This window comes from Cebus imitator, unplaced genomic scaffold, assembly GCF_001604975.1.
Source record: "Cebus imitator isolate Cc_AM_T3 unplaced genomic scaffold, Cebus_imitator-1.0 Scaffold50, whole genome shotgun sequence".
NCBI classification, from domain to species: Eukaryota; Metazoa; Chordata; class Mammalia; order Primates; family Cebidae; genus Cebus; species Cebus imitator.
The window spans coordinates 2,867,056-2,976,300 of NW_016107365.1; the positions used below are offsets into that span (position 1 = coordinate 2,867,056).

Genomic DNA, 109,245 nt, shown 5'->3' on the forward strand with positions numbered 1-109,245 from the left:
GTCTCTGATAAAACAGACTTTAAACCAACAAAGATCAAAAAAGACAAAGAAGGGCATTACATAATGGTACAGGGATCAATGCAACAAGAAGAGCTAACTATCCTAAATATAAATGCATCCAAGACAGGAGCACTCAGATTCATGAAGCAAGTTCTCAGAGACCTACAAAGAGACTTAGACTCCCACATAATAATAATGGGAGATTTTAACACTTGACTGTCAATATTAAACAGATCAATGAGACAGAAAATTAACAAAGTTATTCAGGGCTTAAACTCAGCTCTGTACCAAGTGGACTTAATAGACATGTTACAGAACTCTCCACCCCATACCAATGGAACATACATTCTTCTCTGCACCACATCTCACTTATTCTAAAATTGACCACATAATTGGAAGTAAAACACTCCTCAGCAAATGCAAAAGAATGGAAATCATAACAAACAATCTCTCAGACCACAGTGCAATCAAATTAGACCTCAGGATCAAGAAACTCACTCAAAACTGCACAACTACATGGAAACTGAACAACCTCCTCCTGAATGACTACTTGGTAAATAACGAAATTAAGGCAGAAATCAGTAAGTTCTTTGAAACCAATGAGAACAAAGACACAATGTACCAGAATCTCTGGGACACAGCTAAAGCAGTGTTTAGAGGAAAATTTATAGCACTAAATGCCCACAGGAGGAAAGATCTAAAATTGATACCCTAACTTCACAATGAAAACAACTAGAGAAGCAAGAGCAAACAAATACAAAAGCTAGCAGAAGATAATAAATGACTAAGAGAAGAACTGAAGGAGATAAGAGACATGAAAAATCCTTCAAAAAATAAGTGAAGTCAGGAGCTGGTTTTTTGAAAAGATCAACAAAATAGAACACTATCTAGACTAAAAAAAAAGAAAAGAGAGAAGAATCAAATAGACACAATAAAAAATGATTAAGGTGATATCACCCCTGATCCCACAGAAATACAAACTACCATCAGAGAATACTATAAATATCTCTACACAATAAACTAGAAAATCTAGAAGAAATGAATAAATTCCTGAACACATACACCCTCCCAAGACTAAACCAGGAAGAAGTCAAATCCCTGAATAGGCCAATAACAAGTTCTGGAATTGAGGCAGTAATTAATAGCCTACCAACCAAAAAAAGCTCAGGACCAGATGGATTCACAGTCGAACTCTACCAGAGGTAAAAAGAGGAGCTGGTACTATTCCTTCTGAAACTATTCCAAGCGATAGAAAAAGAGGGACTCCTCCCTAAGTCATTTTATGAGGCCGGCATCATCCTGATACCAAAACCTGACAGACACAACAAAAAAAGAAAATTTCAGGCCACTATCCCTGATGAACATCAACAAGAAAATCCTCAATAAAATACTGGCATACTGAATCCAGCAGCACATCAAAAAGCTTATCCACCACCATCAAACCAGCTGCATCCCTGGAATGCAAGGCTGATTCAACATATGCAAATCAATAAACATAATCCATCACATAAAGAGAACCAATGACAAAAACCACCATTATCTCAATAGATGCAGAAAAGGCCTTTGATAAAATTCTACACCTCTACATGCTAAAAACTCCCAATAAACTAGGTATTGATGGAATGTATCTCAAGACAGTAAGAGCTGTATGTGACAAACCCACAGCCAACAACATACTGAATGGGCAAAAGCTGGAAGCATTCCCTTTGAAAAGCGGCACAAGACAAGGATGCCCTTTCTCACCACTCCTATTCAACAAAGTACTGGAAGTTCTGGCCAGGGCAATCAGGCAAGTGAAAGAAATAAAGGGTATTATTCAAATAGGAAGAGAGGAAGTAAAATTGTCTCTGTTGGCAGATGACATGATTGTGTATTTAGAAAACCCCATATTCTCAGCCCCTGGTCTCCTTAAGCTGCTAAGCAACTTTAGCAAAGTCTCAAGATACAAAATCAACGTACAAAAATCACAAGCATTCCTGTACACCATTAACAGACAAACAGAGAGCCAAATCATGAGGGAACTTCCATTCACAATTGCTACAGAGAGATAAAACACGTAGGAATACGACTTACAAGGAATGCGAAGAACTTCTTCAAGGAGAGCTACAAACCACTGCTCAAGGAAATAAGAGAGAACACAAGCAGGCTGATGCATGCAGCAAACCACCATGGCACGCGTATACCTATGTTACAAACCTACACATTCTGCACATGTATCCCAGAACTTAAAGTATAATTTAAAAAAAGAAGAAGAATGAAGAAGAAGGAAGAGGAGGAGGAGGAGGAGGAGGAGGAGGAGGGGGAGGGGGAGGAGGGGGAGGAGATTATTGAACAAATTAGCATCACCAGAACATTCAGAAACTGCCAGTCTGCCAATCAGAGAATTCAGTAGTTTTCTTTGTGTTAGTATTTGTGTGTGAACTTGTCTGTGGTTGTGATTTTACAGTAGATGACATAACAGGGTCATAGTTTTTGCTTTTAAAATTGTTCCTAGAACATTCAAGGGGACTAATTGGTTACCGGGTGCCCTGCAGAGATGACTGTGACTTTGCAGGTACTTGATATCTGACTAGTCTGAGATCACCTCTGGGGGCTGCCAGGCTTGGAATTTTACAAGACTCCCCTTCCCCTGAGAGGGGGACCATTGGCAACCCGAGCAGAGAAGAAAAGACTTGAATTTGCAGCAAGTTCAGGGTTTGTGACTTCTTAATGTTCTTCAAATGAGTCAAGAACTCAAATCTGGAGTTTGAACAGGAAACTGGAACACAGTGGGAGGTCTGGGAGGGTGGAGGATGGGGGTGTTTCCAGGATTTCAAAACACAAAACAGGTGGTTTTCAGTGGTGTTGGCTGGCTGGGGGAGAGGTGGGGAGGGGAGGGGTCGATAGAAAGTAGGCAGGCTTCTGGGAGGATGGGGCCCAGCACCCACAGCCTGGGCTGGCTGCCTGAGAGTACAGAGTGGCAGGTGAGGGCTCTGAACCTTACTTTGTGCTGCCCAAGGAGCGCCTAGGGCTGCCAAGAGGCCCAGGGAGGAGCCTTGAGACCTGACTGGGAAAGGCTTTTCTCCCCCCAGAGGACCACTGCTCAGGCTCAGCGGCCATGGGGTAGAGCACATACAAAAGTGGGCATCCAGCCATGCTCTAAGCCCCCTGAAGAAGAAAACCAGGGAGCAGCTTCCTCCGATGAAGCAGCAGTGATCAGGGGACAGGAGGCTGAAGCCGTGAGCCCAGCCAGAGGCAGGATCAGCCAAGTCTGGGACAGGCTTCACTTATTTTAGGGTAAGAAATCTGTGCTTTATAAATATGCCAGATGTCTTTGCTTTTGTATATTTTAATTTTTTGTTTGTTTTACTTTCTGTTGTTGATGATGTTGTTGGTTTAGTAAAACTCAAAGTAAGAAAAGGGTAATGGGATCCTTGTTCATGTCCGGGAAGGCCCAGTGAGAGAGTCAAGGCATCCTCAAGCCGCAGAGGCCCCTAATGAAGTGAATTATGGAAATGTGATAAATCACAACCCCAGAAGTGGCTGCTCTGGAGCCGCGTGGGGAATCTTTAATGATCTCTCTAACACATTGCATGAAGGAAGGAAATGGTGATTTTAGTGACATTTTAAGCATTTGGGACAGAAACGAAAGCATCTTCCTGGCAGACATCAAAATGGACAATTAGCCATACCCCATCCTGTTCATAGAGGATGCTGGACAAAACTACTTTCTAAGCTGCTGGGACATAATGCAAAATGCCTCTTGGCTCACCCAAGGGTCTTAGCTGCCCATATTCCCTTTACCCTCCCTAGCCCTTACGCAAAGGACAAAATAAATAGAAGTCTACAGTCTTCAGCCTTTGCAGACCTGCCTGATATCAATTAGCACTAACCTCTGACAAGTGGCAATCCTCAGAAAAGCTTCAAGATGTTTTTAACACGAGGATTTTAATGTGTTCTCTAAATGAGGATTCTAATGACCATTTCCTTGACAAAGCAACCAGGCTTGAGATAGTAAATGGCGACACACATTAAGATAGTAAATGGTGATTCTGTGAGTGAGGGATAAATCTGTGAACGGAATAAAGTCCACAGGCTCCTGTTCCCTGTCTATTCCATTAGCCACTAGAAACCTCCAGTCAGCCACGGCTGCAAATGGGTGTCCCAGGGCTGGCAATTGACTGATAAGTTCCAGAGCCCTCATTCCAAGCTGTTGTTCAGAAAACATCCCCACTGTTCATATTTGAGGAGGGCAGGGGAGTGGCAGCAGAGAGAAGGGGCAGGTAATTTATTCAGGAGCTGGAAGCTGAGAAGCGGCTTTGGTAAGCAAATACTTCAAAGTTCACTAGAGAACTCCATAAAACACAGACCTTCTGCAGCAACCAGGGAGTGATTTAAATCCAGTCGGAATTCCTAGGGAGAAGGAGTAAGACTTATCAACTCTGTTCAGAGCTGCATGAATAATTTCACCTGACACGGGACACTGAACCAGCAGAAATCTGGGATGTCCAAGGAGAAATAGATTTCAAACTAATCTTTGTTCCTCAAGTCGTATTCCTAAGTGGGGAACCAGGGTGGAAGAGGGGACCCCAGACAGGAAGCCCGCCATTTTTAGACATGTTATATTTTGCCCTTGTGTGAGAAATGTTGGATGGGAAACACGTTTTCTGGCAGCTGAAACCTCGCTGTTGGGTTGGCTAAAGGAAAGGCCACGAACCCACGTATCACCAGGATGTGGAAGTCATTTGTAACTCCCTCTAGGCTAGTACAGGCAGTGAAACGGGGAACTTAAAATGAAATAAACACCCAAGCCCGGATCTGCAAAGCTGGGGCTACGTTAGTTGCTCGTGGTGCCTTAAACCCCAAGTTGTCCCCGCCCCCATCTCCCACCTCCTCACTGCAGATGCCCTGCGCTGCGTCCGTGCAGAGCCACGTTCTCCTTCTCCAAGCGGCCAGCCCCGCGGCGCTGGGGAGAGAAGGTTTCCCTCTTGTCCTCACTTCTGGGTCATCAGGCTTAGATGGGGGGAAGGGGGAACGGTGAGGAGCTGCCGGAACCTTCTCGAAGATCCCACAGAGTCTCGGTCCCGCAGAATCAGCACCATCCTCCTCGAGCGTAGCCTTTCCTCTCTGGATAAGTGCGGTGCCCCCGCACACCACCCAGGTGCCCAGCATCGAGGGCGCGGCAGCGGCGGCCCGGGCGGCCAGGGTCCCTGAGCGTCCGCGCATCTTCCCCCCGACGGCCACAGGGGGGCAGGAGAGAGGAGCCGTGGCGCGCAGGGCCTGCGGAAAGGGACCCGGAGCGCGGGAGCCAGGAATGCGCAGGCAGCGGGGGAGGCCGCGGGGGTACCCGGCGCGGGGAGGGCTCAGGAATTGGCCGGGGTCGGAGAGGTCCGCGGGAGACGACCCCCGACCTCCGGGAACAGGCCCACGATCGGCCGCCTCGGCACTCGGGCTCTGCCGCCCCCGGTCACTCGGGGACCGAGTCCTGGAAGTGGCCGCAAGGGACGCTCAGGAGAGCAGAACCGGCCGGAAAGTCACTCGGACCCTGGGGAATTCCGCCCTGGGAAGAAAGGTGGCGAGCTTCTCCTTGTGCTCCCCTCCACCCCCCAGCCTCCGAACCCACCTTCCCTGCAGCTGGCGACCCTTTGTCACCCCCATTTTGCAGCTAGTGAGACCTGACATGGTGGGATTCTGAAGGACATCATTTAGAACATAAAGTAATTATGATTCTGAGCTCTGTGGTCAAAGTTTAAATTCAGGAGACAGGTTTTTGGTTTTGTTTTTGTAGAGTTGGATCGCCACCTTTCCTTTTCCTTTTTCTATTTTTTCCACGTCAGCTCTTTTATCTTTTAGTACAGACCTCTACACTTTTCTGTCATTCCACTCCAAGAAGTTATGGTGACCTGGTTCTCTTTCCTTCACCAAATCGTCTCTATTTCTCTTCCTCTCTCTCTGAGATAGGTTCTCACTTTGTCACCCAAGCTGGTGATCTCAGCTCACCCCAGCCTCGACCACCTTAGCTCAAGTGACTCTCCCGCCTCAGCCTGCAGAGTACCTGGGATTACAAGCGCGCACCACCACACCGAGCTAACTTTTGTATTTTTAGTAGAGGTGTGTTTTTGCCATGTTGCCCAGGCTGGCCTTGAACTTCTGGGCTCACACCATCTGCCTGCATTGACCTCCCAAAGTGCTGGGACTATAGACGAGAGCTACTATGCCTGGCCCGAATTTAATTCTTAACTCATTTAAACCAAAACTAGCCAAAAGTTCCACTCCAGAGGCATCCAACCCAAATGAAAATGGCCCAGGAAAAGGAGGAGGGGGAACAAATACACGTACACGTACGAAAGATCAAATCACATCTTTGTGGGCAACGCTAAAGCCAAGGCTTGTGGGATTTACAGTCATCCCCCAGACAAAGTCTTTGTCTTCCTCTTTCTTTCCTCATCCTTAGTCAACTGGGGACAGCACTTGGACCATCCCTGGCCTGATCCTTATCTGGTGCTTTGAGACAGGAGAGTAGGCCCCAGGTTACAGTTCTGTGGCACCACCTTCCAAGAATGAAGCTGGTTAAACTGGGCAGAGCACGGTGATGTCAGTGGGACAGTACGGAAAGTTGGGACAGCACTGCGCCTCTGGAAACGGTAGCCCAGCTGCTCAGGTGTGGGCACATGCTTTGCTCCTTTATGATAGGACTCCTGCCTTCTAGTTCCTCAGCGTCTCCTTTTCTGGCTGGGTAGTGGCCCTGAGCTTCCACTTTCCTTTTAGCTGGATTTTTTTGTTGTTGTCGTTGTAAATTTGGCAATTCATTAACATCTCCTCCAGAGGATGGGCAGGAGAAAGGAAAGGTGGGAGCTCCAGTCCACCTTGCATTTCTTAGTAGTTAGTACTTCTACTGTTAGCTGGGTTTGGTGGGAAAGGAGCTGTGCTGCTGGCTAAAATGAGATTTTGTGATTATCTGTGGATTTAATCTGGTCTCCTCACATCTACCATTTCCACAAATAATTAGAGATTATTAGACTCATTCAGAAGTTGCATTAGCCTCAAAGAATTTAGAGAAAATCTAAATAGGCTTAAATACCATCTTGGAATCCAGAATGTTAAGCTCTATGCTCCAGATAATTAACATTTTTAGGGCCCCTTTTCTCCCCATGGCGCTAAAATCACTCCTGGGTAACAATTAACTGAACACATTCGAAGTATAATATATTTTGCAGAAAGGGATGAGCTGAGTAGAAAAACAGATGACCCACTCCTGTTGCATTAAAAGAGAATAGGCCACGTGGCATTGGAGATTTGGAACTTCTCTGTTCTCTTATGATGTATTCTGATTCTGGAGGCATTGAGAAGAGTCTGCTCTTTTCCCACCAAAGCCAGCTAGTACTAGAAGTACTAAGAAATGCAAGGTAGACTGGTGTTCCCAGCTTTCCTTTCTCCTGCTCACCCTCTGGTGGAGATGTTAATGAATTGCCAAACTTTCAACAAGGCTTTTAAAAAAAGCCTTTATGTTTTCAAAATAAATCTCATCAGTTGGCACACGTGAGAGACCCTCAAGCAGAGGGGGATTCGTTGAGAGAGCAAAGCCTGCTACATGAGCATGAGCTTACTGACCCCTTCTCCTGGAGAACATTCTGGACACAGAGTGTCCATCGGGAGCAGGGGATGATGTATGAGAGGGGCCACAGCCTTTCCTCAATGCCCAGAGGGCTCCTTCCAGAGAGCTTGAGTGGGGTACCACTGTGGGGTTCTTTTGATTACTTTCCTCACAGTGGGAGCCCTATGTTAGCACTGACATGCAGTGGCACTGCAACCTCTGCCTCCTGGGATCAAGCGATTCTCCTGCCTCAGGCTCCTGTGTTGCTGGGATTATAGGTGCCCACCACCAGTCCTGACTAATTTTTGTATTTTTAGTAGAGACAGGGTTTCACCATGTTGGCCAGGCTGGTCTCGAACTCCTGACCTCAAGTGATCCTCCTGCCTCAGCCTCACAAAGTGCTAGGATTACAGACGTGAGCCACCACACCCTGCCTTTCTATATGCTATCTAATTTGATGTTCATAATAGTTGTGAAGTACGCAGTATAGGTATTATCACCATTGCTTCCTGGTAAAGGACTTAGCCACAGTCAGATAGCTAGTAAAAGCAGGGCAGAATTAGAACTGGAGCCTTCTGGTCCCCCTCCTCTGCATGCCATTCAAGTTCTGTAATAAAACATCGTAGTCTCTTATTTGATTACATTGCCAAGTCTGTTATATGTTCTTTAAATGGCCACTACATTCACATATGGTAATTTTACAACATTGTAATTATGCAAAGTCTACTAAAAAATTCAAAGTATCATTATTAACACTATATTTCCTTTGGAATTCCATTATTGCAGTTCCACATATTAGTTGCATTTCCCCTCTTTAATAATCCGCAAGGTTTTAATCTAATTGTGTTGGACAATTTCCCAAAGCCACTTAGAAAATATGACCTAGCATTCACTCTATCCCACAGAGCTTCTTTTTCATTACTAGACAGGTGGTTACTAGGATGTGTCCCAAAGAAATAAGTCAAGATCACAACTTACCAAAAACAAAAACAAAAACAAAAAAAACTGAAGCACAAATAAAATATTTAGTAGAAACAATAACTGTAAATTATTATAACCATATATATTTTTAGCAAGATTGATTAAAAAATACCCTGACATACCCCACATGCTAATAGTTCAATCCATGCTTGAAAAAAAACATTTTAGCCCTTTCCATCAGCACCATTCACATTTTAGAAGACAGACTTCATAGGGGGCTCCCCAAAGTATTTCCTTAAACCACTGCCAACCCAAGGGGCGGTGGGTGGGGGCAATATTACATCAGTATCTGTACTGGGTTCTTGGATGGAGCTGCACAATGGCCATATATGGTGAAAGGTAGATTTTCCCCTGAGACTTTCTTCCTGGAATATGTTAAAATGCATATGTCTCTATTTCTGCTCCCAAGAAGCTGGTGTACAGATGTTAAGTATTGGGGTGGTAGAAACGCTGCTGTCTACAGTTTACATGATGTCTAATAGGCCTCTAGAATGTGCTTAAAAGGCAGTGTTCAAAATTAGTCCCCTAACCTTCCTTGACACAATTGTCTTTCTCTGGAGTTACACCTTGAAGGAAAAGATGAAGACTTGGGAAGGGAATTAATTTTCTTGACCGGACTTATTATTTTCCCCCTGTACTTTATAGTAATCCTTTAAACACAAAAAAATTCAGCTAATTATGGATTTCTACCTGAATAATGCTGCCATTTGAGCGACTGCATGTCACTGTTTCTGGTTTCTGACCCCCTGTCAGGCCAATTCTGCCTGATTTCACTCATGCGCTGCTGCTTTTTATAATCTCAACATTATTTCCACTCAGATGTCTCCAGCTTTGCACAAAACCTAAGAATCTGAAAAGGGGGGGAAAACTTTCTTCGTAACTAATATTTGAATAATTATCACTTTGCATTATTCTGACTTTTTGCCAAAGGTAATACTCCAAGAAGAACATTTGAAAAAGTTAGAAGTCTTAGTTGATTTTCTAATTTACATTTAAAAATAGAACACAGGCCGTCTCTTGTCATTAAAATATGATTTTTCCTCTATTTTCTATGCTCAATAAAATATGACAATATATTTTTGAAATGAGGGACATTGAATTTCTCAAACAAAGAAATTAAAAGGCTTTGAGGGGAATTTTAAAGATCCAGCTTCCTAATACATAGACTTGAAACTGGAAAGACTTCATGATGTTTAATACGTTTGTTCCTATCTCCTAAATGCGATAATCTCTAAACAACCACTTGATCATTAGAGATTTATATTCACTATAATTTATGTCAACTTATATCTGGGTTTTTTTTTTTTTCTTACAACATTTGGCAGCCAACTGCTGGTGGAAACTTAGACTGTTTCACATTAGTCAGCCGCCCTCTTAAATTATTTCTATGAAATAATTTACTGTGGATTACAAATTATTATATGGCATTTAAATTTAATGATTAGGCAGAGAGATGTATCAAAAATATAATTAGTCACATATGTATCTGAGTTGCATGGTTCTAGCTCTATGTGTTTTATAAGAATTGTTTTTTAAAAAGATATTTTGAGAACTTACATATTTTTACAATGAAAAACAACACATGTTTAAAGTAAAGGAAAAATGGATGCACACACTCTTATAAACTCTCTTCTCTAATTAAATGTCCATAAAATTACTTTCTATTTCTTGATAGACATTTTTGACATAGGTACTGGTGTGTGGTCTGAAGCTATAAGAACTGACAGTGGTAAAGATCTGTTGCCTCATAATTTGAGGTAAAGATGTAGTAATACTAACAAAATATGAGACTGTCAATGAAAAATTTAATGTCTCTTTTTCGTGGAAAGGAATTAGTAGTGAAATGATATACTTCTAGCAGAATAAGAAATGAAATGAAACTGAATTCCTCATTCAAATCTCAGAGTGAGCTACTTCCTAACTAATTTTCATTTCTTTACATAGTTACGGCTAAGACTTTTAGACATTTATCATTCAATTTCACTTATCACTCAGAAAAGAAAGACAGCCACAAAAGTTTCCTTAAAATTTAATTTGCATGAAAGGGACTCCTAGAGCATCTCTTTTGGATCTTAGATACTTCTTTTTTATTCCCTTTCTCCCTCTCCTTTTTAAATAGTTGAGTTGGTTTTCCTAACTCAACTATTTATGATTCATTTCATGAAAGGCTAGGTTTTCTCAGAGGGTACTAAAATGTCATAAGGTGGTTTTAGAGACTAACAGCAACAAGGATCTATTTTCCTTCATGTTGTAAAATAAAGTCGTTGTCAATAGCCTACAACCTGCAATAAACTATTAAAAAAGGAATTTATGATGCCTGGTCACCATCTCCCTGAAATAATGTTGTTACAAGTCTGCCCTTGTCAGTCATCCACAGGAATCACATGCTGAACTGCAAACAGGGGAGGGTCTGGATCTACACAGAGGCTCATGGCAGATTACCCAGTGATGGTGGGCCTGATAGTCCCTTGTGCCCTTCATCACCTCTTTCAAAGAAACAGAATACTAGCCACACATGCAGATTGCACTAAAAGGCACCTGTTTGCAAGGTGGAGTTTGAATTGTGAATTAGAAAAATATTTGCATGCTAGTAACAGCAAATTATGGGGGAGTGCCCTGAATAGGTTGGGAAAGTAGCAAGCAGGATGCTTTAGAAAGACAACTAGAAGCATCCTCCACACACCTCAAGCTGAATATCAATTCTCCTCTTTGTTTTTAATGTTATTACAAGTCTTAAGAAGTCCTCCCTCTTTCTCTCCTTGCCCTGTAAGCATGTTCCTTTGCTGAAGCCGGGTCTATCTGGAAAGCTTCTTGGGGAATTTTCTCTGGGGTCAGCAGAGAAAAGAGGGAGGGAATGCATCCTACCCTTCTGCTGAGTGTGGTGGGTGGGCAAGGTGAGTGGGAGCCAGTGGAGGAAGGAACATAGTTATTCACCAGTGGCAGAGGAACCAGAAAGCGTTTACTGATGCTGGAAGATTGCTGAAGTTAGAAGATCTGCCTAGAATAGAGAGCTACAGAGAATGGCTTTCAGGGAAGAATAATGAAATTGTGTATGGTTGGGGAAGGATGTAAGATCCACAAAGAGGAAGATGAGAAGGAGGGTTGAAGACGAGACATAGGCCAAAAATGGCATGATTAGATTCTAAGAGTTGAAGGTATAAAATTTCATGTTCCAAACCTTTACAATGTAAATCATCACATCCTAAAGAAACTAATATAATTTGTATGCTAGAATAATGGTGTTCTTTATTTTTTAAAAATTATGTTGTACCTGCAAATATGGGAAAAAAGAAAGCTCTCCAAGATTTGGGAGATTTGAGTGATTGTTGCATAATATTAAATGCTAAAGCAGGAAAACTGGCTTTAAAATGAGAATAAAAATTAAGAACCATTACTTCTTGGACATTAATTTAAATAAGCAAGCTCTAACATACTGTGCCATTCACTACTAGTTTCAGAAAGTTATCAGAAGCATATGTTGAGCATGTTTAGAAAGCCAACTTGCTTAGCTCAGTGAAGCAATGTCTGGCGTTAGTGCCTACGAAAAACAGAAGAGAACACACACACTACTTTAATCCCATTGTTTTAAAAACTTGGAAAGACTTTAGTATTATCTGAAATGATTGATTAACTTATTTTGTGTACTTAGATGGACACTAAAAATTAGAAAAAAATGATGTTGATTTTAAAAAATTGAAACTCAAAACCCAGTGTTAAAATGGCCATTTAACACAAAGCTCTGATTTGTAATTGTTTTCTCAAAACAGGTGGCGTAGCTTTTATCATTCCCTCAGGGTTATACCTACAGTTTAACAAGAGATTGCTGAAACTCATCTCTAACAGGAAATCTAAAATCTACTAAAATATTGTTATAACAATTTAAAAAATTAAAAACAATAGAAATAGATGTAACAAAACATGAAACACTATCTGCCAAAATAATGCAAATTTACATTAACAACATGTCTCACTGTTTTAATACAATATTTCAAAGCAGCTGCAACCCACTAGTTATGGAATGATGGCATGTGTTACATGCTTGCCCCTCACTAAATCACCCAGTATGTCCAAAGCTGGAATGTTTTCAGCCACATTTTTCAGTGGTTGAAACTGTCAATGACAGCCTTTGAATAGACTATCCACTTTTGGTGAAAATATTGCAAGAAAAGTCATCCCTCTTTAAAGTGTCATGTATTATATCTGCAATCATGTTGTCAAAATAAAATGCGTTTAAGACATATAAGGAAGAAAATTTCTTACTTAAATGCAGAAAAAAACCACACAAGACAATGTTCTTTCTTGTAACACAGTCCTATTCCATGATTATCTATAAATAACCAGAGCACTGGAGACTTAAATCAGCTTTCTGGTCAACAATGGAAACTCTGATATGTTTAGCCATTGAAAACTTACGAGAATTTGTCACTGCACTAAAAAAATACAATTCGATAGAAAATATAGCATTCTAAAATATTTTTCTAATTATCACCTTGACTTTCTGTGGTCCTGCAAATACAAAGAAATAGAGAGCTAAGTTTTTCATTTCTTCTCAACTTCAAATTTAGCTACAAACACTCTTAAATGAAAACACAGCTTTCTGGAGTTCTGAGATGTCAAGGGTGGTAACGAACAGAGATGCAAGAACTTCCAGGAAGGTCTGTGAATAGCTAGATTTAGAGAGCAGTTTGGGGTGTGCTGCAGAATGCTCCTTAGTCTCAGACGGTCTCCTCCTCCTCATGATCTTCTCACCACTCTTTGCTAAAAGGCTGTTTTAGAGAAGTGAAGCTATTAATGTTGGGTTCATTATTAAAATAAAACACTAAAGCAGCTACTACCAATTCTGCTGTTGCTCCTTGGTTTCAAGTGAATGCTGAAGTGAGCAGTTGTTGAATCATAAAATATTAATGCTACAAGGAACCCTTAAAAGTTGTCTCCTTGGGTACAATTTTCAGCTGACTGTGGGCTTCCCTGGGACTAGAGTAACTCTTGACTCTCAGTCCATGGCTGTTTAGTCTTTAATATCAGAAATTGGTTTATCCAAGAAATTATAGATTAGAACATATTTTGTTAAATTTATGCCTAAATATTTCATATTTTTTAATAACATAAATTTGAGTCCAGCTCCCTAGAGTCCCAAATTACATCTGGATCAGTGTTGTCCCATCTGAACCACAGAGACAGACCAGTGTTGTCCAATAGAAATATAATGGGATCCACACATGTAATTAAAATGTTCTAGTAGCCACATTTTAAAAAGTAAAAGGAAACTGGTGAAATTAATTTATGTAATAGTGAATTTGTTATTTATTGCTGCATAACAAATTGTCCCAAAAATATAGCTTAAAACACACATTTATCATTCTACCATTGTGTTGGGTCAGCAATGCATGATGGCTTTGAGATAGAAAGAGAGATAGAGACCCGGCAAGTTAACGAGTGACAGAGGGAGCACCCAAGATAGAAGCCGCAGTCTTTTTGCAATCTCAGCTTGGAAGCTGCAGCCTATCACTTCTGTCATAGTCATTTGTTAGCATTGAACCACTAAGTCTAGCCTAGAGTCTAGGGGAGGAAATTACATATGGGCATAAATGCTGGGAGGCTGAGCTCAGTAGGCGCCATCTTAGAGGCTATCTACCACAAATACGTGTGTGTACTTATATTATTTATATACTTCTTAAAAGTTTTAGACTGAGGTGGTACATGCACAAGCTGGTTACATGGGTATACTGCATAATGCTGAGGTGTTTTGGCTTCTAGCGAACCAATCACCAAAACAGTAAACTATCCAACAGGTAGTTCTTCAGCTCTCATCCCCCCACACCTTTGAAGTCCCTAGTGTCTATTACTTACATTTTTAGGCCGATGCGTACTTATAGCTTAGCTCCCACTTATAAGTGAGAACATGTGGTATTTGCTTTTCTGATTCTGAGTTGCTTCACTTAGGATAATGTCTCCAACTCCCTCCATGTTGCTGTGAAGAACAGGATTTCATTCCTTTTTATGGCTGCATGGTATTCTGTGGTGTATAAAGACCACATTTTCTTTATCCTGTCAACTGTTGATGGACACTTCGGCTGATTCCATGACTTTGCTATTGTGAATAGTGCTGCAGTAACATACAAATGCAGGTGTCATTTTGGTATAACTATTTCTTTTCCTTTGGGTAGATAACCAGTAATGGGATTGCTGGATTGAATGGTAGTTCTGTTTTTAGATCTTTGAGAAATCTTCATACTATTTTCCATAGGGGTTGTATTGATTTACATGCCCATCGACGGTGTATAAGTGTTCACTTTTCTCTGCAGCCTTGCCAATCAACATCTGTTATTTTTTTATTTTTTTAATAATAGTCATTCTGACTGGTATGAGATGGTATCTCATTGTGGCTTTAATTTGCATTTCTTTGATGATTAATGATGTTGAGTATTTTTTCATATGTTTGTTGGCTGCTTATATATCTTCTTTTGAGAAGTGTCTTTTCATGTCCTTTGCCTATTTTTTAGTGGGGTTATTTTTTTCTTGTTGATTTAAGTTCCTTATAGATTCTGAATATTCATCCTTTGTTAGATGCATAATTGCAAATACTTTCTCCCATTCTATAGGTTGTCTGTTGATTGATTCTTTGTTGTGCAGAAGCTTTTTACTTTAACTTAATCCCATTTGTCTATTTTTGTCTTTGTTCCATTTGCTTTTGAGGTCTTAGACATAAAATCTTTGCCTAGACCAATGCCCAGAAGCGTTTTTCTAGGTTTTCTACTAGGATTTTTATAGTTTGATGTCTTACATTTAAATCTTTATCTTCAGTTAATTTTTGTATATGGTCAGAGATAGGGGTCCAGTTTCATTCTTCAGCATAGGCCCACCCAGTTTTCCCAGCATTATTTATTCAGTAGTGTGTCCTTTTCCCCATTGTTTATTTTTTGTTGGCTTCCAAAAATATATTTTCTCTAACCCAATATACCCAAAGTATTATTCAATATATAACCAATATAAAATTATTAATGATATTAATGAGACTTTTACCTTCTGTTTTTATACTCTCTTTTCTGTGGACTGAATGTTTGCACTTTCCCCAAAATTAGTATTTTGAAGTCTTAATCCCCAATGTCATGATACTAGAAAGTGAAACCTTTGGGTAGTAATTAGGTTTAGATGAAGTCAGAAGGATGGAGTCCCCATGATGAGACTAAAATACCCTTATATGAAAAGGAAGAGACACGAAATCTCTCCCTCTTCAAGCCCACCCCCTCATTGCCCCCACTTTCAAGCACCAAGGAAAGGCTATTTGGGGATATAAACAGGAAGAGGATCTTCAACAAGAACCCAACCATTCTGACACCCTAATCTTGGACTTTCAGCTTCCAGAACTGTGAGAAATCAATGTTGCTGAAGCAACCCAGCCTATAGAATTTGTTATGGCAGCCTAGACTTACTAAGACAAGCTTCAAAGTCCAGAATGTATTTTACACTTACAGCTTATATCAATTTGGACTAGATACATTTCAAGCATCAGTTGCCACCTATGGCTAGTGGCTACTGGAGCACAGAACACATCTAGATGGTCTGAAGCCAGTTGAAGAGCCAAAGACCCTAACTATGGGGTCTTTTTCATCAGCAACCTAAATGATTTATGCAATTTATCAGACATATCAAGTGCTTGCTATGTACCAGGCATGGTGCTAAATGTAGGGAACCTCAAGTCAATAATTAATAATGCCCAGCCCTAAAGGAACTCAGACAAGTAAGAGGTTAACTTCAGATTCTAGTCCAGCCATGCAGGGCCTACTTCAGAGAGCTCTACACTATGATGGGTTCTGGCACAAGGTAAAACTCCGTACCTCCACGGTCCATGGAAAAGTGGGTGACCCAGAGTCTGCCTGGCCCTAACAATGGCCATACACATCATTTACTCCCAGTCCTAACCTGAGGCCTGGGCCTCAAGCCCTGAACTGGAGCCCATATGTTGGCCTGAAATCTGATTTGCCTTGGACATGGAACAAGTTAAATATTTGTTTAACTCAGTACGTTGTATTTTCCGCTATTCTTCACAAGCATGGCCTGTAAAAGAAGGGAGATGTAGGGGCTACCTTAACTATTTCAGGCTTCTTGGGTGCTTTGGAGGAGTTCTCTAGAAGTATTGGTACATGCCATGGTTGCACCAAGCTTCAAACATATGTGACTAAATTTATGTGGAGAAAATGTCCTTAATTATCTTACCAGCTATGAATGAATTTAGCACCAAGAATATATGTTTTTAGTCTATTCTCCATCCTAACTCTGATCATGCAAATGTCTTTGCTTTTATGGATGTAAATATGTGCATATTTGATTTGCATCTTTTCTCACAATGTATGTCCTGAATAGTATTTGTGGTAAGTTATAAGCATCTTGAGAGTATCACTCTATTTATCCAGTACATCTAGGGCCTAGCAGACAAGTCTTCCCACCTCCCTTGAAAAGTACTTAAACACTATTAATGGTGATACACCCAGCAGTCCAGTTAAGTAATTCTGGGTTTCATTTGGGAGAAATGCAATATACTTTTCATTAACAGTAGGGGAAAGCAGCTTTCAGAGTGGTCTCTCTACCAATGTAAATAGTAGTCATTTATTTTAAAGTTAGAGGAAAATCCATGCCCGTCCTAATGAGAAGAAATTAGTTTCATTCATATGGTGTCTGGAAAAATGATCTTGAATGCCTTCCTTATTAATTTTTGTTTTCATAAAAATATAATTTAGAAAAAATAAACAACGGTGAAGACAGTTGCAAGTAAAGGCCTACAAATAAAACAGTATTTCTTTATGACGTGTAAAACCCATCTCCAAATTGTTCTTTCACCATACAGACATATATTGTCTCATTAATGTCACAGTAGCTGCGTCTTTAAAATGTCTTTATTTCACAGTGTGGACACAATAAAAAAAATATGAGGACAGAGATCTCTTTTCTGTGCCTGATAATGTGGTGATTCTGGTTGAGCTGTGGTAGGCTGGAGCTCAACTATACAACCTGGAAAAACATTTATGGAGTCTGGAACATAGAAAGGCCCCCAATGCTGTTTGGCTGGAATTTGAAGGGTGAAATGAAAGCTTCTGTTCTGTGTAAATCTGTCCAGATCTAGTGTTTTACAGCATCAGGCAATGCTATTGGTGCCAAGAACTGGCTGTGCCTAGAGGCCCCACCAAGAAGCAAAATCCCTTTGCCCAGAAGTCAGGTTACATTACAGAAAGAAATGAATTTTAAACATTCCATTGTAAATACAATTTATGCATGTCATGTTTCACATACAGAGTGGTTTCATTTTAAAAGTAAAGCTTGCTCCTGTTTTGGAGGTTCTAAGTAAAAATGAAAAGAAAATAGCATTTTAGTTGGCCTTTTAAAAGATCATGCATGACCAAGCTTGGCATTTGTGGTTGTGATATAAAACTGTATTTTTGCAGAGTTTTAGAGTGTGAATTTAAACCTATAGTATATACTCAAGCAAATCAAGCAAATATCTATCTATAAACATATGAATAGATACACATGCATAGAGACATGTATATGCATGCACACAATGTGCATAGCAACACTGGTAAAAAGATCTTTACTTCTTTTTTACTATAGCTTTCATTGTCACTTATTGTAACATTTTCCACCAAACATGTTTGATTGCTGTAGTAGCTCAGGCAGTTGTGAAAGATGGAGCTGGGAGGCAAGGGGGATGTGCAGATCTTTGGACAAAGAGGGAAACCTGAGGGTGGGAAACATCTTTTCAGCTTTTTCCATCTGAACTTTAATTTGCTCCCTAAAAGGAGAAGCTAAGTCCATCAGCTAAAGAGTGAAGCCTGAGATTTGCTTCAAAACTCGAACTCATTCCTTTGGTATGGGCAGGCTACTGCTAGTCCTCGCCCTGGACTGTCCGGTTGTCAGGAGGGTTTGCGCGGCCTGTTTGCCAGACCTGGGTTGGTGGGACAGGGGCATCCCCACGCCCGATTAGATCCTGTTTGCTGCCTTCTTCCCCAACCCCGGGGCTATCCCTGAGGCGAGAACTCAGAGATACTCGCCCTGGGCTGGGGAAGCCTGACCGCTGCGCCCAGCCCTGTAGGGTCAGAGGCGGGAGCAGGCCAGTGATCGCTTTGCTGGTGGGAAGGGCGATCTGGAGATCAGGAGGTTGCGCCCTTCCATCTTGGCCTCTTGGGGGACCAGAGCAACCACAACGCTGGGCTGGCCACGAAGTCCTGGGGCCAGGTGGGCCCAGTGCTCCCGGGCCGCGGGGCTAGAGCGCAGAGGCTGGAGAGGGAGGAGGACCCGGGGCAGCCCCAAGCCTCCCGGCTGGAGGGGCTCACGCCTGGGGATCCCCATCAGACCTTTCAGGGGGGGCTCCTCAAAAAGCCCTAAACTCCTCGAGGACATTCTCCGAGTGCTTCTCCGTACCCAAGCGCCGCGTCCATGCAGACTCCGCGCCTCGTATAACTAGCTGGCGCCCACGGTCGGCCAGAGCGGTTTGGGGGCTGCTCTAGCAGGGATGTGCGAAACAAAAGAGACACATTTTTAAACTCCAAAGCAAATGTGCCCTGGAACTCACGAAGCCTGAGTTTCTGGGTCCCTTGTTTGCACTGCCCCTTCTGAAGCCCTGACAGAGGCGCTAGTAATCTTGGATTCTAAATTGTGGGTTCTCAGTTTTAAAGGGTTGCCAGCCCCATTTTCTAATCTCAGGCCCGCAACTTTGGGGTCCGCCCAGTGCCGGCCCACCCGCCACGTAGCAGCCCTCCAGGTCCAGGACCCGCTCAGCTCTTGCAGTGCCCTCCGGGGTTACCAGTCTGGGGTGCGGCCTGCAGGCGTAACCATGGAGTAACTTCGGGACGCCAAACTGACTTTTGCAGGGCACGGAATCAGACTTCTTGCGTCTTTTTCACACCTCCGTTTTCGTTTTTTCTCGCCTATTTTGAGCCCATCAAGAGAACAGGCCCACACAGCAGCTTAAGCAAAAATGTTGTAATTCTGGTGAGGTACGGAGTCGAAGGAAGTTCTCACTTTCCTAAGCATCGTTTTTTTTCTTGGTATAATAATTTCATCTCTTGGCCAAGGCTCTGAAACGAATGTCAAATTTCATGCCTTTTACGTGTTGTTGAAACCAGTGTGGCGTGATGAAATATATGCAGTATTAAATCTCAAAAACAAAACAAAACCAAAACCCCAAACCAAAACCCTCTCTTTAGGGTAGGCTGATTAAGCAGCTGGAGAGAGAAGAGGGAGGATTGCAGAATCACGGGAAAAAGGTAGGAAGGTCTCTCTTGCTGTCATCAGAATATTCTCCTCCCCACCCCTTGTCTTCTAGGACAAATAAATAAAGCATTGATTACCTCCAAACCTCAGACCTAATCTGAGAAGTGTGCTGCAGTACACAGATTCAGAGAGCATCACCCATTTTTGCACAGAGAAACAGTTCACTTCTTCAAAACCCACATTTTATGATTTCCTAAATTTTAAACTCAAAGAAGGCTGAAATAGGCCATCCTTATACGACAGAGAAACACAATGCCTTTCCTCATTTAGAGTGTTCCCAACTATCCTCTCGTGAAGAAAATTAGTAGGAATCTACAATTTAAAAAAAACAAACCCCAAACAAACAAAACATCCACTTACAATTATATACTTTATTTTGTATGTTAATCCTTGACAAGCTGAGAGTATTTTAATAACACTGGCAATCAGAAGTCAAAGGAAAATAAATAGATGTTCAGTAAATAGCATTCTTTCTCTATTTGGTGGCAATGTTGCTGTCATCAGTTTTCCCCAGAATCATGAGGGTGGGAGGAAGGAAAGAAAAACATGGGCATGTTTGAGCTTTGCCTAGGTCTGAAACTTTCGATCTCAAATCTTCGTCTCCATCACAGTCATGTCTGGTGAACTCAAGCTGGCTTTGCTTTACTTAATAACCTGGGTTCCTGCTGTATAGACTCAGAAACCCGGGAGAGCTTAGACGCCCTCCGAGCCTGGCGGGCGGGCACTTTCTCTAACCATTGCGGGCTGCAGTCAGTAGAGCCCAAGTGGCTGCGGCCGCCCTTGGGAAGACCAGAGATCATCCCACCTACCTCCCTGTCCATACCCGGGTTGAAATGGAAACTCTTAACTTAAGGGCTTTATTTAAAACACTCAGGTTTTGAAAGCCGGGTCCCCTTCGCAGACCAACAGGCCCCAGCGCGCGTCCCGTGCTGCGTGGGGAGGGCCTGGCAGCTGGCGGATCCGTCTGGGCTGCAGCTGCAGGGTCGGGAGCTCCTCTTGGACTCTGCTCCTTTCAGAAAACTCTTTTCTTGTCGGATGTGGTTTCCCTTTAATTAATCACTCATGCCCGCGTGTCCGCCGCGCCGCTTCCTCACTCTTCCTCCAGTCCTGCATATGATGTGTATTTGGCAGCGGGAGAGCTGGTGGAGCATCTGGGGTTGCCGCGCGGGTGGTTCTGCCAGCCGCTGGGCTTCGGGCCGCTGCCCAGAGACAGCGATATCCTCCCAGATAAGCCTTCTGGAAGATTCACTGCCCTTTCCGGACTGTCTGGCCGGTTGGCCATGCTGGCCTCGAGGCTCGGCAGTTCCAGGCCTCGGCCTGGGTGGTCCAGGTGTTCAGGGTGGTCTCGAAGCCCGTATTTCCTTCAGGTTTCCTCCCTTCTCTGCCCTCCTCCTCATCCCCGCTTAGGAGCTGGCATTCCGCTGACACCCCGCTGACAACGGCCAACTTTTGCACCCCCCAAGGATCTCTCAAAAAGTGTCTTGGCCACCTCAGGCACTTTGAATTCCTGGACTCTGAATGACACAGGGCAAATAGCCAAGCCCCCAGGCAGTTGGGCCCTGGAGGTTGGAGGCCTTAGCCTGTGCAAGCTCCTTTCCGGAAAGCCCTGGTCCCAAACACCAACAGCAAGCCACTCTAAGGATTGCGGGGCCCATAGGCGAGACCTGATTCAGCGGGTGTGTATTAAGCCGTTGCGCCCGTTGTGTTTAATTCTCCCGTCACTCCCGAGTCACTAAGGGAGGCCTCCTACTCGGGCCTCAGCTTCAAGGGCGGATGTGGCTGGGACCACCCTGGGACTCGGGTGTCTCCAATTGTAGCTCAGGCCGCCCCACGCTGAACGAGGTGGGATCAGATATTCCCGCTTGTGAGTAGTGTTGGTGGGGCTGAAGAGATTACACGCGGCCGGGTGTGGAACCTGGAGGAATGTCACGACCAGGGCTCCGCGGCCCCAGACGTTTCAGCGGCTCGCAGTGGGCGCCAGGTCTGCGCTTCCCCTTGGGTCCTAGAGCCACGTGCGCGCAGGACGCGGGCCTCGCCTGCCCAAAGCCCGCACCAGGCCCCTGGGCTTTCGCAGGCCCGGAGCGGGGACGCCGCCCGCACACTCACTCCCGAGCTCAGAGAGGGCTGTCGCCGAAGCGGGGACCCACTCGTGGATCCCGCCCGCGCTGGGCCAGGCCAGTCCCATGCCCACCCGCGGCCCGGCCCGGCGGCGTTCCCAGCAGCCAGGAGCGCTTCCTCCCTCGGTCACCGATCCAGGCCGCTGGTCCAGCTGTCAAAACAGGGGGTGTCTCTTTCATTCTGGCTCACAAAGTCCCAAAGGGGAACAGGGGGCCTTAATGCTTGTGTTTGGACACAAGCAATTATCCCTAATTATTCTTTTTCTTTTGAGCCTGCCCGTCCCGCCGGCGAGCCCGCCGCGGAACAGGCCCCGTAATCCTCCCCGGTCGGCGGATCTCAGTGGGCTCTGTGCTGCCCGAGGCTCGGGCGCTTTCATGTCACTGCGGGTTTAGAGCTGATTCAAACTCATTGCGATGGGGGAATTAACCCCGGGGCCCGGGCTTTCAGGGGCCTCTGATAAGAGATTATACGTGTTGATGGCAAGCTTTTCTTGGCAAAATGTTTTCAAAGGGCTTGGAGTTGTTAAATCAAAGCGCCATTGAATTGCTCGGGACCAACCCCTCCCCCTCCTCATGCCCTTCCCCCACCTCCATCTCTTTTCCCTCCATCCCTCCCCCCCACCATCACCGCCCAGGACTGCCCTGGGCTAGCGGCTCAGCCTCCGGGAGTGGCGAGTCACCTTCCTCGGTGCTATTTCCCCTCGGTGCCTCGCCCAGGGCGGGATTGTTTTTGTAGGTGCTCCTGCTGCTGGGCACTTTGGTACCCCTTCCCTTCCCCGCCCCTCCCCGCCCCTTCACACACACTTGCTCGGGTAAAGAAAACATGTCCCAGATGAAAGACGTTTTTTTCAAAAGTACATGTGTTTTGTAGAAAACGGAGGTGACAGGGTGGGATAACGAGGAGAAAGGAAGGGTGGTTTTCTTGCCTCCCCCACCCCCGAAAGGTCATCGGAGTCAAAGGGGTAGCCATCGGGTTAAAAAGTGTTGTGGACGGAGTTCAGATGTCCCATGAATCTCACGGTTCTGCCCTGGGGGCAATCTGGGGCCCCCCAATGACAGAAAGTGTTGGGAGGACCACGGGGATGTAGATTCTGCACAGTGGAAAGTCTTTATTCAGGGAACCGGGTCCAATTATAAACTGCAAAGGATTATTGGGTACTGGGCCCTGCTTGGGTGCAGAAGGAAATGCAAAATTTGGACAAGGGTTTACAAAGTCTTACAGGGGCTAGGTAAATGCCTCCCCTTGAAATAAAACAAGACATTTCAAGTGCCAAATATGTGAAACTGGTAACAATGTTGTGTCTGCCATCTCCTTCCTCCCCCATATATATCACATATACCACATTGAACTGGTCAATTTTCGTAGCTAGACTTTTTGGCTATCCAGACCTTCATCCCCTCTTCCCCTCTCCCCATTCCTGGGATTGAAACCCTGCCCTCCATTCCCATTTAGCTGGTCTGACACCCTGCCTGGTTTCTGCCAATCCCTGGGAGTGGCACAGAGGTGGAACAGTATCCTTTTTACCTTGGCCAGTGGTTGGGTCCCTGCTGGGAATAGATTGGTTACTAGGAGAGCTGACTTCCTGACTCAATACCCACACCCCATATAGGAATGGACCCCAGGGCACACCATCTGCTGCCCAGGGGCACTAGAATCCTGCACTGCACTAAGTTTCTAGGCTAGGAGCTCCTCACCCCACTTTCTGTTTACCTTTTCCTTCCCATTCCTGTCACTCTAAGGCCCAGCATGCCTGCCCTGTGAATCTGCTCAAGTTATAACAAAATTTGGTGCCAAGTTGGCACCCTATTTTGTTTTCTGGTTTCCTGAAGGATAAAGTGGTTCCTTGATTTATTTTCTGCTTCTTTCATAGTTAATGAGCTATATTGGGCCCTGTGGGAAGCAAAGTTCAGTATGACTTTGTTTTATATTGCCATGGAATCCTTGGCCCAGTGTCTTCCAGTAACTGTCTAATATGTAGCTTTGTCTTTTTAAGCTTGTTTTATCTCTCCAAGACTTACATGGTTTTTGTGATCTTAATCTATTTCATTGGTAATATATTATCTCAATTTTTGAATCTCATAGCCAATGAAAGCAAGAATAGACAAATGGGATTCCATCCATCTAGAAAGCTTCTGCACAGTAAGGGAAACAGCAGAATGAAGAGACAACCCACAGATTGGGAGAAAATATTTGCAAATCATACATCAGATAAGGGGCTGATAACCAAAATATATAAGGAACTCAAACTGCTCATAAGGAGAAAACAAATCATCCTATCAAAAAAATGGGTAGAGGACCTAAATAGGCGTTTCTCAAAAGAAGACATACAAATGGTCAACAGATACATTTTTTAAATGGTCAACCTCTCTATTGATCAGAAAAATGTAAATGAAAATCACATTGAGCTATCGCCTCACATCTGTTAGATTGGATACTATCAAAAAGATCAACAAGTCTTGGTGAGGGTGTGGAGAACTGGAACCTGAATACCATTGGTGGTGGTGTAAATTAGTACAGCCACTTTGAAAAACAGTATGGAGGTTCCTCAAAAAATACAAGATAGGATTACTATACCATCCAGCAATCCCCACTTCCGGGTATATATGCAAAAGGATGAAAGTCAGTATGTTGAAGACATGTCTGCACATGTTCATCTCAGCATTATTCACAATAGTCAAGATATAGGAACAGCTGGTCACAGTGGCTCATGCCTGTAATCCCAGCACTTTGGGAGGCAGAGGCAGGCAAATTGCTTGAGCTCAGCAGTTTAAGACCAGTCTGGGCAACATGACAAAGCACTGTCTCTACAAAAACACACAAAAATTAGCCTGGCATGGTGGAGCATACCTGTAGTCCCAGCTACTCAGGAGGCTGGGGTGGGAGGATCACTTGAGTCCAGGAGGCAGAGGTGGCAGTGAGTCGAGATCACACCACTGCACTGCAGTCTCGGTAGCAGAGCCAGACCCTTCTCAAACAAACAAAAATATGGAAACAACTGAAGTGCCCATCAATGAGCAAATGGATTTTAAAAAGTGGCACATATACGCAATGGAATACTAATCAACTTTTAAAAAACTGGAAATTCTGTCATTTTCAACAACATGGATAAAACTAGAGAACATTGTGCTTTAAGTGAAATAAATGAAATAAGCCAGACACAGAGAGACAAATGGTATAACCTCACTTATAAGTGGAATCTAAAAATCAAACTCGTGGAAGTACAGAGTAGAATGATGGTTCCCAGAGGCTGGGAGCAGGGGAGAGGGGAAGATGGGGAAAGGGGAAACATTGGTTAAAGGTACAATGTTGTGGTGAGACAGGAGGAATAAGTTCTGGAAATCTACTGCCTAGTACAATAAATATAGTTAATAGTTATGTATGCTTCAAAATTTCAAAAAGAGAGGATTTTAAATGTTCTCATCATAAATAAATGATAAATATCTGCAGTAATGGGTACGTTAATTAGCCTGATTTGTTCATTCCACAATGTATACACGTATAGAAACATCACATTATTATATTATATTATTTATAATTAATATAATAATGTGACACACTTACATATACACACTATTATATATATTATTTGTGAATAAAAACAAAATTTTAAAAATATAAATTCATTTTTGAGGCTGATAAACAGAACTCACTTATACTTCCTTTTCTCATGCTGCCGTCTGGTTTTGATATCAATTATGCTAACCTCATCCCATTTCAACTCACAATTTTTTTTTTTGAGACTAGGTTTTGCTCTGTTGCCCAGGCTGGAGGTAGTGGCAAGGCCTCAAAATCCTAGGCTCAAGGGATCCACCCAGCTCAGCCTTCTGAGTAACTGGGATTATCACTTTACAAATATTATTGACTGCTTCTTGTGTTCTAGGCACTTTCAAGAGTGAACAAAACAGATTTAAAAAGGCAAAAATTTCTACCTTCCTTGAGTTTATGTTGCAGTAGAGACAGACACAATACTTTAAAATGTAGGAAATAAATACATGTTATATCATGTTGGAAAGTAATAAGTGCTATTGTAAAAATCAAGCAGGCATCAAAAGTATCAATAACAAGTATTGGCTGGGATATGAAGGGATTGAAACCTTCAGACACTGCAGGTGGAAATGTAAAATGGAATAGCCGCTTTGGAAAACAGTCTGGTAGTTCCTAAAAAGGTTAAACATGGAGTTAACCACATGACTTAGCAATTCTACTCCTAGCTGTATACCCAAGAAAAATAAAAACATCTATCCACAAAAAAGCTTGTACACAAATATTCATAGTACTATTATTCATGATAGTCAGAAAGTGGAAACAATCCAAATGTCCATTAACTGTGAATGGAGAAAAAAAAATGTGGCAAATCCACAAAATGGAATGTCATTCAGTAATAAAAAGAAATAAAGTGGTGATTACTGCTTCATTCTACATGTATTCATACTGCTGATACATGTAGATACACGCTACAACAGTAATAAACTTTGAAAACATAATGTTAAGTGAAAGAAGCAGGTCACAAAGGGCCACATAGTGTATGTCTTCATTTATATAAAATGTACAGAACAGGCAAATCCATAGAAATGAAACAAGGTTGGTGTTTGCCTAGAGCCTGAGAGGAGAAATTTGGGGGAAATGGAGACTGGTAACAATGTGGTTTCTTTTACTGGTGATAAAAATATTCTAAAATTGATTATGATGGTGGTTGTACAACTCTGTGAATATACCAAAAACCACTGGATTGTATACTTTAAATGGGTGAATTGCATAGTGTATGAATAAATGAAGGTTGGTGATCAGAAGCATGGCAGTGGTGGGGCTCGGGTTACCTGTGATTTTTCATAGAGAAGGCCTATTTGAGAATGTGACATTTAGGTAAAAATCTGGATTGAGGGCATTAACCAGGTAGCTATTTGGACCAGAGAACTCCAGGAAGAGGAGGCAGCCACAGCAAAGGCTCTGGCTGAGACACAGTGGGTAGGCTGGCCAGGCTGCAGTGGAGTGATGGAGGAGGTGACAGATGAGGTCAGAGGTGAAATGGAGGGGAAGCTTCGGGGAGGGCACGTGGGTGGTATACACCTTCTGCCTTATGGGTCTATGAAGGTTTCAGTAGAGGAAAAGCATGACCTGATCAGCTTTTTAAAAGACCTCTGAATGCAGAAGGGTAAGAATGGAAAAGTGTCTGTTCATATCTTTCGCCCACTTTTAAATGGGTTTTTTTGTTTTTTTCTTGTAAATTTGTTTTAGTTCTTTGTAGATTCTGGATATTAGCCCTTTGTCAGATGAGTAAATTGCAAAAATTTTTTTCCCATTCTGTTGGTTGCCAGTTCACTCTAATGATTGTTTCTTTTGCAGTACAGAAACTCTGGAGTTTAATTAGATCCCATTTGTCTATTTTGGCTTTTGTTGCCAATGCTTTTGGTGTTTTAGTCATGAAGTCCTTGCCTAGGCCTATGTCCTGAATGGTTTTGCCTAGGTTTTCTTCTAGGGTTTTTATAGTGTTAGGTCTTTAATCCATCTGGAGTTCATTTTAGTGTAAGGTGTCAGGAAGGGGTCCAGTTTCTGCTTTCTGCACATGGCTAGCCAGTTTTCCTGACACCATTTATTAAACAGGGAATCCTTTCTCTGTTGCTTGTTTTTGTCAGGTTTGTCAAAGATCAGATGGTTGTAGATGTGTGGCATTGCCTCTGAGGCCTCTGTCTGTTCCATTATCCTATATGTCTGTTCTGGTACCAGTACCATGCTCTTTTGATTACTGTAGCCTTGTAGTATAGTTTGAAGTCAGGTAGCATGATGCCTCCAACATTGTTCTTTTTGCTTAGAATTGTCTTGGCTATGTGGGCTGTCTTTTAGTTCCATATGAAGTTTAAGGTGGTTTTTTCCAGTTCTGTGAAGAGGGTATAGGTAGCTTGATGGGGATAGCATTGAATCTATAAATTATTTTGGGCAGTGTGACCATTTTCACATTATTGATTCTCCCTAACCATAAGCATGAAATGTTTTTCCATCTGTTTGTGTCCTATCTTATTTCCTTGAGCAGTGGTTTGTAGTTCTCCTTAAAGAGGTCCTTTACATCTTTTGTTAGTTGTATTCCTGGGTATTTTATTCTCTTTGTAGCAATTGTGAATGACAGTTTGTTCTTGATTTGGCTCTCTTTAAGTCTGTTATTGGTGTATAGGAATGCTTGTGATTTCTGCACATTGATTTTGTATCCTGAGACTTTGCTGAAGTTGCTTATCAGTTTCAGGAGATTTTGGGCTGAGACGATGGGGTCTTCTAGATATACAGTCATGTCATCTGCAAATAGAGACAATTTGATTTCCTTCTTTCCTAATTGAATAACTTTTATTTCTTTTTCTTGCCTGATTGCTCTGGCTAGAACTTACAATACTATATTGAGTAGGAGTGGTGAGAGAGGGCATCCTTGTCTAGTGCCAGATTTCAAAGGGAATGCCTCCAGTTTCTGCCCATTCAGTATGATATTGGCTGTGAGTTTGTCGTAAATAGGTTTTATTATTTTGAGACACGTTCCGTCGATACCTAGTTTATTGAGAGTTTTAGGCATAAAGAGCTCTTGAATTTTGTTGAAGGCCTTCTCTACATCTATTGAGAGGATCATGTGGTTTTTTGTTTGTTTGTTTTTGTTTTTTTGAAACGGAGTTTCGCTCGTTACCCAGGCTGGAGTGCAATGGGATGGTCTCAGCTCACCACAACCCCCACCTCCTGGGTTCAGGCAATTCTCCTGCCTCAGCCTCCTGAGTAGCTGGGATTACAGGCACACGCCACCATGTCCAGTTAATTTTTTTGTATTTTTGGTAGAGACGGGGTTTCACCATGTTGACCAGTATGGTCTCGATCTCTTGACCTTGTGATCCACCTGCCTCGGCCTCCCAAAGTGCTGGGATTACAGGCATGAGCCACTACGCCTGGCCTGTGGTTTTTATCTTTGGTTCTGTTTATGTGGTGGATTATGTTTATGGACTTGCATATATTGAACCAGCCTTGCATCCCCAGGATGAAGCCCACTTGATTGTGATGGATAAGCTTTTTGATGTGCTGTTGCAGTCGGTTTGCCAGTATTTTATTGATGATTTTTGCATCTATGTTCATCATGGATATTGGCCTGAAGTTTTCTTTTTTTGTTGAGTCTCTGCCAGGTTTTGGTATCAGGATGATGTTGGTCTCATAAAATGATTTGGGAAGGATTCCCTCTTTTTGGATTGTTGGGAATAGTTTCAGGAGTGGTACCAGCTCCTCTTTGTATGTCTGGTAGAGTTCGGCTGTGAATCCATCTGGAACTGTTTTTTTTTTTTTTTTNTTTTTTTGGTTGGCAGGCTATTAATTGCTGCCTCAACTTCGGCACTTGTTATTGGTCTATTCAGGGTTTCGACTTCTTCCTGATTCAGGCTTGGGAGGGTGCAAGTGTCCAGGAATTTATCTGTTTCTTCCAGGTTTACTGGTTTATGTGCGTAGAGTTGTTTGTAGTAATCTCTGATGGTAGTTTGTATTTCTGTGGAATTGGTGGTGATATCCCCTGTATCATTTTTTATTGCATCTATTTGATTCTTCTCTCTTTTCTTTTTTATTAATCTGTCTATTTTGTTGATCTTTTCAAAAAACTGTCTCCTGGATTTATTGATTTTTTGAAGGGTTTTTTGTGTCTCTAACTCCTTCAGTTCTGCTCTGATTTTAGTTATTTCTTGTCTTCTGCTAGCTTTTGAGTTTTTTGATCTTGCTCCTCTAGCTCTTTCAATTTTGATGATAAAGTGTCGATTTTAGATCTTTCCTTGCTTCTCATGTGGGCATTTATTGCTATAAATTTTCCTCTAGACACTGCTTTAAATGTGTCCCAGAGATTCTGGTATGTTGTGTCTTCATTCTCATTGGTTTCAAAGAACATCTTTATGTCTGTCTTAATTTTATTGTTTATCCAGTCAACATTCAAGAGCCAGTTGTTCAGTTTCCATGAAGTTGTATGGTTCTGAGTTAGTTTCTTAATCCTGAGTTCTAATTTGATTGCACTGTGGTCTGAGAGACTGTTTGTTATAATTTCCGTTCTTTTGCATTTGCTGAGGAGTGATTTACTTCCAATTATGTGGTCAGTTTTAGAGTTGGTGTGATGTGGTGCTGAGAAGAATGTATATTCTGTGGATTTAGGGTGGAGAGTTCTGTAGATGTCTATTAGGTTTGCTTGGTCCTAATCTGAATTCAAGTCCTTGATATCCTTGTTAATTATCTGTCTCGGTGATCTGTCTAATATTGACAGTGGAGTGTTCAAGGCTCCCACTATTATTGTGTGGGGGTCTATTTATGAGGCCAAAAAATATGAAAAAGTGCTCAGCATCACTGGTCATTAAAGAAATGCAAATCAAAACCACATTGAGATACCATCTCATGCCAGTTAGAATGGTGATCATTAAAAAAATCTGGAGACAGCAGATGCTGGAGAAGATGTGGAGAAATAAGAACACTTTTACACTGTTGGTGGGAGTGTAAATTAGTTCAACCATTGCGGAAGACAGTGTGGCCATTCCTCAATGACCTAGAAATAGAAATTCCATTTGACCCAGCAATCCCATTACTGGGTACATATTCAAAAGATTATAAATCATTCTATTATAAAGACACATGCACTGTTCACTGTGATACTGTTTACAATAGCAAAGACCTGGAACCAACCCAAATGCCCATCGATGATAGACTGGACAAGGAAACTGTGACACATATAAACCATGGAATACTATGCAGCTATAAAAAATGATGAGTTTGTGTCCTTTGTAGGGACATGGATGAATCTGGAAACTATCATTCTCAGCAAACTGACACAAGAACAGAAAATCAAACACCACATGTTCTCACTCATAGGTGGGTGTTGGACAATGAGAACACATGGACACAGGGAGGGGAGCATCACACACTGGGGTCTGTTGAAGGGGAATACGGGAGGGACAGTGGGGGTTAGGGAGGTTAGAGAGGGATAACATGGGGAGAAATGCCAGATATAAGTGAAGGGGGGATGGAGGCAGCAAACCACATTGCCATGTAGGTACCTAGGCAACAATCCTGCATTTTCTGCACATATACCCCAGAAGCTAAAGTGCAATTATATATATATATATATATATATATATATATATATATATATGAATGGAGATCAGCCAGGAGGTTACTGCAGGACTTCAGGCAAGAGAAAGAAACTTAGTCCTGGGCACTAGCAATGAAAATGAAGTGGGATGCTTTTTCCCTGAGGCTGTCCTGGGGAGGAGATCCTCTATTCCTGATTTATAAGACCAGAGTAATAAATTATGCTACAAGGACATCTTCATTTAAGTAGTTTGTTTTCAATTAGGCTGATAAGTGGCATAAGGGTGAGGATAAGTGGTCAGATTTTAGACATATCTTGAAGGTGAAGCCAACAGAATTTCCTGATGGATTGGATGTAGAGTATAGGAGAAAGAGTTTTAGACTTTAAGGCTGTGGAGTTGAGCTACTGGAAATATACTATGATCAACTGGGCTGGGGAAAACTAGGCTAGTATATGTGGGGAAAGCTTAGAAATTCAGTTTTGGACTTGTCAAGTTTCAGGTTGCAATTGGCTATCCAAGTGGAGATGTCTGTCAGGCAGTTGGGTACATAAGTATGGGCCACAGGAGAGAGGTATGGGCTGGAAATAGAAATTTGACAATTGGGCCAGGCACAGTGGCTCATGCCTGTAATCTCAGCTCTTTGGGAGACCGAAGTGGACAGATCACTTGAGCTCAGGAGTTCAAGACCAGTCTGTTAAACATGGCGAAACGCTGTCTCTACAAAAAACACAAAAATTAGCTGGACGTGGTGGCATGTACCTGTGATGCCAGCTACTCAGAAGGCTGAAATGGGAGGATCACTTGAGCCCAGGAGGTTGATGCTGCAGTGAGCTGAGATTGCCACTCTGCATTCTAGCATGGTGACAGAATGAGATCTTGTGAAAGAAAGAGAGAAAGAAGAAAGGAAGAAAGGAAGAAAGGAAGAAAGAAAAGAAAGAAAGAAAGAAAGAAAGAAAGAAAGAAAGAAAGAAAGAAAGAAAGAAAGAAAGAAAGAAAGAAGGAAAGAAAGAAAGAAGGAAAGAGAGAGAGAGAAGAAAGAAAGAGAAAGAAAGAAGAAAGAAAGAAAGGAAGGAAGGAAAGACAGAAGAGAGAGAAAGAAAGAGACAAAGAAAGAAAGAATGAAAGAAGAAAGAACGAAAGAAGAAAGAAAGAGAAAGAAAGAAATTTGGCAATTGTTGCATATTGGTAGGAGATAAAGCCATAAGACTAAGTGAGAACAACAAGAGAATGAGTATGGATGGAGAAGAGGATGAGGAGCTGAGTGCTGCTGGCACTCCAATGTTGAGAAGTCAGGGAGGAGATGACGAACCCGCTGACACTGAGGACTGCATAGTGAGGTAGGAGGAAACCAAGAGAGTGCGGTGTCCTGGCAGCCAAGTGAAGAAAGGGTATCAAGGATCAGGGAATAAGTGATTATGTTTAAATGTTGCTGGGACAGCAGGTACAAGTTCATGAAATTAGCAAAGTGGAAGACTTGAAGAAGGGGACTTCAGTGGGGTGTTGCAGGTGAACACCTGATGGGAGTCTTTATTTCACAGAGTGGGAGGAAAGGAATTGGAGTGAGTGCAGACCATGCTTTGAAGGAATTCTGCCACAAAGGTGAGTAGAGAAATTGGGTGAAGCTGGTAGGAGACATGAGGTCGAGAGAAAGTTTCTTTTAAGATGAGAGAAATAACCATATGTTTATGTGCTAATAGAAATGATCCAGTAGAATGAGAAAGTCAATGATACAAGAAAGAGAGATACAGAGAGAGACGGAGCAGAGAGATAAATTGCTGGAGAGCTGTCCTTTACTAACCCTGAGATAAGAGGAAACAATATGTAGTTCCACCAAAGTGGGGACATTGACTTCAGATGGGAGGATGAGTGGTTCATTCATTTGCAGTAGCTGCTAAGAAGACAACATGTAGGCCTGCCATGGTGGCTCACACCTATAATCCCCCCATTTGGGAAGTTGAGGTGGTGGATTACCTGAGGTCGGGAGTTTGAGACCAGCCTGACCAACATGGGGAAACCCCATCTCTACTAAAAATACAAAATTAGCCGGGTGTGGTGGTATACGCCTGTAATCCCGGCTACTCAAGAGGCTGAGGCAGGAGAATCGCTTGAACCTGGGAGGCAGAGATTGCAGTGAGCTGAGATCGCGCCACTGAACTCCAGCCTGGGCAACAAGAGTGAAACTCTGTCTCCAAAAAAAGAAAAAAAAAGAAGAAGACAACATATAGGTTCATTGGTTAGAAGGACAGCAGAGATGGTGGTAGGAATTTGTGAAATTCTCTTCTGATTGCTCCAGTTTCCTCAGTGTGATGGGAAGCAAGGTATTCCATGAGAGAGAATGGAGGGAGGTATCAAAAATGTGAGAATAAAGAAAAAGTAGAGTAGGAGATAAATACAGTACATCTGCCAGGGAGCATTAAGGGCTCACTTTGAAGTTTGTGATCCTGAATTTAAAATGGGCCCCTTAGACTGATGGAATGTTTTTCTTCTGTAGGCTCAGGGTAGGTGGAAAGTTGAGTTAAATAGGATCATGGTTTGGCCGAGTAAGCATGACTAAGGGAAAGAGGGGCAAGAGTACTGGGGACACTCAGCCAGGAACAGTGGGAAGATAGGACATCAGGGCATGATGGGTGCTGAAAAGGTGGTGGGATGAAGGGAATGGAAGTCCTGGTAGGTCAAAGGGTTTATTAAATTCAGAGAGCTCAAAGGATGAGCTGGAAAGATAAGAGGAGGTGGTGGTCAGTGAGCAGATACATGAAAAATTGAGGCTGTGGAGGGTGCCAGTTACGCAGTGAGTGGCTGAGATGGGGTGGAAGACAACGTCTCTGGAGGAGAGGAACTTAAGGCACTGAGGATTTAGGCTATTGGAAGGCTCACCTGACTGTATGTTGGAATCACCAAGAATTGAGAGAGTTGTAATACTGGAAAGAGTGATAGTGAGGCAGAAGCTAATGTAGCCAAGAAGTGAGGGTGATCACCCAGGAGCCCATAGAGAAAATAACTGGGGAAATTTTCTGTTCTCTTTGGAACAGTTTGTGTAATACTTGGGTTACCAGTTCCTTGAATGATTGAAATTTTTAAAACTAATTATACTACTTTTTAATAGTTAATAAGCTATTCCGGTATTTAGTTTCCCCTATAGCTTAGAAAATTTGTATTTTTCAGGTGTTAATGACCCTTTCCTTGTAGCTTTCAAATTTAGTGGCATAAACTTGTTAAAAATTATCATACAATTTAAAAGTATTTTCTTTACCTTTATGTATCCCCCCGTTTAATTCACAATTTTTCTGTATTTGTGCATTTTTTTTCTTCTTAGGTTAATCTTAAAAGAAGTCTTATTTTCAGAAAACCTATATTAGGTTTGATGATTCTTTGTAAGTTTGACTTTCTATTTTTTTCATCTATTTCTCCTCTTGTCATATTTCCTTCTTTCTGCTTTCTTTGGATTTATTCAGTGAAAGTGCAATAATGATAAATTATCTCCAACTTTGAGAAGGGATTTACTTCACCGTGACTTTTGACCTGATGGCTTACCTGGTTATGGGGCTCTGGTTGTCAGCACTTTGCATATATGATTCCATTGTCTCTTAGCTTCTATTTTGCTGCTGAGAAGTCTGCTAAACTAATCACCATAGATTATCTGTCTTCCTAGCAGCTTTTATGTATCTCAAGAGTTTTTCTCTTTCACTACGATATACCTAGGGATGACTTCATTTTGATTTATATTGTAATTTCTGAATAAAATCAGTACTTTGCATTACTTCTCAAAAGTTTCCAGCTATTTTTAAAAATCTCTTTATTGAGGTGTATTTTACATACCATAAAATTCAGCCATTTAAAGTCTTTAACCACTTAAAGTTTTAGTACATTCACAGAGCTGTGCAACCTTTACCACATTACCTTTAGAATATTATTTTTCCTTCATCCATTTTATTTTCTCTTTCTGGGAATCCTTTTAAACATGTTAGACTATTGGAGTTTGAGCAACTAATATGTAACATTCCTTTCCCCCCCCATGAAAGTCAGAGTTAATTAAGAGATAGGCAAGGAAATTAGACAGATGGAAATAAAAAGAACAGCTTTATCAGTAATGAACACTGGATTTGAGGATGTGGCTTAGATGAGTGACAGCCATAGATCTCTCAACACCAAACCCTAGAGTTTGAATTACCCACCTCCTCTGCCTGGACAGCACTAAATCACCATGTGCTCTCCACGTGGAGTTTGCCCCTGTGAAAGTTATAGCTCAGAAAGCATGTTCCCCGTGGGCAGCCTGGCTCCCCGGAGGAGGCAAGGAGGCAGGGTCTGTTCAACCCAAACTCACCAGTAAGGTAGGTTACTCTGGCGGAAGGAAGCTGCAGCTGACTAATGTCCCTCCACACACCTGCAAAACTACACAGATTATTTTATAAAGCAAACACAATTCTGATACAAAACTCAATCAATATAAATAAACAAGAACTACAGGCATTTCAAAAATGCAAAAATCGGAGAAACAGAATTGAACATTATATACTAAATCCAAAGAACAATTACATAAAATATATTAATCTAAAAATTCAGGGCTCTTAAAGTTTAGAGAAACGTATTAAATACAGTGAGATAAATGTGTAATAAGAGTCACTGAAAGAGAATATGATCATTTTCATAGATGTTCAAATAAAAACATTACAGGATGACAGAAAAGGATACTTCTGGCCAGGAGCAATAGCTCATGCCTATAATCCCAGCACTTTGGGAAGCCAAGACAGCAGATCACCTGAGGTCAGGAGTTTGAGACCAGCCTGGCCAACATGGTGAAACCCCAACTCTATTAAAAATACAAAAATTAGCTTGGTGTGATCACACATGCCTGTAATCCCAGCTACTCAGGAGGCTGAGACAGGAGAATCACTTGAACCTGGAAGGCAGAGGTTGCAGTGAGCTAAGTTCGTGCCACTGCACTCCATTCTGGGTGACAGAGTGAGACTCAAAAAAAAAAAAAAAAAAAAAAAAAAGAAGGATATCTCCTTAAACCAGTATTCAAAATTATAAAAAGATACATTCGTCACATTCACTTGAGAAATCCAGAACAATGTTGGCCTCAATAACATTAATATTATTTTAGAAATTTCAAGTAATACAAGATAAGAAATATAAATGAAATGAATAAATATTTCAAATAATCAGTCAAAACATCATTTTTGGTAGATGACCGTATATAAAGAAAAAACAAAGAAGACAACTGGAAACTATTTTGGAGTGAGGAGTAAACAGTCAAATGTAAACTCTCCTCAAATTAATGTATAGTTTTAACACGACCCCAATTAAAAAATTCAACACAATTTTCCCTGAAACTCTATAAAACTTTAATAAAATTGGTAAGAAACATAAACGAGTATGAATATCAAATAAAATTTTGATAAAGAGAAACTATGGGGACTATCAGCTCCAAAAATATTTTCTAAAACAATAATAATTAAAATAGGATCCAAATACTGAAGTAACATAGAGATCAGTGAAATAGAAGAGAAAGCCCCAAAATAAATTTATCATATATAAGAATACAAAATATCATTTGTGATAAAGAAATTATCACCAAGGAATATGTAATTGAACAAACCCTGCTGGGATAGCATACGGGGCAGGGGGATTTATATGTGAGTTTCTACCCACTCCCCAATTTTAAGTGTAGCTAAAAAATTAAATGAAAAAGTTTAACTTTTAACTAAACAGTTTAATTCTTTAGAAAGAAAAATCTCAATCACATCTATTAAGTTAATTAAAAAAGCTATTTAAAAAAGCATTGTTTCATATAGTCCAGAAATTAGTATGATGTTTTAAAATATGTATATGACATACAGAATCTTGCATTTTGGGAGTGGAATGTATAACTATCTAGTGTAAAAATTTTGAGCAACGTTTGAGATTTTTTACTTGTATTTTTATTTCTTTCTTCTTTTTTTTTGAGACAAAGTCTCACTTTGTCACCCAAGCTGAAGTATAATAGTGCAATCATGGCTCACTGCAACCTCCGCCTCCCAGTTTTAAGCAATTCTGCTTCAGTCTCCTGAGTAGCTGGGATTACAGGCATGTGCCACCATGCCTGGCTGATTTTTGTATTTTTAGTAGAGATGGGGTTTCAGCATGTTGGTCAGGCCAGTCTTGAACCCCTGACCTCATGATCCGCCCACCTCAGCCTCCCAAAGTGCTGACATTCATCACCAGTCTTGAATCTCAGAAAAAGTACAAGAAAATATAAATTGATACATGTTAGCTCTTTGGAGGAGTGAACACATTAGATACTTTGAAGCAACAGAAGAAATCACAGAGGCACAATTAACAGATTTAACTCTGTAAAAAACTTTACACTTCTGTACAAAAATAAAATAAGTAGACATAGGGAAATATATTTGTAGCATGTGTGTACATATACACACACACCAACCAGAAATAGAGGGACTATACATAATTATATAATAGATTCCATCAGAATGGAAAAATATATTACATTCATACAGTGGAATTCAGTTTAGCCATTGAAATGAATAAAATGGATCTTATAATTTGTCAAAATGAGTTTTTAAAAAGCAAACTGTAGAATGCCAAGTTTAGTATATTATCAGTCATATAAAGTTTAAAAATTAACAAGTGAATGTGTGTGTGTGTGTGTGTATGTGTGTGTGAAAAAAAAAAGAGACAGATGACCAAGGACTAAAAATATTAAAATGTGGAAGGGAAAGATGTAAAGCAACTGTAAGTGGTAAATTACCTCTGGAAGAGAGGGTGGGAAATGGTGTCTGGGAAGGTTACAAAGGGAGCTTTAATTCTATCTGTTATTTTTCCATATGTCTGAAATATTCTGTAATTAAAGAAACAGGACTTACAAATTGCTAAGGAAGAACTCCTAAAATTCCAAAATACATATGTGAAAACAACATGACTAAACAATTTATAGGAAAGGAAATATACACATAGAAAAATGTATAGCCTCCTTAGTAATCAAAGAAGATTAATATGAGACACCAATCATATCTATTGTTAGTTTAAAAAATTTATTACAAGAAAAAAATTGTCCCATATAGTCCAGAAATTAGTATGATGTTTTAAGTATATATACAACATATAGAATCTTATATGTTTGGAGTGGAATGTATGACTAGTGTAAAAATTTCAAGCAATGTTTGAGATTTTTCACTTCTTTCTTTCCTTTACAGTTAAGACCACACTCATCACCACCTTGAATCTCAGCAACAAATGTTTCTTTTAAAGAACTTGGAAACTTTCTGGAAAGAAAAGAGACTCCTGTAAGTAGCTAAGGACAGAGTCTAAATGTTTACCAAATAACCAACTCAGTCCTTAAATGCTCCTCAAATAAAACTTATAATTCTCAAATATCCACCAAATCCTCAAACTTTTCCCAAGACATTCAAGACAATTCATAATCCTGCAAATCAAATCCAGACTGTGGCAGAGCCCCACCTCCAATTCACCCATTTGCATGTATGAGCGTGCACATGCGTGCACACCCCCCCCCCCCCCCCACCATGCAGAGTTTACTTGTGGTTTTTGTTTTTAAGGGCATGTCAGTCAAGACAAAGCTGGTCTTTTGTGAAACTGCAGCCCTCTTCTACAGCAGGGCCTTACTCTAACCCCCCAGCGACTGTCATCAACACTTCACTTTTTCCATTTATTTTTCAAGAGAATGGTTGGGGCATCAGAAGAATAGAGATGTCGAGGCAGCGGGAAGCATTTTTATTTTTGTTTTTGTGTTTTCACAACGGAGCCCTAAATATATTAAATTTCTGGCTCTCCTCAGTTCCTAAAGCTGTTTCTTTGGGACTCCATTCTTTTGTGAAGTTCTTCATCCTCCCACTTCTCCAAGGTGGCTAAAGAGAGAGAGAGAGAGCAAAGAAAAATTTGCACTTCCTTTTAGAATCCAAATATTTGAGTTCCTGAGTAAACAGAGACATGTTTGTGTGACAGTTCTCACATTCATGCCTAGCGGTGATTTCAAGCTAAAATAAAAGAGAAGTTGGCAGTTTCCAGGTTCAAAGATGTCTAAGAGAGAATGGCCAGAATGTATGTATTGATTCATTCAATAGGGGAGGTTCAGGATACCAGAGGGTGCGTAAGGAAGACAGATGTAAGGCGCGCTGAAGCTGAGCCAAGATCTCAAGGCAGTGCTTCACTTGGGAAAACCCTTGCAGTCAGGTAAGGAACAATGGATGGAATAATAAGAGCCAAACTCCTCCAGAGGCTGTGCCATGGGCCAGACACTATACCAATAACATGGATTCATTCATTTTTAAAAAGTCATTCATTCACCAAAAACCTGTGATGAAGATAGCATTATCACTCCCATTTTATAGACAAAGAGACTGTGGCCCAGGGAAATTACGTAACTTGCCCAGTACCACAGAGCTGGAAAGCACTAAGGCAGGGCTTTCACCAGGCACCAGGCATTCCAGCTAGGAGCCATGCTCAGTTCCTATGCTTGAATCTCCTGTACTTGACCAGAAACCAGATGGGAAGAGGAGAACAGAGAGTTAGGTTGAATGTTATTGGCGAATTACTCCCAGGTATCTTTTAGTTCAGAGTAGGGGTTCTACACTATGGCACTTACTCTGTGCCCTCCGTCGTAAGGAGCTTTGGAGTTGCATGGCTGAGGAAAGCTTGCACTGTACTCCCCAGGGCCATGCACCTTGGAAGGATGGACAGGCTAAGCTGAACTCAGGGGACATGGTGGGGTGCTGGATCCCACCATACTGGCCCGTGAAAGCCAACTGTTGTACACTCAGAATATTTTTAACATACATTTTGAATTTTAGAACTGTTTTAGATTTACAGAAAAATGGCTATAGTTCCCATATACTTTGCATCCAGTTTCCCTTATGATTAACAACTCATATTAGTGTGATATATTTGCTGCAATGAATGAACCCACATGATACATTATTATTAACTAAAGTACATAGTGAATGTTATTGAGTATGCTTTATTTCTAGTTTTTGCCTAGTGCACTTTTTCTGTTCCAGGATTCCATCCAGGGTACCACATTACATTTAGTGGTCATTTCTCCTTAGGCTCCCCTTGGCTGTGACTGTTTCTCAGACTTAACTTGTTTTTGATGACCTTGACAGTTTTGGGGCATATTGGTATTTAGTAGAATTTCCCTCAATTGAGATTTTTGTGTTTTTCTCATGGTTAGTGATATGGTTTGGTTGTGTCCCCACCCAAATCTTATCTTGAATTATAATCCCCATAATCCCCACGTGTTGTGGGAGGGATCCAGTAGAAAGTGATTGGACCATGAGGGTGATTTCCCCCATGCTGTTCTCGTGATAGTGAGTGAGTTCTTGCAAGATCTGATGTTTCCTTTCTCTCTTTTCTTTTCTTTTTTTCTTTTTTTTTTTTGAGATGGAGTCTTGCTCTGTTGCCCAGGCTGGAGTGCAATAGCATGATCTCAGCTCACTGCAACCTCCACTTCCTGGATTCAAGTGATTCTCCTGCCTCAGCCTCCTGAGTAGCTGGGATTACAGGTGCCTATCACCATGCCTGGCTGATTTTTGTATTTTTAGTAGAGACAGGGTTTCACCAGGTTGGCCAGGCTGGTCTCGAACTCCTGATCTCAGGTGATCCACCCACCTCGGCCTCCCAAAGTGCTGGGATTACAGGCGTGAGCCAGTGGGCCCAGTGATCTGGTGGTTTTATAAGGGTCTCTTCTTTGTTTGCTCGGCACTTCTTCTTCCTGCCACTTTGTGAAGAAGGTGCCTTGCTTCTCCTTTGCCTTAAGCAATAATTGTGTTTCCTGAGGCTTCCCCAGCCATGCTGAACTGTGAGTCAATTAAACTTTTTTCCTTTATAAATTACCCAGTCTTGGGCAGTTCTTTATAGCAGTGTGAAAACAGACTAATACAGTCAGACTAGGGTTATACGTTTTTGGGGAAGAAGACCTCAGAAGTAAAGTGCCATTGTCATCTCATCATGTCAAGGTACACCCTACCAACATGACTTACCCCTGTTGATGTTTATCTTGATCATCTGGCTGAGGTAGTATCTGTTAGATTTCCTCACTATAAATTTACTTTTTATTCCCTGTGTTTCCACACTGTACTCTCTGGAAGGAAGTCATTAAATGACTTCCCACACTTCGGGAGACTAATCAGGAATTTTGTTAGCCAGTTGTTACATCTTTGGTAGCTTGAAGTCTGCCATGGTGGGAATATTTACATCATGGCATTCAGCAAACTCTACAAATCTAGGCTCATTCTAGGGAGCTGATTTCCTGGCCCACCACTGCATGTGTGGCTTGTGCTGAGTCTCAGGAGATGATAGGTGGGCAGGTAGAAAGGCATGTGGATCCAGTGGCTCACATGGTTTAAGTGAAGAATTAAAGGCAAGAGTGAGGGTGCTGTGCTGACAGGACATGGATTGGGGTTAGAAGAGGTTTGGCACAGACATATGGCCACCTGGGAACCATACAGAAACCATAACTCAAAGGATTTTAATGTAAATAGAGTGGGAACCTTAATGGACCTACCTTTGTTTTTTCCGTTTCATAGTAGTAATAACTACCATTTATGGAGTGCCTACTATGTACAGGTGCTTTTCATATATAAAATTCCTTTCAAGCTTCACAAACTTACAGGGTGGATATTGTTATTCCATTTTACAAATAAGAAAACTTAGGGTTAAGTGGCTTATTCAAGAATACAACTAGCAATCAGCAAAACTGAGATTCAAACCTCCTGTGTAACCCCAGCCACGCTGTTCTCTCTGCTTAATTTACTTCCTTCTTCTTCCAGGAGCATTGTTTACTAGTAGGATCTGTTTCAAGATGGTGGAATGGCAATTGCTGGTGACATTCCAGGACTTGATTAGTGGTGAGAGTCCTGTTTGCTGTTCAGGACATTCCATCACAGTTCATGCTCATGGAAGTGCATGAGAACCGTGACAAGCACCACCCTGTAGACTCCAGAGGTTTCACTTTGGGTCAGGCAAATTATACTGACATTTTACCTTCTAGTCTTCCAGACAAACTAGCCATCTTAGTAATGTTTTATTTTTCTTGTGAGTGTATTATTAAGGGAGCAGAAATTATGATACCCTTAAACTTTGTATCTTAATTGAACTTTGTGATATCTTTATGATTTAATTTAATAGATGACTTCAGTCATTCTTTTCCCAGGCAATTTTTAAGAAACAGACTTACAGAAATTCTGAACTGGAATTCATCATTAAAGTTTTGGTTAACTCTACAAAACTGTATGATCCACATGCATACTGAACAAATGCATATAAAATGCAACATATTTCACTTAAAAAGCTTAAACATAAGAATCACTTAGAGGTCATGTCATATTTAAGGCACATGAAATGCTACTTGATCTGTTTCCATTTGAGTCGTTCAGGAAGTTTAAAGCTATTTTAGGATAAATAATCTTAAAGAAGCACTAGAAGGGTAACATGGGACTTGCTTATATCATAGAGAATATCATATTGCTTTAGTAAACTTTAGTTACTATTTTTAACTAAGACTTCGCTGGTCTTATTAAGGTCTGGATAATATTAGAAACTGTTGTTAAATGATGGTAATGCTATTTTTACTTTCTCCCTCTCACATCATTGAGGCTTTTAAAACTGTACAACTAGTGGTGGGGTGGTACAAGAGTTACGTTCAAAGGAATTTTGTTTTATTTGGTCTACTTGCCTTAACTTCCCTGTTCCCAGTCCCAGCTGCCTGTTTTACTCAGAGATCTGGCCTGAGATGACTGGACCAAGGACAGACACCTGAGTCAGTGGGGAGCCCATTTATAGACTGGTTGAGCTAATCTTTCTCCCAAGAGCATTTATGTCTGGAGAAGGAGAGACTGAGTCAGCCTGCTGATGGATGGTGATGAACTAAATAAAGGTCATATGGAGTCAGGGTTGGAGCCAGCCCGTAAGCAAGTTGAAGTCATGAGGGGGTAGATCATGGGAAGCAGGAGAAGCTGCTTGTGCAGAGAAATGAGAGAACAGAGCTAAGGCCAGAGAGACCCAGGCCCTGTGAGAATGAGGGAGGAGCCCCAGTTGAGGTCCCTGTGGCCAGATGTCCTGGTTTTCTGGCCCTGGATGCCTGTGAGATTGTTTGTTATCCATTTTATTAAGCTCTCTAAGTGGGCTTCTCTCACTTACAACCAGTGATTCCAGACTAAGACAACTCCATACACCAAATGGCAAGTACAGGCTACAAAATAGTTCCCCACCTCTTCATATGATCACCAAGTCACCCAGACTTCAGAATCTATGAGGCAACTTAGGGATACATGCAGGAATAGGCAGGATGGAGGAAGTGAGTATACAGGACACTTTTCCATGTTTTATAGTTTATAAATGCCCAACTCCCAATTTATCATTTTCTGATAGCATTTTCCATGTGTCTTTTTCACCTTCAATCTTGTGGGCCAGTGAGTACATTCTGCCTAGAACAGGGCTCACCACCCTCAACATGTCACTGCCCAGTCATGGGCCCAAGTCTGGATTATCACATTCCAGCAGTGTAGTCTCCTCCTCTGCTCTGGACAGGTGGTGCCTGAAATAGAGTTTTATTATTCAATATATATTTACTGGCAGCCTGCTATGGCTAGACACTGTGCAAGGTACCAGGGATATGGCAATGAGCTAAGGGTATATCTCTTACTTGCATGGACTTATATTGATGGGAAGGGGCACACTCGCAATGAACACTATGAAAAGCATAAGCAGGACAGTTTATGATGATAGGGTCAGTGAGGATCCTACTTAGATGGGTTAGTCAAGAAAGGCCTGTCGAGGATGAGAAAGAGCCAACCACGAACAAATTTAAAAATAGAAGAAATGACATGCACAAAGACGCTTTCACAGGAAAGAACTTGGAGACATCAAGGGATTGAGAGAAGTGGAAGAAGGCAAGAGTGGTTGGCTCATGTGGTCTCTCTGATATACACCCCTTTGGTGTCTGCTGTCCCATGCAATTTTCCTCTTTGCCTGAGGTATTGGTCTTACCTGGATATTTGTCCCCATGTCTGTTGGTTGGATCTGCACAATCGCTCTCCTGTTTCACCTCACCTCTCCTGTACTGTGGCAGCTGGTCTGCTCAGGCCTCCTTCTCACTCACCTGATCTGTTGTAACTGCCTTCTAAGTATGGGGGCAGCGACTTTGTCCTGTTCACTCTTGCAGCTCAGCATCAAGTATCTGTCATTAGCAGATGCCCAAAAAGTATTTGCTGAAGGAATGAATGAAATGTCTGGTCCAGGCTTCACCCCTGTGTCCGCATCTCCATTCTGTGTCCCTGTCTTGCATGCTACTGTCAGGATTATTGCTGTAAGGCAGATATCCAATTATCTCACTTATCAGCCTTTCACTAGTTGGCCCCCATTATCACATGACTAAGAGCCTCAACATTGCCTTCACAGGTCTTCAGAATTTGATCCCAACCTGCCTTTAAGTCTCATTTCCCAAACACTAAACACAACTACTCTGAAATACTATCTCTTGGTGACACCATGAACTCCCTCTGCTTACAGTTTGCTCCCACTAAGGGCTTGTCCACCTGCCGTTCTTCAAGCCTCAGCTCAAAAGTCACCTACCTTTCATGCCCTTAGTCCCACTTTATCCCACTGGAGACAAGTCATCATGTCTTCTAAGCTCAGCACGCTTTGTTCCTCTTGCTCCTACAGCCCAGGCCCGGGATTAGTCATGAGTTTGCACTGGTCTTTCTCTCCTGAGAGATGGCAAACTCCCTGAGGGCCCAGGAGCTACATCTTACTCATCTTCATGACCCCAGTTCTTAACACAGTGTGAAATTAACACTGAGAACAAAAATCTACTGAGTGCTTGCAATGTGCCAGCCTATTTTATACAATTAGCTCTCTAATCCTCAAAATAATCTTAGGAGGCAGGTCATATTGTGGTTCCTATTTTAGAACTGAGGAAACTGAGGCTTAGAGAAGTTAAAGAAATTGCCTGGAGTTACACAGGTAGCAAGTGATGGCAGAGCCCGATTTAAACACAGATAGTCTGACTGCAAAGCCCACGAATGGAACCATGACAAAGTGCTGCACCCTATGGTTGCCCCCGACTGCTTCTTAGAATGACCTAAGGAACTCTGAAAACTCATCCATGTCCCAGCTCCCTCCCACAGCAACTGAACTACTGGACTATGAAAGCGCTGAACTGGGGCATAGGCAGTTTTGAAAGTCCCTCAGGGTAAAGAACCCTGACCATAAGCATGACCTGGAGCATTTGTTAAATGCGTAGACCACCACACCTCTCTTCCAGAAAATGCTGTTTCAGTAGATTATGGTCCAAGCTGGGCAACTTGTGGTTGATGTGGTACCCCAGGTGATTCATATCTTAAGGGAAGTTAGGGAAATAAAGCTAGAGAGTAGGTTGCAAAGCCATTTAAGTAGGTCTCTAAACATTCATCTGTCCATGTTGGTAGAAAGACCCTGTGGAGGAATTCTGACTGTTTCATCGTGGGGCTGAACTGAAGATGATGCATCACACAGTGAATTGGCGGAGCTTTTTGGGGACCCTAAGCTGAAATAGTCAATAGCACTGCACAAGTTTACGTCTTTGAAACTGTCCACTGATAGTGCTACAACCGAAAACCAGTATTTTGATGGTACTCCTTTGTCTTGAGCATCCTATATACTTTAGCCAAAAACTGAAAGAGAGGCCTCGTGATCCTTTAAGAAGTCTGGAGGGGCATAATACAGCCCCAGGGAAGTACAGGCTGAGGCCTTTTCCACCTCCTCTCCTGTGGCCTCCTGAACTCTACCTGCCAACACACGTACACATGAACACATATACACACCCACATCCACCCCCCACCCCGCCCACAGGTGGCAAAGCAGATCACTGCCTTGATTTCCTTAAATATAGACAGTGAGCAGTGGGTGGGATGCAGCCACATTGCCTGTCCCTGCCTCCCAGGGCTGACTCTATGTTCCCTTTCTGATATGGTTTGTCTCTGTGTCTCCACCCAACCCTCATCTTGAATTGTACTCCCATAATTCCCAGGTATTGTGGGAGGGACCCAGAGGGAGATCATTTGAATCAAGGACTGGTTTTCCCCATACTGTTCCCGTGGTAGTGAATAAGCGTCACGAGATCTGATATTTTATCAGAGGTTTCCGCTTTTGCATCTTCCTCATTTTCTGTTGCTGTCACCATATAAGAAGTGCCTTTTGCCTCCCGCCATGATTCTGAGGCCTCCCCAGCCATGTGGAACTGTAAGTCCAATTAACCCTCTTTTTTTCCCCCAGTCTCAGCTATGTCTTTATCAGCAGCATGAAAACTAATACAATTTCCATGGTCTCCTGCTTTATCATGGGCTCTCTGAAGTCCTGGCCAGTTTGTTTCTAAGCTATTTCATGATCATCATTTTGATCCATTCCATTTTCTGCCTTCTGACTGTTATGTTTACTGACCTTTCCCAAGATTCAGAAGAAAATGCCTGATCTTTTATATGCAATGCATAGAACTGGACTCCTGAATCCAAGAAAAATACCTTCCTTGCTGCTCTCTTCTCTTTCCTCCATTCTTGCCCCAAGAGAAGCCCTGAATCTATTTATGAATAACATTCAGGTTCTTCAACTTGCCCTGCCAGAGTAATCTTCCTAATGGGAAATATAATGAGGCCTCCCACTGACAGAGAAGACCACCCCATCTGCAGCTAGGGACGAAAGACACTCCCAGCCCAGATGTAAAGAAATGCAGCAGATCGTGGCTTGATGTCTATTCATTGCTTATTTAATATTTGAGCATCTTTTTCTAAAGATATTTCTATTGAACTCACTTGTGGTGTCACCATCTGGAAAATATCAAGCCTCACCCCACTGAGGTAAACCCCTATTGCGTATTTTTTCCCTTTTATGTGAGCCCAGTGGGCATGGAGTGTGTATCTCTATGTTTAGCACAGTTCCTCTCCAAAGCAGCTCTCAAACACATGACACTCTCTAAATAAATCAGTGTTGTGCGGACCCATTAGCAAGCCCTTCCCAATTGATGCTAACAGAAAGTTTCAATGGGGCTCTCAGGAGCCTCCATGACTTCTTGATGTGAGGTCCTTTTACATTTTAAAGCAACAGATTAGGGTTTTAAGAGAGAGTAAGCTGCTAAGAACTCATTGATTTCATTACAACCAGTTTTTAAATTGGGCCAAATCTTGTCCCAAGGTCTAAAATCAGACTTCTGTCTGAACCCACAAATAAAAGGTTTAGTCAGCTCTCAAGGACGCAGGCCAACAGGGCAAGCAGTGTGCCACAGACAGTTCGACTAATGGAAATTGAAATCCAGCCGTGTGAGACAAGAGGGTTGATTAAGACAAAAGTTTATATTCGAGTGGAGAGAATGCTCATATTTTGTTCAGTGGGTTTATCATCCTTGTGTTTTGAAAGGTGTTAATAAAATTATTTTCCATTCTCTGGTTGTTCATAAATGGCTGGGGCAGAGAAGTAGCTAGGATATGGTCTAACTGGCAGATGGAAAATGAGTCTTCATTGCAGATAAGGCAAAAGTGAATAATATTTAACTATCAAAAAAATTTTACAACTTTGTGCCAGGTCTTATGGTTACTAGAGAGAATACAACACCCCGACCTTCCTCACAGGAACATACTACCCAGCATGTTGAGTTAGCCTCAGGTAGAGATGATACAGGGCAACTTACTGTGTCTTACAATAATGTGTTTCTGGCTATTGTTAAAAAATAAGTGCCCATTCATTTGATGACAAACTCATTTCCACCCTGTGCTTAATACGGACTACACAGAGGCACAAAAAAAGTGATTCTAGGTAAAAAGGGCAAAAGTGAGATTGAGTTAGGAAGGAGGAAAAGAGATGAACCCGTTCTACTTTTGACCTGAATTATCAGAGAGGCAATTGTGAAGCTGTTATGGAGGGGCTTACTCTCACAAGAATGATCCCTTGCAGGCATTCTCTTCCCTCTCTACCAGCAGGGCCTTGAATTTCAAAGGCAAAGCCTCATGTGAGTATAATAGACAGGTTTGCCTACTCAGATCCCCCGGCAGGACAGGGGTCAGTGCACAGTTGTTAGGTAGCGTCCTTACACGTCCATTCTCGCCGTCCCATGCCTCCCCACAGACCTCACCGCTGCGTGTTTCCGGCTCCCTTTGAGAGCCCCTTCCATGTTATCACATGCTCATTATTCCTGCCATTTGCAGCAGCATGTTGCTCTTTTTCAGGCCATTTGGCAGTTCATCCGGTATGGAACCTGGCAACAATTTACCATATAGCAGGAGATGATATCAAAAACCATTCTGTTGACATAGGACTGAGTCAATGTTAAAATCCAGATATGATATTAGGTCATCTGTTTGTCATCTATAAATTGAGGGGATGAATTCTGCTGGTTTGCTTGCTATCCCTCAGATAATTAGATATATCAATTTAAAAAAGTATTGTCCAGCCTGGGCAACATGGTGAAACCCCATCTCTACAAAAAATACAAAAATCAGCCGAGTGTGGTGATGGCACCTGTAGTCCAGCTATGGCAGGATGAGAAGGGTGGGAGCTGTGAGAAGATTGTTTGAGCCTGAGTAGTCGAGGCTGCAGTGAGCCAGGATCATGCCACTGCACTTCCAGCCTGGGCGACAAAGCAAGACACTGTCTCAAAAAAAAAGGTATTGTCGTAGCACAGATTTTGGACATTCCTGAATATTGAAGTAAAATAACATTTTTCAGAAGGGAAGTGACCCAAGTGAAGATATCATATGCATTTCCTCTTTTCTTTAGCAAAAGGAGCTTTTGTTGGGAAAACAGCAAGTGAAATGAGATTTTTCACCAGTAGACCTTTCAGAGGGGTAACCCACTCTGTTCATAAGCACACACACTTAACAAGTACTTTTGGATTTGTGTGTTTGTATGTGCTAAGGAAGGTGTTGGGTGCCTGAACAGAGAGAGGTCTGAGCCACGCCTCCTCCTTCTCAAGGATCTGGAAGAATAGTGGAGATGACTGACAAGCCAGCAAGTCATAACCTCACGGCGTAGACAGTGCTGGAACAGAGGTGTGTGCAAGTGCACTGGGGGGGGCCTAAGGAGGAGTGGCTAAGGCTGCTTGACAGGAAGCAGCGAATAATGAAAGATGAGGCATTTAACCCTGTGTCCTGCAACCCTGTTATACTGGCTTATTAGTTCCAAAAGTTTTATGCCGATTCCATGGAATTTTCTGTGTACACAATCATGTCATCTGCAAAGACAGTTTTATTTCTTCTATCCCAATCTGTATACCAATAATTTCTTTTTCTTGTCTTACTGCATTAGCTAGGACTTCTAGTACAATGTTGAAAAGAGTAATGAGAGGGAACATCCTTGCCTTATTCCTGATCTTAGGGGGAAAGTTTCTAACATCATTATACATGATGTTCGCTGTAGGCTTTTTTTGTTAATGTTCTTTTTCAAATTGAAGAAGTTTCCCTCTATTCCTAGTTTGCTGAGTTTTTATCATGAATAGGTGCTGGATTTTGTCAAATGCTTTTAATGCATCTATTAATACAATGTGATATTTTTTCTTTAGCTTCTTGATGTGGTTGTATACATCGATTGATTTTTGTATATTGAGCAAGCCTTGTTTACTTGGAATAAGTCTCACTTGATCATGATATATAATTCTTTTCATATATTGTTGGATTTGGATTGCTAATTTTTTGTTGAGAAATTTTACATCTATGGTCATAAGATATTCATCTATTGTTTTCCTTTCTTGTAGTGTCTTCCTGGTTCTGGTATTCAGATAATGTGGGCCTCATAGAATGAGTTAGGATGTATTCTCTCTGCTTCTGTCTTCTGGAAGAGATTGTGGATAATTGATATCATTTCTTTCTTAACTGTTTGGTAGGACTCATTGGTGAAACCATCTGGGCCTGGTGCTTTTCTTTTTTTGGAATATTATTAATTATTGATTCAATCCAGTGCTGTCACTTCCTTGCTAAACATCCTCCAATAGCCCTTCCTTTCCCTCAGGAAATGTCTCTAATAAACTTGGGCCTATTCATATTATCTGTTTCTCCTTATGTGGGCTTTGGTAGTTTGCATCTTTCAGGAATTTATCAAATGTATGGGCCTGGAGTTGTTGCAGTATTCCTTGATTATCCTCTAAGTGCCCATGAGATCAGTAGTAATCAATCCTTTTATTATTTCTCATATTGGTAATTTGTGTCCTCTCTCTTTTCTCCTTGGCTAACTTGCTTTTCTGTTTTGCATTTCACGGATACTGCTCTGTTTTATTATTTCTTTTCTTCTTGGCTTTGGCTTAAGTTGCTCTTGTTTCTCTGGTTTCCTAAAAGATGACGCTTCAAGGCACTTAAGCTCGGTATTGCAGTCTGGAACCTCTGAGAAGCTGACACCAATATGGAATTAAACATTTTTATCAGGGAAAATACCTGTGAGAGAAACCCTCAGACCATCAGACCACTTTGCAAGTCTGCTTCTGAGTAAAGAAGACAAGAAAGGAAGGTTGGGCTCAGTAGAAGGAAGGCTCAGCATGGGTGTCAAAGAGTCTTCAAGCAGAGTTGACTGTTAGAAAGTTCTGTGTTTCCTAGGGAAAGGCCTGCCTTCATATTTTGCCAGGCTCTGTTAACAGCTGAGAGCATCCCTTGGAAAGCATGGCCTTAGCCCAAATGCAGCAATGGATTTCAGAGCATACCAGTTGGGGCTCTTGGCCAGTTATATGCCCTGAGCGGGAGGGTACCTCTGAGAGGTACATTTTCATAGCTAGCATGCCAGGTCTTGAAAAAGGGAAAGAAGGAGTCAGAGGCCCCTAGAGCCAAGAGAGAACTCAGCATGTCTGAAACAGGTAAATCCGTGGGTGGGAGATTGGACTGAAATAGGAGGGACAAGGGATTAGGGTGAAGTGAACCTATGAGGAGAGCCCGGGCTGGGACTTGGTGAAAGGCCTTGCGGGCCATGGTGATAATTTTGGATTTTAACCTGAGGGAAAGGAAGGGCTATTGGAGGATGTTTAGCAAGGAAGTGACAGCACTGGATTGGATCAGCTATAGAAAGAGGATTTTGGCAGCAGTGTGGAAGCCTGAGTAGGGGACAGAGGGTGGAGGTGGGAAAGACTAGAGAGGAGAGATGCTGAGGGCCTGAACCAAACAAGAGGTGATGCAGGGGGGCCAGACCTGGGAGTTCTTTAGGAGGTAGGACTGACATGACTCAGGTGTGGCATAGAAGGTGTAAAATGAGCCCCAGACATTCAACTTAGGGAACCCAGGAAAGGGAGACATTCACAGAGGAAGAGAATTACAAGAGGGACGGCAGGTATGGGGGGGGATCAATCAAGAGTTCGGTCAGTTTGGGACAGGTGGCTTCTGTGCTTCCTCTGTGCAGCTGGCATTTGTGTACATGGTCTGGGACTCGGGTCATTGCCTGTTCTCAGCACAGAGGCCTGAGAACTACAGGTGTCTATGTACACTTTAAAGCCATAAGTTTGATTGAGACTACCCAGTCACAGGATGTAGCTTTAGAAGAAAAGGCAGCCAAATACTGAACTCCAAGGAACCCAAGAGTAGAGATGGAAGAAAAAAGAGGAGTCAGTCGAGGAGACTGGGGAATGGTTACGTCAATGGGACAACTGAAAGGGTGGTGTTCTCAAAGCCAAGGAAGAAGAGAACAACACTGTAGGGATGTCATTACTAGTGTCACATCCCACTTAGGGAAGCCAGTAAGCTGAGAACAGGGAAGGGTCTGCCAACTCTACACTGTGGAATATTATAGGTTTAATTGTGCCCCCCTGCCAAAACATATATTGTCTTTTTCTTTTTTTAAGGCAGGGTCTGGCTCTGTCACCCATGTGGGAGTATAGTGGTGCTCACTGCAGCCTTGACATCTCAGGGTCAAGCAATTCTCCTGCTTCGTTTTTAAAATTTTTTTTTGTAGAGATGAGGTCTCATTATATTGCCTAGGCTGGTCTCGAACTCCTAGGCTCAAGCAGTCCTTCTGCCATGACCACCCAAAGTGCTGGGATTACAGGCCCAAAAAGATATATTGAAGTCCTAATCCCTGGTACCTCAGAAAGTGACCTTACTTGAAAATAGGGTCATTGCAGATGTAATTGAGTTAAGGTGTACATGAAGATGAGGTCATGCTGGAGTAGGGTGGGGCCTTAATCCAATGTAACTGGTGTCTTACAAGAAGAGAAGAGTTGTTTACAGAGGTAAGAATCTCATGTACAGATGAAGGCAGCTATTGGGGTTATGCAGATGCAAGCCAAGGAGAACCAAGGGTCTCTGGCAAACACCTGGGCTAAGAGGAAGGTGCAGAACAGATTCTTAATTCTTCAGAGACAGCATGATGCTTGCTGATGCCTTAATGTCAGACGAGGCTTCCAAACTGCAAGAGAAAACATTGGTTTAAGCCACCCCAGGCTGTGGTGATTTGCTACAGCAGCCCTAGGAAACTAACACGCAGTAAAGGTGAGGAACCCTCATTTTGCTGCAATGACAGACAGATGAGCCCTTTAAGACTGAAGGGAAAGTAAATGTAGTTGTGGGCTAATAAGTTTGCAGATGTGGAGTGATGGAGTGGGAGCTGGAGATAGTTCCAGCCTGTTGGCATCTTCTCTGTGAAGTTGGGGGATGTGAATCATCTACAACCCCAGCTTTATAGAGTGAAGGGGTAGAAGCTGATCACACTGTAATTGCCACCTGCATTATCTATTACTGTATGACCAGTTACCCCAAAACTTAGCTTAAAACAACAAACATTTATTATCTCACACAGTCTTTTTCGAAGAGTCAGGAATCTGGGAGCAGCTACACTGGGTGGTTCTGGCTCAGAATCTCTCATGAGGTTGCAATCATGATATCAGCCAAGGCTCCTAACATCTGAAGCTTTGACTGGGACTAGAGGATTGGCTTCCACTATGGCTCATCCACATGGAACTATCCATGAGGTTTCTTGGGTGTCCACACTGCATGGCAGCCAGTTTTCCCCACAGCAGGCAATCCAAGAGGGAGACCAAGGCATGCATCACATCTTTTATCACCTAAGCTTGGCGGTCATATATGTCACTTCAGCTGTATTCTGTTGATCATACAGGCCAACTTTGATTCAATGTAGGGGGAACTACATGAAGGCATGAAGACTAGGAGGCAGGGATCCTTAGGGGCCATTTTGGAGGCTGCCCATCACAGGCTATGGATGTGCTTCCAATGCTATAGATATATGCTGAGGCCTCCCAAACCTTGCTTGTAGTCCTGACATCTCTCTCTGAGCATCAGACGCTTAGAGTTAAGGTGTCTTCCTGTCATTTCCTCTTGAATATCCCAAGACCACCTCAAAGGCAACATGTCTGAAACTGAATTCTTCATTCTATTCCCAAGCCAGATTCTTTCTCTAATGCTGTCTTAGAAGCCCATCAATGGCTCAAACACTCTTGCTAGATCTTGGGATTATCTATGACCACTCTCCTTCACCAACTCACCCATCCAAACCGCCACAAGTTCTGTCAATTTTGCTTTTTAAATATTTCTGGAATCTGTTGCCTCTTGTCTATACTTACTTTCGCAGTCCTAGTCAAGAAATGTACCATCTGTCATTTGAATCACTGCAACAGCCTCTAGACTATTGGACCAATATACAGCTGTCAAGAACTACGAAGTGTCTGAGATTTTACCTGGCTTGCAAACCTGGATGCTATCAGCTTTGCAGATGCTGACAGAAGACAGAAAACTCCTGGGTAAGGGATAAAGGACTTCGTAACTCCCAGCATAGCATGAGGCATGAATTTAATGTTTACCTCAGTTTCCCTTGATCCTCAAATCCCATAGGGGCAAGGTGGAGTGACCCAGGTGGATGCTATAAACACAGCAAAGTTTCATCTCAGTTAAGAAATGCCCAGTTCAGGGAATGTGAGTTCTGCATCATGAGCTGCAAGCAAAGCTATCTCTTCTTTGCTCCAAAGGGAGTCACTCTCTAACTTCCAGGGATGTTTGCTACACAAACGTCTTTGAAAACAGTCTAGAACAAAAGGACAGTTAGCACCTCACTCACAAGGCATGCAGAAATGTGAAAAACCCAGAGAGAATTGTCTCCCAACAACAGCCAAAATCCAAATCAGGGCATTCAGTGGCCCCTCATACTTACAGAATAAAGACCCTCACACTGATACCACCGCCTGTATCAGCCTCATTGCTCCTCTCCCTGCTTCACAACATGAATTTGCAATAACCTGCAGCCCCTCAGTCTGTGTTCATTCTTGCCCCCAGATTTTTGCTTGAGTCATCTTCTTTGCATCAATGTCCTTCTTCCTTCCCTAGAAGTCATTCATCTAATAACTGGGAAGTTAACTTTTGAGGCTCCTATGCATTCTGAGGGTTGCTGGGTTAGTGTGTGTCTAGGAGGTGGGACTGGCAATTATCACTCTTTATTGGACTAACACCACCTGCAGCTGTTTTCTTCTTTCCCTAAATGGAACCACCCTCTATGTGGTGAAGGCACAGCATGTTCTGGTGAAATGAGTCTCCATGATTTTCTCAGCGACTTCTATGGCAGGATTGGGTAAATACCTACTTTCTATCCTCACTCTTGGATTTAGTTTGCCTCATGTTGCACTGTCTCCCCAGCAGGGCTAGAGCAGCCCCATTCCAGGCAGGCCTTGCTCTGGGCCTGGTTGTTTTCACTGTACCAAAGTCAAAGGTGTATTTTCACTTACAAAATAGCCATGCATACCATAGCTTTCTAAATCTCCAACTGGACGCCTATTGCATGCCTAAAGGGAGTAGAATACAGTTGAGAAGAGTGGTCTACTTAAGCAATACACCGATTTCCACTTCTCTTCCCAAACGGACCTGAATAAAATGTGTCACAAGAATAGTATTGCTTTGGATACAATAGCTTTCAGAAAGGCTGTGAGAAAACTATTGATTCATTCCAGAAATAAACTCTGGTGGCCATTTCGCCATATTTTGAAAGCCATCAGTTTTGAAAGGATTCTAAAGAAATGGTGCCCAAGCACCATTGACTTCATTCAACTCCTTCTCTTGTCCTTTATGTTTCTGTTTCTCTATGAAATGAAGGTAATAGCATGAGCCATTGACCTGGCTCTGAGGAACGAGAACTAACAAAGAGCTGTAACATTAGGCTTGCGATACAGTGATGGAACTGAATGGAATTTGCTGTTTGAGACCATGCCAGAATCTTCCCCCTTGGCATGTTCTTTTTGGTTGTGTGTCATCTTTTGGGATATTAGCCCAGCTGACGATGACCCATCTTACTGAGGCCTCTGATGAGACCTACAGGGCTGGGCTCCTGGTAACCATGCGTTTATGGAACAGAATTCTAGCTCCCACCTCCCAACCTATAGGGATCTTCTTCATTTCTCTGTCCATCCCAAGCACCTGTAACACTGCCTGGAATATAATAGGTGTGCAGGAAATATTTGTGAAATTGATGATGTCAGGAATTGAGACTAACAGTTTCCTCCTGTGCTTGAGGCAGGATCTCTCACACGTGGACTCTGGGTGTGTGAGAGTTCTGACCTCACACCACATGGTATGTGGACAGCCTCATCCCATGATGGAGACTGGGGAGCAGGGAAAGGCAGTCTTTGGACACCAAGGAGTCTTGGATGGAGGGATCTGCAGAGGAAGAACTTGGGCTGGCTCCCACTGATTCTCTACTTCCTGCTATAGGGTTTTTCCCAGGCCAAGCTGCAAACTTCTTTATCTTTGAATAAGTTCCTTTCTCTGTGCTTAAACTAGCTTCAGAGGGTTAGTCCAAGGCAAGAAAGTTTGAAAGTTGACATGATAGAAGTCTAGGTGTGACTGACAGGAAGGGCCACTCACTGCTAGTGGAGCTAAGGCAGTTGTGACCTATGGAAAATCCTCAGTGAGCTGGCCACAACTCACCCCTTTCTCTCCCACTCATCTGAACTCACAGGTGTGCTCTGACAGTGATATATGGTCACTGGCTTAACACAGAGGGAGGCATGAGATGGTTAAACAATAAAACCACAGTTCCACAGAGATGTTTGATAATGTTACACAGGAAATATCATGGAACCCATGGTACAGCATTAAAAGCATGGTCTGAAATGGGAATTTTTTTTTCCCCCACCACAAAACGGAAGCAAATAAACACCGTTTCTCACTGCCATCGCCTCATGGAGACGTGCAAGACAGATTACCACGTTTGGAGCAGAAAATCAGACAAGGAGCTGCAATTCCACACCCATAGACTGTGGTCCTGCTAGTCATTGGTGGCAGGTCCCTCTGCAGGGCATATTGGAAGTAGAGTAGGGGGACATCCTATGTTCAGTGTTACTAAGAATTAACTTCTGGCCGGGTGCAGTGGCTCACACCTGTAATCCCAGCACTTTGGGAGGCCACAGTGGGTGGATCACCTGAGGTGAGGTGTTTGAGACCAGCCTGGCCAACATAGTAAAACCCTGTCTCTACTAAAAATGCAAAACTTAGCCAGGCATGGTGGTGGGCACATGTAATCCCAAATGCTTGGGAGGCTGAGAAGAACTGCTTGAACCCAGGAGGCGGAGGTTGTAGCGAGCCAAGATCGTGCCACTGCACTCCAGCCTGGGCGACAGAGCAAGACTCTGTCTCAAAAACAAACAAACAAACAAACAAAAAAGAATGAACTTGTAGCAATACAGCTGATTAATTTTTTTGCATTTCAACTGTGAAGTTTGAGTATTTTCAAGACTACTCATAATTATCTGCAGTAATATTAAATATACCATTAAAAGGAAGAACATTCTGATGTGTGGAACAGAAAGAATTCAGATGACGATAGAAAATTCCAGATTGAACCAGGACCAAGACATTTCCCGTAGCCACGTCAAGCCTAGTATTTCACCAGTACTAATGAGAATCTGTAACAGCCAGCTGGTTTTACTAAGCTAGGCTGCAGTATCACACAACCATACAGTCCCAGAGACTTAAAGCTGCAAAGGTTTATTTCTCAGTCCAGGCTGCTGTAGATTCTGCCGTAGCTCAACCCCCAGCTGCCCCAAGTCTCCCCGCTTGGATCAAGACTGAAGGAGCAGCTCCTATCTGGAACATACTCTTATGGCAGAGGGAGGAGAGAGGGCAGAACCACAGCATGGCCCTTAAAGCTTCCGCTCACAGCAGCAGCCCCACTTCCCAGTCGCATTTCATTGGGCAAAACAGGTCACATGGCTGAACCCGCCTTCAATGGGCCGGAAGTTCAGTCTCCCAGGACAGACTACTAGGGTTGAGACCAAGCCAGGAGGGGCAGGAATATTTGAACATAATATAATACGGCAGGGATTAGGCTGTAGTTCCAGAACCACACCACCTACCAACAGCAGTCTGATCTATATAATTATGCTTACGTTAATTGTATATGGTCAAAACGTGAGTTCAGTCATTTCTAATTATTCTTTCTGTGGCTCTCAAAAACTTGAGTATTGGAGATGCCCTCAGGTATTAATAAAAACCACAGGATGGACCAGATGAACCCCAGCTGCCAGCCGCAGGCAGGATTCTGAAAGAGGGGAAATGATTTCAATGGTATCCCTGGGCAAGGGGCGGGGTGGGGAGGTGTTCTCAAGTTGTAGTCCACATTCTGTCTGTAGCAGAATGACCTGAAAGTCAGGTTTAAAGTGCAGATTTCTGGGCTCCCCCCTAGTTATATGGAATCTGAGTTTCCGGAGGTGGGGGCTGGGATCTGCATTTTTCTAGCCTTCCAGGCAATTCTGATGTAGATTAACTATTGAGAAGTGCCACTTCAGAAAATCCGCCCTTACCAGGGTGCACTCCTGTCACAGAGCGTGATGCTAGGTGCTCATGCTGCCTGTCACTCTCTGCAGCTCTGGTTCCCAGGACTGGCCTTAAGCAGGGACCGGTATGCACTCATATCCATGTGCTGTAGGTCCAGCCCGGGCCTGGAATTTCCTAGGAAGTCAGGGAGAAGGCATTGCTTTCTTTCTACGGAATGGTTTCTAATGAGGGCCTCTATCCCTCCTTCAAATACATTTCAGTTTATGTAGTTCACTATTTTTCTTGTAAATCAACATCTGTGAATCATTTTGTTATTTGTCTATTTTTAGAAATGAAATGTGACTACATTGAACAATGTACTCATTAAAAAAGTCTTTTATAATTGTTTTAAAACTTGTATTTTAACCGCTTTTCCTCAACAATGTACATTTGGAAGCAAATCTGTGATGAAAACTTAACTGTAAGTTTCCAAACTCGATTTCTGTGAGGTTTGCATTTCATTAAATAGTTCAATCATTGATTCCTAAAATGAAAAATGAAATTTCAAAGTTTGTATTCTGACTGGGCTCTGCCTCTGATTTTCCAGGGCTGCTTTAAAGAGAAAGAGAGCCGTGTTCCATGTGGGAGGATTTCATTTTAGAGTTCTGTTGCAGTGACCTCTGCTGCTGCCTGTTTCATTAAATGCAATACACTTATGCTTCCAGCTAAAAGTTTCCTGGCCTGGTTATGCCTTAACAGGGCCTTGTCTAGCACCCTGGTGATATGAGCTGTCCAGAAGCTGCCAGCTCATTTCAGGATAGTTCCAGCCTCTTTCAGTGCATGCCCTGAGGAGGGCCATGTAATGAAAGGAAGGCGCACTTTCCATGGGGTGATACCGACCTTGCCTTCGTAGCCATTTAAACACCCTCAGCTTGCACGTTTTTGTTAGGCTGCTGTGTTCTGCTTCCGCATGGATACTAATGCCATCACTGTATTCTAGGGGCTGGAACAATCGGTACAGACTCTTTCAAGGTCTATTCTGTTGTCCAATTCACACCTCATGTATGAATTACCTTCTAAATTGGGTTGAGCTCTTAAATGTTATTTTCAAGTTATTTTTGCCTTTTTGAAGTCATGACTACGGTGAAAGTGAGAAGGAGACAATTTACTACAAAGTTCAGTTGCAAGCAAGGCAGGGAGAGAGGAAGAGAGAGACGGAAAGGAAGAAAAGAGAGAGACAAAGAAAGGAAGGAAGGAAGGAGGAACGCAGGCAGGCAGGCAGGGAGGGAGGGAAGGAGGCAGGGAGGAAAGGAGGGAGGAAAATCAAACTCTTTTGCTTTGCCTCTGCTTTGTTTTGTTTTGCTTTTGCTGTGCTGACCTGGCCTCATCGTGGCTCTCAGCTGAATCTAAACATTCACATTGCTGTCCCTCCAATGATGGGCTCTCTTTCCTGTGGCTCCTAAATTCTACAAGTTTAGTGCAGCCAGACACATATCACAAGATGCAAACCATCATGCCTAGGGAACTTCTGGATCCCTAGGAGGCTGGCATAGAAAGGACAGAGGGCAGCATAGAGTCTAAACTCAGCCGTTATTGTCATGAAATTGTCATGAGGCTCCCTCACTGAAAGGATATGTTCCCTTTCATACTGACTGCAAGCAACAGCTCGTTAACGTGGCATCACAGCTAACCATAAGAGTGGCAGAGACCCCGTGCCAACACGGCAGACTGGTTTATATACCACTAATGCAGACTCAATTTAGTTTCTTGGGATTAGAACGTTTCAATATTGCCTTATAAAAATATTCCATTCTGGTTCTTGGGCAGAGCGTTAGTTCAGAAAAGCTGCAAGGTTTTAGCTGCCAGTTTCTCTTGCATTCCTGTTATTGTCTGTAATTTCTAAAGACTAGTAAGTAGACATGGCACTTTACAAATACACAAAGACAAGGGCCTGGACTTCGGTCAGAAAAACACAACTGAAATGAAAATAATCCAAGCAGAAGCAGTAACAGAGTTTTCAGGGAAGGCATCGGCTTTGGAAAGCGAAGTTTAAAGTATTTCTGTTTTTGTTTTGAAATGGGAGTGATTGGAAGAGAGAGGAGGCAACCGTGTCCTGAGGTTGGCTCTGCATTTAATCTGACAAGGCTTCTGGGCTCAGAAGGTCACTTGATTCAAAAGCAAAGTTGTTCAAACTGACCCCTTCTCCCCAACCAAAGAAACTGCTTTCTATGGCAGACAGCTCCTTCTTTCCAATGGCTTTGTGGCTGACTTCAGCTCCCCAGACAAGTGTAGGCTTAAATAAGATAATTGCTTTCTAAGGCATATGCCTCCTTGTAGGAAAACTTCTTGGACAGAGAGCACAACACCTCTATCGGAAGGAGACCACACCTGAAGTTACGTCCCTAATTGGTTGTTTCATTTGTCTTCATCAGAAGGCTCTACTGACGGCATCAAGCAAATGTCAGGCATTTTATTTCTTAGAAACAAGCCAGCTCTCCAGCACTGTGGCATAGGCAGTTAATCCAAGACACATTTTTATGAAAACCTCAAGTTATAACCCACATATGGTGGCAGATCATTATCCTAAGACTCTAAATTGAATCAGTTATACAGTTGGAGGCGGATCTATCATAATCTGGAAAACTTTTCTTTTTACTAGTCTATTTTAACAAGTGTAGGGAGGAAATAAAACTCAAAAAGCATAAACTGTTTTACATTTTGAATTGAACTTTGATAAAAATGGAAATACTCCAAAATAAAGGCATGCTGGCAAAGGAGGAAGGAAAGATGCAGACAGAAATAAAATGTGGAAATAAAAAAGTTCTGTTGCTGCTTTTACATTTCCTGGTTTAGTTAAGTAAAAAAGGCAGGACACACAATTGCACAGAGATATGATCCCTGATGAGAGACAGCAAGAGAGAGACAGGGGTAGAAAGCCAGACAGAGGTAAGACACTAAAATGAAATGGATCCAAATAGATCATTTCTGGAAATTGGGTTACAGATCACAGTCATTTTGTTTTGGGGACTTTTTGTAATCTCCAGATTCCCTACAATGAGGATGTTTTTCTTTAATAATAAAAATCAATAAAATATCTTAAAAATGATTTCTCATTCAAAATGCAACTATCTTTGCCTCTGAGTCTGAGCACATAAGTTGGTAGAGTTCAGGGTGGTTAAAGGCAGAGTTTCTACGTTTATTACTGACCGTCCAGGCCCAAGGGAACAGGAAGCACACACATGCCGTCTCACACCTTTTGCATAAGCTCACAGATAGGTGTAAAGACTTTAGTCTAAACATATTTTAACAGTTCCAATGCCCCAGGCTGTAGTAACAGATGATAAAATAAAGTGTTCTGACCTATTGCAAATTATTACCATAGGTAGACACCATCTGCAAGATCCATTCCAGTTGTAGATGATGCATCGCTTTACACTTTGTGTGTTACACCACGTGAGTTAACACAGTAGAAGCTGGTGTGCTGTGGAGGAGGTCAGGCTGGCCCTGGCTGTGAGCTTTAACTATATTGGTTGTTCCAGGAGCCACGATCTCTAGATGATGGGCCATTCCAAGGCCGGGAGCAGCTGGAGCTGGGAGAGCATGTAGAACTTTGCTCCAGGTTCTCGTTCCATCTGTGGAATGAAGCAGGCTGCACAGTGCCTTCCCTGCACCTGAAGGTCTGCATACCTTCCTGTTTTATTGGCATTTGTCTTTGAGATCGCTGTGTGGATAAAAGGTACCCCCAAGAGGCAGACTCCAGATAGTTATCCTGGCCATTGCCCAGAACTATTCATTCCATCTGTTCCTCATCTGAAACCCTTGAAATAGAGGTTTATTTAGGTTAACATGATTCTTTCCACAGAAATGCAAATGCCTCAATAGGGTAATAAGACATTGGTCTAACCTGTTTAATCAGATTACCTCCCTTCCGACACCCAGGCAGTCAGGTTGAAAAATGGAAATGTTGATGATACAGAAAGGGAGCTAGGTGGCAGGTGGGGATAAAAGGGCACAGCTTGAAAAGGCAGTAGGGGAGCACTTTGACCCTAGGGGACTGAAGAAAGTTGCACACAGAGATGTTTGAGGAGAGAAAGCAGTCTTCTTTGCCTCTCAGGTCTTGGATCCTCCCACTCCCCCTCACTCTTAAAGGACACTTTGCCTTCCTTCACATGGAGATAACTCATAAAACTTCCTCAGTTTCCTGTCCCAACTCCACCAACTCTCCAAAACGACCTGCACGCACCCATCTTTCCACCGTCCTTCCGTCTGGGCTGAATCCTCCTCCCGTGCAGGATTCCACCTGTTACTGCCTTCTCAGTGACCTTACTTCAGTTCTTTCCCATTTGCCTCCAATATCTTCAGTTGCTTTATCTTTACTGACTCCCTCCGTGTGTTCTGCCATCTAAGCAAACAAGCAAAACTGTCCCCTCCCTAAACTCCCGCTCCACCCTGGCATTGCCCCTCTCTCAGGGAGCTTCCTAGAAGAGTTGCTTGCCTCCTGTGCCTTCCAGCTCCTCACCTTCCATTCTATCTCCAACTCACTTCATCTGCCTTCTGCTCATTTTCCCGCTATGAAACTGCTCTTGCCCAAATCACCAGTAACATTATGATGAAATGCAATGACACCTTCCATTCTTGGCTTACATGACCTCCCCAAAGCCTTGATCCTGGTGACCTCTGACTACTTCTTGACTTTCTGTTTTCTTGGCTTCTGGGGTCTCATCCCCATCCACTCCCACTGTCTTCACACCGATGACTCCCATGTCTGTACTCTCAGCCCAGACTTCCTTCCTGAGCTGCACGTCCCTGTACCCAGCTGTCTACAGGACAATCTACACCTCACAGACACATCAGTCAACACCTTTAAAATGGAACCCATCACAGTCTCTCCCTACCCACTAGCCCAATGCCTCATGCCCTGGGGACTTTGCACAGGCTGCTTACCAGCCTGAAAAGCACTCTTCTTCCCCTTGTCCCTCTGATCCCTTCACTGGGCTATCATCTTTTAGGCCTTAGGTTAGATGTTGCTTCTTCTAGGGAGCCTTTCTTGATTCACCAAATCAGAGTTAGCTGCTTCTGTAATCTCGTAAGCTTTTGCTTATAATTCTTTTTTTGATGGAGTCTCACTCTGCCACCCAGACTAGAGTACAGTGGCACAACCTTGGCTCACTGCAACGTCTGCCTCCCAGGTTTAAGTGATTCTCCTGCCTCAGCCTCCCAAGTACTGGGATTACAGGTACGCACCAGCATGCCCAGCTAATTTTTTTTTTTTTTTTTTTTTTTGTATTTTTAGTAGAGATGGAGTTTCACCATGTTGGACAGGCTGGACTTGAACTCTGATCTCTGGTGATCTGCCTGCCTTAGCCTCTCAAAGTGCTAGGATTACAGGCACGAGCCACCACGCCAGGCTGTAGTTCTTTTTTTTAAATGTTTTGTTACTTGTAATTCTTTATTAAATTGTCTCTTTCCCACTTAAATTATTTGCTCCTTAAGGCCAAGGATCTTTCAGTCTTTTTCATTACATCTGTGGCCCAACATAATATCTGACACATAGGCTACTCAATACAAATGTGCTTATTTGAGCCTGGACAACATAGTGAGTGAGACCTTCTCTCTATAAAAAAATTAAAAAATTCGCCAAGGATGGTCAGCATGTACTTGTAGTCCCAGCTACTTGGGAGGCTGGGGCAGGAGGAACACCTGAGCTCAGGAGTTTGAGGCTACAGTGAGCTATGACCTCATCACTGTTCTCCAGCCTAGGAAACAGAGTGAGACCCTGTCTCTAAAATAAATAAATAAAAATTTTAAAATGTTCTTAAATGTGTTTATTTGAAAAAAAAAAAAAGAAAAAGAAAAAAGAAACAACCTATTTCCAACACTCAGGCATCTGGGAAGGATGGGGAAGAGGTTTACTTCCCCTTCCGAGGCTTCTTGCCAACTGTAGATCCCTGTCCAAGAGACACTGGCTTCGTTCACTCAGGTGAACACCCTTTGCTACACTATTCAACTTCATCACAGGCTGTGAAGCCTGTGTGTGTCCATCCTGGCACTTTTCTACCATGTCTAATGATTTTTCAAATGAGAAAATGTATTCTTAGTTCTTAACACCAACTTAAGAGCTTTTGTAATTTTTTTTTTTAAGTTAAGGACCATCTCTACCATATGTAAACATGGAGCACTCACCACAAATACATTCTAGATTGGTCTTCAAAGTGAAACAATTTTGCCACAAGATCATTCTTAAAAGCAATTTGGTTTATGTTTTAGTTTTTGCTGTCCTTCTTGGAGTTTAGCTTTGCTAAAGAAAAATGTTCGACTCTAATATGGTCATTTCGAAAGTGCATTTTTAAAGTTCCAAGTGTTCAAGAGCTTTTCCTTTTGCTTTGGCTGGTTATGAAGATTTTATAGGTCCAAGTACATATTCTTTGATGCTTCAATTAACACTTGTGGGTAAATTATGGAAGAAAGAAAGTATTTTAACACATTTATAGGAGAGAGTCACATGATTTCCCTGACTGAAGTCACAACACACAACACCCTGCCCTGTATAACATCTGTTTGTCTCTTTCAAAAGGTTTAGAACGGAATTTTAACAGCAAATTTGAAGACAACATGGCTACATTTACCACTATGTTGGCAAAGAGACACTACATCAAAAGGTGATAGCTGTTTTTGAGACCCCGTCAAGCTGTAGCATACTTTTTAAACCAATGATGGGGGAAGGGGGACACTCTGGCCTCTCTTTTGCCAAAGAAAGGTATTCATTGTGAGAATAAGAGCAGTATAAAGAAAACAGGGTGAGTGGTCTGTGATCAGACAAATTATTCTATCTGTAACCATGGGCAAGATTTGCTCCTGACATCAGATGGACATTCTTCCCCACAACAGAACTTTCAAGAACATACCTCATTCCACTTCTCGGATAACCATGGACTCCTAGTCTTAACTTTGACGATGCTGCATGAGCACTTTTAGACTCTCCCTTACCTTTCGTGCTCATTTTGCTGGGGCTTGCTTTTGACCTGAACTTGCTTTTCATTTTCACGTTGTTCTCTGGGGTAGACAACTGCGCAGAAGCTAGGTCAAAGGCGGGTACCCTGCCCTATAGCTCCATGTTCCTGGGACTTCCCTCCTCCGTCCTTTGTGGATTCAGATCTGAGATTTCTCTTTAATCCACACCACCCATCAATTGTGAAAGAGGATGCTCTGCCCGCTTATTCTATTAAGGAGATTTCCCCGTCTTCTGTAGCTCCCCGCACCATGACAAAGATGTATTAAGTGTCCTATCAATATTTAAGATAGTGCCACTCAATGTTGTTCAGGTACCAGCAGTATTAGTCTCACTTGAGAGCTTGTTAGAAATGAAAATTCTCAGGCCTTATGCTAAACCCACTGAATCAGGATTTCTGAGAGTTGAGATCCAAAATTCTGTGTTTTAACAAGTTCGCCAGGTGATTTCTATCTAGAATGAGACTAGCTGTCTCAACTCACCACTGTAGGAATGAAGTGGCAGTAATGGGAGTATCATGCTCCTTCCAGTTCTACGAAATCAAACACCCCGGAAGCAGGTTACAAGATTCTCCTGGCTAATAGGCAGCAGCTCTGCCTGTGGTCCTAAACAGAACATTTTCTGAAATCAGCAACAAGGATTAAGGGCTGCTTACCAGCTGAGGGGTTGCTCTCGGAAGTCCAAAGTTTACATTTTCTTCCTCCACTGCACCCACTCCCCATAAACACTTTGCGGCAACCAGTCTGATCTCCTCGTTGCCTGCCAGTGCTACACCCTCGCCTTGCGCTGCTCCTTTACAGATTCCTGGATGTGCAATCTACAACAGACCCACACCCCTGCCAAGGGTTGGCTCTGTTGACAATGAACAAACAGCTATTGAGAGCTTGCTATGTGCAAGGTATCTTGAACTGTCCCCTCCCCATGAAACCTGCTTGCCCACGGCTGCCCATGTCCATGTGGCATTCCTGTCTTGGTGATTGCCTGACCCACAGTAGGTGCCTGATTCCAGAACCTTAGTGATAGCTGAGGCCGCTTTGCAGTCTCTGGTCTAGTGATTTTCAAGCATTTTAGTAGTATAACCATATTAGAACACTTACACAGATAATTAAACAAGGCAGCTTTTTTTTTTTTTTTTTTTTTTNTTTTTGAGACAGAGTCTCACTCTGTTGCCCAGGTTGGAGTGCAGTGGCGCCATCTCAGCTCACTGCAACCTCCGCCTCCCGGGTTCAAGTGATTCTCTTGCCTCAGCCTCCCGAGTAGCTGGGACTACAGGTATATGCCACCATGCCCAGCTAACTTTTTGTATTTTTAATAGAGGTGGGGTTTCACTGTGCTAGCCAGGATGGTTTCAATCATCTGACCTCATGATCCACCCACCTCGGCTTCCTAAAGTGCTGGGATTACATGTGTGAGCCACCACGCCCAGCCACAAAGCACTATTTTATTAGTGCTAATACATTTTGAAGTTAAAATGAAGGTAAATTGTAGGCTAATCACCGAGGTAATAAAGCTATTTTATTGACCCCCAAAAAGCGAAGCTACATGGATAAGAGGAGTCAGGTCTGTCCTGTGCCCTGTTTATTTCTGGAATGCTTGGTCGTGCGATATGGACAAAATCCTTATTCAGATAACTAGTTGCACATGGTAACTGGTTTTTTATCATTATTATTTTTTGAAGATAGCTTTCCTTGCAACCTCAGATACTCTTTTATTAAACAGATGGCAGGTCAGCTTCATTCCAAGGTTTACCCACAAGTAGGTGTTTGCATGGCATTATAATGAACACATTGGCAGTCTTCAGTGGGTTAAAATTTGGCCCATGTCATATTTGATTACCTCCTATTTTTTTTAATATTGTTGAAAATTTTAAAATCAGATTTAAATCAAATAATGCCTGTGGAAACTCTTAAAAACCTTTGCAGCCCCTCAGGAATCCACAAAGTCCAGCATCACTTTACCGAGAGACCAGAACAGAGAGGCGATGTCACTTCTTCGGGTCCCATGGCTTTTGGGGTTAGAGCCGGCTGCATCTCATGTCTCCTGCCTCCTTATGTTTATGTTTCACAGGGACATTCGAGCCCCCATGTCGATTCCAAGTGCCTTTTGCTCAGGGCTGGATCTTCCAGAGCAGGGGCTCTGTTTATCCTGCTTAAATGAATTACGGAATGGAATTTCCCCAGAGCCATCTCGCAACCTCAGCGGGAGGGTGCCAGGCCAGGAGAGCAAGGCAGGAATGAAGATCCTGCTAAGTGACTCTGCCTCTTCTTGGTGTCTCACCACAACCTGGCACACTCCAACCTCTGAAAATAATACGGACTTCCTTTCAGCAGCCAGGGCTTGGCAGGCTTAACAGAGCTCTCCTCGGCTTCTCTTTCATCAGACCTATTCCCAGAAAGCACTTGCTCATTTAGATGAACGGCTTGGAATGTGCTCACATTTAGCTAACAAAGCTATCATTCGAGCAATGTGGGGGGCAGGGAGACAGGGGCAGAGAGATGGCAGCGGCTTGGCAGAAAAGCAAACGTATCATGGCATCTGCAGATGGCCTCAGCTATCCTGGGCTGCCGCTCAGGGACCCTTTTCCCTAGTAGCATGCTGTTTCGAGACCAGCCCCCCTGGGGAGAAAACCTTAACAGGATGAGGGCAGAGGAGCCTTGGAGAAAATGGAACAGCTATAGCTGGGTTACTGCTTCATGAAGGAAGGTTGGGAAACCTTTTCTCCACCTCAGCAGTTTGGCTTCCCTTCCTACCTCAGAGAATTGGCGGCAGCTCTTTCCTGCAGAAATTACTGTGGCCTGGTGATGGGGTATCTCCCTGTGTTTGCTCAGAGCTGAAATTCCACCCACCTCCGACCAACTTTGGAGAGTGAACAGGTTTTAGGCGCGTCTGTCATCAGGAAAGAGAAATTCAGGCCCCAGATGGCTTACCCAGTAAGGCCCCTCAGGTCTCCTAGCAACTTTCGGAGCCTAGATTTTTCCAACTATTTTTGCAAGGTGAAATTTAATTTTAAAATATAAGGGGCCTGTCATTAAAACTGAAAGGACTGGAATACAGAGGTTTAGCTGACACTGATCCCTCTAACTGACCTACTTTATGAGGAAAACCAGCCGGGGCCTGATTGTGATTTATTCTTTACTTCCTGTTAGAATTAAATGGATTGCTTTAATATTTTGGCCTCTTACAAAGAGACGTCTTAAATCTCAAGCCTGCCTGCCGTTATGCTAAGTTTTTCATATAATCACCCTGTAGAAGATACCACTGGTTGCTTCCCCAGGATCTGTTCTCTTCTCTCTTGTCAGAAGAAATGGTTGGCAACCTGCTCAGGAGAAAATACTCCTATCTCCAGATATTCCGACACATGAGAGTAGCCACGCAACCCGGTTGTGGCCAATGACGTGTAAGCAAAGTCTATGGGGTAGAGTTTCTTATGGAAATGGAAACACTTGCATAATATAAACATTTTGCACATAATCCTTTGATCTGTCTTCCTGATTGGAATGTAAACATGATGGTTGGTGTCAGGGATGTGAGTCCTTGCTGACTACCTTGACCAGTTGTAACAGCCCTGTGACTGCCCACCCCAAAATTTCTTCTCAACTGAGCAAAATAAAATCCATTTGGTTAAGTCTTTTGTATTGGGTTTTCTCTTAAATGCAGCTAAATGTGATCCTAACCAATACCTTTTCAAAATATGATGTTCACATCACTTTAGGCTGAAGAATGCTCCTGTCCAGATGGTAAACAGACAAGAATTTCCTTTCTCATTTCACAGCATGAGGAAGTTGAGACAGTGGACAGCATAACATACTCACCTCTTGCTGAATTAATTCTTTCTCTCAGCCCTTGCCTTATCAAACTTCTCAGCAGCATTTGGGCCAGTGGCCACTTCCTCCTCCTCCTTGAAACTTCTCCCTTCCTTATTTCTGTGTTACTATTTTTCCATGAGTTTCCCTCATCTTTTTGGCCCATTTTCAAGTCTCTCGTGGGTCCTTCTTCTTCTGCCTGCCTCTTAAATGCAGATGTCCCTTGGGTTCCCCATAGTCCTTTGGGTGGTGACCTTATGTCTACCCACATTTACTATCACTTAGAATTAGATGCCAAAATGGCATCTATTGACATTGGGAAAAGATGTCTAGAGTGTACTGCTAAGAGAAAAACAGCTCGTAAGATAAGATGTGCTGTTTGATCCCATTAATGCAAAATGGGAGAAAGAAAAGAATGTGTATATAAAGAGATCTAAAGGATCTATAAACAATATGTTATGAATGGATGGTGAAGTTAAGGATTTAAAATCTTTGAATCAAATGTCAGACTAATCCTTTGATCCAGAAGGATGGAGAGGAAGTAGAAATTGCTTCAGTGGATTTTCAGCCATTTCCAAGTTATTTTTTCATTTTTATTATTCGTACTTTCTTGTCCTACAGACATTCATTCATTCATTCATTCAGGGAGTTCTTGTGTGATTGCTATGTGCCAAGAGCCGTGTGAGAGTCTGGAGATAGGGCATTGTAAGAGCCAAGTCACTAACCCTAAGTACAAGATGCTTTGATTTGAAATAACTAGGTATAGGTGATTTCATTTTTAAATTGATAGAGAGAGGGTATAATTTAAATGCTCACATTTAAGGGCTTTTCCAGGTAGAACAACAATAGGTGTCATGCAGCGGCTCCGCTGTCATCTTTCCTGGTCGAGCACCAGGCAGTACACCCAAGCCCAGGCTGAAATTGCTCCTCCGTGGCCCCTAAAGACTTTGCTGAACCAGGGGCTCTGCCTCTGGGATCTGCTAGACCTGTCATCTCTGGGCACAGCATGAGTAACATCTCCAGGGTGTCTTCCAGCTTCTCTGATTAACTCCAAAGTGAACAGTTTAGAAAAATGTCAAGAACATCATACAAATACAAAGAACTCCTGTCACACAGCCTTGCTCCATTCAGGATCCTGACCGCTCACCATTGTTCTCTTTCCCCCTTGTTCAGCTCCAATGCTGAAAGGCTGAGTGCTTGCAAAAATACTTAGGTGATATATGCCAGCTCTTGCCTACGCACAAAATTGGAACCATGTGGGTGAGCAGCTCAGACTCCAGCTAACAGCCCAGTTGCAGCTGGGACCTACCCTCCTATGACAGGGAAAGAGGCTGCCTCTGTTCATGACCAGCCCCTCCACTTGTTCTCTAGATTCTTGCTTCTTGCCTCTTCCCAAATCCCCCTTCCTTTCCGTATCTTCTACTTGTCTCTGGATATGCTAGTTCTTTCTCTTTGGCATTTAAACACACTGAAAGTCTCTTCCAATTGGGGAAATGGACACCATGGATCGATTGTGTTATGAATTTTGCATGAGGATGGAGCTCTGTGCTGCTTCCTGTGCATCTAACAAAGTGCTGGGCCTTCTGGGGGTTGTAGGCCCATTAGGAGATTGCATCTTCACTGAAAGCCCTTAGACATTCTGCAACATTTCTTTCAATTCAGAGCTCTCTCTTGAGTTACTGGGCCCCAGACACCCCCTCAGTGGATAGGCATTGTTTCTCCGGAAAGGCCTTTGATTCCTCCCGCGTGTAGAATGTTGTTGTTCTTCTTCCACTGAGCAGATGCTGACCAGGTAGAATGGTGGTGGGGAAGACCACAGCAAGGCGCTGTGCCCAGCACACCGTTTAGCCACCTGGGCGTCTCCTGGAACATGAATCTTCAAGACATGCTGTCTCCATGCACCACCAATCCTTCAATGGGGAGGTTCTGTGTATCTCGTTCCTTTAAAGGGGACTATCTAAATGTGTGCTTTATGTGGAAAGAACTAGAACACATCCTCAGTGCACTCCGTGGGAAGTATTTGGAAAATTAGAATTTTATAAAAGTTATTTCTATTTTCTAAATATAAACGTCCATTAGCATTTTTCAACCATCCTTCAGAATTAAAAGACTAATTCTTCCACTTGAGTCAGTGTGAGGGAAATTTGATTCATTTCCCTAAAACTTCCCTCACTTATCTAGAAAGGTAGTTGCAGCAGGGTTGAAATTTATCAGCTTTTCAACAGTGTAAAACCCCATTATCTGAGGAGTGCCTCACTCAGGTGACTTTTTGGAGTGTCCAAGTGAACAGGTAGGTTGGAAGGTGGACAAACCACAGGGTTTTTCAGAATCTAGCATGACGTCAACTTGCCAGGGGCTGTTGTCAAGCTTTTGAAAGCCAGAAGCTCTTCCAGCTGCTGAGCCTCCCATCTGCCATCCTCACAGGCTGTCCCACAAATAGCTTGCCAGAGGTTGAGGTAACTAACAGCAGCATGAGGCCACCACCTTCCACTGAGACTTTTTGTGAATTTGGTTCCTGAGGTTGGCCGTAAGCTGTTATTGAGGTACAGATGTTTTCCAAAGTGTTTGTGCTCATGCGCCAGCTCCCTCATCCCCACAGGCCCACCCCGTCTTCTCACACACCCTATGCGCTGCTTCTGGGCACCACTTCCCTTCCTCCCTCAACCCCATGGTCTTGGCATCTCGTGGCTGAGCTGAGCTGTTAATGTGTTTAATTGTGTTGAAAGTAAAAGCAGAGGTCTGAGAAAACAATTAGCCCTAAAAGACACCAGGAGCGGCCCAAGAGAAGACCCCTGCAGCCTGTTACAGAGCAAGGTGACAGCTTGAGGCAGCATGCTTGTTTATCCGTGTCTCGGGTGAGCGTGCGTGTGCGTGTGTGTGTGTGTGTGTGTTCTCATCCCCTTCCTTTCTGCCTTTGTCCAGATGTGAGCATGGGCTTCGTTGATAACAAGTGATTTTGACTTTTAGGGGTGCGTGCGTGCATAACCTCTGGTGTCTGTGTGTCTGTGTTAGAAGGACACAGGTCCGTGTCTGGTGACACACGTTATCTGGGCCCTCCCCTGTGCAGCTCTGTTGGTTAGGAAGGGAGAAGCCTCCCTGAATGATTTGTTGTGTGTGACTTTTCCCGTGCGCTCTTCTCATTCCTCCTCAGTCCCCTCCTGCTTGCCATCTCCGGGCCACCCACTTCCTTCGGAAGTTTTCTAGATCAAACTGCCAAAGTTCACTTTAATTTTGACTCCAACTTTGAGACTGACTTAAGCTTTAATAGTAAGTAACCCTGTTGGTGCTAGTACTCCCTAGCCCTTGTTTCCCAGATGAAAATTTCTTGGGGCAGAAGGAAATAAAAAAGAATTAGACTCCTTTTGCTATATAAATAGATGTGACATTCAAACCCAGAGTTAAATGGAATTTCTCGAACATTAGTAGGCTTGTGCGATGACCTATGAAGTCAAAGTCACTAAAGTTTTCTGATTAATTAGTTACATGTAGCAACTTTAGTGCTCTAAAAAAAAAGAAAGAAAGAAAACACTTAGCAATACTGGCTACCTACTAAGATTGACTAGGCTCCTAGAGAGGTTTGCTCTGATGATATTGAGACCTTTTCTTTGCAAAGAGCTGGTGGAAACTGAGGATTTTGCAAACAGAATTTAGAAGGGAGGGAAATACTTCACGATGGCATGACTTTGAACCAAGCATAGCATTCATTAAAAGGCTGCCCAGTCAGGTCAGCCTCAAGACAGAGGGGTGGTATTTATGAAAGCTGAAAACGGGCCAGGGGTTTCCGAAGCGATGGAGACAGACACCATCACCAGTCTTTGCAAGGGACAGCCATCCTGCAAATATTCAGTGGCACATGGGATGCTCTCGAGCTGAAGTAGTAAGAATGTGAGGGAACATAAGAGTGGCCGAGAGTGTAGGACATTCCAGGAGAGGGTTAGGAAGGGAAAGGATTTTGGCAAAACCACAGGTCCTAACCCAGTCCTGCTGGTTTGGACAAGTAGAGTTTCTGTATAGGCTGGGAGAAAACAGAACAGAAACCTTAGCAGAAAAGGGTTTCTGGCCTAGATGCATTCATCCCAGAGGAGCTGCAGAGCTGGGGTGGTGGTGGGGTCCCCCTGAAATGAGACACTGCCCAGTGGTCACAGCCAGGGTAGAACCGAAGAAGCCGGTTGGCCCATGAACGGTTTTTCTTCCTGCCTGTCACACCAAGGGGATTCTCTTCCTATGTAACGTAATAAATTCCCCTGTAATCTCAAGATGCAGGTAACAGCTTGGTCCTGGTGAGAAATGACTGGCTTCATGTTTCCCCCAGTATGATTTCCTGTACATACAGCGAGGGGCCCTGCCCACTCCCCTGCAGAGCTCAGGAGCCGAGCCTAGAAGGGAAAAACAAGGCTGATTCATGTTTGTGATTAACTTCTCACCTAATGCTGTAATCCCATACATGGACCTGGCCCAGCTTGTCGCTGCTTGGCTGGGAACTTGGTTGTTGGAAGAAGGGTAGGTGGCTGCAGATTCTGTGCCAACCTGGGCTCCAGTCACACTGCCAGAACCACCCTCTGTGGGCTGTGCCTCAGATCTCCCTGCTTTGGGACACCTTTTTCAGTCTTGCCCCCTGTGTGGCCCCATGGCATTTCATTTGCACCTCTTTCCTGTCATTTGCCTTTTCTTCACTTGCAGTTATCGATGAGCTCCCTGAGGTGGGGGCAACCATGTTTTCCTTCTCTTTAAACCTTCTCAAGCCCAATGCCAGGCACGGCGCGTTTAGCGCTCAGCAAATCACAGTGAAATGAACTGAACAGCAGAGGATGACCTCCCTGAAACGACTGCCCTGGATAGAAAAGAAGCACACATCAAATTCCAGCCCCTGGCCGGCAGGGCAGATGCGACCTCCTTCTGCTTTTCTTGACAATAATCCCGGCCCCTTGTTATGATAAACTACTTGCTCCTTGCTCGGCAGTACATTCAGGAACTGGACTGCTGCCAACGAAAACACAGGAGCTATGGTAGGACTATTGAAATAAATTAATGGCCTATGATAAATACAGGAAAAACAGTGCTAGTTAATAAGCTCACACACCAATGAAATCATATGTTATTTAAGAAGAGGAGGAGGTTTTTACATAAATGTGTGTGATTTTAAATAATAAGGATGATTTTTAAAAACCCAAGTAATTCACAACCTTTTTAGCCAAGCAAATGCTAGCCCTGTAAGATATCAATACCTTGGGAAGCTGCAGTTGTCTGAAACAATTCTATTATTCTTTTTGGCAGCCTTCAGGGCTGGTTTGGAAGCAAAATTAAATATATTAGTTGATAATTATGCTTTTTGGTTTAAGTCCCAAATGGTATCACCCAGTGTGATTACTGGCCTGACCTATCAGATTTGACTCTGAATTATTTTTGATAGTTTCCAAAAATCAAATGCACACTCAATAAAACCAAATCTTTGCTATTCCTCAAGCATGCAAAAAGAAGGTACGGTAAATTCTGGAGTTCCAAAGAGAGATTCCAAAACTGTTTCACGAACAAGAAAAATGTCAGTGTCGACCTCGCAGGTGAACACTGCAAATATGCGAGTTCAGATTTCTTTGTTTGAAGATCTGTCATGTCATCTTAGAATCAGCGTTCATACTTACTCATTCTGGGCAGACTGTCATCAGGTTCGGTTTGCACAAAACAATTGACCCAAATCAAGGAATTTAAACTTTGAGTACTAGACCAGCTATGACATTTGGATCAGTGGGAGCCTTTGCAAATCAATATGAAAACTCGAGCAGCCCACACGGGTGTTTCACCAGCTGGCCACCCGGCAGGAGGCACATGCAGTGAAATAACTAAAAGCAGCCTCCTTTACTTCTAACCTGGCATAAATCACTCTGGTTCGATTTCGAGGGGGTGGGTGGTGCAGGAACGCCTGCGTCAAGCCCCAGCGCTACATGGCTAATCGAGACCGTGGGTGTTCTCAATGTGGTATTCAGGCCTGGTTTGCCTTCCTGATGGTAGAATGCCATGACCCACTTCCAGATGAGAGTAAACACACTCCCAGCACTTTGTGCTTAATGCAAATTGAACCCCAGAGAGGCCTGGGTGGTAGAAGAAAAGCTCTGCAATGCAGCACCTTGGGAAAGGGAGCTGGTCAGAAATCCCTGCTACCCAAGATCTCATTCATGTTATCCCAGTAGGTATATCCCCTTTCTCTCTCTTTTCCTTTCCCTCCTCAGAACTCTAAGTAAATGCAAGAGCAGTAACTGACTGTGTAAATCACCCCATTTGTTTGTGAAGCTAAAGACCTACCTCCTCCACCCCCACCTAACACAGTGGCAATAGTAACTCCCAGTTCTCTCCCAACTCTAGGACACTTCCAACCTGTAAAACCCACCTGCTCTGTCACCCTCAGCTTCTGGTGTCTACTTTCTAGACTGAAGGCAATACTGGAAAGGTCGGATGCAAGGGCTTTCAGGTTAGTAAAACTCCAGCTGGCATGGCTTCCACCATCTCATTAACGGAGAACAAACACACACTCACACTCCTTGGGAAAAGTACCTGCTGGCTTTCTTCCCTTATTACTGGGAATAAATCAGCAGAGACTCACAGAAAGGGGAAGGCAGGAGGAGAAGATCTCTAAGACATAATCTACACCCAAAGGCATCCTTGGCCATGAATCCCATAAAGGCATATCAAAAAGAGCTAACACTTTTTGAAACCCAGGTGGTCCCTGACCTAACCTATAACATCCCGAGGCATAGGCAGGTCTGAGTCAGCTATCCTATTGCCCACTATTCTTCAAAGGATGTCACTGAGATTCTTAATCAGTGTGCAGGGATCCATAGATTGGTGGGGAATGGGCGAGAGTGTGACTTTTCAGGGGCTTCCATTCCACTTGGGATGATTAGGGACATAGATTCTGAAGCCAGACTACCTGAATTTGAATCTGGGCCTACCACTTACTAACTGTGTGACTTTGGGCAACCTACTCAACACTTCTGTGCCTCAATTTCTATTTCTGTAGAAAGGGTATAATAATAGTACCTTCCATGTAGGGTCACTGTGAAGATTATTGGATTGAATCTAGGCCTGCAACAGTGTTGGACACATAGATTGTGCTGTATCAGGGTTAGCTGTAAGGATTTGGAGAACTACATTATATGTCAAAAGTTATGTCCAGTTAGAACAAAGCCATGTACAAGAATGCATACTTTGGAATTGGAGCAAAAAGAGAAATCTGTGGGCTGGAAATAGGCAGAAGGGGCTTCTCAGGAGAGGTGGGGCCTGAATCCAGAACTTTCAGAGATGGGCATGGTCTACCCTGACCCTTTTTCTGTAACCTAGATTGACCACTCATGAATATGGGGCTGCCACCCCTAAGGAGGACCTCAGGTATCTTTTCCCAAGCAAACGTTCTGGATCTGCCCATTCTGCGGCTCACTTCCCCAGCTGGTCTTTTGGCTTCATCTTTGATTGCTGGCTCTTGTGCTATTGGATCAGGTTAGAGATTTCAGTTCACGTCAACAAACTTTAGGACAGGTCTATTCTGAGTGAGGCACTGGGGCCAAAAAGGTGAGGACCTAACAATATCAAATATCACTCTCAAGAAGCTCCTAGTTGGTGTTGACAGAGGAGGGAACAGTTTTATAATTCACTGTGTTGGGAGTGGTTGCTATGGGAGCAGAGGGGAGGAGGGCTTGGCCCAAGGGCAGAGAGAGAGGTCAGTGAGTCTTCAAGTGTGACAGGGACAAGCCAGGGCCAGGGGCCATGAGGAGCATACAGGAGGAATGGCTGTCCAAACAGGAGGAAGTGCTTGAAGTTTAGTTTGGACTCCAGCACTCTCTTGGAACACTGGATGGTGCTTTCCTTCCATCTCCCACTGCCTTCAGCCCCTTTGAAAGCTCCGGTTGGCCAGGGTTGACAAGCATCTGTGCTGGGCTGGCCTCAGGCCTCCTAATAGGCCAGCTTGAGACTGGGCAGGGTGGGGGACTGGAGGGGGTGGTGAGGACTCTCCAGGCAGGAGACACACCATAAGGACAGGCTGCAACAGGATGATCCAGTGGAGTTATGGGCACAGTACCAATGTTAAAACCCGATCTCACAATCAGTAGCTCTGTCATCTGGAGCAAGTTACTTTGCTTCTCTGGAATCTTGATTATAAAATAGGTGAAATAATACTTGGAGGAGTGGTTATGAGGCTTGAGTGAGATACATGAGGAACACCCAATAAGCTCCTACTATTATGTGCTGGGCTGGGTGGGCCAGGCCCCATCCCCACTCTGCCATCCTGCTGTCTGTGTTCACAATACTAAATGGCACTTAGATCATTAGCTGTCAAAACAAATCAGGGAACTCAGGACACCTCTCTTTGAAACGGCTTTTAAACAGCCAATGTTTGATAAAAATTAGACGGTGAGAATGTTGGTCGTTACCCCAGCAAGAGCCCAGTCAGGTTGCAACTGTGTTAGACCCTCCCAGAGAGCCTGACTGAGTTTGGAGGGCTGGTGCCTGGCCTAGAGGAGGAGTCTGTAGGCTGCAGAGTTGCACATCCTACTCAGATTAAGGAAGTGGCCAATTAGGTCATTTCAGGCAGGTCATGAGACAGCCATTGGACAGCAGCATTCACTCGGTCACTTTAGATGGCCTTGGTGAAATGCTCCCTATCTCAGCGCCAAACCTAAGCTATCTCTTTTCCATATTCCTGCAACATGAATCAGCCTAGTCAAAGATGCAGAAATTTGGCCTGGAAATTGTCCAAGAAGAAGAGAGAAAAAGAAGAAGAAGAATGTGTTCTTCATAGGGCTATGGCATTGTTTATAGTGTTCCCAACGTTTGAACTACTTTAGATTAAAAAGTAGTAAGTCGTTTATCATATAAACCAAGGTGTGAAGCAGCAACCCCATACATTGTTCGTAGGGGCAAAAACTGATGCAAGTCAGTTTGGCAATATCTATCACAATCTCACATTTTGGCAAGGGAACACTTAATGAAGTAGTTCCACTTGTAAGAATGTATCCTACAAGTGTTCTCACTTGTATAAAATGAAAAATGTACCATGTCTCTTTTTAATTGTAGAATTATTTGCAAAAGATTGTAAGTAATTTAAATATCAATCAATAGAGGACTTGATAAATTACAGAGTAGAATATTATGCAGGTATGCACATGGTGTATGTATGCATGTGATGGTTAATTTTATATGTCAACTTGACTGGGCTAAGCGATACCCAGATGACTGGTAAAACATCCTGTCTGAGTGTGCCTGTGAGGGTGTTTCCAGAAGAGATTAGCATTTGAGAAGTAGACTGAGTAAAGAAGATCCACCCTCCCCAGTGTGGGTGGGCATAATCCAACCTGTTGAGGGACTGACTCAAACAAAAAGGCTAAACAAGGGCAAATTTGGTCTTGCTCCTTTAGTGGGGACATCTATCTTCTGTCTTCAAACATCAGAGCTTCTTGTTCCTGGGCCTTCAGACTTGGACTAGGACTTCACGACCAGCTGTCCTGGTTCTCTAGCTTGTAGACAGCAGATCGTAGAACTTCTTAGCCTCCATCATCACGTGAGCCAATCTTTCCAATCTTTCATAATAAATCTCCTCTCTTTCTCTCTCTCTCTCTCTCTTTCTCTGTCTGTCTGTGTGTGTGTGTGTGTGTGTGTGTGTGTGTGTGTACAGAGAGATTCTGTATCTCATCGGTTCCGTTTCTCTGGAGAACCCTGGCTAATACAGTGTACAGGTGTGTATATGTTCTATGCATGCATATATCTCCAAAAAATGTTAAGTCAAAAAAGCAATTGCAAAACAGCATGTATAGCATACTACCATTTGTATATGTGTGTAAACTATTCTGGAAGGATCTTCAAGAAACAAATTATATTGGTGGCTTATGGAGAAAGAAGCTAGTTGGCTGTCAGGGCAGAGGAGAGACTCAACATTCACTTTTCTATACTATTTGAATTTTGAACCCTGTGAATGTGTAACCCATACAAAACATTAAATTTTAAAAGTCACCTTAAAAATGAATGAATACTGTCCACTGACAGATGAATGGATTAGCCGAGTGTAGTATATGAATACAATGGAATATTGTTCAGCCTTTAAAAGGAAGGAAATTCTGACTCAAGCTACAACATGGATGAACTGTGAAGATACTATACTAAGTGAAATAAGCCAGTCACAAAAGCCAGTCTCAAAGGGACAAATATTATATTATTCTGGTTATATGTGGTACCTAGAATAGTCAAATTCATAAAGACAGAAAGTAGAATGGTGGTTGCCAAGGGTTTGGTGAGGGGATAGGAATGGAGAGTTATTGTTTAATGGGTACAGTTTCAGCTTTGTAAGATCGAAAGAATTTTGGAGATTGCATGCATAACAAGTGAATATATTAAAACTACTTGATATAGTTTGGCTGTGTGCCCACACAAATCTCATCTTTAATTGCAGTTCACATAAACCCTACATGTCATTGGAGGGACCTGGTGGGAGACAATTGAATCAGTGGGACTGTTACTCTCATGCTGTTCATGATAGTGAGTGAGTTCTCACAAGATCCAGTGGTTTTATAAGGGGCTTCCCCCTAGCCTTCACTCTCAATTCTTCTCTCTCCTACCTCCATCTGTTTGCTTCCGCCTCCACCATGATTGTAGGTTTTCTGAGGCTTCCCCAGTCCTGTGGAACTGTGAGTCAATTAAACCTCTTTCCTTTATAAATTACCCAGTCTTGGGTATTTCTTCATAGCAGTGTGAGAACGAACTAAAACACTACTGAACTATACATCTTAACTGTACATGGTTAAGATGGAGGCCAGGCGCAGTGGCTCACACCTGTAATCCCAACACCTTGGGAGGCTGAGGCAGGAAGATTGCTTAAGCCTAGGAATTTGAGACCAGCCTGGGCAACAAAGCAAGACCCTGTCTCTACACCCGCCCCCGTCCCCACAAAAAAATTGCCAGGCATGTTGGTGTGCACTTGTAGTTCCAGCTATTTGGGGAGCTGAGGTGGGAGGATGGCTTGAGCCCTGGAGGTTGAGGCTGCAGTGGGCTTTAATTGTACCACCTCACTCCAGCCTGGGCAAGAAGCAAGATCCTCTCTCTCTCTCAAAATAATAATAATAAAAGGGTTAAGATGGTAATTTTTATATGTACTTTACTGTAGTTAAAAATAAGAAAATTATCTATAAAGTAATTTTTTTAACAAAGAACACTTGGTTACATTAATTTAGTCATCCCACCAACGAATGTTCTGACTGCAGCCACCTAGTGTGATGTGTTAGAGGACTTCAGGGGCCTAGTCCTCTGCCTAGCCTTTCCCTCAGCTTTAGCAAGGCCAGATTATCTGATCGCTGTCTGCTTTTGTTTTTTAATCTGAAGAGTAGGAACACGATTTTCCTACCCTGATACTTTAACTGGATTATTGCATATTGATGTTTTTCTACTCAGGTTCCTAACCATTATAACACAGTAGCATCAACCTGCAGGAACAATCTAACCTTATTCTGTGACTTTCCCCAATCCAGGCTTTGTAGAAGGCCATTGTGTCAGTATTTATGAAATGTTTTGAGCTCCCTAGATTTAAATAAGGTTAAATATAAAGGATCCTTTTCACTACTGGGCATGCGTAGCTGCATGTCTTCTGGACACTGCTTGTGATGGTCATTCATACTCAAAGGATGGAGACAGAAAGCACAGATCACAAAATCCTCTGGCCACATGGGGAAGCTGGACCTGAAATGAAGCAGCAGTGTCAATGCTCTGCCAGCCTCAGCTCTATGAGAAAGGTGGCAGAGAGGTGGGAAGGAGGTTCGCACAAAGGCTGGTGGTCGTCCTCTCCATGCTTCTGCCAAATACTACAACCACTTGCCCCAGGCTGGCAAGCCAAATAGTAGCTCCATCCCTACAGGTTACATTATACCCTGAAATCGACATTACAAATCAAACTGGTTAGTTTTAAAGTGCTTTTCACAAGCCTACTAACTTAATCCCTGACTAGTGCCATGGGGGTTGTTAACCGGGTCTCACATCTCCCCAAAACAGCTCTATTTAAGACCTCCACCCCGCCGTTACCCACTCACCAGCCTGCCTTTTTCACTTAGGATGAGGACCCAGAGTGAATGACAATATTCTCCTCTCTTCTATTGACCTAGATTGACCTGAGTGGGAGTTTTAAGACTGATCTCTCTTCTCTCTTCTTATACCAAGTCTAAATTCCATTGCTGGGCTTTCCCTGCCTGCTGCGATTTGACTCTATCTTTCCATATAGCCAACTTCTTACCACCCACACACTCACCTCTGCCTCAGTCCTTGGGCCTGGAAAGGCCCTTTGAATCTTCCTTTACGCTTCTCCTCCATATCCAGGCTCAAGTCCAACCCTCCACCAGCCTAAATCCATCTTTTCCTCCTCTGAATTCCTATGGCATTTATAGTTAGCACCCTACAATTTACTGAACCACTTAATCACATGCTCTCCGGCATTGCTCAGTGATTATTTCTTGCTTTTAGTCTGGCCTCCTGAGTAGATATTGAATCCCAGTGGGGCAGAATCTATACTTTGTAAGTTTTTATTATATCCTTAAGAGTACCTGGTAATAATAATGGTGGTCATTTAGCACTTAGTGTATGTAACACACAGTACTTTATGTATGCTATCTATTTAATACCACAGAACCTCTAATGAGGCATTATCATGCCTATTTCTCAGATGGGAAAACCAAAGCTCAGAGAGAGATATGTGGACAGGCAGCTGGTGACTGGAGCCAGGCCAGTGGCCTTCAAAGGCTTTAGTCAAACTTTTTGACAGATATCAGAAAACTGAAGTAAAGAAAATACTTTCCTGGGATCATCCTCATGTGAAGTGGCAGAACTGAAATTACTGCCAATGTTTCCAAAAACGTAAGCTCCTCAAGAACAGGAACTTTTGTCTGTTTGTTCATTGTTGTAACCCCAATCCTTAGAACTATGCTGGACTCAAAATAGTTGCTCAATAAAATATTTGCTGAATGAACAAATGAAATCTAATCAATCAACAAACCTACTCTGAATGCTCCCCAAGTGTAAGGCACCGCTCCTGTGATGAGAAACGTAATGTAAAAGACATTCTACTTTGCTTGACCGAACCTCACTCACTGCAGAATACTCACAAAGGGCAGTCCAGACACAGAAATGTGACAAAGCCTGCATCCCCAACTTGGTGCCAAATTTGTCCTTTTAGATTTGAGAGGGTAGGGAGCTTCCTATTCCCTGCTGGTTCCTCTCCTCAGTACCCCCTCCATCGAAATAGCCACCATAGCCCAGGAAGAAAGGGAAGCAGTCCCATACCCCAGGAGCAGACTGGCCTGCAGTATCACGTCAGACTCCTGGGATCCAGAAAGGAGTCCCCACTGCTCTGCAAGTCCACACACAGGGGTTCTGGAACTGGAGAGCTGGGGCCTGGATATTAAAATAACACATGCATATCCACAGGCAGGGGGCGTGGGCCCTGCTACTCCTGTAGGTTCTTTTACAAATTTATCTTTAGAAGTCTTTATTTGTGCGAAGTCACTTTGATAAAAACACTTTTTTTGTTGTTGTTTTTTTAAACAATGTAGATCATTTCTTCAGTTTTCTCCTGGCTATATGTGGACACACAATCTTAGATTCAGAGACTAGGAAAAGTATTTTCTGTCTCCTACCTTCTACACGTTTGTAACCTGTGTTCACAACAAAGGTAATCAATTTCCCTACAAGCAGTTGTTCAAGCTAGGCGAGATCAATAAAGGAGATAAAGAAGTTGCATAATTTAAACAAGCAAAAGGAACCATCAGCCACCAAACAAAGCTCACAGTTCCAGCGTAATGATTTGAAATAGTCTTGATGTTTTTTGGTAAGAGATGGAGCCAGGTCATAACCATGTAAAAGTAGTGAAAACAAACCAAGGCTGTGGGGCCCTAATTACTGTCAACTTGTCATTCTCTCCAATTGCCTTGAAGGTTTGTTTCTTTTTAAAATTCAGTGTAACCTTACAGGAGGCAGTAGAAAGGCGGTGACAGTGGAAAGTGGACGGGGCAGATGCAGAGACTTTGAGAATAGTGGGATGTGGAGGTGGAAGGCAGGCTGAGGGCAAAGGGGCTGCCAGGGCTTCTGGGGGGCCCCCAGAAGGCTGATAAGATCCCGAGCGGATGGGAGAAGTGCGAGGGTCCAGTCACGTGTGCAGGAAAGTTGATGAACTCCAGGTTTTTATGCTTGTTCAGGAGGCACCAGCCTCATGCTTAGTTTGTTTCTGAAGCATATCACCCTTACTCTACCTTCTATCTGGAATATTCTTCTCCCAGATCTTCCCATGGCTGGCTCAGCTTCCGCGTCACCTCTTTAGAAAGGCCTCCCTGGCCACCAACCTGAAGTTACCACCTAGTTAGTCTCTTGCCCCCCACTTTTTTTCATCATGGCTCTTGGCACTACCTGAACGTTTCTGGTTTGTTTATCAGTGTATGTCCTCTGCCACTCCCATACCATGGTGTAAGCCCCAGAAGAGCAGAAACTTCCTCTGTCTATCTGACGGTGCGGAAGCCTCAGAGCCTGGATCAGTGTTGGGTATGGAGAAGGTGCTCTGGTGGAAACCTTGGTGGCAGCGCGTTTAGCTCATGGCAGGAAACTCGGGCCTTTAGACCAGGGCAGGGAGCAGTTTGAAGTTGTGAGTCTCGAGTGTGACTGATGAAGCCAAAAGCAGGCACAAACTGTCATTTATGACCAGTTTTGGATAATGAGCTCAAGCCATGTATAAAAATGTTCCCCAAAAAAGTGCTTTTCTAGATGAAAGTGAGAAAAAATAGCTAAGGTGATCCATCTTCCTTTCTTTGAGGAAGGTCGGCACCTCTTCTGTTGCTTCCGGGAAGATTGCATACATATGTAAAACTGGAAAAACTTTAATGAAGGGAAAAACTAAAAGGTAGGAGGATGTGCTGAAATATCTTTAAGTTCTCCTCCTGCCTTCATTAACAGAACCATCAAGATCCTTGTTGCTCCCTTTCTGCCAATATGAAGGGAACTCAGGATATAGACTTAAATCAAAACGGAGGACACAGAGCTGTGGAAGCCAAGGGTGTCCAACTTTTTGGCTTCCCTGGGCTACACTGGAAGAAGAAAAATTGTCTTGGGCCACACATAAAGTCTACTAATAATAGCTGAGAAGTTAAAGAACATCACCAAACAAATCTCTTAATATTTTAAGAAAGTTCACGAATTTGGGTTGGGCCTCATTCAAAGCCTTCCTGGTGTGCATGCGATCCGTGGGCCATGGGTTAGATAAGCTTACCTTTTGCATTAAAAAGGTGGGATGGTATAAAAAATACCCTTACATTTACATGAACACTGGAGGGATACAGAAGAAGCAAATATAAGTGGCCATACTTCAAGGCTAGTGAAGTGGAGAGCAGGCACCAGTCTAGGACTGAGATGTCTTGATTCATACTTTCCATGTTGTCTTGATTCTTCAGCCACGTGAATGTATTAACTAATTTTTAAATTAAAAAATATAATGATCCTAACATGTAACTGATAGCAATTGGAGCCTTGTAGCTCAATGATTATCTCGCCAAAGTTTGGTGCAGGTAATATTGCCAATTCAGGCTGAGAGATCTACTGTCAGCATCTTAGAGTAAGGAATATGAATGAGAGAGGGTACATTATTACTACACTCATGTCTTCACAAGCAGAATAGGAGACTGAGGTGTTTCCAATTCTGGAAGTAGACTCCTGATTTCATCTGTTTTTTAGTAATCATACTAAAATTATATCTTTCATACAATTTCATACTAAAATTGTATGAAAAGTATAGCACCAGGCTGGGTGAAGTGGCTCATGCCTGTAACTTCAGTACTTTGGGAGCCTGAGGCAGGCAGATTGCTTGAGGCCAGGAGTTCAAGAAGGGGGCAAGACAAGCTTCTGGAAAGCTGGAAATGCCCTGTTTCTTGATCTGGCTGCTGGTAACCTAGGTGTTCACTTTGTGAAAATTCATCGCACTGCGCAAGTGTGATTTGTGCATTTTCCTATGTGTATGCTTGACACTCACACACACATACACACAAAAACAAGGAAAAATGTAACGCAACTCCACATGCATTGTTATGGAAAGATGTGCAGGCCCCGTCATGGAGAGGAGCCCATGTGATACATCCCATTCATGTGATGCTGTAGTTATTAAGCTATAAGTAACTTCATGCCTAGAGAGTTACTCTGAAAAATGGTTCTCATAAATGTTAGTAATGCTTACTTCTGGGTAGGATTTTGAGTTGTTTGGTTTTTTTTTTTTTTTTTTTTTTTTTTTTTTTTTTTTNTTTTTGCACAGTGCATGTGTCTTTTATATTCAGAAAGTGCTCTAATTTTTTAAACCTCTCCTAAATTAAAGAGAAAATTAAAACCTGCTTTTTATTTTCTCTAGAAGCAAACCAGTAAATACCCAAAGCCTATCAGCCAGAGACATAATGTATGTTGTGTGCATCGAATACACTTTGTAGTTGTCCCTGTTTCTAAGTATTTCCAAGGTTGGTTCTGAACAGAGCGGCCGCTATCCTTCCCATCAACAGATGACATACACCTGTTGTAAAATCTGCGGATGGACCAAGGGAAGAGGTCTGAGTCGCTGGAAGTTCAGGGTAAATGCTGTAGACGCTGTAGGCTGGCTGTTCTTCTTGTCTTTGAAGCAGAGAGAAAATCGGTCCATCCATTAAATCAAGGTAGGCCGAGTGTGGTAGCTCACGCCTGTAATCCCAGCACTTTGGGAGGCTGAGGTAGGCCGATCACCTGAGATCGGGAGTTCGAGACCAGCCTGGCCAACAAGGTGAAACCCTGTCTCTACAAAAAATACAAAATTAGTCAGGTATGGTGGTGCGCGCCTGTAATCCCAGCTGCTTCAGAGGCTGAGGCAGGAGAATCACTTGAACCTGAGAGGCAGAGGCTGCAATGAGCCGAGGTTGCACCATTGCACTCCAGCCTGGGAAAAAAGAGCAAAGCTCCATCCCAATAAATAAATAAAATAATAAACCAAGGCACTCTCACTACCATTTCTCTTTCTTCCATCTCTAGTCCACTGTGCAACCTCTCTTTGGCTCTGGCAGAGGGGATTTCACAAGTTTATTCCCAGCCTTGCACTATCTAACTTGGTAGAGAGTTTCCTATTTCTCTCAAATCCTTTTCCACCAAAAGCCTCCTCCACATGTTCACATACTGGAAATTATTTAAATAGGGATAGATTACTTTTTTCTATCATCAAAGCCCAAGCTTAAAAGGTAAATAACCTTTGGTGAGTTAACATAGGGTCTTAAAGTTCACACTAAGGTGTAAATGTCTAATAGGTATGATTTCTAAAGAGCACAATTTGGTTGGGGGATGGGAAGGGGAAAGGGAGGCAGGGATCTTGCACAGAACTGGCCAGCTTGCTGGTGGTACCTGCTTTTCCTCCACCACAGCTCCCGCCCCCACCCAGGCCTGCTCAGAAGACCCCAAGCCACCCAGAAGCAGCAGGCAGCCACCATCACCACAACCAGCTCCATATCCATTCCAGACTCAGGATTACAACAATTTGGGAAAGGGTCAACCAAGTCAGAGCCCCACATGGCAGAAGAGCTGCTTTAGCTGAAGTCTCTTAACTCTTTTTCCTCGGGGCAAGAAAGGTTTGAGCCAATGAAGGATGAAGCTTTCCAGGCCCAGGACACAACCTTGATCCAAGGCCTAGTTGTGGCTTTAATTTTTGTAAATCAAGCCTCAAGTTTTTCTTCATTCTCTTAGGCAAAGATATGTTTCCCAGGATGCATGAAAAAAATAAATAAAAGGTGTACCAAATTAGAGATTGTGAGACATATGTGTCATTTAAACCCTTTGCAGGCAAGCAGGAATCACTGATTCGCTAAATTCTTTCCTAAGCTTTTTTTCCTCTGAACCATTGTCTTCATAAGATCATCCCATACTTGGAAAACGTTTGTCTAATTATCATCACACACAATGGGCCCACTGCCAGCTGCTTTTTATTTTAACTTCAGATTCTTTCCAGGGTGTTTGTTTTTTTTTTTCCCTTGGGGGTGGGGAGCAGGAGAAAGGAGTGTGTGTCTGTTTTTGCTATTACACAGAACTGATCAGATTTCCTTTTATAATCACAATTAAACTTCCAGACCTGATCATATGAATATTTCAGGTTGAGAAGATCTGGGTGTACACTGACTCGGTCAATCTCAGAAACCTTCCACAAGAGGAGGTGAGAAACTGATGGGTGAGGTCCAGTAAATCATTCTAGAAACATAAAGAGCGTAGATGGACTAGAGGACCTCAAGGCTGACTCTGAGCTCACTGTTCTCTCCATTAGCTGAGACTGGGTACCATGAGGTTAAGCCCAAAATTCATTATTGTAGTCCCTCTAACAGGAAGGGAAGTCCTAAGAAAGCAGGGCCTTTGTACATCTTGTCCACAGCAGCCCCCACACAGCATCAGACAAGATGCTACAGCCCCAGCACCTGCTTGGTGTTTGATGTAGTTGGTGAACAGCAAATACTAGTTGAAAATGAGTTACCCTTTGTCACTCTGCACCGTACAGTAGCGGAAGTGGAGATTCATAAAATCTCTCTATCAAACAGGACTGTCAAGCATTTAAAACCTGGTCAGACCAGTGGCAGCTCTTAACGGGTCTTAAGGACGGCAATGTGGCTGATGGGAATCGTGTCGGGGCTTATGGATGCAATGGCACAGCCAACTCAGTTTTACTTCCATTCCATTTCATTTCAGGGTTCCTGATGGAGTCTACGGGGAGGGGCGCAATCTTCGTCTCCACTCCTTGGCACCATGGTGGCTCAGACCAATAGGCTAGAGGTATGAAGCTGTGCTTATGAAAGCTGGAGAAAAAAAAAAAAAAGAGAGAGAGACTAAAAGATGCAGGGCCTTGGAAGAGGTTTCCCTCTGCTGCCTGGAGTCTGCCTTCCTACCCATGAAGAACAGGGAGTGTGAGAGTATGAGGAGGAATGTCTATGAAATGAAATCTCAGTAGTCGCCCAGACCTTCAGCGATAGATAATATGTATAACATTCTGAAGGGAGAGCATTTTCATCAGGCATCTAAAACCTCTCAGAAGTGGAGCCCTAAATTGCCATTCACTCTCCCACTGATGTGAACAGCAGCCCATGTGGCCCACCCCACCTCTCCTCCCCACTACTGTGAAGGTGGCTCACAATAACTAGTTCTCTTTAAATGCATATGTATTCTAAAGGGGCTAATCCTGTAAATAAGGCATGTCTCCGTGAGATTGACTTTTGTAAGAATCTAACAACTAATATTAACTAGTATTTAGGAATGAGAAATGTACTGCAGTATGTATTGGAGTTTTCTTGCTTTCTTTTTTTGGAGGGGTGGAGAAAAGAGGAATAGTGAGGGGGATGTTATTAAGTGAAAAAACATTATTATGTGTTTTGTGTTCACTAGGAATTAAGTTTATAATCTAGGAGAGGAGCAGAGCAAACACCTGAATGACTCTGAAACATATCTACATCAATGGTAGCAAACTACTATGAGAGTCAGGATACAGGGGGGTTTTGAGCAAAGCCTTGGAGGATTTTGACCAGCAGAGATGGGAAAAGGGGATGCCAGGCGTGAGAAGTTTCAAGAGAAGCTCTAGGGGGGAGGAGAGCCCGAGGAATCAGACTGCTGGAGAAGGTGAGACAGACAAGTGCTCACAGGAGAGGTGGGCAAGAAAACTGGCATGGGAGCCAAGGTCATCCCAGGGAGGTTCAAGTCAGACAGGCTTGGGGCCACGACCAGACTTCCTCAGTGGATCTGGTGGGATCTTGGTCAATCAGCAGTCTGCAAACTGGTGACTCAGAGGGGGAAAGCCACAGAAGCTTTTAGTGAGATAAGGGATACAAAGTTGGCCTTAGACAATCGCTGTGGTGGTGAGTTTTGGGTGGGCTGGAGGGAAGGAAATGGAAGAACGGGAGGCTGGCTGGCAGGCCGTCCCAGAGATCCAAATGAGGAGAAATGAAGGACTGGCCTACAGAAGGGACAGAGGACACGGTGGAAAAAAGATAGGAGAGGCAAAGCATGGACTTGGAGAACAGCAGGGAGAGGGGCCTGGGCTGCACCTTTACCTGAAGGAGTCCTTTTGAGCTACGCTAAGTTTGACAGTCTAGCAGGCCTCAAGGACACCACTAGGAAAAAGGGGACACACACATGTCAGCCTCTAAGGAGGAGAAGGAGGCCCTCTTGGAGGCTTTGAAAAATCAAATGAAAAGGAGGGTGGAAGCAGAGCAAGGAAAGAAGTAGGGCAGGCGTTTTGCAAAAGCTTTCCATTTTCTCCAGAACAATTTACAGGAACCCACTAGACAGGGGAATTGGGAGCCTAAGGAACAGAGATGACAAACTCTGTTATACAATTTTGTATCTTTCAAATTTTGAACTTCTTGCATATACAGTCTTACCTGCTGTAACTCAGTTTTAAAGGGTTGGGATCTAGAGCCCTGCCTGTTGTAGTAGACACCCTGCTTTTCAGCCACGTGAAGCTCTAGTGGCCAGTGCAGGTAGGTGTTCAGAAACCTCAGTGTTTCACTCCTTTCTACGCTGTATCCCTCAGTGACTTGAACGTTTTTATTTATGTATTTATGTATTTATTTATTCTCCTTGGGATTCCACTTCATTACCTCTACCGAAAAAACACAATGAAGTTCTAGGTTTCTTCAGAGACACCTACAGGTCAAGGACGTTTTGGCTAGGCCATCTCTTGGGCATCAGTGACAAAATCCTGCGAAAGAGACGAGAGTCTGTGCAAGCAGGGAAAGAGGTTGGTGGTGGCTGATGAGGAAACCATGGAGAAAAGTCCTTGTCATTGCCCCAGGGTGTGCGGACCCGGGAAGTAGCACCATCATTGGATTATCTCCGCCACTACTGCTCACTTAGGCCAAGCAGACCGTGGGTGGGTGGCTTGGTTCCTCCTGGAAATGCCGCTTTTCTGAGGGTAGGCCACACCCGCAGAGGGTCCAACTCTCCCGGCTGCCCAGATGTTCCTTAACAAAGCCCCCACAGCTTCCAGATGGGCCAGGGGCACACCCTAGCCCGGGATGCAGTGGCCACCTTGCTCCCCGCCCCTCTAAACGGCTACCCATTCGTCTTCAACCTTTTTGGCAGTTTCCACCACGATCCCTTTACCGTGGATGGTGCCACGGGGAAGTGGGCGGGGGGGGAACGGGGTTCCTGAGTCCTTACGCCGCTGGAACCGAACTGCGTGGCAAGAGCCGAGACAAAACGCCGGAGCTGCCCGGCGAGGGAGGCACAGCCAAGTCTTTGGGCCCTGCCTTCACCCGTGTGCCCCTGTTCTGCGCGGCCAGACGATGTGGGGCCTGGTCTGGAGCTTGGTCAGAACTCGGTGCAGCGAAGGCAGCTGGGCCGCGCGCCTTGGGGAGCCGGCGGGGTGTTGGAGGACGGAGAGAGCCCCAAGGTCCGGGGTGCGCGCTTTGCTGCCGCTGGAAGTGCGCCCCAACTGTCGCATCGCGAGGTTCGCTCGGCTGAAGCCCGGACCCGAGGGTTAGCGAGCTGCTTCTGCCCAGTGGGTACGAACTGGACTGTCCTGAGCGCATTTTTTTCCCCTGCCTTATAGTCTGTTAAATTGACTTATAAACTCAACACAGCGTTCTCTGTGCGGCTTCAAAAAACTCGGTAATTTCGTTAGAAAACGTTGAAATCCAACCCCAAAGTATTCAGCCCAAATGTTTAGTTAAAGTAACCCCGTGGGTTAATAAACTAAACAAAGGCAACCCATGCAAAACCGGAGCAATGAAAACCAGGCTACATAAACGAAGGGAAGTTTATAAGAACCCTTTCGGAGGAAAAAAAGAGAAAAGGCACCGGGCACGGAGGTTTAATGTGAAGCATGTGAGCGGGGCTCAGTTTACAGGTACGCGGGCCGACGGCTAAGAGCGCTGTCAAGCGGCCTCGAGGATTTCGGGGGGTTTGCGCCGCCGAGGAAACCCTACACGGGCGCGGCGAGCAGCCTGGTGGCGCGGACGGCCGCGAGCTCCCGGCTCCACCGCTAGGCGCCCCCGCCTGGCCCGCAGGCGTTCCGCGGGCAAACCCGGGCGGAAGAGCCGTGCGCCCTGGGCGCAGCGTGCCCAAGGAAAGGGCGTCCCAGCCACCCTGCGGCGGCACTTCTCCCTCCAGGGAAGGGCAGCGTCGCTCGCTTTCACACAGCCGAGCCGTTGAAGAGGCAGAAACAGTGGGTCCCGCGGCCTCAGGAAAAGTTCCCACTCCCGCCCCTCTCGCCCTCGGGCGTTGGCAAGTGGAGTAACAAAGACGCTGCCGCGCCGTTGACCCCGAAGAAGCTCTGATGAAAAGGAGGGCGGGCCGCGGGATGGAAGTTTCTACAATTAGTTTCTTTTGCCTTTAAGTTCCCAAGAAGAAGCCGAGGAGGTAGAAAGGAGAGAGATCTGGGAAAGGCAAGATCCAGAAATCAGGAGCCATTATGTTTCTCATATTGGAGAAATGCTGTAAAACAGCTCGGCCTCTGGTCCACCTCGCCCCGAAAGCAAGTCTGGCTATTGAAAAGAAAAAGGCAGGCGAAGGAGGAGGTTTATTTTTCATTTTAACTTTCCTCTCCCAGGCTTCCTCACCCCCTGCCCCCTTCGATTCCTTGGAGGGGTGGCCCCAACCCTCGGAGCCGATTCTGGGCGCTGCGCTAGATCAGAGGCAATACAGGTTCGCTGGTAAATGAACCTTCAGGCCGCGGGACAATGGCGCGGACCTCACACGGGGGCACCGCGCCTTCCTCCAGCCGCGCTCGGCTCCCGCCGCTTCTTTATTCCACGTGTGGAATCCTCTGCATCTCCTAACGCCGCCGAACCAACGGGCCGACTGGGGAGAACGGGACGCGCAGGAGAGAGTTTGAAAGGAAGGTGTGGGTTTTAATTTTTAAAGAGCATAATTGGACTGAGGAGGGTAATTTTTTCCTGGGCCACGGGAAAAAAAGAGGAAGAAGGGAAAAAAAAAGTCAGGCGAAACACAACACATTTATCTATCAACCGCTAGACAAGACAAAGAGGTTTTAACAACAGTTTGAAAAGAGCGGCCTGTGAATGGTTACTATTCAATTTGTATTTTATTCCCCGCTGGTCATGGAATTGAGATCAGAAGAAAAAGTGAAAACACATGGCTGAGGTCAGGGGATCAGAGAACCACCACATACAGCAAAGGGAAGGGAAAGCAATGGGAACTCGTGTGAAGAAATGGATTATATAAACAGAGCTTACCATCGCCTGCGCCCCATTATCCTATAATTTACCCTGCATGGGAGCATAGAAATATATTAAACTAGTGATAGGTTTTACCATTTCTTTACAACCCAGCCTCGTGCCAATCAAGCCTACTATATACTTTGAGACATGTTTAGAATTCTTGGACTAATGTGTTTATTTTAAATATCACAGGGAAATTATTACATCACCAGAAAATAATGCCAGAGCTGGGGTCTGCCGCCCTTTTGAAGTCCTGCTGCAACGAAACATGATTTTAATTACATAATCACTTTGAAACTATAATTATACAATAAACGATGAGGATTAAGCGGGAAGTATAGAGTACATTAAAAATTGCTTAGGTCTTGAGAAAACAAACTGAACATGCAGGGGGAAAAGAAAGAGATGAAATCCGAGGTCCTGGGAGGGGGTTGATAAATCCTGCAATGGCTTTGCTCTGAGCTGCGGCGGGAATCGGAGCCTGGGGCTCTCTTTGCCTGGGCCAAGGGAGGGCGGGCGGTGGCTCGAGTCGTGCAGCGGAGGAGAAGCCCGTAAATCTGAGACGGAATCAAAGAGAAGCGCGAAGGATGGCTTCGAGTCCGTTAGCTAACCTTTCTACACGGAAACAAATAAACGAGTTGTTGCCTTGGCGTTTACTAAATTCATTTACATCGAAAACCACATGTATCGGAATGCCATGGAGAGGTTGAGCGTTGCTAAGGACTGCTTTGTTTGATCTTCCCTTCCAAGAGGAAAGGCTTCCGACACGAGCAGCGTCGTGGGTACCCTGATGCCGGCAATGAGTTTATAAACAACTGCGCATAGGTAGCGCGGGCATCCCAACGCCGCTGCGAACACACTTCCCCCTCTACCACGCACGCCTTGTTCCCCAGGCGCACATGCCTAGCGAGCATTCGGTTTTGCACCAGCTTTCTCTCTCTAAGCCCCTTTCCAGAAAGTTGCCCCGCTGCTTAATTTTGCTTCCGTGTTTGTCTTCAGGTGAGGCCAAGGGCAGGTACACAGTTCTCCCTTCAAAATATAGAAACCTGGCTAGGCCCAGAGCTCACCAACATGCGGTCTCTCTCCCCTCAGTTTCCATGACAAGTTCTTCCCAGAACTTCTGCAGAGCCTGGGGGCGCAGAAACCCGACACTTAGAGCTGGTCCTCCTTGCCTTCAGATCTTGATAGGGGTTGGGGGTGGGTATGGCACTGGTGCCCGGTGGATGAAGAGTTCTAGGCCTGAACACAGAGTCCCAAAAGATTTTGGAAGCACCCTGGGGACAGAAATCCCCAAATCCACAGGCAGAGGCTAATGACTCTTTTCAGTAGCACCTACCTTCCCAAGTGGGCTTTGCTAGGCCAGAGCACACTGGAGGGGGAGAGGGCATGCAATTCTTGATTAGGGACTCATCTGTAAAAGGCTGGTTTTTATGAGCCTGCCATCACCAATATTTCCTCCTAGGATAGCCTTTGCTCGCCTTCAGTATTTCAAAGCAGGTGCACTGGGTGAGGAGGCTGGATGCAAGTGTCTGGCCCATAAACGTCTCACATACAAAGAGTTACCCGCTCCCATTCCAACCGCGGCAGAGAGGGGAATCTCGGTGCAAGAGGACACCCCAGCTTTTTGCTCAAGCAGAAAATTATGATTGAAGAAGCAGTGATGTTTAAATTCACCGGCAATCTGGAAGATGTTTTGCCCAGGAACTCAGACATGAGGTATTGGAAGAGAGGAGAGAAAGTGACACTAAGAATCTTTTCTTGCCTTCATTTGGGCCTTATGGTCTCTCCCAACCCTGCCCAGTCGCCCCACTAGCACGAGGCAAATGGCTGTCTTCAGCTCCGAACATTAGTATTAAGACATCAGCATCGCATTAGTCTGCAGTGGACCATCAACGATCAAGAAAAAATATAAAAGAGAAATAAAATAGTTCATCCGAAAAGTCCTACTGTCAGCGTGTTTATTTTTTGCTTTGCTAAGCCCAGCATATAATTTACTCACTGCCCTCTTGCAAACAAAAGGGCCGTGCTAGCCTGGCAGCGTTGAAGAGCCCCTTTCAAAATCCCCAAGGAAATCACAACTGGGCACGAAGTCAGAAGCAGTTTCTATATCAAGCCTGAAGTGCCAATTTGCACAGTTCCTTCCCAGGATGAACTCTGAAGAGGCCAAGATTTGAAAAAGGAAGGAAGGAAGGAGACTCTTGAAGAGTAATAGTAATAAGTATTATTTATTTACCTCCTACTTAATAAAAGCAATTTGCCTGCCTTACCTCATTTCATACCTAAAGCAAAGCTGTAGGGTTGGCTGGGCGTGTGGCTCATACCTGTAATCCCAGCACTTTGCGAGGCCTGGGGGGATCATTTCAGGTCAGGAGCTCCAGACCAGCTTGGCCAAAATGGTGAAACCCGTCTCTATTCAAGGAAAGAGAAGGAAAGGAAAGGAAAGGGAAAAGGAAATGAAAGGAGAAAGGAAGAAGGAAGGACGGAAGGAGAGAAGGAAATAGAGCTGCGGGGTAAACATTGTAATACCTACGTTATTGATAATACAAAATACTTGTACAATATTTGTTATACGCCTAGCACTATGGTGTTTTACATTCATTTATTCCTTATGACATCCCCACATAGGGAGGAATATTATCCTCATTTTACAGAAGAGGAACTGAAGCACGCAGAGATGATCTAATCTGTCTCAGATCACATGGCCATAAATGGCCAGGGTTGGATCGAAATCCAGACTTGTGACACCTTGGCCCAGGCACTATATCGCGAAAGGAAGTGCCGGGCTGGAAGACGCTGAGGCATATCCGAGGTTCCAGAGAGGACGTCGAGGAGCCGGGACTGGGGCCGGTTTCTTGTGAGTAGGGATTCTGATGAGCCGCCGTTATGCAGGGAGCCACCTGCGAACAACGCAGGAGGGCGGCGAGTCGCCCTCGGGGCCCACAGCGCCGTCAGGCAAAGAACCAGAGGCGTGGAGCAAGTGCAGCGCCCGGGAGTCAGGGATGTTGGTGGCATGGTCCGCCAGGCATTGAGCTGTTTCCCCCACCGCCTGGTGCCCCCCGGTCTAGGCCCAGTGTTTGCTTTTGCAGAAATGTCAGAGAGAACATTCTGCAGGGACCGTCTCCTGGCAGCCCGGCCCGACGCTCCGGAGCGCGAGGAGGCGCGGGGCCCAGGAGATCCGGCCTGCCAGATTGAGAGGGGAGAGGAGGGGGCCTGGACAGGCTCGCAGCGCCCGCAGCCCGCCAGTGGGCGCCCAGCTGCGTTCTCACGGGTGAGGGGCTCAGCCTGCACGTCCCTCCTGGACTCCGACCGCCAAGCGCGCCCGGGCTGGCTTCAGAGTGCGCCTTTCGTGGACGTGCTGCGCGCACCCTAGGGAGATGCGCGGCGTCCGCGCGGGTCAGCGCCCCAGTACCACTCCCCGGTGTACACTTCCCTTGTGCCCTTGTGCGGCGAGTTCGAACTCAGGTCAGAAAGGAGCTGAGTGGTGGGCGGAGTGGAGAAAGGTCCCAGACATTGGCCAGGAGGGGGCGGTTTCGAGGTAGTGCCTTCGAAGTGCTGTCAAGACTAGCAGGGAGGGACGCCTCCACCTCCCGGGCCTCCTCCCAGTCCACGAGGTAGCCTCGTAGGGACTTGCAGATCTGCCAGACGTAGACCGCGGTCTGAGACCACTGCTGTCACCGAATGGCGCCGCCTGCGGGCCGGCCCAGGCTCTGTGCGCGGGCTTTGTCTCATTTCCTTCTCACCGTTAATAACTGACATGGCAAAGATGATCATCCTACTTAGAAAAGACATCCTGTTCTAATCGCTTAGCGCAGCGCCCGGTACTTCTAGGGGATAACACATGCCAGTTCCTCCTATTTTATAGGAGGAAGGCACCAAGAGGGTAAACAGTCTCAGTAGACACAACCAGTAGGTGTCTGAGTGTCCACTGGAATGGGTCTGGGGACAGTTACCTGATGTCCGTACCCCTTTTATTTCCCCCACTGACCTTTGGGAGGCCAGTGTTTCAGAAAAACTCGGGGTGGGAGCTCTGGGTAGAACTGGGAGGATGGAGGGGAAGGAAGGTCCTTTGCAGAAAATCTGAAAGATGGAAGGTCCATTAGAGGGTGTGAAATTCTAGTTGGGCAGGGAACTTTGAATCATTACTGTACTCAAATGAGAAGCACTTGAGTGCTGACCACTTGTCCAGTGCTGTGCTGGGCCCTTTACAGATAAGCATGTTTTCCATCTTGGCTGCACGTGGGGATTGTTTGGGAAATCTTAAAAATCTGATGCCCAGAGCAATTAAATCATCACTTCTGGGAGTAGGACCAAAGCATCATTTTTTTTTTTTTTTTCAAAGCTTCCCAAGTAATTCCAACTTGGGAACTTCTGCCTTAGGGAAATTATCTTAATCCTCACAACTCCTCCACGTGGTAGATACCATTATGATGCCCATTTCATCAGGAAGAAAAGCCAAGGCTTAGAGAGGATCTGTATTTAGTCCCTGTCAGCCCAGAGAAAGGCACAGGTTAATCTGGCATCAGAGAGCAGCATCCAGCCTGTCTGGGCTGAGTCCCCTTCTAACTTTCACCCCCAGAAGTTTACTGTGTGTGAGAGACACCCTGAGGTCATAGCAGGAAGAAAAAGGTAGGAAGGCCTCTGAGGTTTCACAGCTTCAGCCAGAGAGCTATATTCAGGGTCTTGAGTAAGAGGAGGCAGGATGGGAAGAAAGGCAAAGTAATAGCTTTGGTTTTCTTTGGGAAGAAGTAGGTTGGATTCCCAGATGACCCTGCACTCCAGAGTGCCCTGACTGGGTCTATTACTTGAAAAGATGACATGTGATGAGTTAGCCCCAGCCACACAGATGAAGCATCACCCTTTAGGAAGCCTGGAGTAGTGAAATGAGCACTGGACTAGGAGTTAGGAAATTGAAAGCCTGTCCTAGCTGAGCCATTGGCTGGCAGCGTTGCCTTGAGCAAGTCACAACCTCTGGGCCTGTTTTCTCTCCTGTAAAATAAAGTGGTTGGATAGCATCATCTCTAAGGTTGCTTCCTGCTCTTACATTTTATGCTTATTTTAGGCCCTGTTATGAATAAACTTAAGTCTGGACTCAAGTTTGAAATACAAATGACAACAGTTTAGCATCTTCGTGATCTCAATCGCTTTTCAGACCTTCTCTGAAAGAAGAACTTGCTAGTTCCATTTTGATATTTAGGGAAACTGAGGCTCCAAGTTATTCTGATTCCCCTAGTAAATTCTACTTCTACTCCTGGTAATGTGTCTCCTCTCAACCCCTCTGTTGACGTCTTATAGGTCATTATGTGGTTGGAGAACCTCAGGGCATTTAGAGAAGTAGGACACGCTGGATAGAAGAGGGTAGACAGCTCAAGGCCTTAAAAACACCCTAAATAGGCCAGGCATGGTGGCTCATGCCTGTAATCCCAGCACTTTGGGTGGCTGAGGCAGGTGGATCACGAGGTCAGGAATTCAAGACCAGCTTGGCCAACACAGTGAAATCCCGTCTCTACTAAGAATACAAAAATTAGCCTGGCATGGTGGTGCATGCCTGTAATCCCAGCTACTTGGGAGCCAGAGGCAGGAGAATCGCTGGAACCTGGGAAGCGGAGGTTGCAGTGAGCTGAGATCGTTCCACTGCGCTCCAGCCTGGGCAACAGAGCAAGACTCTGTCAAAAAAAAAAAAAAAAAAAAAAAAAAAAAAAAAAAAAAAAAAAAAATATAAAAAAAAAAAAAAAAAAAAACAATCTAAATAAGCTGCAGAATTTAAGCAAGGTCAGGGCAAATTTTGTCTTTGGGAAAGGAGTTGGCAGATGGAGAAATAGGCTTCTGAATCAGAGACTTTTCTCAAAGTCTTGGTTTTATTGTTTTTGTTTTTCATCAGTCCTGATTCCTAAGTAATGCCTTTACAGGGCTTTGAAAGTATAAGGGCTAGAGTCATGATTCCTTATCCTGAAGAAGGGCCCAGTGTAGGCATGTAAAGACGTTCTTCCAAAGCACTTCAGCTGTCTATGTATATGTGTATTGTGCCTCAGTGTCCTAATTTCTGGCTGTTCATTAGAATTAGCCAGGGAGATTTCAAAATAACCATGTCCAGGTCCTATCCAGATCAATTAAATCAACAGCTCTGGTGGTAAAGCCCACGCATGGATTTTTTTTTAAGCTGCCATGATTCTAATATGCAGTTGGGGTTGAGAGAAATTGCTTTAAATGCTCATAGAAAGGCCATGGAGAGGCCAGTGGTCAGGCTAGAGCTCGGAGAAGACAAGTCTGGCTGTGGATCCAGCTATGAGGCTGAAGCCATCTGTGTGCATATGACTGCCTAGGGAAAGGGTAGAAGGTCAGAGAGAGCGGAGGACAGAACCTTAGGAAAGCCCAACACCAGCGAGGCAAGATGCAGTGGGAGAGACTCTGAAAGAGACTGAACTGGACGAACTTGAGATGCGGGAGAAAAGCCAGGGCTGCTCTCCTGGCAGCCAAGAGAGAAGCCATGGTGGTCAGAGAGGTCAGCAGTGCTAATGCCACCGAGAGGCTGATTTAAGATTAGGACTGAAAAGTCTTCACTGGACCTGACATCCAGGAAGTCTTGGGTGGCCTTAGCAAGAGGAGCATGGTGGGGCCGGGGAAGCTGAAATGCAGTGGGTTGAGAAGTAAATGGAGGTGAGCCAAAAAAGACAACGAGAGTCTTCTCAGCAAGCCAAGGATGCAGTTATAATTGGGCCAGATCATCTCCCCCGAGAGACTAAGCCTCTCTTCACCACCCCACAGAAAACATAAAAAAGAATTTGGCTGTTATTTTCGATGCCCAGTCAAAGTGGGATTCTCCCCTGTAGGTACGGACATCTACCAGCATTATATGCCAGAGAGAAGCCATGCCCAAACTCTGAGCCAGTAGATGAAGCCTATTTAAAACCTGTTTGATAATTCCCAGAAACAGTGGTTAACTCAGGGATAAAATAGGCCACTGCAGCCAGGTGGCAAAGTGAGCAAAACCAGCCACGACTCCTAGCCACAAAAATCAGTGTCAAAGCTGCCAAGCCTTCGAGGCCTGTGTTGCCTAACAGGAAACCCATGGAGCAAAACAACCTATACTCCTCCCCCGGAATGGTTGACCACTATAAGGAAACACAGAGAGCCTACAATGAGAGAAAACCCACAAAAACACCAAAAAAGAAACAGAAGAACCCTATATGAACAGCCCAACGCTGTTAACTATGACCAAGAAACTTGACGCTGCAAGGAGACTTTGCTGTTTTCTCTCTGCCAGCCTTCTTCAGGGCAGAGACGAGCTCCGAAGTGGGACAGGAGGGGGAGAGGGCCGGTGCACATTGCTGTGTCTTCCTATCCTGCTCTGCTCTTCAAGGGGCTGCCCACTCCTCCTCTCCCAGGCTGACCCTGTCAAGATCCACTTGCACCAGAGGAGCTACTGAACTAGGTAGGACCCAGCAGGCCACCGGGCCCAGCCTTCAGCAATCGAGCTATGGGGAGAACCTGGATAAACTTCAAAACTTCGTCTCCTCCTTGGTTGCTACTTAGCTTACATCAAAAAGACAAGGATGCATCAGAATAGCTATTCCCCCTGGACTGGGGGTGACTGGAAGGGAACACAAAGGGGTACTCTTTTTCTTGATCTGGGTGCAGGCTATTGGACATGTTCCAATAAAAGTTCCTTGAGCCTTTATGATTTGTTCACTTTTCTATTTGTGTAAAGTACTGGAAAAAAAAAGTTGTTGCTGCTGTTTTTTTAAGGCAATGATGAACATGCCCAGTGGCTCACTGTCTCCAGGCCCCAAAATACCACTCTGCTATTTCTCTCTCTCTTCAGGCAATGGCCTGCAATTTTCCTTTTGCCCTGCAGCCACCACCATGTAATTTGCACCTCACTAATTTCCTGGCTGAGTCTTAATGCTGTCTGGTCAGTGCTCCACCCTCCAGGAAAGCATCGGAACTGTTGCAGGTCCTGCTCAGCAGTTTGTTGTGTGGCCCATAGAGGCTGCATCTGATTGGTTACCTGGGACTTGGAAGATACTTTTCAGAAATTCAGCTTTGAAAAATCACTCAGAAGGGCAGATGCTCTGGTGACCCAAAATCACTGTATTGCAGCTTCCTCAAAACCTGTGGTATGAATGGAGCTGAGGTGGTTTTAGAGTTGTTCTGAGCAAGCAAAGTATTACATTTTGCTAGGTTTGAGGGGGTGTTGCCTGGCAGGACTGAGTGATTGTCGTTTTTGCGCTCCAATTTTCTGCTCGCTGAAGCGTTAAAGTGGCAACCCTGAAGTCATTATAAAGCCAAAGGCCTGGGCACAGAGCACTTAATTCTGATCTGCAAATAAAAAGCTTTTATTAGACCTTCTTTCCTTCTCATTTTGCCTTAGATCTCAAATTGTCTTTCACAGGGTCTCACCAAAAATGTTAACTGTAGTGGTTCACGAAGTACTTTTGCAGGTGGCAATTAAAACAGTTGAGTTCTTCTCCTTCCATAATGAAGGGTTAGGAAGACTATATATGTGCTGAGTAAACACCTCCAATTCTTTATTTAAGCTTCCTGATTCTTAAGGCAGAGTGGTTTAGTGGAAAATTTCACTTGGGTTAGATGTCAGAAGAGATGGGTTCTGGTACAGATTAGCTATGTGACCTTAAATAACTTATTTAGACTCTTTGAGCCTCAGTTTTCTAATCTATCAAATGAGAGGGTTGGACTAGGTAACAGCCAAGGGTCTTTGTTGTCTAAGGTTCTATGAATCCATGATATTCTTGCAAAGCTAAATATGCTTTCATCTTCCTTAATTAGATGTGTTATAGTTAGTAAGAAAAAGTCCTGTCTTCTTGTTAATGAGTATTCATTAAATAAATATTTATTTAACAAAGTCTATGCCAGTCACACTAGCATCTCTGTGAAAGACACAAATATTTCTGTGAAAAACACAAAGACGAATACAACTATATTTTTATTCAGTATCTGTGAATATCCAGATATTAGATGTAGCATGTATCTCCTCTGAAAGACAATGATAGTAATGAACATGTAAACTCTCGATCAGATCATGGACAAGGCATAAACTCCTGCCCAAGTGACCATCCTGACTCAGTTATGCCCTGATTCTCCATTATATTCTGTGTAAAAGTCACCTCTGTAAACTTTTCAAAGTTGGAATAACTTATTAGGGTCTTCCAATAAATTGATTTAGGAAATTTGCTCAGTTTGAAACATATGTAAGTTGACATTTAGTTCTTTAGTTTTAGAGACAGAGTTATGCTCTGTTGCCCAGGCTAGACTGTAGTGGCATGATTATAGCTCACCACAACCTTGAACTCCTGGGCTCAAGGGATCCTTCTGCCTCAGCCTCCCAAGTAGATAGTACTATAGGTGTGTACCACCATGCCCAGCTAATTAAAAAAAAAATTTTACAGTCTTGCTGTGTTGCCCAAGCTGGGCTCGAATTCCTGGCCTCAAGTGATCCTTCCACCTCAGCCTCCAAAAGCACCGAGATTACAGGTGTGTGCTACTATGTCCAGCCTTGGTTCACTATTGATCTTAAATTGCTCAAAGTCTCTGGCCATTTTAAGGTATTCTGTGTGTATCTGTGTGTGTGTGTGTGTGTGTGTGTGTGTGTGTGTGTGTGTGTGTGTTTGGGTTCACATACACATGTGTGCCTGCCCACATTTGATATATGTATTTTGTTTGTGCTTTTTCTTAAGAAAAATTTCTCTACCTAAGAATTACCAGTGTATTTTCACTGTTAAATGCTTGCACATCCATATATTTAGCCATGTCCACACACCCCATAGATCTCTTGCCCTGCCATCTGTGGATCTGGAATCTGTGGCACTGTCCCCTTACCAGATCTGTCCCCACTGGCTCTGGATCCAAGTAACTGTCCCCTTGCAGGGCTGCCTATTGGGACTGATACATAATTTGCAGAGCCCAGTGCAAAATGCAAATAGTTGGCCCCTTGTTAAAAGGTTTTTTAAAATTTCAAGACAGCAGCAGTGGAATGTTAAACTAAGTGTGGGGCCCTTCCAAGATCATACTTCCATGAAGCCAGCCCTGCCCTCCGATTTGCCTGTCTGTGCCACTGGGAAAGGGCATGCAGCAGAGCAAAGGACTGCCGGTGTCCAAGATCCCCCAGCACTGTTGTGCTTCTAGGCTGTTCTACCGAGGGCATCGGCTCACCATCACTTCTCACCAACCCTGCCTCTACACTTTGACAAAAGATGGAAAAACAGTAGAGACTGGCAGAGCAGGGTGCACCAAGGATAATTCGCACCCATCAGAATGTCTTCAAAGGCTGTCAGAGATCATCCCATTCAGCCTTTCGTTTTACACATGTGGAAACTGAGACCTACAGAGGAGCCATGGTACTGAGGCTACAGAGCTAGTTACAGCCAAATCTGAGGCCAAAGCCCCTGCCTGAATGCTAGCCAATACTAACTGCTAACACATACATAATCACACCTGGATTAAACAGTCCTCTGGGAATGCGGCCCATCTGTAAGGAAGGACCAGTTTTTAGAACGTTCTTAAGTTTTGGGAAAAGCTTCTATTTTTCCTCTTTTGGTGGAAGGTAAGGAGGGAGGACCCAGGTGTGACGCTGCAAAGCCTTCTAAGCTGTCCTCGGCATGCCCAGACCCCTTGTCACCATGGTGGCAGCACCTTCCCTCCCCAGCACTGAGAACCCTCAAGCCCGCCAAGCTCCACACCTCTATACTCATCCAGCTTGAGTGATTGAGGCTTTGGGTTTTAATGGGTTTCAGTCAAAAAACAGGGTGATATCCCAGCTGGCAGAAACCTCAGAGATCTTCCAAAAGCAGTGGTGAGAATGAAATAACCAGAGGGAAGGAGGGGCGGGTGAGGAAACCTCCTTCTCTGGATCCAGGAGGCTCGTGCTCAGAGAAGCTCAGAAGGCCAGATCCAGAAGGGATGGCAAACGCAGGGCCAGCCTCTTCACTGTAACTGCTGTCAGAACCAAAGCTGACAGGTGACTGATCCAGAGTCAGAGACTAAGATCCATGGCCTCTGCCTTCAATCCCAGGCTCTTTCTACTTTGTCAGTCTGTTAATGGTCTAGCCACCCTTTTAAAAACCTGTATTTTGAAGATTTTTATTCTTCCAAAGGACCTTTTTTTTTTTTTTTAACTGAGACAGAGTCTTGCTGTATTGCCCAGGATGGGGTACAGTGGCACAATCATAGGTCACTGTAACTTCTACCTCCTGACTCAAGTGATCCTTCTACCTCAGCCTCCCCAGTAGCTAGGACTACAGACAGGCACCGCCACCACACTCAGCTCATTTTCTTATGTTTTGTAGCCTGATCTGTCTCTACAAAAAATTAGATAATCCGATGAATGACCCAGGCTGGTCTCAAACTCCTGGCCTCAAGCCATCTTCCTGCAGCCCTGGCCTCCCAAAGTGCTGGGATTACAGGCATGAGTCATCCCGCCAACCCTCAAGGGACCTTTATTAAGCAAATGGCTGCCCCAGACAGCCTCAGCCCCCAGGGTGAGCGGCTGCCTGCACTTTGGCTGGAGGAGAGCCTTCTGAGTGGCTCCCTTTGGCCTGCAGCCACTAAAATCTCCTAGGACCTGTCTCACTCCTGAAGGCAGGCAGGGTCTCTGCCCTCAGCTGCAGCTGAGCTAGGACGATTCCCCGTCCCCCGCTCCCCTCCTTTTCTCACCCCGCCCTCCACCGGTGGACCCAGCACTCCCAGATACATCATTCCTGTTTTCTGACGGGGATGCTGTTAGCTGCATTCCTGTTTCATGATGTGCCGTGTCATGACCTCCCGGTCTCTGCCATCCCCATGCAGCGTGAGCCCTGGCTGCAGCGCACGGGACGAAGGCCGCCTGCCACTGGAGCGCTGTCTCTCGGGTGTCAGGGTGCAGCGCAGGCCAAGCGGACGGGAGGTGCGGCTGTGAGCCGTCCCGCAAGGACAATGGGACTTTTATTTCTGGCCCGTCTTGGTTGGCAGTCTCTCTCCCACTCTCTTTCTTGGTTGGGCTTTGGTTTAAAGTTACCCTTTCAGGATTAGATTGGTGTTTTCTTTCCCATGCCACCGGGGAAGTTTCTGTTTCCGAAGCGGCTGAACACAGACGGGTCAGTCAGTCCCAAGCCCTTACCAGGCACAGGCGCGCGCGGCCGGGGCTTCTCCAAATCACCCCGCAGCCAGAGGCCCGCCAGACTTGCCTCTTGCCATGTGGGAAGGCATGCTGCCCTGCAAGCTAATCTTTAAATTGCTGTTTTCTGTTGGGCACATGTGGTTATAACCAAGCGCCTCTACCCTAACTTCCACCCCCGCGCCCCATTTTTCACAGAAAATCCTAGAAATAAGAACTGCTTGGGAGTGGGATGGGGGTGGAGGTCTGTGTAAGCAGACTTGGCTCCTGGCTCGTCATTTTTATGCCTTCAGTCACCACGAAGTCTGGCCACCAAAGACAATCTCCTATTCTCTGAAACTCGATGCCAAAACAAACGAGACAACCAAAAAAGTTCTGGGTTCCCCTTAACCCCGCTGAGATGGGACGGCTTTTTAAAAGGAAACGCTAAGAACCCTAGGAGGGAAGGGGTGGGAACCAGAATCTCTGAGGGGTCATTGAAGCTCTTTAGGGACCCAGCAGCTCTTACTCTTAAGATTGTCACTTCCTGGAGGGTGTATGGGGCTGCCACAGCCTTCCCCCAGCCATTCTCAGGGCTAAATTGTTGGCTGCCTGTGATTTTCCACTTGGGGAAGCTGTGCCTCCGCAAACACAGCCTAGCTCAGATTAGGAGCCCACAGCCTCCACACAGGGGCGTCTTCTAGAAGTTTACCCCTTGCAAGCACGAAGCATGATGTTGATTTAACCACATAAAAACCACACACAGCTAAACCCATACCATTAATGTGAGCACACGAAGAACATGGGAGGCTTCCCTCAACTTCTCTCAGTGTACCATTATCTTATCCGAAACTGTCTCCTCCTTCTTACTCCTCCTCATCCTTCTTCCTCTTCCTGCTTCTTCCTCCTCCTTCTTCCTCCTTCTCTTCCTCCTTCTTCCTCCTCCCCCTCCTTTACTCCTTCTCCTTCTTCCTTCTTTTTCTTCCTTCTTCTTCTTACAAAAGCAACACCTAGGGCCGGGCGCGGTGGCTCACGCCTATAATCCCAGCACTTTGGGAGGCCGAGGCGGGTGGATCACGAGGTCAAGAGATCGAGACCATCCTGGTGAACATGGTGAAACCCCGTCCCTACTAAAAATACAAAAAAAATCAGCTGGGCATGGTGGCACGTTCCTGTAATCCCAGCTACTCAGGAGGCTGAGGCAGGAGAATTGCCTGAACCCAGGAGGCGGAGGCTGCGGTGAGCCGAGATCGCGCCATTGCATTCCAGCCTGGGTAACAAGAGCGAAACTCTGATTCAAAAAAAACCAACCAAACAAAAACAAAACAAAACAACAACAACAACAGGAAAAAAAAAAAAAAACAAAGGCAACACTTATTTATGAGAAGAGCATACAGTAAACAAAACACAACACATTCTTCTCACCCCTCCCCCACAAATTCTACTCCCTAGGAATAACCATGACTAAACCATTTGGTACATTATCTTTTAAAATCTGACACTTTCAGGGATCCAAATAAATACTCCATGGTCTTGTTTTAATTGTTGTTGTTTTTAGCTCTTGTTTTAAAGTCAACATTATGGAGAGAAATTTACACACAATAAAATACGCCCATTTTAAGTGTGCAGCTGGGTGAATTTTGATAAATGTGTGCCCCTTCGTGACCACTTCTGCAATCATGATATGGAGCATTTTCTTCTCTCAGAAATTCCCCTGTACCCCTTTGCTGACAATTCACCACCCTGGCCCCAGGCAACCCCAATCTGCCTTCTGTCATTATAGGTTACAGTAGTTTTGTCTCGTTTAGGATCTCATACAAATGGAATCATGTAATATGCATTCTGTTGTATCTGTTTTTTTTTTTTTTAATCAGCATGTTTTTGACATTCATTTGTGTTGCTGTATCTGTAGTTAGTTCTTCTCTATTGCTGAGTAGTATTCCATTATATGAATGTACCATAATGTGCTCATCCACTCTTCTGTGGCTGGACATTAGAGTTGTTTCCAGTTTGGTAGTAATATTAATTGCCTGAAAAGCTGCAATTAATATTACATATTAAGCATGTTGTTTTTAATCATGAAAAAAAGGAGAGAGAGTAAATCCAAATTTATCTCAGGCATAAAATTCAGAGCTTAGTAATTAGCAGGCTCTTTTCTTTTCTTTTCTTTTTTGAGACAGAGTTTCACTCTTGTTGCCCAGGATGGAGTGCAATGGCATGAACTCGGCTCACTGCCTCCTGGGTTCAAGCAATTCTCCTGCCTCAGCCTCCCAAGTACCTGGGACTACAGGTCCACGCCACCATGCCCAGCTAATTTTGTATTTTGAGTAGACACAGGGTTTCACCATGTCAGCCAGGCTGGTCTCAAACCCCCGACCTCCAGTGATCCACCCGCCTTGGCCTCCCAAAGTGCTGGGATTACAGGTGTGAGCCACCACACCTGGGCTAGCAGGCACATTTCTAAGACAAACATTTACTGTGAACAAGAAGTCCAGATAGGCCATCTTAATCTTGATTATAATGATGATAATTATTAACATTGAATGCTTATGTGACACTTCCAATTTGCAGACTCTATTTTCAGACATGATCTCTGGCATTTTACTAATTTTATAAATGCCAGCTTTTAATATGCTCTTTCTCAACCCCACCTCCTCCTCTTCCTCCACATCCACATAGTGGGGACAAGGCTGACTCCACTGGTACTTAGAAGACATGAGGAATTCTACTGATAGTTTTATGCATGAAACCTTGACCTGTGTGCCTGTTCATACAGATCATTTAAGTCCTGATTTAAATCGAGTTCTAGGGAATTTAATAAGAACTATTCCAAAAGGCCTGCTATATACGCACCCATTAATTTAAAAGAATCCATTAGAAAGAACCTTGAAAAAAAAAAAAAAAGAGTAAATAGCACCACAACATGATTTGACTTATTTTGCTGACTACATAAGGTAATTTTGATGATGGAAGACATGCCACCCAAAAAGCAAAATCATCTAGCCAAGTGGTAGAATCAACCTATACATCCATGTCATGACTTTCATGCTTCTAGCCAGGAATGCAATTTTCCTCTCACTGGAATTATTCATTTCCTCTTTAATAGGTCATGTCTCATTTACCTTGATTTAGCTTTGGGCCAAATACAGTATGTATTTGGTGTGGGAAGAGAAGGAGAGAGACCAGGAGGGAACTTTATGGGAAATATGGTAGCTCTGTTCTTAAGATCCAAGAACTCACATGTCAGGAATTGCACCATATCTTTGGTCCTTTTTCTATTGTGAAAAGAGTAAAGGTTTTTCTATGTTTATGTACTTGAAAGACTAACGAGAAGTATGCTTGGAAATACTGTTTGATGAATAGCGCTTTTACGTGTATCGCTATGAGGAAGTATCATATTGCACATTTCACTGCAAGGCCAAGGAGAATATTTAAAAAGAAAACTCCACGGTAATGTGAAAAATAGACCGATACCTACATCTGTCTACAGGAAGAATAAATCACTAAACAAATATTTTAATGGCCTTAAAATACAATCAGAAAGAGCAATTCTCGAAGGTGGTTAGTTTGAGTCCTCATTAGAAGGTTTATTTTCATTGAGTTTATGGATTGTTGTACATGTACAATTGCAGTTACGATAAATTTGCAGAAGAAACATCACATGACCACATCCTGTTACATGGACATTCTGCCCATGAGATGGAATGGAAATAAAGTATTGAGATGAAAAATACGCTGTAACAATCAGCCTTGACAAGGAAATGCTATAGTCTGAGATTCCAGTTCTGACAAAAATTGACTTTAAAGAATCCACTTAGAACCCTGACTTCTTTCTGCCCTATTACATTGTACTACAATCCCTGTTTTATGGAAAAGCCCGTAAAGTAAGCATAGCACTCAATAAATATTGATGGAATAAATTGATATTGAACCTAACGGAGTTCTTCACATTCTACTAGCTTTTTAAAATAGCATTTTAGAAAATAACTTAACACTGGCCTGGTGGATGGAGATATATTTGATCAGAACTTAGGAAATTATCTTGACCTTCATAAATGGGCAACTGTCCTAAACTTTGACTTCTCTTTTAATAAAAAGTTAACATTCTTTCCCTCAAATCATACATTAGAGAGCATTATTTAAGTGAGGTCTAAAAAGAAAGTCTTTATTTTCTAACCAATGAAAGTAATACAAACTTATTTTACAAGGTTAAACAATGCAGAAATGCATAAATTATGCAGAATGTGGTGGGACTCTTACCCAAGTCAGCACCAGTCTTCGGAGGTAGCCGTGGTTAACAGTGCAAAGCATAGCTTTTCAGCAGCATTTTTTCTATGCACTTCTAAATGCATAGAGTTTTTTGTTTGTTTGTTTGTTTGTTTTTCAACAGAATTTTACTCTGTCACCCAGGCTGGAGTACAGTGGTGAGATCACAGCTTAATGAAGCCTCAAACTCTGTGGGCTCAGGTGATCCTCCCACCTCAGCCCCCCGAGTAGCTGGGACCACAGGTGTGCACCACCATGCCTGGCTGTTTTGTAAACTTTTTCTGGAGATGGGATTTCGCCGTGTCGCCCAGACTGATCTCAAACTCTTGGCCTCAAGAGATCCATCCACCTTAGCCTCCCAAAGTCCTGGGATTACAGGCATGATCCACTGTGCTGGGCGAGATTTTTTTCATTAAGCAAAAAATGTATCATATAATACATATGATTTTTCAGTTTGCTCTTTTTCTTAGTGAGATTTTTACATTCACGTGCTAGAACAGTGTCTAGGTCAGCCTTCAAAGAAGAGGATGGCTTTTACTCATTAATCCATTCAACAAACATTTACTGAGTCTTTACTGTACACCTGTCACTGTTGTGGGTGTCAGAGGCAACAGAAAAGGATTCCCTGCCAGCATGGCTGAATTTCCTGCCTCTGTACTCCATGTGTCATTGTGAATGTCTGTTGCCTGCCTCTTGAACCTTTGAGGAATGCACATTTTAGTTACTGGCTGAAACATCTGATTGCAAATCTTCCATGGGAGTAGTTTATACTACATTCTAAAATTTAGTTAAATAAATATGTTACCTAATAGGGCTTTACTACATACATTTTTTTTTAAGTTTTTACAATATTAGCTTTATATATGTATCTAGGTATCCCCCCATACATATAGGTATACACACATACCCTGAGATCAAAATAAATTTATAGGAATTTAAAACCTTTTTTATAGATTATTTATACAAAAGTAAAGATACCTATAATAACATATTCTTTTTTTCCCCCTCATTTATTTATTTTTTTACATTTTAGGTTTTGGGGCACATGTGAAGAACGTGCAAAATTGTTGCATAGGTACACACGTGGCAGTGTGATTTGCTGCCTTCCTCCCCATCACCTACATCTGGCATTTCTCCCCTTGCTATCTCTCCC

The 109,245-nt window shown here is 43.8% G+C and overlaps 1 long non-coding RNA gene across 1 annotated transcript; it reads left to right on the plus strand.

The window, feature by feature from the left end:
* Positions 1-2,899: 2,899 nt before the first annotated feature.
* LOC119471097 lies at positions 2,900-78,066 on the plus strand. Its single transcript, XR_005200095.1, has 4 exons — positions 2,900-3,276; positions 74,883-74,988; positions 75,858-76,013; positions 77,930-78,066. It is a non-coding gene; the product is annotated as an uncharacterized LOC119471097 (long non-coding RNA).
* Positions 78,067-109,245: the final 31,179 nt, after the last annotated feature.